Raw genomic sequence first — 141,963 nt, forward strand, 5'->3', positions numbered from 1 at the left:
AAGAGACTACAGGGCCCAGGCACAGTGTGAGCCCTACCCTTATCCCGGCGGTTTTGCTAGCAGGAGTTCAACACCAAGGAACACAGACCGGAGACCCCCTGGGGCCAAAACGGCTACGGACTAACAATATGCTCTTTCTGTGGAAATCCTATCTCAAGTGGGGGTAACCAGGTCAACAAAATGTCACACACCCAGGTGGAAGAGACAACATGGCCCAGGCATGGTCTAAGCCCCTCACCTCGTCCCTGTGTTCTGGAGAGCCGGAGGGACCCAGAGGCCCACGGCCCTGAGGCCCGTTGGGCAGAAAGCCGGCTTCCCACAGAAACAGCTTTCCTGAGGTGCAGACCCTATCCCAAGGGCTGGTGGCAAGGGAAAGCAAATGCCATCCCCTTATCTGGAAGAAACCCCAGTGCCCAGCCATGTTCTAAGCCCTCCCCTCCTCCCTGGGCTTCTGGCAGCAGGAGTGAAAAGAGAGATGCACAGCACTGGGCCCCGTTTGCCAGAAACCGGCTTCCCACGAGGAAGTCATTCTCCACGTGCAGACATGCTCCCCAGTGCCTGTGGCAATGTGAAGGAAATGCCATACACTGACCTGGAAGAGACCACAGGGCCCAGGCACAGTCTGAGCCCTTCCCTCATCCCGGCGGTTTTGCTAGCAGGAGTTCAACCCCAAGAACACAGCCCGGAGACCCCCTGGGGCCAAAACAGCTTCCGACTAACAATATGCTATTGCTGTGGAAATCCTATCCCAAGTGGGGGTAACCAGGTCAACAAAATGCCACACACCCAGGTGGAAGAAACAACATGGCCCAGGCATGGTCTAAGCCCCTCACCTTGTCCCTGTGCTCTGGGGAGCCAGAGGGACCCCCGACGCCCACGGCCCTGAGGCCCGTTGGGCAGAAAGCCGGCTTCCCACGGAAACAGTTTCCTGAGGTGCAGACCGTATCCCAAGGGGTGGTGGCAAGGGAAAGCAAATGCCATCCCCTTCTCTGGAAGAAACCCCAGTGCCCAGCCATGTTGAAAGTCCTCCCCTCCTCCCTGGGCTTCTGGCAGCAGGAGTGAAAAGAGAGGAGCACAGCACTGGGACCCGTTTGACAGAAACCGGCTTCCCACGAGGAAGTCCTTCTCCACGTGCAGACATGCTCCCCAGTGCCTGTGGCAAGGTGAAGGAAATGCCATACCCTGACCTGGAAGAGACCACAGGGCCCAGGCACAGTCTGAGCCCTTCCCTCATCCCGGCGGATTTGCTAGCAGGAGTTCAACCCCAAGGAACACAACCCGGAGACCCCCTGGGGCCCAAACGGCTTTCGATGAACAATATGCTCTTGCTGTGGAAAACCTACCCCAAGTGGGGTAGCCAGGTCAACAAACTGCTAAACACCCAGGTGGAAGAAACAATAAGGCCCTGGCATGGTCTAAGCCCCTCACCTCGTCCCTGTGCTTTGGGGAGCCGGAGGGACCCCCGAGGCCCACGGCCCTGAGGCCCGTTAGGCAGAAAGCCGGTGTCCCACGGAAACAGCTTTCCTGAGGTGCAGACCCTATCCCAAGGGCTGGTGGCAAGGGAAAGCAAATGCCATCCCCTTCTCTGGAAGAAACCACAGTGCCCAGCCATGTTCTAAGCCCTCCCCTCCTCCCTGGGCTTCTGGCAGCAGGAATGAAAAGAGAGGAGCACAGCACTGGGACCCGTTTGACAGAAACCGGCCTCCCACGAGGAAGTCCTTCTCCACGTGCAGAAATGCTCCCCAGTGCCTGTGGCAAGGTGAAGGAAATGCCATACAGTGACCTGGAAGAGACCACAGGGCCCAGACACAGTCTAAGCCCTTCCCTCATCCTGGCGGTTTTGCTAGCAGAAGTTCAACCCCAAGAATACAGCCCGGAGACCCCCTGGGGCCCAAACTGCTTCCGACTAACAATATGCTCTTGTTGTGGAAATCCTATCCCAAGTGGGGGTAGCCAGGTCAACAAAATGCCACACAACCAAGTGGAAGAAACAACATGGCCCAGGCATGGTTTAAGCCCCTCCCTCGTCCCTGTGCTCTGGGGAGCCTGAGGGACCTCGAGACCAACGGCCCTGAGGCCCGTTGGCAGAAAGCCGGTTTTCCAAGGAAACAGCTTTCCTGAGGTGCAGACCCTATCCCAAGGGCTGGTGGCAAGGGAAAGCAAATGCCATCCCCTTCTCTGGAAGAAACCCCAGTGCCCAGCCATGCTTTAACCCCTCCCCTCCTCCTTGGGCTTATGGCAGCAGGAGTGAAAAGAGAGGAGCACAGCACTAGGAGCGTTTGACAGAAACCGGCTTCCCAAGAGAAAGTCCTTCTCCACGTGCAGACATGCTCCCCAGTGCCTGTGGCAAGGTGAAGGAAATGCCATACACTGACCTGGAAGAGACCACAGGGCCCAGGCACAGTCTGAGCCCTTCCCTCATCCCGGTGGTTTTGCTAGCAGGAATTCAAACCCAAGAACACAGCCCGGAGACCCCCTGGGGCCAAAACAGCTTCCGACTAACAATATACTCTTGCTGTGGAAATCCTATCCCAAGTGGGGGTAACCAGGTCAACAAAATGCCACACACCCTGGTGGAAGAGACAACATGGCCCAGGCATGGCCTAAGCCCCTCACCTCGTCCCTGTGCTCTGGGGAGCCGGAGGGACCCCCTAGGCCCACGGCCCTGAGGCCCGTTGGGCAGAAAGCCGGCTTCCCACGGAAACAGCTTTCCTGAGGTGCAAACCCTATCCCAAGGGCTGGTGGCAAGGGAAAGCAAATGCCATCCCCTTCTCTGGAAGAAACCCCAGTGCCCAGCCATGTTGAAAGTCCTCCCCTCCTCCCTGGGCTTCTGGCAGCAGGAGTGAAAAGATAGGAGCACAGCACTGGAACCCGTTTGACAGAAACCAGCTTCCCACGAGGAAGTCCTTCTCCACGTGCAGACATGCTCCCCAGTGCCTGTGGCAAGGTGAAGGAAATGCCATACACTGACCTGGAAGAGACCACAGGGCCCAGGCACAGTCTGAGCCCTTCCCTCATCCCGGTGGTTTTGCTAGCAGGAGTTCAACACCAAGGAACACAGACCGGAGACCCCCTGGGGCCAAAACGGCTTCCGACTAACAATATGCTCTTGCTGTGGAAATCCTATCCCAAGTGGAGGTAGCCAGGTCAACAAAATGCCACACACCCAGGTGGAAGAGACAATATGGCCCAGGCATGGCCTAAGCCCCTCACCTCGTCCCTGTGCTCTGGGGAGCCGGAGTGACCCCGAGGCCAACGGCCCTGAGGCCCGTTGGCAGGAAGCCGGCTTCCCACGGAAACAGCTTTCCTGAGTTGCAGACCCTATCCCAAGGGCTGGAGGCAAGGGAAAACAAATGCCATCCACTTCTCTGGAAGAAACCCCAGTGGCCAGCCATGTTCTAAGCCCTCCCCTCCTCCCTGGGCTTCTGGCAGCTGGAGTGAAAAGAGAGGAGCACAGCACTGGGACCCGGTTGACAGAAACAGGCTTCCCACGAGGAAGTCATTCTCCACGTGCAGACATGCTCCCCAGTGCCTGTGGCAAGGTGAAGGAAATGCCATACACTGACCTGGAAGAGACGACAGGGCCCAGGCACAGTCTGAGCCCTTCCCTCATCCCGGCGGTTTTGCTAGCAAGAGTTCAACCGCAAGGAACACAGTCCGGAGACCCCCTGGGGCCCAAACGGCTTCCGACTAACAATATGTTCTTGCTGTGGAAATCTAAACCCAAGTGGGGGTAGCCAGGTCAACAAAATGCCACACACCGAGGTGGAAGAAACAACATGGCCCAGGCATGGCCTAAGCCCCTCACCTCGTCCCTGTGCTCTGGGGAGCCGGAGGGACCCCCGAGGCATACGGCCCGGAGGCCCGTTGGGCAGAAAGCCGGCTTCCCACGGAAACAGCTTTCCTGAGGTGCAGACCCTATCCCAAGGGGTGGTGGCAAGGGAAAGCAAATGCCATCCCCTTCTCTGGAAGAAACCCCATTGCCCAGCCATGTTGTAAGCTCTCCCCTCCTCCCTGGGCTTCTGGCAGCAGGAGTGAAAAGAGAGGGGCACAGCACAGGGACCCGTTTGACAGAAACCGGCTTCCCACGAGGAAGTCCTTCTCCACGTGCAGACATGCTCCCCAGTGCCTGTGGCAAGGTGAAGGAAATGCCATACACTGACCTGGAAGAGACCACAGGGCCCAGGCACAGTCTGAGCCCTTCTCTCATCCCGGCGGTTTTGCTAGCAGGAGTTCAACCCCCAAAACACAGCCCTGAGACCCCCTGGGGCCAAAACGGCTTCCGACTAACAATATGCTCTTGCTGTGGAAATCCTATCCCAAGTGGGGGTAGCCAGGTCAACAAAATGCCACACACCCAGGTGAAAGAGACAACATGGCCCAGGCATGGTCTAAGCCCCTCACCTCGTCCCTGTTCTCTGGGGAGCCGGAGGGACCCCCGAGGCACACGGCCCTGAGGCCCGTTGTGCAGAAACCCGGCTTCCCACGGAAACAGCTCTCCTGAGGTGCAGAACCTATCCCAAGGGCTGGTGGCAAGGGAAAGCAAATGCCATCCCCTTCTCTGGAAGAAACCCAGGTACCCAGCCATGTTGTAAGCCCTCCCCTCCTCCCTGGGCTTCTGGCTGTAGGAGTGAAAAGAGAGGAGCACAGCACTGGGACCCGTTTGACAGAAACCGGCTTCCCACGAGGAAGTCATTCTCCACGTGCAGACATGCTCCCCAGTGCCTGTGGCAAGGTGAAGGAAATGCCATACACTGACCTGGAAGAGACTACAGGGCCCAGGCACAGTCTGAGCCCTAGCCTCATCCCGGCGGTTTTGCTAGCAGGAGTTCAACACCAAGGAACACAGACGGGAGACCCCCTGGGGCCAAAACGGCTACGGACTAACAATATGCTCTTTCTGTGGAAATCCTATCCCAAGTGGAGGTAGCCAGGTCAACAAAATGCCACACACCCTGGTGGAAGAGACAACATGGCCCAGGCATGGCCTAAGCCCCTCACCTCGTCCCTGTGCTCTGGGGAGCCGGACGGACCCCGAAGCACCATGGCCCTGAGGCCCGTTGGGCAGAAAGCCGGTTTCCCACGGAAACAGCTTTCCTGAGGTGCAGACCGTATCCCAAGGGCTGGTGGCAAGGGAAAGCAAATGCCATCCCCTTATCTGGAAGAAACCCCAGTGCCCAGCCATGTTCTAAGCCCTCCCCTCCTCCCTGGGCTTCTGGCAGCAGGAGTGAAAAGAGAGATGCACAGCACTGGGACCCGTTTGACAGAAACCGGCCTCCCACGAGGAAGTCCTTCTCCACGTGCAGACATGCTCCCCATTGCCTGTGGCAAGGTGAAGGAAATGCCATACACTGACCTGGAATAGACCACAGGGCCTAGGCACAGTCTGAGCCCTTCCCTCATCCCGGCGGTTTTGGAGCAGGAGTTCAACCCCAAGGAACACAGACCGGAGACCCCCTGGGGCCCAAACGGCTTCGGACTAACAATATGCTCTTGCTGTGGAAATCCTATCCCAAGTGGGGGTAGCCAGGTCAACAAAATGCCACACACCGAGGTGGAAGAAACAACATGGCCCAGGCATGGTCTAAGCCCCTCACCTCGTCCCTGTGCTTTGGGGAGCCGGAGGGACCCCCGAGGCATACGGCCCGGAGGCCCGTTGGGCAGAAAGCCGGCTTCCCACGGAAACAGCTTTCCTGAGGTGCAGACCCTATCCCAAGGGGTGGTGGCAAGGGAAAGCAAATGCCATCCCCTTCTCTGGAAGAAACCCCATTGCCCAGCCATGTTGTAAGCTCTCCCCTCCTCCCTGGGCTTCTGGCAGCAGGAGTGAAAAGAGAGGGGCACAGCACGGGGACCCGTTTGACAGAAACCGGCTTCCCACGAGGAAGTCCTTCTCCACGTGCAGACATGCTCCCCAGTGCCTGTGGCAAGGTGAAGGAAATGCCATACACTGACCTGGAAGAGACCACAGGGCCCAGGCACAGTCTGAGCCCTTCTCTCATCCCGGCGGTTTTGCTAGCAGGAGTTCAACCCCCAAAACACAGCCCTGAGACCCCCTGGGGCCAAAACGGCTTCCGACTAACAATATGCTCTTGCTGTGGAAATCCTATCCCAAGTGGGGGTAGCCAGGTCAACAAAATGCCACACACCCAGGTGAAAGAGACAACATGGCCCAGGCATGGTCTAAGCCCCTCACCTCGTCCCTGTTCTCTGGGGAGCCGGAGGGACCCCCGAGGAACACGGCCCTGAGGCCCGTTGGGCAGAAACCCGGCTTCCCACGAAAACAGCTCTCCTGAGGTGCAGAACCTATCCCAAGGGCTGGTGGCAAGGGAAAGCAAATGCCATCCCCTTCTCTGGAAGAAACCCAGGTACCCAGCCATGTTGTAAGCCCTCCCCTCCTCCCTGGGCTTCTGGCTGTAGGAGTGAAAAGAGAGGAGCACAGCACTGGGACCCGTTTGACAGAAACCGGCTTGCCACGAGGAAGTCATTCTCCACGTGCAGACATGCTCCCCAGTGCCTGTGGCAAGGTGAAGGAAATGCCATACACTGACCTGGAAGAGACTACAGGGCCCAGGCACAGTGTGAGCCCTACCCTCATCCCGGCGGTTTTGCTAGCAGGAGTTCAACACCAAGGAACACAGACCGGAGACCCCCTGGGGCCAAAACGGCTACGGACTAACAATATGCTCTTTCTGTGGAAATCCTATCTCAAGTGGGGGTAACCAGGTCAACAAAATGTCACACACCCAGGTGGAAGAGACAACATGGCCCAGGCATGGTCTAAGCCCCTCACCTCGTCCCTGTGGTCTGGAGAGCCGGAGGGACCCAGAGGCCCACGGCCCTGAGGCCCGTTGGGCAGAAAGCCGGCTTCCCACAGAAACAGCTTTCCTGAGGTGCAGACCCTATCCCAAGGGCTGGTGGCAAGGGAAAGCAAATGCCATCCCCTTATCTGGAAGAAACCCCAGTGCCCAGCCATGTTCTAAGCCCTCCCCTCCTCCCTGGGCTTCTGGCAGCAGGAGTGAAAAGAGAGATGCACAGCACTGGGCCCCGTTTGACAGAAACCGGCTTCCCACGAGGAAGTCATTCTCCACGTGCAGACATGCTCCCCAGTGCCTGTGGCAATGTGAAGGAAATGCCATACACTGACCTGGAAGAGACCACAGGGCCCAGGCACAGTCTGAGCCCTTCCCTCATCCCGGCGGTTTTGCTAGCAGGAGTTCAACCCCAAGAACACAGCCCAGAGACCCCCTGGGGCCAAAACAGCTTCCGACTAACAATATGCTATTGCTGTGGAAATCCTATCCCAAGTGGGGGTAACCAGGTCAACAAAATGCCACACACCCAGGTGGAAGAAACAACATGGCCCAGGCATGGTCTAAGCCCCTCACCTTGTCCCTGTGCTCTGGGGAGCCAGAGGGACCCCCGACGCCCACGGCCCTGAGGCCCGTTGGGCAGAAAGCCGGCTTCCCACGGAAACAGCTATCCTGAGGTGCAGACCGTATCCCAAGGGGTGGTGGCAAGGGAAAGCAAATGCCATCCCCTTCTCTGGAAGAAACCCCAGTGCCCAGCCATGTTGAAAGTCCTCCCCTCCTCCCTGGGCTTCTGGCAGCAGGAGTGAAAAGAGAGGAGCACAGCACTGGGACCCGTTTGACAGAAACCGGCTTCCCACGAGGAAGTCCTTCTCCACGTGCAGACATGCTCTCCAGTGCCTGTGGCAAGGTGAAGGAAATGCCATACCCTGACCTGGAAGAGACCACAGGGCCCAGGCACAGTCTGAGCCCTTCCCTCATCCCGGCGGTTTTGCTAGCAGGAGTTCAACCCCAAGGAACACAACCCGGAGACCCCCTGGGGCCCAAACGGCTTTCGATGACCAATATGCTCTTGCTGTGGAAAACCTACCCCAAGTGGGGTAGCCAGGTCAACAAACTGCTAAACACCCAGGTGGAAGAAACAATAAGGCCCTGGCATGGTCTAAGCCCCTCACCTAGTCCCTGTGCTTTGGGGAGCCGGAGGGACCCCCGAAGCCCACGGCCCTGAGGCCCGTTAGGCAGAAAGCCGGTGTCCCACGGAAACAGCTTTCCTGAGGTGCAGACCCTATCCCAAGGGCTGGTGGCAAGGGAAAGCAAATGCCATCCCCTTCTCTGGAAGAAACCACAGTGCCCAGCCATGTTCTAAGCCCTCCCCTCCTCCCTGGGCTTCTGGCAGCTGGAATGAAAAGAGAGGAGCACAGCACTGGGACCCGTTTGACAGAAACCGGCCTCCCACGAGGAAGTCCTTCTCCACGTGCAGAAATGCTCCCCAGTGCCTGTGGCAAGGTGAAGGAAATGCCATACAGTGACCTGGAAGAGACCACAGGGCCCAGACACAGTCTGAGCCCTTCCCTCATCCTGGCGGTTTTGCTAGCAGAAGTTCAACCCCAAGAATACAGCCCGGAGACCCCCTGGGGCCCAAACTGCTTCCGACTAACAATATGCTCTTGTTGTGGAAATCCTATCCCAAGTGGGGGTAGCCAGGTCAACAAAATGCCACACAACCAAGTGGAAGAAACAACATGGCCCAGGCATGGTTTAAGCCCCTCACCTCGTCCCTGTGCTCTGGGGAGCCTGAGGGACCTCGAGACCAACGGCCCTGAGGCCCGTTGGCAGAAAGCCGGTTTCCCAAGGAAACAGCTTTCCTGAGGTGCAGACCCTATCCCAAGGGCTGGTGGCAAGGGAAAGCAAATGCCATCCCCTTCTCTGGAAGAAACCCCAGTGCCCAGCCATGCTTTAACCCCTCCCCTCCTCCATGGGCTTATGGCAGCAGGAGTGAAAAGAGAGGAGCACAGCACTAGGAGCGTTTGACAGAAACCGGCTTCCCAAGAGGAAGTCCTTCTCCACGTGCAGACATGCTCCCCAGTGCCTGTGGCAAGGTGAAGGAAATGCCATACACTGACCTGGAAGAGACCACAGGGCCCAGGCACAGTCTGAGCCCTTCCCTCATCCCGGTGGTTTTGCTAGCAGGAATTCAAACCCAAGAACACAGCCCGGAGACCCCCTGGGGCCAAAACAGCTTCCGACTAACAATATACTCTTGCTGTGGAAATCCTATCCCAAGTGGGGGTAACCAGGTCAACAAAATGCCACACACCCAGGTGGAAGAAACAATAAGGCCCTGGCATGGTCTAAGCCCCTCACCTCGTCCCTGTGCTCTGGGGAGCCGGAGGGACCCCCGAGGCCCACGGGCTTGAGGCCCGTTGGGCAGAAAGCCGGCTTCCCACGGAAACAGCTTTCCTGAGGTGAAGACCCTATCCCAAGGGCTGGTGGCAAGTGAAAGCAAATGCCATCCCCTTCTCTGGAAGAAACCAAAGTGCCCAGGCATGTTCTAAGCCCTCCCCTCCTCCCTGGGCTTATGGTAGCAGGAGTGAAAAGAGAGGAGAACAGAACTGGGACCGTTTGACAGAAACAGGCTTCCCACGAGGAAGTCCTTCTCCACGTACAGACATGCTCCCCAGTGCCTTTGGCAAGGTGTAGGAAATGCCATACACTGACCTGGAAGAGACAACATGGCCCAGGCATCGCCTAAGCCCCTCACCTCGTCCCTGTGCTCTGGGGAGCCGGACGGACCCCGAAGCACCATGGCCCTGAGGCCCGTTGGGCAGAAAGCCGGTTTCCCACGGAAACAGCTTTCCTGAGGTGCAGACCGTATCCCAAGGGCTGGTGTCAAGGGAAAGCAAATGCCATCCCCTTATCTGGAAGAAACCCCAGTGCCCAGCCATGTTCTAAGCCCTCCCTTCCTCCCTGAGCTTCTGGCAGCAGGAGTGAAAATAGAGATGCACAGCACTGGGACCCGTTTGACAGAAACCGGCCTCCCACGAGGAAGTCCTTCTCCACGTGCAGTCATGCTCCCCATTGCCTGTGGCAAGGTGAAGGAAATGCCATACACTGACCTGGAATAGACCACAGGGCCCAGGCACAGTCTGAGCCCTTCCCTCATCCCGGCGGTTTTGCTAGCAGGAGTTCAACCCCAACGAACACAGCCCGGAGACCCCCTGGGGCCAAAACGTCTTCCAACTAACAATATACTCTTGCTGTGGAAATCCTATCCCAAGTGGGGGTAGCCAGGTCAATAAAATGCCACACACCCAGGTGGAAGAAACAACATGGCCCAGGCATGGTCTAAGCCCCTCACATCGTCCCTGTACTCTGGGGAGCCGGAGGGAACCCCGAGGCCCACAGCCCTGAGGCTCGTTGGGCAGAAAGCCGGCTTCCCACGGAAACAGCTTTCCTGAGGTGCAGACCCTATCCCAAGGAGTGGTGGCAAGGGAAAGGAAATGCCATCCCCTTCTCTGGAAGAAACGCCAGTGCCCAGTCATGCTTTAACCCCTCCCCTCCTCCATGGGCTTATGGCAGCAGGAGTGAAAAGAGAGGAGCACAGCACTAGGAGCGTTTGACAGAAACCGGCTTCCCACGAGGAAGTCCTTCTCCACGTGCAGACATGCTCCCCAGTGCCTGTGGAAAGCTGAAGGAAATGCCATACACTGACCTGGAAGAGACCACATCGCCAAGGCACAGTCTGAGCCCTTCCCTCATCCCGGTGGTTTTGCTAGCAGGAGTTCAACCCCAAGAACACAGCCCGGAGACCCCCTGGGGCCAAAACAGGTTCTGACTAACAATGTGCTATTGCTGTGGAAATCCTATCCCAAGTGGAGGTAGCCAGGTCAACAAAATGCCACACACCCTGGTGGAAGAGACAACATGGCCCAGGCATGGCCTAAGCCCCTCACCTCGTCCCTGTGCTCTGGGGAGCCGGAGGGACCCCCGAGGCCCACGGCCCTGAGGCCCGTTGGGCAGAAAGCCGGTTTCCCACGGAAACAGCTTTCCTGAGGTGCAGACCCTATCCCAAGGGCTGGTTGCAAGGGAAAGCAAATGCCATCCCCTTCTCTGGAAGAAACCCCAGTGCCCAGCCATGTTGAAAGTCCTCCCCTCCTCCCTGGGCTTCTGGTAGCAGGAGTGAAAAGAGAGGAGCACAGCACTGGGACCCGTTTGACAGAAACCGGCTTCCCATGCGGAAGTCCTTCTCCACGTGCAGACATGCTCCCCAGTGCCTGTGGCAAGGTGAAGGAAATGCCATACACTGACCTGGAAGAGACCACAGGGCCCAGGCACAGTCTGAGACCTACCCTCATCCCGGAGGTTTTGGTAGCAGGAGTTCATCCCCAAGGAACACAGCACGGAGACCCCCTGGGGCCCAAACGGCTTCCGACTAACAATATGCTCTTGCTGTGGAAATCCTATCCCAAGTGGGGGTAACCAGGTCAACAAAATGCCACACACCCAGGTGGAAGAAACAACATGGCCCAGGCATGGTCTAAGCCCCTCACCTCGTCCCTGTGCTCTGGGGAGCCGGAGGGACCCCCGAGGCCCACGGTCCTGAGGCCCGTTGGGCAGAAAGCCGGCTTCCCCCGGAAACAGCTTTCCTGAGGTGCAGACCGTATCCCAAGGGCTGGTGGCAAGGGAAAGCAAATGCCATCCCCTTCTCTGGAAGAAACCCCAGTGCCCAGCCATGTTGTAAGCCTTCCCCTCCTTCCTGGGCTTCTGGCAGCAGGAGTGAAAGAGAGGAACACAGCACTGGGACCCTTTTGACAGAAACCGGCTTCCCACGAGGAAGTCCTTCTCCACGTGCAGACATGCTCACCAGCGCCTGTGGCCAGGTGAAGGAAATGCCATACACTGACCTGGACGAGACTACAGGGCCCAGGCACAGTCTGAGCCCTTCCCTCATCCCAGGGGTTTTGCTAGCAGGAGTTCAACCCCAAGAACACAGCCCGGAGACGCCCTGGGGCCAAAACAGCTTCCGACTAACAATATGCTATTGCTGTGGAAATCCTATCCCAAGTGGAGGTAGCCAGGTCAACAAAATGCCACACACCCAGGTGGAAGAGACAACATGGCCCAGGCATGGCCTAAGCCCCTCACCTCGTCCCTGTGCTCTGGGGAGCCGGAGGGACCCCCGAGGCCCACGGCCCTGAGGCCCGTTGGGCAGAAAGCCGGCTTCCCACGGAAACATCTTTCCTGAGGTGCAGACCCTATCCCAAGGGCTGGTGGCAAGGGAAAGCAAATGCCATCCCCTTCTCTGGAAGAAACCCCAGTGCCCAGCCATGTTGAAAGTCCTCCCCTCCTCCCTGGGCTTCTGGCAGCAGGAGTGAAAAGAGAGGAGCACAGCACTGGGACCCGTTTGACAGAAACCGGCTTCCCACGAGGAAGTCCTTCTCCACGTGCAGACATGCTCCCCAGTGCCTGTGGCAAGGTGAAGGAAATGCCATACACTGACCTGGAAGAGACCACAGGGCCCAGGCACAGTCTGAGCCCTTCCCTCATCCCGGTGGTTTTGCTAGCAGGAGTTCAACACCAAGGAACACAGACCGGAGACCCCCTGGGGCCAAAGGGCTTATGACTAACAATATGCTCTTGCTGTGGAAATCCTATCCCAAGTGGAGGTAGCCAGGTCAACAAAATGCCACACACCCTGGTGGAAGAGACAACATGGCCCAGGCATGGCCTAAGCCCCTCACCTCGTCCCTGTGCTCTGGGGAGCCGGACGGACCCCGAAGCACCATGGCCCTGAGGCCCGTTGGGCAGAAAGCCGGTTTCCCACGGAAACAGCTTTCCTGAGGTGCAGACCGTATCCCAAGGGCTGGTGTCAAGGGAAAGCAAATGCCTTCCCCTTATCTGGAAGAAACCCCAGTGCCCAGCCATGTTCTAAGCCCTCCCCTCCTCCTTGGGCTTCTGGCAGCAGGAGTGAAAAGAGAGATGCACAGCACTGGGACCCGTTTGACAGAAACCGGCCTCCCACGAGGAAGTCCTTCTCCACGTGCAGACATGCTCCCCATTGCCTGTGGCAAGGTGAAGGAAATGCCATACACTGACCTGGAATAGACCACAGGGCCCAGGCACAGTCTGAGCCCTTCCCTCATCCCGGCGGTTTTGCTAGCAGGAGTTCAACCCCAACGAACACAGCCCGGAGACCCCCTGGGGCCAAAACGTCTTCCAACTAACAATATACTCTTGCTGTGGAAATCCTATCCCAAGTGGGGGTAGCCAGGTCAATAAAATGCCACACACCCAGGTGGAAGAAACAACATGGCCCAGGCATGGTCTAAGCCGTCACCTCGTTCCTGTGCTCTGGGGAGCCGGAGGGAACCCCGAGGGCCACGGCCCTGAGGCCCGTTGGGCAGGAAGCCGGTCCTCCCACGGAAACAGCTTTCCTGAGGTACAGACCCTCTCCCAAGGGCTGGTGGCAAGGGAAAGCAAATGCCATCCCCTTCTCTGGAAGAAACCCCAGTGCCCAGCCATGTTCTAAGCCCTCCCCTCCTCCCTGGGCTAATGGCAGCAGGAGTGAAAAGAGAGGAGTACAGCAGTGGGACCGTTTGACAGAACCCGGCTTCCCACGAGGAAGTCCTTCTCCACGTGCAGACATGCTCCCCTGTGCCTGTGGCAAGGTGAAGGAAATGCCATACACTGACCTGGAAGAGACCACAGGGCCCAGGCACAGTCTGAGCCCTTCTGTCATCCCCGTGGTTTTGCTAGCAGGAGTTCAACCTCAAGGAACACAGCCCGGAGACCCCCTGGGGCCCAAATGGCTTTCGATGAACAATATGCTCTTGCTGTGGAAAACCTACCCCAAGTGGGGTAGCCAGGTCAACAAACTGCTAAACACCCAGGTGGAAGAAACAATATGGCCCAGGCATGGTCTAAGCCCCTCACCTCCTCCCTGTGCTTTGGGGAGCCGGAGGGACCCCCGAGGCCCACGGCCCTGAAGCCATTTAGGCAGAAAGCCGGTTTCCCACGGAAACAGCTTTCCTGAGGTGCAGACCCTATCCCAAGGGCTGGTGGAAAGGGAAAGCAAATGCCATCCCCTTCTGTGGAAGAAAACCCAGTGCCCAGCCATGTTGTAAGCCCTCCCCTCCTCCCCGGGCTTCTGGCAGCAGGAATGAAAAGAGAGGAGCACAGCACTGGGACCCGTTGGACAGAAACCGGCCTCCCACGAGGAAGTCCTTCTCCACGTGCAGACATGCTCCCCAGTGCCTGTGGCAAGGTGAAGGAAATGCCATACACTGACCTGGAAGAGACCACAGGGCCCAGGCACAGTCTGAGCCCTTCCCTCATCCCGGCGGTTTTGCTAGCAGGAGTTCAACCCCAAGGAACACAGACCGGAGACCCCCTGGGGCCCAAACGGCTTCGGACTAACAATATGCTCTTGCTGTTGAAATCCTATCCCAAGTGGAGGTAGCCAGGTCAACAAAATGCCACACACCCAGGTGGAAGAGACAACATGGCCCAGGCATGGTCGAAGCCCCTCACCTTGTCCCTGTGCTCTGGGGAGCCGGAGGGACCCCGAAGCACCATGGCCCTGAGGCCCGTTGGGTAGAAAGCCGGCTTCCCACGGAAACAGCTTTCCTGAGGTGTAGACCCTATCCCAAGGGCTGGTGACAAGGGAAAGCAAATGCCATCCCCTTCTCTGGAAGAAACCACAGTGCCCAGCCATGTTCTAAGCCCTCCCCTCTTCCCTGGGCTTATGGTAGCAGGAGTGAAAAGAGAGGAGCACAGCACAGGGACCCGTTTGACAGAAACCGGCTTCCCACGAGGAAGTCATTCTCCACGTGCAGACATGCTCCCCAGTGCCTGTGGCAAGGTGAAGGAAATGCCATACACTGACCTGGAAGAGACCACAGGGCCCAGGCACAGTCTGAGCCCTTCCGTCATCCCGGCGGTTTTGCTAGCAGGAGTTCAACCCCAAGGAACACAGACCGGAGACCCCCTGGGGCCCAAACGGCTTCGGAATAACAATATGCTCTTGCTGTGGAAATCCTATCCCAAGTGGGGGTAGCCAGGTCAACAAAATGCCACACAACCAAGTGGAAGAAACAACATGGCCCAGGCATGGTCTAAGCCCCTCACCTCGTCCCTGTGCTTTGGGGAGCCGGAGGGACCCCCGAGACACACGGCCCGGAGGCCCGTTGGGCAGTAAGCCGGCTTCACACGGAAACAGCTTTCCTGAGGTGCAGACCCTCTCCCAAGGGCTGGTGGCAAGGGAAAGCAAATGCCATCCCCTTCTCTGGAAGAAACCCCAGTGCCCAGCCATGTTGTAAGCCTTCCCCTCCTTCCTGGGCTTCTGGCAGCAGGAGTGAAAAGAGAGGAGCACAGCACTGGGACCCTTTTGACAGAAACCGGCTTCCCACGAGGAAGTCCTTCTCCACGTGCAGACATGCTCCCCAGTGCCTGTGGCAAGGTGAAGGAAATGCCATACACTGACCTGGACGAGACTACAGGGCCCAGGCACAGTCTGAGCCCTTCCCTCATCCCGGTGGTTTTGCTAGCAGGAGTTCAACCCCAAGAACACAGCCCGGAGACCCCCTGGGGCCCAAACAGCTTCCGACTAACAATATGCTATTGCTGTGGAAATCCTATCCCAAGTGGTTGTAACCAGGTCAACAAAATGCCACACACCCAGGTGGAAGAGACAACATGGCCCAGGCATGGTCTCAGCCCCTCACCTCATCCCTGTGGTCTGGAGAGCCGGAGGGACCCAGAGGCTCACGGCCCTGAGGCCCGTTGGGCAGAAAGCCGGCTTCCCACGGAAACAGCTTTCCTGAGGTGCAGACCGTATCCCAAGGGCTGGTGGCAAGGGAAAGCAAATGCCATCCCCTTCTCTGGAAGAAACCCCAGTGCCCAGCCATGTTGAAAGTCCTCACCTCCTCCCTGGGCTTCTGGCAGCAGGAGTGAAAAGATAGGAGCACAGCACTGATACCCGTTTGACAGAAACCGGCTTCCCACGAGGAAGTCCTTCTCCACGTGCAGACATGCTCCCCATTGCCTGTGGCAAGGTGAAGGAAATGCCATACACTGACCTGGAATAGACCACAGGGCCCAGGCACAGTCTGAGCCCTTCCCTCATCCCGGCGGTTTTGCTAGCAGGAGTTCAACCCCAAGAACACAGCCCGGAGACCCCCTGGGGCCAAAACGGCTTCCGAGTAACAATATGCTCTTGCTGTGAAATTCCGATCCCAAGTGGGGGTAGCCAGGTCAACAAAATGCCACCCAACCAAGTGGAAGAAACAACAGGGCCCAGGCATGGTCTAAGCCCCTCACCTTGTCCCTGTGCTTTGGGGAGCCGGAGGGACCCCCGAGGCACACGGCCCTGAGGCCCATTGGGCAGAAAGCCGGCTTCACACGGAAACAGCTTTCCTGAGGTGCAGACGGTATCCCAAGGGCTGGTGGCAAGGGAAAGCAAATGCCATCCCCTTCTCTGGAAGAAACCCAGTGCCCAGCCATGTTGAAAGTCCTCCCCTCCTCCCTGGGCTTCTGGCAGTAGGAGTGAAAAGAGAGGAGCACAGCACTGGGACCCTTTTGACAGAAACCGGCTTCCCACGAGGAAGTCCTTCTCCACGTGCAGACATGCTCACCAGCGCCTGTGGCAAGGTGAAGGAAATGCCATACACTGACCTGGACGAGACTATAGGGCCCAGGCACAGTCTGAGCCCTTCCCTCATCCCAGGGGTTTTGCTAGCAAGAGTTCAACCCGAAGAACACAGCCCGGAGACGCCCTGGGGCCAAAACAGCTTCCGACTAACAATATGCTATTGCTGTGGAAATCCTATCCCAAGTGGAGGTAGCCAGGTCAAAAAAATGCCACACACCCAGGTGGAAGAGACAACATGGCCCAGGCATGGCCTAAGCCCCTCACCTCGTCCCTGTGCTCTGGGGAGCCGGAGGGACCCCCGAGGCCCACGGCCCTGAGGCCCGTTGGGCAGAAAGCCGGCTTCCCACGGAAACATCTTTCCTGAGGTGCAGACCCTCTCCCAAGGGCTGGTGGCAAGGGAAAGCAAATGCCATCCCCTTCTCTGGAAGAAACCCCAGTGCCCAGCCATGTTCTAAGCCCTCCCCTCCTCCCTGGGCTTATGGTATCAGGAGTGAAAAGAGAGGAGCACAGCACAGGGACCCGTTTGACAGAAACCGGCTTCCCACGAGTTAGTCATTCTCCACGTGCAGACATGCTCCCCAGTGCCTGTGGCAAGGTGAAGGAAATGCCATACACTAACCTGGAAGAGACCACAGGGCCCAGGCACAGTCTGAGCCCTTCCCTCATCCCGGCGGTTTTGCTAGCAGGAGTTCAACCCCAAGGAACACAGACCGGAGACCCCCTGGGGCCCAAACGGCTTCGGAATAACAATATGCTCTTGCTGTGGAAATCCTATCCCAAGTGGGGGTAGCCAGGTCAACAAAATGCCACACAACCAAGTGGAAGAAACAACATGGCCCAGGCATGGTCTAAGCCCCTCACCTCGTCCCTGTGCTTTGGGGAGCCGGAGGGACCCCCGAGACACACGGCCCGGAGGCACGTTGGGCAGAAAGCCGGCTTCCCACGGAAACAGCTTTCCTGAGGTGCAGACCCTATCCCAAGGGGTGGTGGCAAGGGAAAGCAAATGCCATCCCCTTCTCTGGAAGAAACCCCAGTGGCCAGCTATGTTGAAAGTCCTCCCCTCCTCCCTGGGCTTCTGGCAGCAGGAGTGAAAAGAGAGGAGCACAGCACTGGGACCCGTTTGACAGGAACCGGCTTCCCATGGGGAAGTCCTTCTCCACGTGCAGACATGCTCCCCAGTGCCTGTGGCAAGGTGAAGGAAATGCCATACACTGACCTGGAAGAGACCACAGGGCCCAGGCACAGTCTGAGCCCTTCCCTCATCCCCAAGGTTTTGCTAGCAGGAGTTCAACCCCAAGAACACAGCCCGGAGACCCCCTGGGGCCAAAACAGCTTCCGACTAACAATATGCTATTGCTGTGGAAATCCTATCCCAAGTGGAGGTAGCCAGGTCAACAAAATGCCACACACCCTGGTGGAAGAGACAACATGGCCCAGGCATGGCCTAAGCCCCTCACCTCGTCCCTGTGCTCTGGGGAGCCGGAGGGACCCCCTAGGCCCACGGCCCTGAGGCCCGTTGGGCAGAAAGCCGGCTTCCCACGGAAACAGCTTTCCTGAGGTGCAGACCCTATCCCAAGGGCTGGTGGCAAGGGAAAGCAAATGCCATCCCCTTCTCTGGAAGAAACCCCAGTGCCCAGCCATGTTGAAAGTCCTCCCCTCCTCCCTGGGCTTCTGGCAGCAGGAGTGAAAAGAGAGGAGCACAGCACTGGGACCCGTTTGACAGAAACCGGCTTCCCACGAGGAAGTCCTTCTCCACGTGCAGACATGCTCCCCAGTGCCTGTGGCAAGGTGAAGGAAATGCCATACACTGACCTGGAAGAGACCACAGGGCCCAGGTACAGTCTGAGCCCTTCCCTCATCCCGGTGGTTTTGCTAGCAGGAGTTCAACACCAAGGAACACAGACCGGAGACCCCCTGGGGCCAAAGGGCTTATGACTAACAATATGCTCTTGCTGTGGAAATCCTATCCCAAGTGGAGGTAGCCAGGTCAACAAAATGCCACACACCCTGGTGGAAGAGACAACATGGCCCAGGCATGGCCTAAGCCCCTCACCTCGTCCCTGTGCTCTGGGAAGCCGGACAGACCCCGAAGCACCATGGCCCTGAGGCCCGTTGGGCAGAAAGCCGGTTTCCCACGGAAACAGCTTTCCTGAGGTGCAGACCGTATCCCAAGGGCTGGTGTCAAGGGAAAGCAAATGCCTTCCCCTTATCTGGAAGAAACCCCAGTGCCCAGCCATGTTCTAAGCCCTCCCCTCCTCCCTGGGCTTCTGGCAGCAGGAGTGAAAAGAGAGATGCACAGCACTGGGACCCGTTTGACAGAAACCGGCCTCCCACGAGGAAGTCCTTCTCCACGTGCAGACATGCTCCCCATTGCCTGTGGCAAGGTGAAGGAAATGGCATACACTGACCTGGAATAGACCACAGGGCCCAGGCACAGTCTGAGCCCTTCCCTCATCCCGGCGGTTTTGCTAGCAGGAGTTCAACCCCAACGAACACAGCCCGGAGACCCCCTGGGGCCAAAACGTCTTCCAACTAACAATATACTCTTGCTGTGGAAATCCTATCCCAAGTGGGGGTAGCCAGGTCAATAAAATGCCACACACCCAGGTGGAAGAAACAACATGGCCCAGGCATGGTCTAAGCCGTCACCTCGTCCCTGTGCTCTGGGGAGCCGGAGGGAACCCCGAGGGCCACGGCCCTGAGGCCCGTTGGGCAGGAAGCCGGTCCTCCCACGGAAACAGCTTTCCTGAGGTGCAGACCCTATCCCAAGGGCTGGTGGCAAGGGAAAGCAAATGCCATCCCCTTCTCTGGAAGAAACCCCAGTGCCCAGCCATGTTCTAAGCCCTCCCCTCCTCCCTGGGCTTATGGTATCAGGAGTGAAAAGAGAGGAGCACAGCACAGGGACCCGTTTGACAGAAACCGGCTTCCCACGAGTTAGTCATTCTCCACGTGCAGACATGCTCCCCAGTGCCTGTGGCAAGGTGAAGGAAATGCCATACACTAACCTGGAAGAGACCACAGGGCCCAGGCACAGTCTGAGCCCTTCCCTCATCCCGGCGGTTTTGCTAGCAGGAGTTCAACCCCAAGGAACACAGACCGGAGACCCCCTGGGGCCCAAACGGCTTCGGAATAACAATATGCTCTTGCTGTGGAAATCCTATCCCAAGTGGGGGTAGCCAGGTCAACAAAATGCCACACAACCAAGTGGAAGAAACAACATGGCCCAGGCATGGTCTAAGCCCCTCACCTCGTCCCTGTGCTTTGGGGAGCCGGAGGGACCCCCGAGACACACGGCCCGGAGGCACGTTGGGCAGAAAGCCGGCTTCCCACGGAAACAGCTTTCCTGAGGTGCAGACCCTATCCCAAGGGGTGGTGGCAAGGGAAAGCAAATGCCATCCCCTTCTCTGGAAGAAACCCCAGTGGCCAGCTATGTTGAAAGTCCTCCCCTCCTCCCTGGGCTTCTGGCAGCAGGAGTGAAAAGAGAGGAGCACAGCACTGGGACCCGTTTGACAGGAACCGGCTTCCCATGGGGAAGTCCTTCTCCACGTGCAGACATGCTCCCCAGTGCCTGTGGCAAGGTGAAGGAAATGCCATACACTGACCTGGAAGAGACCACAGGGCCCAGGCACAGTCTGAGCCCTTCCCTCATCCCCAAGGTTTTGCTAGCAGGAGTTCAACCCCAAGAACACAGCCCGGAGACCCCCTGGGGCCAAAACAGCTTCCGACTAACAATATGCTATTGCTGTGGAAATCCTATCCCAAGTGGAGGTAGCCAGGTCAACAAAATGCCACACACCCTGGTGGAAGAGACAACATGGCCCAGGCATGGCCTAAGCCCCTCACCTCGTCCCTGTGCTCTGGGGAGCCGGAGGGACCCCCGAGGCACACGGCCCTGAGGCCCGTTGAGCAGAAACCCGGCTTCCCACGGAAACAGCTCTCCTGAGGTGCAGACCCTATCCCAAGGGCTGGTGGCAAGGGAAAGCAAATGCCATCCCCTTCTCTGGAAGAAACCCCAGTGCCCAGCCATGTTGAAAGTCCTCACCTCCTCCCTGGGCTTCTGGCAGCAGGAGTGAAAAGAGAGTTGCACAGCACTGGGATCCGTTTGACAGAAACCGGCCTCCCACGAGGAAGTCCTTCTCCACGTGCAGACATGCTCCCCATTGCCTGTGGCAAGGTGAAGGAAATGCCATACACTGACCTGGAATAGACCACAGGGCCCAGGCACAGTCTGAGCCCTTCCCTCATCCCGGCGGTTTTGCTAGCAGGAGTTCAACCCCAAGAACACAGCCCGGAGACCCCCTGGGGCCAAAACGGCTTCCGAGTAACAATATGCTCTTGCTGTGAAAATCCGATCCCAAGTGGGGGTAGCCAGGTCAACAAAATGCCACCCAACCAAGTGGAAGAAACAACAGGGCCCAGGCATGGTCTAAGCCCCTCACCTCGTCCCTGTGCTTTGGGAGCCGGAGGGACCCCCGAGGCACACGGCCCTGAGGCCCGTTGGGCAGAAAGCCGGCTTCGCACGGAAACAGCTTTCCTGAGGTGCAGACCGTATCCCAAGGGCTGGTGGCAAGGGAAAGCAAATGCCATCCCCTTCTCTGGAAGAAACCCAGTGCCCAGCCATGTTGAAAGTCCTCCCCTCCTCCCTGGGCTTCTGGCAGTAGGAGTGAAAAGAGAGGAGCACAGCACTGGGACCCTTTTGACAGAAACCGGCTTCCCACGAGGAAGTCCTTCTCCACGTGCAGACATGCTCACCAGTGCCTGTGGCAAGGTGAAGGAAATGCCATACACTGACTTGGACGAGACTACAGGGCCCAGGCACAGTCTGAGCCCTTCCCTCATCCCAGGGGTTTTGCTAGCAAGAGTTCAACCCCAAGAACACAGCCCGGAGACGCCCTGGGGCCAAAACAGCTTCCGACTAACAATATGCTATTGCTGTGGAAATCCTATCCCAAGTGGAGGTAGCTAGGTCAAAAAAATGCCACACACCCAGGTGGAAGAGACAACATGGCCCAGGCATGGCCTAAGCCCCTCACCTCGTCCCTGTGCTCTGGGGAGCCGGAGGGACCCCCGAGGCCCACGGCCCTGAGGCCCGTTGGGCAGAAAGCCGGCTTCCCACGGAAACATCTTTCCTGAGGTGCAGACCCTCTCCCAAGGGCTGGTGGCAAGGGAAAGCAAATGCCATCCCCTTCTCTGGAAGAAACCCCAGTGCCCAGCCATGTTCTAAGCCCTCCCCTCCTCCCTGGGCTTATGGTATCAGGAGTGAAAAGAGAGGAGCACAGCACAGGGACCCGTTTGACAGAAACCGGCTTCCCACGAGTTATTCATTCTCCACGTGCAGACATGCTCCCCAGTGCCTGTGGCAAGGTGAAGGAAATGCCATACACTAACCTCAAGAGACCACAGGGCCCAGGCACAGTCTGAGCCCTTCCCTCATCCCGGTGGTTTTGCTAGCAGGAGTTCAACCCCAAGGAACACAGACCGGAGACCCCCTGGGGCCCAAACGGCTTCGGAATAACAATATGCTCTTGCTGTGGAAATCCTATCCCAAGTGGGGGTAGCCAGGTCAACAAAATGCCACACAACCAAGTGGAAGAAACAACATGGCCCAGGCATGGTCTAAGCCCCTCACCTCGTCCCTGTGCTTTGGGGAGCCGGAGGGACCCCCGAGGCCCACGGCCCGGAGGCCCGTTGGGCAGAAAGCCGGCCTCCCACGGAAACAGCTTTCCTGAGGTGCAGACCCTATCCCAAGGGCTGGTGGCAAGGGAAAGCAAATGCCATCCCCTTCTCTGGAAGAAACCCCAGTGCCCAGCCATGTTGAAAGTCCTCCCCTCCTCCCTGGGCTTCTGGCAGCAGGAGTGAAAAGAGAGGAGCACAGCACTGGGACCCGTTTGACAGAAACCGGCTTCCCACGAGGAAGTCCTTCTCCACGTGCAGACATGCTCCCCAGTGCCTGTGGCAAGGTGAAGGAAATGCCATACACTGACCTGGAAGAGACCACAGGGCCCAGGCACAGTCTGAGCCCTTCCCTCATCCCGGTGGTTTTGCTAGCAGGAGTTCAACACCAAGGAACACAGACCGGAGACCCCCTGGGGCCAAAGGGCTTATGACTAACAATATGCTCTTGCTGTGGAAATCCTATCCCAAGTGGAGGTAGCCAGGTCAACAAAATGCCACACACCCTGGTGGAAGAGACAACATGGCCCAGGCATGGCCTAAGCCCCTCACCTCGTCCCTGTGCTCTGGGGAGCCGGACGGACCCCGAAGCACCATGGCCCTGAGGCCCGTTGGGCAGAAAGCCGGTTTCCCACGGAAACAGCTTTCCTGAGGTGCAGACCGTATCCCAAGGGCTGGTGTCAAGGGAAAGCAAATGCCTTCCCCTTATCTGGAAGAAACCCCAGTGCCCAGCCATGTTCTAAGCCCTCCCCTCCTCCCTGGGCTTCTGGCAGCAGGAGTGAAAAGAGAGATGCACAGCACTGGGACCCGTTTGACAGAAACCGGCCTCCCACGAGGAAGTCCTTCTCCACGTGCAGACATGCTCCCCATTGCCTGTGGCAAGGTGAAGGAAATGGAATACACTGACCTGGAATAGACCACAGGGCCCAGGCACAGTCTGAGCCCTTCCCTCATCCCGGCGGTTTTGCTAGCAGGAGTTCAACCCCAACGAACACAGCCCGGAGACCCCCTGGGGCCAAAACGTCTTCCAACTAACAATATACTCTTGCTGTGGAAATCCTATCCCAAGTGGGGGTAGCCAGGTCAATAAAATGCCACACACCCAGGTGGAAGAAACAACATGGCCCAGGCATGGTCTAAGCCGTCACCTCGTCCCTGTGCTCTGGGGAGCCGGAGGGAACCCCGAGGGCCACGGCCCTGAGGCCCGTTGGGCAGGAAGCCGGTCCTCCCACGGAAACAGCTTTCCTGAGGTGCAGACTCTCTCCCAAGGGCTGGTGGCAAGGGAAAGCAAATGCCATCCCCTTCTCTGGAAGAAACCCCAGTGCCCAGCCATGTTCTAAGCCCTCCCCTCCTCCCTGGGCTTATGGTATCAGGAGTGAAAAGAGAGGAGCACAGCACAGGGACCCGTTTGACAGAAACCGGCTTCCCACGAGTTAGTCATTCTCCACGTGCAGACATGCTCCCCAGTGCCTGTGGCAAGGTGAAGGAAATGCCATACACTAACCTGGAAGAGACCACAGGTCCCAGGCACAGTCTGAGCCCTTCCCTCATCCCGGCGGTTTTGCTAGCAGGAGTTCAACCCCAAGGAACACAGACCGGAGACCCCCTGGGGCCCAAACGGCTTCGGAATAACAATATGCTCTTGCTGTGGAAATCCTATCCCAAGTGGGGGTAGCCAGGTCAACAAAATGCCACACAACCAAGTGGAAGAAACAACATGGCCCAGGCATGGTCTAAGCCCCTCACCTCGTCCCTGTGCTTTGGGGAGCCGGAGGGACCCCCGAGACACACGGCCCGGAGGCCCGTTGGGCAGAAAGCCGGCTTCCCACGGAAACAGCTTTCCTGAGGTGCAGACCCTATCCCAAGGGCTGGTGGCAAGGGAAAGCAAATGCCATCCCCTTCTCTGGAAGAAACCCCAGTGCCCAGCTATGTTGAAAGTCCTCCCCTCCTCCCTGGGCTTCTGGCAGCAGGAGTGAAAAGAGAGGAGCACAGCACTGGGACCCGTTTGACAGGAACCGGCTTCCCATGGGGAAGTCCTTCTCCACGTGCAGACATGCTCCCCAGTGCCTGTGGCAAGGTGAAGGAAATGCCATACACTGACCTGGAAGAGACCACAGGGCCCAGGCACAGTCTGAGCCCTTCCCTCATCCCGGCGGTTTTGCTAGCAGGAGTTCAACACCAAGGAACACAGACCGGAGACCCCCTGGGGCCAAAGGGCTTATGACTAACAATATGCTCTTGCTGTGGAAATCCTATCCCAAGTGGAGGTAGCCAGGTCAACAAAATGCCACACACCCTGGTGGAAGGGACAACATGGCCCAGGCATGGCCTAAGCCCCTCACCTCGTCCCTGTGCTCTGGGGAGCCGGACGGACCCCGAAGCACCATGGCCCTGAGGCCCGTTGGGCAGAAAGCCGGTTTCCCACGGAAACAGCTTTCCTGAGGTGCAGACCGTATCCCAAGGGCTGGTGTCAAGGGAAAGCAAATGCCTTCCCCTTATCTGGAAGAAACCCCAGTGCCCAGCCATGTTCTAAGCCCTCCCCTCCTCCCTGGGCTTCTGGCAGCAGGAGTGAAAAGAGAGATGCACAGCACTGGGACCCGTTTGACAGAAACCGGCCTCCCACGAGGAAGTCCTTCTCCACGTGCAGACATGCTCCCCATTGCCTGTGGCAAGGTGAAGGAAATGCCATACACTGACCTGGAATAGACCACAGGGCCCAGGCACAGTCTGAGCCCTACCCTCATCCCGGCGGTTTTGCTAGCAGGAGTTCAACCCCAAGGAACACAGACCGGAGACCCCCTGGGGCCCAAACGGCTTCGGAATAACAATATGCTCTTGCTTTGGAAATCCTATCCCAAGTGGAGGTAGCCAGGTCAATAAAATGCCACACACCCAGGTGGAAGAAACAACATGGCCCAGGCATGGTCTAAGCCGTCACCTCGTCCCTGTGCTCTGGGGAGCCGGAGGGAACCCCGAGGGCCACGGCCCTGAGGCCCGTTGGGCAGGAAGCCGGTCCTCCCACGGAAACAGCTTTCCTGAGGTGCAGACCCTCTCCCAAGGGCTGGTGGCAAGGGAAAGCAAATGCCATCCCCTTCTCTGGAAGAAACCCCAGTGCCCTGCCATGTTCTAAGCCCTCCCCTCCTCCCTGGGCTTATGGTATCAGGAGTGAAAAGAGAGGAGCACAGCACTGGGACCCGTTTGACAGAAACCGGCTTCCCACGAGTTAGTCATTCTCCACGTGCAGACATGCTCCCCAGTGCCTGTGGCAAGGTGAAGGAAATGCCATACACTAACCTGGAAGAGACCACAGGGCCCAGGCACAGTCTGAGCCCTTCCCTCATCCCGGCGGTTTTGCTAGCAGGAGTTCAACCCCAAGGAACACAGACCGGAGACCCCCTGGGGCCCAAACGGCTTCGGAATAACAATATGCTCTTGCTGTGGAAATCCTATCCCAAGTGGGGGTAGCCAGGTCAACAAAATGCCACACACCCTGGTGGAAGAGACAACATGGCCCAGGCATGGCCTAAGCCCCTCACCTCGTCCCTGTGCTCTGGGGAGCCGGAGGGACCCCCTAGGCCCACGGCCCTGAGGCCCGTTGGGCAGAAAGCCGGCTTCCCACGGAAACAGCTTTCCTGAGGTGCAGACCCTATCCCAAGGGCTGGTGGCAAGGGAAAGCAAATGCCATCCCCTTCTCTGGAAGAAACCCCAGTGCCCAGCCATGTTGAAAGTCCTCCCCTCCTCCCTGGGCTTCTGGCAGCAGGAGTGAAAAGAGAGGAGCACAGCACTGGGACCCGTTTGACAGAAACCGGCTTCCCACGAGGAAGTCCTTCTCCACGTGCAGACATGCTCCCCAGTGCCTGTGGCAAGGTGAAGGAAATGCCATACACTGACCTGGAAGAGACCACAGGGCCCAGGCACAGGCTGAGACCTACCCTCATCCGGGAGGTTTTGGTAGCAGGAGTTCATCCCCAAGAACACAGCCCAGAGACCCCCTGGGGCCAAAACAGCTTCTGACTAACAATGTGCTCTTGCTGTGGAAATCCTATCCCAAGTGGGGGTAGCCAGGTCAATAAAATGCCACACACCCAGGTGGAAGAAACAACATGGCCCAGGCATGGTCTAAGCCGTCACCTCGTCCCTGTGCTCTGGGGAGCCGGAGGGAACCGCGAGGGCCACGGCCCTGAGGCCCGTTGGGCAGGAAGCCGGTCCTCCCACGGAAACAGCTTTCCTGAGGTGCAGACCCTCTCCCAAGGGCTGGTGGCAAGGGAAAGCAAATGCCTTCCCCTTCTCTGGAAGAAACCCCAGTGCCCTGCCATGTTCTAAGCCCTCCCCTCCTCCCTGGGCTTATGGTATCAGGAGTGAAAAGAGAGGAGCACAGCACAGGGACCCGTTTGACAGAAACCGGCTTCCCACGAGTTAGTCATTCTCCACGTGCAGACATGCTCCCCAGTGCCTGTGGCAAGGTGAAGGAAATGCCATACACTAACCTGGAAGAGACCACAGGGCCCAGGCACAGTCTGAGCCCTTCCCTCATCCCGGCGGTTTTGCTAGCAGGAGTTCAACCCCAAGGAACACAGACCGGAGACCCCCTGGGGCCCAAACGGCTTCGGAATAACAATATGCTCTTGCTGTGGAAATCCTATCCCAAGTGGGGTAGCCAGGTCAACAAAATGCCACACACCCTGGTGGAAGAGACAACATGGCCCAGGCATGGCCTAAGCCCCTCACCTCGTCCCTGTGCTCTGGGGAGCCGGAGGGACCCCCTAGGCCCACGGCCCTGAGGCCCGTTGGGCAGAAAGCCGGCTTCCCACGGAAACAGCTTTCCTGAGGTGCAGACCCTATCCCAAGGGCTGGTGGCAAGGAAAAGCAAATGCCATCCCCTTCTCTGGAAGAAACCCCAGTGCCCAGCCATGTTGAAAGTCCTCCCCTCCTCCCTGGGCTTCTGGCAGCAGGAGTGAAAAGAGAGGAGCACAGCACTGGGACCCGTTTGACAGAAACCGGCTTCCCACGAGGAAGTCCTTCTCCGCGTGCAGACATGCTCCCCAGTGCCTGTGGCAAGGTGAAGGAAATGCCATACACTGACCTGGAAGAGACCACAGGGCCCAGGCACAGTCTGAGCCCTTCCCTCATCCCGGTGGTTTTGCTAGCAGGAGTTCAACACCAAGGAACACAGACCGGAGACCCCCTGGGGCCAAAACGGCTTCCGACTAACAATATGCTCTTGCTGTGGAAATCCTATCCCAAGTGGGGGTAGCCAGGTCAACAAAATGCCACACACCCAGGTGAAAGAGACAACATGGCCCAGGCATGGTCTAAGCCCCTCACCTCGTCCCTGTTCTCTGGGGAGCCGGAGGGACCCCCGAGGCACACGGCCCTGAGGCCCGTTGGGCAGAAACCCGGCTTCCCAAGGAAACAGCTCTCCTGAGGTGCAGAACCTATCCCAAGGGCTGGTGGCAAGGGAAAGCAAATGCCATCCCCTTCTCTGGAAGAAACCCCAGTGCCCAGCCATGTTCTAAGCCCTCCCCTCCTCCCTGGGCTTATGGTAGCAGGAGTGAAAAGAGAGGAGCACAGCACAGGGACCCGTTTGACAGAAACCGGCTTCCCACGAGTTAGTCATTCTCCACGTGCAGACATTCTCCCCAGTGCCTGTGGCAAGGTGAAGGAAATGCCATACACTGACCTGGAAGAGACCACAGGGCCCAGGCACAGTCTGAGCCCTTCCCTCATCCCGGCGGTTTTGCTAGCAGGAGTTCAACCCCAAGGAACACAGACCGGAGACCCCCTGGGGCCCAAACGGCTTCGGAATAACAATATGCTCTTGCTGTGGAAATCCTATCCCAAGTGGGGTAGCCAGGTCAACAAAATGCCACACACCCTGGTGGAAGAGACAACATGGCCCAGGCATGGCCTAAGCCCCTCACCTCGTCCCTGTGCTCTGGGGAGCCGGAGGGACCCCCTAGGCCCACGGCCCTGAGGCCCGTTGGGCAGAAAGCCGGCTTCCCACGGAAACAGCTTTCCTGAGGTGCAGACCCTATCCCAAGGGCTGGTGGCAAGGAAAAGCAAATGCCATCCCCTTCTCTGGAAGAAACCCCAGTGCCCAGCCATGTTGAAAGTCCTCCCCTCCTCCCTGGGCTTCTGGCAGCAGGAGTGAAAAGAGAGGAGCACAGCACTGGGACCCGTTTGACAGAAACCGGCTTCCCACGAGGAAGTCCTTCTCCACGTGCAGACATGCTCCCCAGTGCCTGTGGCAAGGTGAAGGAAATGCCATACACTGACCTGGAAGAGACCACAGGGCCCAGGCACAGTTTGAGCCCTTCTCTCATCCCGGCGGTTTTGCTAGCAGGAGTTCAACCCCCAAAACACAGCCCTGAGACCCCCTGGGGCCAAAACGGCTTCCGACTAACAATATGCTCTTGCTGTGGAAATCCTATCCCAAGTGGGGGTAGCCAGGTCAACAAAATGCCACACACCCAGGTGAAAGAGACAACATGGCCCAGGCATGGTCTAAGCCCCTCACCTCGTCCCTGTTCTCTGGGGAGCCGGAGGGACCCCCGAGGCACACGGCCCTGAGGCCCGTTGGGCAGAAACCCGGCTTCCCAAGGAAACAGCTCTCCTGAGGTGCAGAACCTATCCCAAGGGCTGGTGGCAAGGGAAAGCAAATGCCATCCCCTTCTCTGGAAGAAACCCCAGTGCCCAGCCATGTTCTAAGCCCTCCCCTCCTCCCTGGGCTTATGGTAGCAGGAGTGAAAAGAGAGGAGCACAGCACAGGGACCCGTTTGACAGAAACCGGCTTCCCACGAGTTAGTCATTCTCCACGTGCAGACATTCTCCCCAGTGCCTGTGGCAAGGTGAAGGAAATGCCATACACTGACCTGGAAGAGACCACAGGGCCCAGGCACAGTCTGAGCCCTTCCCTCATCCCGGTGGTTTTGCTAGCAGGAGTTCAACCCCAAGGAACACAGACCGGAGACCCCCTAGGGCCCAAACGGCTTCGGAATAACAATATGCTCTTGCTGTGGAAATCTTATCCCAAGTGGGGGTAGCCAGGTCAACAAAATGCCACACAACCAAGTGGAAGAAACAACATGGCCCAGGCATGGTCTAAGCCCCTCACCTCGTCCCTGTGCTTTGGGGAGCCGGAGGGACCCCCGAGGCACACGGCCCGGAGGCCCGTTGGGCAGAAAGCCGGCTTCCCACGGAAACAGCTTTCCTGAGGTGCAGACCCTATCCCAAGGGCTGGTGGCAAGGGAAAGCAAATGCCATCCCCTTCTCTGGAAGAAACCCCAGTGTCCAGCCATGTTGAAAGTCCTCCCCTCCTCCCTGGGCTTCTGGCAGCAGGAGTGAAAAGAGAGGAGCACAGCACTGGGACCCGTTTGACAGAAACCGGCTTCCCACGAGGAAGTCCTTCTCCACGTGCAGACATGCTCCCCAGTGCCTGTGGCAAGGTGAAGGAAATGCCATACACTGACCTGGAAGAGACCACAGGGCCCAGGCACAGTCTGAGCCCTTCCCTCATCCCGGTGGTTTTGCTAGCAGGAGTTCAACACCAAGGAACACAGACCGGAGACCCCCTGGGGCCAAAGGGCTTATGACTAACAATATGCTCTTGCTGTGGAAATCCTATCCCAAGTGGAGGTAGCCAGGTCAACAAAATGCCACACACCCTGGTGAAAGAGACAACATGGCCCAGGCATGGCCTAAGCCCCTCACCTCGTCCCTGTGCTCTGGGGAGCCGGACGGACCCCGAAGCACCATGGCCCTGAGGCCCGTTGGGCAGAAAGCCGGTTTCCCACGGAAACAGCTTTCCTGAGGTGCAGACCGTATCCCAAGGGCTGGTGTCAAGGGAAAGCAAATGCCTTCCCCTTATCTGTTAGAAACCCCAGTGCCCAGCCATGTTCTAAGCCCTCCCCTCCTCCCTGGGCTTCTGGCAGCAGGAGTGAAAAGAGAGATGCACAGCACTGGGACCCGTTTGACAGAAACCGGCCTCCCACGAGGAAGTCCTTCTCCACGTGCAGACATGCTCCCCATTGCCTGTGGCAAGGTGAAGGAAATGCCATACACTGACCTGGAATAGACCACAGGGCCCAGGCACAGTCTGAGCCCTTCCCTCATCCCGGCGGTTTTGCTAGCAGGAGTTCAACCCCAACGAACACAGCCCGGAGACCCCCTGGGGCCAAAACGTCTTCCAACTAACAATATACTCTTGCTGTGGAAATCCTATCCCAAGTGGGGGTAGCCAGGTCAATAAAATGCCACACACCCAGGTGGAAGAAACAACATGGCCCAGGCATGGTCTAAGCCGTCACCTCGTCCCTGTGCTCTGGGGAGCCGGAGGGAACCCCGAGGGCCACGGCCCTGAGGCCCGTTGGGCAGGAAGCCGGTCCTCCCACGGAAACAGCTTTCCTGAGGTGCAGACCCTCTCCCAAGGGCTGGTGGCAAGGGAAAGCAAATGCCATCCCCTTCTCTGGAAGAAAGCCCAGTGCCCAGCCATGTTCTAAGCCCTCCCTCCTCCCTGGGCTTATGGTATCAGGAGTGAAAAGAGAGGAGCACAGCACAGGGACCCGTTTGACAGAAACCGGCTTCCCACGAGTTAGTCATTCTCCACGTGCAGACATGCTCCCCAGTGCCTGTGGCAAGGTGAAGGAAATGCCATACACTAACCTGGAAGAGACCACAGGGCCCAGGCACAGTCTGAGCCCTTCCCTCATCCCGGCGGTTTTGGAGCAGGAGTTAAACCCCAAGGAACACAGACCGGAGACCCCCTGGGGCCCAAACGGCTTAGGACTAACAATATGCTCTTGCTGTGGAAATCCTATCCCAAGTGGGGGTAGGCAGGTCAACAAAATGCCACACACCGAGGTGGAAGAAACAACATGCCCCAGGCATGGTCTAAGCCCCTCACCTCGTCCCTGTGCTTTGGGGAGCCGGAGGGACCCCCGAGGCATACGGCCCGGAGGTCCGTTGGGCAGAAAGCCGGCTTCCCACGGAAACAGCTTTCCTGAGGTGCAGACCCTATCCCAAGGGGTGGTGGCAAGGGAAAGCAAATGCCATCCCCTTCTCTGGAAGAAACCCCATTGCCCAGCCATGTTGTAAGCTCTCCCCTCCTCCCTGGGCTTCTGGCAGCAGGAGAGAAAATAGAGGGGCACAGCACGGGGACCCGTTTGACAGAAACCGGCTTCCCACGAGGAAGTCTTTCTCCACGTGCAGACATGCTCCCCAGTGCCTGTGGCAAGGTGAAGGAAATGCCATACACTGACCTGGAAGAGACCACAGGGCCCAGGCACAGTCTGAGACCTACCCTCATCCGGGAGGTTTTGGTAGCAGGAGTTCATCCCCAAGAACACAGCCCAGAGACCCCCTGGGGCCAAAACAGCTTCTGACTAAACAATGTGCTATTGCTGTGGAAATCCTATCCCAAGTGGAGGTAGCCAGGTCAACAAAATGCCACACACCCTGGTGGAAGAGACAACATGGCCCAGGCATGGCCTAAGCCCCTCACCTCGTCCCTGTGCTCTGGGGAGCCGGAGGGACCCCCGAGGCCCACGGCCCTGAGGCCCGTTGGGCAGAAACCCGGCTTCCCACGGAAACAGCTTTCCTGAGGTGCAGACCCTATCCCAAGGGCTGGTGGCAAGGGAAAGCAAATGCCATCCCCTTCTCTGGAAGAAACCCCAGTGCCCAGCCATGTTGAAAGTCCTCCCCTCCTCCCTGGGCTTCTGGCAGCAGGAGTGAAAAGAGAGGAGCACAGCACTGGGACCCGTTTGACAGAAACCGGCTTCCCACGCGGAAGTCCTTCTCCACGTGCAGACATGCTCCGCAGTGCCTGTGGCAAGGTGAAGGAAATGCCATACACTGACCTGGAAGAGACCACAGGGCCCAGGCACAGTCTGAACCCTTCCCTCATCCCGGCGGTTTTGCTAGCAGGAGTTCAACCCCAAGGAACACAGACCGGAGACGCCCTGGGGCCCAAACGGCTTCCGACTAAGAATATGCTCTTGCTGTGGAAATCCTATCCCAAGTGGAGGTAGCCAGGTCAACAAAATGCCACACAACCAAGTGGAAGAAACAACATGCCCCAGGCATGGTCTAAGCCCCTCACCTCGTCCCTGTGCTTTGGGGAGCCGGAGGGACCCCCGAGGTACACGGCCCGGAGGCCCGTTGGGCAGAAAGCCGGCTTCCCACGGAAACAGCTTTCCTGAGGTGCAGACCCTATTCCAAGGGCTGGTGGCAAGGGAAAGCAAATGCCATCCCCTTCTCTGGAAGAAACCCCAGTGCCCAGCCATGTTGAAAGTCCTCCCCTCCTCCCTGGGCTTCTGGCAGCAGGAGTGAAAAGAGAGGAGCACAGCCCTGGGACCCGTTTGACAGAAACCGGCTTCCCACGAGGAAGTCCTTCTCCACGTGCAGACATGCTCCCCAGTGCCTGTGGCAAGGTGAAGGAAATGCCATACACTGACCTGGAAGAGACCACAGGGCCCAGGCACAGTCTGAGCCCTTCCCTCATCCCGGCGGTTTTGCTAGCAGGAGTTCAACCCCAACGAACAGAGCCCGGAGACCCCCTGGGGCCAAAACGTCTTCCAACTAACAATATACTCTTGCTGTGGAAATCCTATCCCAAGTGGGGGTAGCCAGGTCAATAAAATGCCACACACCCAGGTGGAAGAAACAACATGGCCCAGGCATGGTCTAAGCCCGTCACCTCGTCCCTGTGCTCTGGGGAGCCGGAGGGAACCCCGAGGGCCACGGCCCTGAGGCCCGTTGGGCAGGAAGCCGGCCTCCCACGGAAACAGCTTTCCTGAGGTGCAGACCCTCTCCCAAGGGCTGGTGGCAAGGGAAAGCAAATGCCATCCCCTTCTCTGGAAGAAACCCCAGTGCCCAGCCATGTTCTAAGCCCTCCCCTCCTCCCTGGGCTTATGGTAGCAGGAGTGAAAAGAGAGGAGCACAGCACTGGGACCCGTTTGATGGAAACTGGCTTCCCACGAGGAAGTCCTTCTCCACGTGCAGACATGCTCCCCAGTGCCTGTGGCAAGGTGAAGGAAATGCCATACACTGACCTGGAAGAGACCACAGGGCCCAGGCACAGTCTGAGACCTACCCACACCCCGGAGGTTTTGGTAGCAGGAGTTCATCCCCAAGGAACACAGCACGGAGACCCCCTGGGGCCCAAACGGCTTCCGACTAACAATATGCTCTTGCTGTGGAAATCCTATCCCAAGTGGGGGTAACCAGGTCAACAAAATGCCACACACCCAGGTGGAAGAAACAACATGGCCCAGGCATGGTCTAAGCCCCTCACCTCGTCCCTGTGCTCTGGGGAGCCGGAGGGACCCCCGAGGCCCACGGTCCTGAGGCCCGTTGGGCAGAAAGCCGGCTTCCCACGGAAACTGCTTTCCTGAGGTGCAGACCGTATCCCAAGGGCTGGTGGCAAGGGAAAGCAAATGCCATCCCCTTCTCTGGAAGAAACCCCAGTGCCCAGCCATGTTGTAAGCCTTCCCCTCCTTCCTGGGCTTCTGGCAGCAGGAGTGAAAAGAGAGGAACACAGCACTGGGACCCTTTTGACAGAAACCGGCTTCCCACGAGGAAGTCCTTCTCCACGTGCAGACATGCTCACCAGAGCCTGTGGCAAGGTGAAGGAAATGCCATACACTGACCTGGACGAGACTACAGGGCCCAGGCACAGTCTGAGCCCTTCCCTCATCCCAGGGGTTTTGCTAGCAGGAGTTCAACCCCAAGAACACAGCCCGGAGACCCCCTGGGGCCAAAACAGCTTCCGACTAACAATATGCTATTGCTGTGGAAATCCTATCCCAAGTGGAGGTAGCCAGGTCAACAAAATGCCACACACCCAGGTGGAAGAGACAACATGGCCCAGGCATGGCCTAAGCCCCTCACCTCGTCCCTGTGCTCTGGGGAGCCGGAGGGACCCCCGAGGCCCACGGCCCTGAGGCCCGTTGGGCAGAAAGCCGGCTTCCCACGGAAACATCTTTCCTGAGGTGCAGACCCTATCCCAAGGGCTGGTGGCAAGGGAAAGCAAATGCCATCCCCTTCTCTGGAAGAAACCCCAGTGCCCAGCCATGTTGAAAGTCCTCCCCTCCTCCCTGGGCTTCTGGCAGCAGGAGTGAAAAGAGAGGAGCACAGCACTGGGACACGTTTGACAGAAACCAGCTTCCCACGAGGAAGTCCTTCTCCACGTGCAGACATGCTCCCCATTGCCTGTGGCAAGGTGAAGGAAATGCCATACACTGACCTGGAAGAGACCACAGGGCCCAGGCACAGTCTGAGCCCTTCCCTCATCCCGGCGGTTTTGCTAGCAGGAGTTCAACACCAAGGAACACAGACCGGAGACCCCCTGGGGCCAAAGGGCTTATGACTAAAAATATGCTCTTGCTGTGGAAATCCTATCCCAAGTGGAGGTAGCCAGGTCAACAAAATGCCACACAACCAAGTGGAAGAAACAACATGGCCCAGGCATGGTCTAAGCCCCTCACCTCGTCCCTGTGCTTTGGGGAGCCGGAGGGACCCCCGAGGCACACGGCCCGGAGGCCCGTTGGGCAGAAAGCCGGCTTCCCACGGAAACAGCTTTCCTGAGGTGCAGACCCTATCCCAAGGGCTGGTGGCAAGGGAAAGCAAATGCCATCCCCTTCTCTGGAAGAAACCCCAGTGCCCAGCCATGTTGAAAGTCCTCCCCTCCTCCCTGGGCTTCTGGCAGCAGGAGTGAAAAGAGAGGAGCACAGCACTGGGACCCGTTTGACAGAAACCGGCTTCCCACGAGGAAGTCCTTCTCCACGTGCAGACATGCTCCCCAGTGCCTGTGGCAAGGTGAAGGAAATGCCATACACTGACCTGGAAGAGACCACAGGGCCCAGGCACAGTCTGAGCCCTTCCCTCATCCCGGTGGTTTTGCTAGCAGGAGTTCAACACCAAGGAACACAGACCGGAGACCCCCTTGGGCCAAAGGGCTTATGACTAACAATATGCTCTTGCTGTGGAAATCCTATCCCAAGTGGAGGTAGCCAGGTCAACAAAATGCCACACACCCTGGTGGAAGAGACAACATGGCCCAGGCATGGCCTAAGCCCCTCACCTCGTCCCTGTGCTCTGGGGAGACGGACGGACCCCGAAGCACCATGGCTCTGAGGCCCGTTGGGCAGAAAGCCGGTTTCCCACGGAAACAGCTTTCCTGAGGTGCAGACCGTATCCCAAGGGCTGGTGTCAAGGGAAAGCAAATGCCTTCCCCTTCTCTGGAAGAAACCCCAGTGCCCAGCCATGTTCTAAGCCCTCCCCTCCTCCCTGGGCTTCTGGCAGCAGGAGTGAAAAGAGAGATGCACAGCACTGGGACCCGTTTGACAGAAACCGGCCTCCCACGAGGAAGTCCTTCTCCACGTGCAGACATGCTCCCCAGTGCCTGTGGCAAGGTGAAGGAAATGCCATACACTGACCTGGAAGAGACTACAGGGCCCAGGCACAGTGTGAGCCCTACCCTTATCCCGGCGGTTTTGCTAGCAGGAGTTCAACACCAAGGAACACAGACCGGAGACCCCCTGGGGCCAAAACGGCTACGGACTAACAATATGCTCTTTCTGTGGAAATCCTATCTCAAGTGGGGGTAACCAGGTCAACAAAATGTCACACACCCAGGTGGAAGAGACAACATGGCCCAGGCATGGTCTAATCCCTCACCTCGTCCCTGTGTTCTGGAGAGCCGGAGGGACCCAGAGGCCCACGGCCCTGAGGCCCGTTGGGCAGAAAGCCGGCTTCCCACAGAAACAGCTTTCCTGAGGTGCAGACCCTATCCCAAGGGCTGGTGGCAAGGGAAAGCAAATGCCATCCCCTTATCTGGAAGAAACCCCAGTGCCCAGCCATGTTCTAAGCCCTCCCCTCCTCCCTGGGCTTCTGGCAGCAGGAGTGAAAAGAGAGATGCACAGCACTGGGCCCCGTTTGCCAGAAACCGGCTTCCCACGAGGAAGTCATTCTCCACGTGCAGACATGCTCCCCAGTGCCTGTGGCAATGTGAAGGAAATGCCATACACTGACCTGGAAGAGACCACAGGGCCCAGGCACAGTCTGAGCCCTTCCCTCATCCCGGCGGTTTTGCTAGCAGGAGTTCAACCCCAAGAACACAGCCCGGAGACCCCCTGGGGCCAAAACAGCTTCCGACTAACAATATGCTATTGCTGTGGAAATCCTATCCCAAGTGGGGGTAACCAGGTCAACAAAATGCCACACACCCAGGTGGAAGAAACAACATGGCCCAGGCATGGTCTAAGCCCCTCACCTTGTCCCTGTGCTCTGGGGAGCCAGAGGGACCCCCGACGCCCACGGCCCTGAGGCCCGTTGGGCAGAAAGCCGGCTTCCCACGGAAACAGTTTCCTGAGGTGCAGACCGTATCCCAAGGGGTGGTGGCAAGGGAAAGCAAATGCCATCCCCTTCTCTGGAAGAAACCCCAGTGCCCAGCCATGTTGAAAGTCCTCCCCTCCTCCCTGGGCTTCTGGCAGCAGGAGTGAAAAGAGAGGAGCACAGCACTGGGACCCGTTTGACAGAAACCGGCTTCCCACGAGGAAGTCCTTCTCCACGTGCAGACATGCTCCCCAGTGCCTGTGGCAAGGTGAAGGAAATGCCATACCCTGACCTGGAAGAGACCACAGGGCCCAGGCACAGTCTGAGCCTTTCCCTCATCCCGGCGGATTTGCTAGCAGGAGTTCAACCCCAAGGAACACAACCCGGAGACCCCCTGGGGCCCAAACGGCTTTCGATGAACAATATGCTCTTGCTGTGGAAAACCTACCCCAAGTGGGGTAGCCAGGTCAACAAACTGCTAAACACCCAGGTGGAAGAAACAATAAGGCCCTGGCATGGTCTAAGCCCCTCACCTCGTCCCTGTGCTTTGGGGAGCCGGAGGGACCCCCGAGGCCCACGGCCCTGAGGCCCGTTAGGCAGAAAGCCGGTGTCCCACGGAAACAGCTTTCCTGAGGTGCAGACCCTATCCCAAGGGCTGGTGGCAAGGGAAAGCAAATGCCATCCCCTTCTCTGGAAGAAACCACAGTGCCCAGCCATGTTCTAAGCCCTCCCCTCCTCCCTGGGCTTCTGGCAGCAGGAATGAAAAGAGAGGAGCACAGCACTGGGACCCGTTTGACAGAAACCGGCCTCCCACGAGGAAGTCCTTCTCCACGTGCAGAAATGCTCCCCAGTGCCTGTGGCAAGGTGAAGGAAATGCCATACAGTGACCTGGAAGAGACCACAGGGCCCAGACACAGTCTAAGCCCTTCCCTCATCCTGGCGGTTTTGCTAGCAGAAGTTCAACCCCAAGAATACAGCCCGGAGACCCCCTGGGGCCCAAACTGCTTCCGACTAACAATATGCTCTTGTTGTGGAAATCCTATCCCAAGTGGGGGTAGCCAGGTCAACAAAATGCCACACAACCAAGTGGAAGAAACAACATGGCCCAGGCATGGTTTAAGCCCCTCCCTCGTCCCTGTGCTCTGGGGAGCCAGAGGGACCTCGAGACCAACGGCCCTGAGGCCCGTTGGCAGAAAGCCGGTTTTCCAAGGAAACAGCTTTCCTGAGGTGCAGACCCTATCCCAAGGGCTGGTGGCAAGGGAAAGCAAATGCCATCCCCTTCTCTGGAAGAAACCCCAGTGCCCAGCCATGCTTTAACCCCTCCCCTCCTCCTTGGGCTTATGGCAGCAGGAGTGAAAAGAGAGGAGCACAGCACTAGGAGCGTTTGACAGAAACCGGCTTCCCAAGAGAAAGTCCTTCTCCACGTGCAGACATGCTCCCCAGTGCCTGTGGCAAGGTGAAGGAAATGCCATACACTGACCTGGAAGAGACCACAGGGCCCAGGCACAGTCTGAGCCCTTCCCTCATCCCGGTGGTTTTGCTAGCAGGAATTCAAACCCAAGAACACAGCCCGGAGACCCCCTGGGGCCAAAACAGCTTCCGACTAACAATATACTCTTGCTGTGGAAATCCTATCCCAAGTGGGGGTAACCAGGTCAACAAAATGCCACACACCCTGGTGGAAGAGACAACATGGCCCAGGCATGGCCTAAGCCCCTCACCTCGTCCCTGTGCTCTGGGGAGCCGGAGGGACCCCCTAGGCCCACGGCCCTGAGGCCCGTTGGGCAGAAAGCCGGCTTCCCACGGAAACAGCTTTCCTGAGGTGCAAACCCTATCCCAAGGGCTGGTGGCAAGGGAAAGCAAATGCCATCCCCTTCTCTGGAAGAAACCCCAGTGCCCAGCCATGTTGAAAGTCCTCCCCTCCTCCCTGGGCTTCTGGCAGCAGGAGTGAAAAGATAGGAGCACAGCACTGGAACCCGTTTGACAGAAACCGGCTTCCCACGAGGAAGTCCTTCTCCACGTGCAGACATGCTCCCCAGTGCCTGTGGCAAGGTGAAGGAAATGCCATACACTGACCTGGAAGAGACCACAGGGCCCAGGCACAGTCTGAGCCCTTCCCTCATCCCGGTGGTTTTGCTAGCAGGAGTTCAACACCAAGGAACACAGACCGGAGACCCCCTGGGGCCAAAACGGCTTCCGACTAACAATATGCTCTTGCTGTGGAAATCCTATCCCAAGTGGAGGTAGCCAGGTCAACAAAATGCCACACACCCAGGTGGAAGAGACAATATGGCCCAGGCATGGCCTAAGCCCCTCACCTCGTCCCTGTGCTCTGGGGAGCCGGAGTGACCCCGAGGCCAACGGCCCTGAGGCCCGTTGGCAGGAAGCCGGCTTCCCACGGAAACAGCTTTCCTGAGTTGCAGACCCTATCCCAAGGGCTGGAGGCAAGGGAAAACAAATGCCATCCACTTCTCTGGAAGAAACCCCAGTGGCCAGCCATGTTCTAAGCCCTCCCCTCCTCCCTGGGCTTCTGGCAGCTGGAGTGAAAAGAGAGGAGCACAGCACTGGGACCCGGTTGACAGAAACAGGCTTCCCACGAGGAAGTCATTCTCCACGTGCAGACATGCTCCCCAGTGCCTGTGGCAAGGTGAAGGAAATGCCATACACTGACCTGGAAGAGACGACAGGGCCCAGGCACAGTCTGAGCCCTTCCCTCATCCCGGCGGTTTTGCTAGCAAGAGTTCAACCGCAAGGAACACAGTCCGGAGACCCCCTGGGGCCCAAACGGCTTCCGACTAACAATATGTTCTTGCTGTGGAAATCTAAACCCAAGTGGGGGTAGCCAGGTCAACAAAATGCCACACACCGAGGTGGAAGAAACAACATGGCCCAGGCATGGCCTAAGCCCCTCACCTCGTCCCTGTGCTCTGGGGAGCCGGAGGGACCCCCGAGGCATACGGCCCGGAGGCCCGTTGGGCAGAAAGCCGGCTTCCCACGGAAACAGCTTTCCTGAGGTGCAGACCCTATCCCAAGGGGTGGTGGCAAGGGAAAGCAAATGCCATCCCCTTCTCTGGAAGAAACCCCATTGCCCAGCCATGTTGTAAGCTCTCCCCTCCTCCCTGGGCTTCTGGCAGCAGGAGTGAAAAGAGAGGGGCACAGCACAGGGACCCGTTTGACAGAAACCGGCTTCCCACGAGGAAGTCCTTCTCCACGTGCAGACATGCTCCCCAGTGCCTGTGGCAAGGTGAAGGAAATGCCATACACTGACCTGGAAGAGACCACAGGGCCCAGGCACAGTCTGAGCCCTTCTCTCATCCCGGCGGTTTTGCTAGCAGGAGTTCAACCCCCAAAACACAGCCCTGAGACCCCCTGGGGCCAAAACGGCTTCCGACTAACAATATGCTCTTGCTGTGGAAATCCTATCCCAAGTGGGGGTAGCCAGGTCAACAAAATGCCACACACCCAGGTGAAAGAGACAACATGGCCCAGGCATGGTCTAAGCCCCTCACCTCGTCCCTGTTCTCTGGGGAGCCGGAGGGACCCCCGAGGCACACGGCCCTGAGGCCCGTTGTGCAGAAACCCGGCTTCCCACGGAAACAGCTCTCCTGAGGTGCAGAACCTATCCCAAGGGCTGGTGGCAAGGGAAAGCAAATGCCATCCCCTTCTCTGGAAGAAACCCAGGTACCCAGCCATGTTGTAAGCCCTCCCCTCCTCCCTGGGCTTCTGGCTGTAGGAGTGAAAAGAGAGGAGCACAGCACTGGGACCCGTTTGACAGAAACCGGCTTCCCACGAGGAAGTCATTCTCCACGTGCAGACATGCTCCCCAGTGCCTGTGGCAAGGTGAAGGAAATGCCATACACTGACCTGGAAGAGACTACAGGGCCCAGGCACAGTCTGAGCCCTAGCCTCATCCCGGCGGTTTTGCTAGCAGGAGTTCAACACCAAGGAACACAGACGGGAGACCCCCTGGGGCCAAAACGGCTACGGACTAACAATATGCTCTTTCTGTGGAAATCCTATCCCAAGTGGAGGTAGCCAAGTCAACAAAATGCCACACACCCTGGTGGAAGAGACAACATGGCCCAGGCATGGCCTAAGCCCCTCACCTCGTCCCTGTGCTCTGGGGAGCCGGACGGACCCCGAAGCACCATGGCCCTGAGGCCCGTTGGGCAGAAAGCCGGTTTCCCACGGAAACAGCTTTCCTGAGGTGCAGACCGTATCCCAAGGGCTGGTGGCAAGGGAAAGCAAATGCCATCCCCTTATCTGGAAGAAACCCCAGTGCCCAGCCATGTTCTAAGCCCTCCCCTCCTCCCTGGGCTTCTGGCAGCAGGAGTGAAAAGAGAGATGCACAGCACTGGGACCCGTTTGACAGAAACCGGCCTCCCACGAGGAAGTCCTTCTCCACGTGCAGACATGCTCCCCATTGCCTGTGGCAAGGTGAAGGAAATGCCATACACTGACCTGGAATAGACCACAGGGCCCAGGCACAGTCTGAGCCCTTCCCTCATCCCGGCGGTTTTGGAGCAGGAGTTCAACCCCAAGGAACACAGACCGGAGACCCCCTGGGGCCCAAACGGCTTCGGACTAACAATATGCTCTTGCTGTGGAAATCCTATCCCAAGTGGGGGTAGCCAGGTCAACAAAATGCCACACACCGAGGTGGAAGAAACAACATGGCCCAGGCATGGTCTAAGCCCCTCACCTCGTCCCTGTGCTTTGGGGAGCCGGAGGGACCCCCGAGGCATACGGCCCGGAGGCCCGTTGGGCAGAAAGCCGGCTTCCCACGGAAACAGCTTTCCTGAGGTGCAGACCCTATCCCAAGGGGTGGTGGCAAGGGAAAGCAAATGCCATCCCCTTCTCTGGAAGAAACCCCATTGCCCAGCCATGTTGTAAGCTCTCCCCTCCTCCCTGGGCTTCTGGCAGCAGGAGTGAAAAGAGAGGGGCACAGCACGGGGACCCGTTTGACAGAAACCGGCTTCCCACGAGGAAGTCCTTCTCCACGTGCAGACATGCTCCCCAGTGCCTGTGGCAAGGTGAAGGAAATGCCATACACTGACCTGGAAGAGACCACAGGGCCCAGGCACAGTCTGAGCCCTTCTCTCATCCCTGCGGTTTTGCTAGCAGGAGTTCAACCCCCAAAACACAGCCCTGAGACCCCCTGGGGCCAAAACGGCTTCCGACTAACAATATGCTCTTGCTGTGGAAATCCTATCCCAAGTGGGGGTAGCCAGGTCAACAAAATGCCACACACCCAGGTGAAAGAGACAACATGGCCCAGGCATGGTCTAAGCCCCTCACCTCGTCCCTGTTCTCTGGGGAGCCGGAGGGACCCCCGAGGAACACGGCCCTGAGGCCCGTTGGGCAGAAACCCGGCTTCCCACGAAAACAGCTCTCCTGAGGTGCAGAACCTATCCCAAGGGCTGGTGGCAAGGGAAAGCAAATGCCATCCCCTTCTCTGGAAGAAACCCAGGTACCCAGCCATGTTGTAAGCCCTCCCCTCCTCCCTGGGCTTCTGGCTGTAGGAGTGAAAAGAGAGGAGCACAGCACTGGGACCCGTTTGACAGAAACCGGCTTGCCACGAGGAAGTCATTCTCCACGTGCAGACATGCTCCCCAGTGCCTGTGGCAAGGTGAAGGAAATGCCATACACTGACCTGGAAGAGACTACAGGGCCCAGGCACAGTGTGAGCCCTACCCTCATCCCGGCGGTTTTGCTAGCAGGAGTTCAACACCAAGGAACACAGACCGGAGACCCCCTGGGGCCAAAACGGCTACGGACTAACAATATGCTCTTTCTGTGGAAATCCTATCTCAAGTGGGGGTAACCAGGTCAACAAAATGTCACACACCCAGGTGGAAGAGACAACATGGCCCAGGCATGGTCTAAGCCCCTCACCTCGTCCCTGTGGTCTGGAGAGCCGGAGGGACCCAGAGGCCCACGGCCCTGAGGCCCGTTGGGCAGAAAGCCGGCTTCCCACAGAAACAGCTTTCCTGAGGTGCAGACCCTATCCCAAGGGCTGGTGGCAAGGGAAAGCAAATGCCATCCCCTTATCTGGAAGAAACCCCAGTGCCCAGCCATGTTCTAAGCCCTCCCCTCCTCCCTGGGCTTCTGGCAGCAGGAGTGAAAAGAGAGATGCACAGCACTGGGCCCCGTTTGACAGAAACCGGCTTCCCACGAGGAAGTCATTCTCCACGTGCAGACATGCTCCCCAGTGCCTGTGGCAATGTGAAGGAAATGCCATACACTGACCTGGAAGAGACCACAGGGCCCAGGCACAGTCTGAGCCCTTCCCTCATCCCGGCGGTTTTGCTAGCAGGAGTTCAACCCCAAGAACACAGCCCAGAGACCCCCTGGGGCCAAAACAGCTTCCGACTAACAATATGCTATTGCTGTGGAAATCCTATCCCAAGTGGGGGTAACCAGGTCAACAAAATGCCACACACCCAGGTGGAAGAAACAACATGGCCCAGGCATGGTCTAAGCCCCTCACCTTGTCCCTGTGCTCTGGGGAGCCAGAGGGACCCCCGACGCCCACGGCCCTGAGGCCCGTTGGGCAGAAAGCCGGCTTCCCACGGAAACAGCTATCCTGAGGTGCAGACCGTATCCCAAGGGGTGGTGGCAAGGGAAAGCAAATGCCATCCCCTTCTCTGGAAGAAACCCCAGTGCCCAGCCATGTTGAAAGTCCTCCCCTCCTCCCTGGGCTTCTGGCAGCAGGAGTGAAAAGAGAGGAGCACAGCACTGGGACCCGTTTGACAGAAACCGGCTTCCCACGAGGAAGTCCTTCTCCACGTGCAGACATGCTCTCCAGTGCCTGTGGCAAGGTGAAGGAAATGCCATACCCTGACCTGGAAGAGACCACAGGGCCCAGGCACAGTCTGAGCCCTTCCCTCATCCCGGCGGTTTTGCTAGCAGGAGTTCAACCCCAAGGAACACAACCCGGAGACCCCCTGGGGCCCAAACGGCTTTCGATGACCAATATGCTCTTGCTGTGGAAAACCTACCCCAAGTGGGGTAGCCAGGTCAACAAACTGCTAAACACCCAGGTGGAAGAAACAATAAGGCCCTGGCATGGTCTAAGCCCCTCACCTAGTCCCTGTGCTTTGGGGAGCCGGAGGGACCCCCGAGGCCCACGGCCCTGAGGCCCGTTAGGCAGAAAGCCGGTGTCCCACGGAAACAGCTTTCCTGAGGTGCAGACCCTATCCCAAGGGCTGGTGGCAAGGGAAAGCAAATGCCATCCCCTTCTCTGGAAGAAACCACAGTGCCCAGCCATGTTCTAAGCCCTCCCCTCCTCCCTGGGCTTCTGGCAGCTGGAATGAAAAGAGAGGAGCACAGCACTGGGACCCGTTTGACAGAAACCGGCCTCCCACGAGGAAGTCCTTCTCCACGTGCAGAAATGCTCCCCAGTGCCTGTGGCAAGGTGAAGGAAATGCCATACAGTGACCTGGAAGAGACCACAGGGCCCAGACACAGTCTGAGCCCTTCCCTCATCCTGGCGGTTTTGCTAGCAGAAGTTCAACCCCAAGAATACAGCCCGGAGACCCCCTGGGGCCCAAACTGCTTCCGACTAACAATATGCTCTTGTTGTGGAAATCCTATCCCAAGTGGGGGTAGCCAGGTCAACAAAATGCCACACAACCAAGTGGAAGAAACAACATGGCCCAGGCATGGTTTAAGCCCCTCACCTCGTCCCTGTGCTCTGGGGAGCCTGAGGGACCTCGAGACCAACGGCCCTGAGGCCCGTTGGCAGAAAGCCGGTTTCCCAAGGAAACAGCTTTCCTGAGGTGCAGACCCTATCCCAAGGGCTGGTGGCAAGGGAAAGCAAATGCCATCCCCTTCTCAGGAAGAAACCCCAGTGCCCAGCCATGCTTTAACCCCTCCCCTCCTCCATGGGCTTATGGCAGCAGGAGTGAAAAGAGAGGAGCACAGCACTAGGAGCGTTTGACAGAAACCGGCTTCCCAAGAGGAAGTCCTTCTCCACGTGCAGACATGCTCCCCAGTGCCTGTGGCAAGGTGAAGGAAATGCCATACACTGACCTGGAAGAGACCACAGGGCCCAGGCACAGTCTGAGCCCTTCCCTCATCCCGGTGGTTTTGCTAGCAGGAATTCAAACCCAAGAACACAGCCCGGAGACCCCCTGGGGCCAAAACAGCTTCCGACTAACAATATACTCTTGCTGTGGAAATCCTATCCCAAGTGGGGGTAACCAGGTCAACAAAATGCCACACACCCAGGTGGAAGAAACAATAAGGCCCTGGCATGGTCTAAGCCCCTCACCTCGTCCCTGTGCTCTGGGGAGCTGGAGGGACCCCCGAGGCCCACGGGCTTGAGGCCCGTTGGGCAGAAAGCCGGCTTCCCACGGAAACAGCTTTCCTGAGGTGAAGACCCTATCCCAAGGGCTGGTGGCAAGTGAAAGCAAATGCCATCCCCTTCTCTGGAAGAAACCAAAGTGCCCAGGCATGTTCTAAGCCCTCCCCTCCTCCCTGGGCTTATGGTAGCAGGAGTGAAAAGAGAGGAGAACAGAACTGGGACCGTTTGACAGAAACAGGCTTCCCACGAGGAAGTCCTTCTCCACGTACAGACATGCTCCCCAGTGCCTTTGGCAAGGTGTAGGAAATGCCATACACTGACCTGGAAGAGACAACATGGCCCAGGCATCGCCTAAGCCCCTCACCTCGTCCCTGTGCTCTGGGGAGCCGGACGGACCCCGAAGCACCATGGCCCTGAGGCCCGTTGGGCAGAAAGCCGGTTTCCCACGGAAACAGCTTTCCTGAGGTGCAGACCGTATCCCAAGGGCTGGTGTCAAGGGAAAGCAAATGCCATCCCCTTATCTGGAAGAAACCCCAGTGCCCAGCCATGTTCTAAGCCCTCCCTTCCTCCCTGAGCTTCTGGCAGCAGGAGTGAAAATAGAGATGCACAGCACTGGGACCCGTTTGACAGAAACCGGCCTCCCACGAGGAAGTCCTTCTCCACGTGCAGTCATGCTCCCCATTGCCTGTGGCAAGGTGAAGGAAATGCCATACACTGACCTGGAATAGACCACAGGGCCCAGGCACAGTCTGAGCCCTTCCCTCATCCCGGCGGTTTTGCTAGCAGGAGTTCAACCCCAACGAACACAGCCCGGAGACCCCCTGGGGCCAAAACGTCTTCCAACTAACAATATACTCTTGCTGTGGAAATCCTATCCCAAGTGGGGGTAGCCAGGTCAATAAAATGCCACACACCCAGGTGGAAGAAACAACATGGCCCAGGCATGGTCTAAGCCCCTCACATCGTCCCTGTACTCTGGGGAGCCGGAGGGAACCCCGAGGCCCACAGCCCTGAGGCTCGTTGGGCAGAAAGCCGGCTTCCCACGGAAACAGCTTTCCTGAGGTGCAGACCCTATCCCAAGGAGTGGTGGCAAGGGAAAGGAAATGCCATCCCCTTCTCTGGAAGAAACGCCAGTGCCCAGTCATGCTTTAACCCCTCCCCTCCTCCATGGGCTTATGGCAGCAGGAGTGAAAAGAGAGGAGCACAGCACTAGGAGCGTTTGACAGAAACCGGCTTCCCACGAGGAAGTACTTCTCCACGTGCAGACATGCTCCCCAGTGCCTGTGCCAAGGTGAAGGAAATGCCATACACTGACCTGGAAGAGACAACAGGGCCCAGGTACAGTCTGAGACCTACCCTCATCCTGGAGGTTTTGGTAGCAGGAGTTCATCCCCAAGGAACACAGCACAGAGACCCCCTGGGGCCCAAACGGCTTCCGACTAACAATATGCTCTTGATGTGGAAATCCTATCCCAAGTGGGGGTAACCAGGTCAACAAAATGCCACACACCCAGGTGGAAGAAACAACATGGCCCAGGCATGGTCTAAGCCCCTCACCTCGTCCCTGTGCTCTGGGGAGCCGGAGGGACCCCCTAGGCCCACGGTCCTGAGGCCCGTTGGGCAGAAAGCCGGCTTCCCACGGAAACAGCTTTCCTGAGGTGCAGACCGTATCCCAAGGGCTGGTGGCAAGGGAAAGCAAATGCCATCCCCTTCTCTGGAAGAAACCCCAGTGCCCAGCCATGTTGTAAGCCTTCCCCTCCTTCCTGGGCTTCTGGCAGCAGGAGTGAAAAGAGAGAGGCACAGCACTGGGACCCTTTTGACAGAAACCGGCTTCCCACGAGGAAGTCCTTCTCCACGTGCAGACATGCTCCCCAGTGCCTGTGGCAAGCTGAAGGAAATGCCATACACTGACCTGGAAGAGACCACATCGCCCAGGCACAGTCTGAGCCCTTCCCTCATCCCGGTGGTTTTGCTAGCAGGAGTTCAACCCCAAGAACACAGCCCGGAGACCCCCTGGGGCCAAAACAGCTTCCCACTAACAATATGCTATTGCTGTGGAAATCCTATCCCAAGTGGGGGTAACCAGGTCAACAAAATGCCACACACCCAGGTGGAAGAAACAACATGGCCCAGGCATGGTCTAAGCCCCTCACCTTGTCCCTGTGCTCTGGGGAGCCAGAGGGACCCCCGACGCCCACGGCCCTGAGGCCCGTTGGGCAGAAAGCCGGCTTACCACGGAAACAGTTTCCTGAGGTGCAGACCGTATCCCAAGGGGTGGTGGCAAGGGAAAGCAAATGCCATCCCCTTCTCTGGAAGAAACCCCAGTGCCCAGCCATGTTGAAAGTCCTCCCCTCCTCCCTGGGCTTCTGGCAGCAGGAGTGAAAAGAGAGGAGCACAGCACTGGGACCCGTTTGACAGAAACCGGCTTCCCACGAGGAAGTCCTTCTCCACGTGCAGACATGCTCCCCAGTGCCTGTGGCAAGGTGAAGGAAATGCCATACCCTGACCTGGAAGAGACCACAGGGCCCAGGCACAGTCTGAGCCCTTCCCTCATCCCGGCGGTTTTGCTAGCAGGAGTTCAACCCCAAGGAACACAACCCGGAGACCCCCTGGGGCCCAAACGGCTTTCGATGACCAATATGCTCTTGCTGTGGAAAACCTACCCCAAGTGGGGTAGCCAGGTCAACAAACTGCTAAACACCCAGGTGGAAGAAACAATAAGGCCCTGGCATGGTCTAAGCCCCTCACCTCGTCCCTGTGCTTTGGGGAGCCGGAGGGACCCCCGAGGCCCACGGCCCTGAGGCCCGTTAGGCAGAAAGCCGGTGTCCCACGGAAACAGCTTTCCTGAGGTGCAGACCCTATCCCAAGGGCTGGTGGCAAGGGAAAGCAAATGCCATCCCCTTCTCTGGAAGAAACCACAGTGCCCAGCCATGTTCTAAGCCCTCCCCTCCTCCCTGGGCTTCTGGCAGCTGGAATGAAAAGAGAGGAGCACAGCACTAGGACCCGTTTGACAGAAACCGGCCTCCCACGAGGAAGTCCTTCTCCACGTGCAGAAATGCTCCCCAGTGCCTGTGGCAAGGTGAAGGAAATGCCATACAGTGACCTGGAAGAGACCACAGGGCCCAGACACAGTCTGAGCCCTTCCCTCATCCTGGCGGTTTTGCTAGCAGAAGTTCAACCCCAAGAATACAGCCCGGAGACCCCCTGGGGCCCAAACTGCTTCCGACTAACAATATGCTCTTGTTGTGGAAATCCTATCCCAAGTGGGGGTAGCCAGGTCAACAAAATGCCACACAACCAAGTGGAAGAAACAACATGGCCCAGGCATGGTTTAAGCCCCTCACCTCGTCCCTGTGCTCTGGGGAGCCTGAGGGACCTCGAGACCAACGGCCCTGAGGCCCGTTGGCAGAAAGCCGGTTTCCCAAGGAAACAGCTTTCCTGAGGTGCAGACCCTATCCCAAGGGCTGGTGGCAAGGGAAAGCAAATGCCATCCCCTTCTCTGGAAGAAACCCCAGTGCCCAGCCATGCTTTAACCCCTCCCCTCCTCCATGGGCTTATGGCAGCAGGAGTGAAAAGAGAGGAGCACAGCACTAGGAGCGTTTGACAGAAACCGGCTTCCCAAGAGGAAGTCCTTCTCCACGTGCAGACATGCTCCCCAGTGCCTGTGGCAAGGTGAAGGAAATGCCATACACTGACCTGGAAGAGACCACAGGGCCCAGGCACAGTCTGAGCCCTTCCCTCATCCCGGTGGTTTTGCTAGCAGGAATTCAAACCCAAGAACACAGCCCGGAGACCCCCTGGGGCCAAAACAGCTTCCGACTAACAATATACTCTTGCTGTGGAAATCCTATCCCAAGTGGGGGTAACCAGGTCAACAAAATGCCACACACCCAGGTGGAAGAAACAACATGGCCCAGGAATGGTCTAAGCCCCTCACCTCGTCCCTGTGCTCTGGGGAGCCGGAGGGACCCCCGAGGCCCACGGGCTTGAGGCCCGTTGGGCAGAAAGCCGGCTTCCCACGGAAACAGCTTTCCTGAGGTGAAGACCCTATCGCAAGGGCTGGTGGCAAGTGAAAGCAAATGCCATCCCCTTCTCTGGAAGAAACCAAAGTGCCCAGGCATGTTCTAAGCCCTCCCCTCCTCCCTGGGCTTATGGTAGCAGGAGTGAAAAGAGAGGAGAACAGAACTGGGACCGTTTGACAGAAACAGGCTTCCCACGAGGAAGTCCTTCTCCACGTACAGACATGCTCCCCAGTGCCTTTGGCAAGGTGTAGGAAATGCCATACACTGACCTGGAAGAGACAACATGGCCCAGGCATCGCCTAAAGCCCTCACCTCGTCCCTGTGCTCTGGGGAGCCGGACGGACCCCGAAGCACCATGGCCCTGAGGCCCGTTGGGCAGAAAGCCGGTTTCCCACGGAAACAGCTTTCCTGAGGTGCAGACCGTATCCCAAGGGCTGGTGTCAAGGGAAAGCAAATGCCATCCCCTTATCTGGAAGAAACCCCAGTGCCCAGCCATGTTCTAAGCCCTCCCCTCCTCCCTGAGCTTCTGGCAGCAGGAGTGAAAAGAGAGATGCACAGCACTGGGACCCGTTTGACAGAAACCGGCCTCCCACGAGGAAGTCCTTCTCCACGTGCAGTCATGCTCCCCATTGCCTGTGGCAAGGTGAAGGAAATGCCATACACTGACCTGGAATAGACCACAGGGCCCAGGCACAGTCTGAGCCCTTCCCTCATCCCGGCGGTTTTGCTAGCAGGAGTTCAACCCCAACGAACACAGCCCGGAGACCCCCTGGGGCCAAAACGTCTTCCAACTAACAATATACTCTTGCTGTGGAAATCCTATCCCAAGTGGGGGTAGCCAGGTCAATAAAATGCCACACACCCAGGTGGAAGAAACAACATGGCCCAGGCATGGTCTAAGCCCCTCACATCGTCCCTGTACTCTGGGGAGCCGGAGGGAACCCCGAGGCCCACAGCCCTGAGGCTCATTGGGCAGAAAGCCGGCTTCCCACGGAAACAGCTTTCCTGAGGTGCAGACCCTATCCCAAGGAGTGGTGGCAAGGGAAAGGAAATGCCATCCCCTTCTCTGGAAGAAACGCCAGTGCCCAGTCATGCTTTAACCCCTCCCCTCCTCCATGGGCTTATGGCAGCAGGAGTGAAAAGAGAGGAGCACAGCACTAGGAGCGTTTGACAGAAACCGGCTTCCCACGAGGAAGTACTTCTCCACGTGCAGACATGCTCCCCAGTGCCTGTGCCAAGGTGAAGGAAATTCCATACACTGACCTGGAAGAGACAACAGGGCCCAGGTACAGTCTGAGACCTACCCTCATCCCGGAGGTTTTGGTAGCAGGAGTTCATCCCCAAGGAACACAGCACAGAGACCCCCTGGGGCCCAAACGGCTTCCGACTAACAATATGCTCTTGATGTGGAAATCCTATCCCAAGTGGGGGTAACCAGGTCAACAAAATGCCACACACCCAGGTGGAAGAAACAACATGGCCCAGGCATGGTCTAAGCCCCTCACCTCGTCCCTGTGCTCTGGGGAGCCGGAGGGACCCCCGAGGCCCACGGTCCTGAGGCCCGTTGGGCAGAAAGCCGGCTTCCCACGGAAACAGCTTTCCTGAGGTGCAGACCGTATCCCAAGGGCTGGTGGCAAGGGAAAGAAAATGCCATCCCCTTCTCTGGAAGAAACCCCAGTGCCCAGCCATGTTGTAAGCCTTCCCCTCCTTCCTGGGCTTCTGGCAGCAGGAGTGAAAAGAGAGAGGCACAGCACTGGGACCCTTTTGACAGAAACCGGCTTCCCACGAGGAAGTCCTTCTCCACGTGCAGACATGCTCCCCAGGGCCTGTAGCAAGCTGAAGGAAATGCCATACACTGACCTGGAAGAGACCACATCGCCCAGGCACAGTCTGAGCCCTTCCCTCATCCCGGTGGTTTTGCTAGCAGGAGTTCAACCCCAAGAACACAGCCCGGAGACCCCCTGGGGCCAAAACAGCTTCCCACTAACAATATGCTATTGCTGTGGAAATCCTATCCCAAGTGGGGGTAACCAGGTCACCAAAATGCCACACACCCAGGTGGAAGAGACAACATGGCCCAGGCATGGTCAAAGCCCCTCACCTCGTCCCTGTGCTCTGGGGAGCCGGAGGGACCCCCGAGGCACACGGCCCGGAGGCCCGTTGGGCAGAAAGCCGGCTTCCCACGGAAACAGCTTTCCTGAGGTACAGACCCTATTCCAAGGGCCGGTGGCAAGGGAAAGCAAATGCCATCCCCTTCTCTGGAAGAAACCCCAGTGCCCAGCCATGTTGAAAGTCCTCCCCTCCTCCCTGGGCTTCTGGCAGCAGGAGTGAAAAGAGAGGAGCACAGCCCTGGGACCCGTTTGACAGAAACCGGCTTCCCACGAGGAAGTCCTTCTCCACGTGCAGACATGCTCCCCAGTGCCTGTGGCAAGGTGAAGGAAATGCCATACACTGACCTGGAAGAGACCACAGGGCCCAGGCACAGTCTGAGCCCTTCCCTCATCCCGGCGGTTTTGCTAGCACGAGTTCAACCCCAACGAACACAGCCCGGAGACCCCCTGGGGCCAAAACGTCTTCCAACTAACAATATACTCTTGCTGTGGAAATCCTATCCCAAGTGGAGGTAGCCAGGTCAACAAAATGCCACACACCCAGGTGGAAGAGACAACATGGCCCAGGCATGGCCTACGCCCCTCACCTCGTCCCTGTGCTCTGGGGAGCCGGAGGGACCCCCGAGGCCCACGGCCCTGAGGCCCGTTGGGCAGAAAGCCGGCTTCCCACGGAAACAGCTTTCCTGAGGTGCAGACCCTATCCCAAGGGCTGGAGGCAAGGGAAAGCAAATGCCATCCCCTTCTCTGGAAGAAACCCCAGTGCCCAGCCATGTTGAAAGTCCTCCCCTCCTCCCTGGGCTTCTGGCAGCAGGAGTGAAAAGAGAGGAGCACAGCACTGGGACCCGTTTGACAGAAACCGGCTTCGCACGAGGAAGTCCTTCTCCACGTGCAGACATGCTCCCCAGTGCCTGTGGCAAGGTGAAGGAAATGCCATACACTGACCTGGAAGAGACCACAGGGCCCAGGCACAGTCTGAGCCCTTCCCTCATCCCGGTGGTTTTGCTAGCAGGAGTTCAACACCAAGGAACACAGACCGGAGACCCCCTGGGGCCAAAGGGCTTATGACCAACAATATGCTCTTGCTGTGGAAATCCTATCCCAAGTGGAGGTAGCCAGTTCAACAAAATGCCACACACCCTGGTGGAAGAGACAACATGACCCAGGCATGGCCTAAGCCCCTCACCTCGTCCCTGTGCTCTGGGGAGCCGGACGGACCCCGAAGCACCATGGCCCTGAGGCCCGTTGGGCAGAAAGCCGGTTTCCCACGGAAACAGCTTTCCTGAGGTGCAGACCGTATCCCAAGGGCTGGTGTCAAGGGAAAGCAAATGCCATCCCCTTATCTGGAAGAAACCCCAGTGCCCAGCCATGTTCTAAGCCCTCCCCTCCTCCCTGAGCTTCTGGCAGCAGGAGTGAAAAGAGAGATGCACAGCACTGGGACCCGTTTGACAGAAACCGGCCTCCCACGAGGAAGTCCTTCTCCACGTGCAGACATGCTCCCCATTGCCTGTGGCAAGGTGAAGGAAATGCCATACACTGACCTGGAATAGACCACAGGGCCCAGGCACAGTCTGAGCCCTTCCCTCATCCCGGCGGTTTTGCTAGCAGGAGTTCAACCCCAACGAACACAGACCGGAGACCCCCTGGGGCCAAAACGTCTTCCAACTAACAATATACTCTTGCTGTGGAAATCCTATCCCAAGTGGGGGTAGCCAGGTCAATAAAATGCCACACACCCAGGTGGAAGAAACAACATGGCCCAGGCATGGTCTAAGCCCCTCACATCGTCCCTGTACTCTGGGGAGCCGGAGGGAACCCCGAGGCCCACAGCCCTGAGGCCCGTTGGGCAGAAAGCCGGCTTCCCACGGAAACAGATTTCCTGAGGTGCAGAACCTATCCCAAGGAGTGGTGGCAAGGGAAAGGAAATGCCATCCCCTTCTCTGGAAGAAACGCCAGTGCCCAGTCATGCTTTAACCCCTCCCCTCCTCCATGGGCTTATGGCAGCAGGAGTGAAAAGAGAGGAGCACAGCACTAGGAGCGTTTGACAGAAACCGGCTTCCCACGAGGAAGTACTTCTCCACGTGCAGACATGCTCCCCAGTGCCTGTGCCAAGGTGAAGGAAATGCCATACACTGACCTGGAAGAGACAACAGGGCCCAGGTACAGTCTGAGACCTACCCTCATCCCGGAGGTTTTGGTAGCAGGAGTTCATCCCCAAGGAACACAGCATGGAGACCCCCTGGGGCCCAAACGGCTTCCGACTAACAATATGCTCTTGATGTGGAAATCCTATCCCAAGTGGGGGTAACCAGGTCAACAAAATGCCACACACCCAGGTGGAAGAAACAACATGGCCCAGGCATGGTCTAAGCCCCTCACCTCGTCCCTGTGCTCTGGGGAGCCAGAGGGACCCCCGAGGCCCACGGTCCTGAGGCCCGTTGGGCAGAAAGCCGGCTTCCCACGGAAACAGCTTTCCTGAGGTGCAGACCGTATCCCAAGGGCTGGTGGCAAGGGAAAGCAAATGCCATCCCCTTCTCTGGAAGAAACCCCAGTGCCCAGCCATGTTGTAAGCCTTCCCCTCCTTCCTGGGCTTCAGGCAGCAGGAGTGAAAAGAGAGGAGCACAGCACTGGGACCCTTTTGACAGAAACCGGCTTCCCACGAGGAAGTCCTTCTCCACGTGCAGACATGCTCCCCAGTGCCTGTGGCAAGCTGAAGGAAATGCCATACACTGACCTGGAAGAGACCACATCGCCCAGGCACAGTCTGAGCCCTTCCCTCATCCCGGTGGTTTTGCTAGCAGGAGTTCAACCCCAAGAACACAGCCCGGAGACCCCCTGGGGCCAAAACAGCTTCCCACTAACAATATGCTATTGCTGTGGAAATCCTATCCCAAGTGGGGGTAACCAGGTCAACAAAATGCCACACACCCATGTGGAAGAAACAACATGGCCCAGGCATGGTCTAAGCCCCTCACCTCGTCCCTGTGCTCTGGGGAGCCGGAGGGAACCCCGAGGCCCACGGCCCTGAGGCCCGTTGGGCAGGAAGCCGGCCTCCCACGGAAACAGCTTTCCTGAGATTCAGACCCTCTCCCAAGGGCTGGTAGCAAGAGAAAGCAAATGCCATGCCCTTCTCTGGAAGAAACTCCAGTTCCCAGCCATGTTGTAAGCCCTCCCCTCCTCCCTGGGCTTCAGGCAGGAGGAGTGAAAAGAGAGGAGCACAGCACTGGGACCCTTTTGACAGAAACCGGCTTCCCACGAGGAAGTCCTTCTCCACGTGCAGACATGCTCCCCAGTGCCTGTGGCAAGGTGAAGGAAATGCCATACACTGACCTGGAAGAGACCACAGGGCCCAGGCACAGTCTGAGACCTACCCTCATCCCGGAGGTTTTGGTAGCAGGAGTTCATCCCCAAGAACACAGCCCAGAGACCCCCTGGGGCCAAAACAGCTTCTGACTAACAATGTGCTATTGCTGTGGAAATCCTATCCCAAGTGGAGGTAGCCAGGTCAACAAAATGCCACACACCCTGGTGGAAGAGACAACATGGCCCAGGCATGGCCTAAGCCCCTCACCTCGTCCCTGTGCTCTGGGGAGCCGGAAGGACCCCCGAGGCCCACGGCCCTGAGGCCCGTTGGGCAGAAACCCGGCTTCCCACGGAAACAGCTTTCCTGAGGTGCAGACCCTATCCCAAGGGCTGGTGGCAAGGGAAAGCAAATGCCATCCCCTTCTCTGGAAGAAACCCCAGTGCCCAGCCATGTTGAAAGTCCTCCCCTCCTCCCTGGGCTTCTGGCAGCAGGAGTGAAAAGAGAGGAGCACAGCACTGGGACCCGTTTGACAGGAACCGGCTTCCCATGGGGAAGTCCTTCTCCACGTGCAGACATGCTCCCCAGTGCCTGTGGCAAGGTGAAGGAAATGCCATACACTGACCTGGAAGAGACCACAGGGCCCAGGCACAGTCTGAGCCCTTCCCTCATCCCCACGGTTTTGCTAGCAGGAGTTCAACCCCAAGAACACAGCCCGGAGACCCCCTGGGGCCAAAACAGATTCCGACTAACAATATGCTATTGCTGTGGAAATCCTATCCCAAGTGGAGGTAGCCAGGTCAACAAAATGCCACACACCTTGGTGGAAGAGACAACATGGCCCAGGAATGGCCTAAGCCCCTCACCTCGTCCCTGTGCTCTGGGGAGCCGGAGGGACCCCCTAGGCCCACGGCCCTGAGGCCCGTTGGGCAGAAAGCCGGCTTCCCACGGAAACAGCTTTCCTGAGGTGCAGACCCTATCCCAAGGGGTGGTGGCAAGGGAAAGCAAAAGCCATCCCCTTCTCTGGAAGAAACCCCATTGCCCAGCCATGTTGTAAGCTCTCCCCTCCTCCCTGGGCTTCTGGTAGCAGGAGTGAAAAGAGAGGGGCACAGCACGGGGACCCGTTTGACAGAAACCGGCTTCCCACGAGGAAGTCCTTCTCCACGTGCAGACATGCTCCCCAGTGCCTGTGGCAAGGTGAAGGAAATACCATACACTGACCTGGAAGAGACCACAGGGCCCAGGCACAGTCTGAGACCTTCTCTCATCCCGGCGGTTTTGCTAGCAGGAGTTCAACCCCCAAAACACAGCCCTGAGACCCCCTGGGGCCAAAACGGCTTCCGACTAACAATATGCTCTTGATGTGGAAATCCTATCCCAAGTGGGGGTAACCAGGTCAACAAAATGCCACACACCCAGGTGGAAGAAACAACATGGCCCAGGCATGGTCTAAGCCCCTCACCTCGTCCCTGTGCTCTGGGGAGCCGGAGGGACCCCCGAGGCCCACGGTCCTGAGGCCCGTTGGGCAGAAAGCCGGCTTCCCACGGAAACAGCTTTCCTGAGGTGCAGACCGTATCCCAAGGGCTGGTGTCAAGGGAAAGCAAATGCCATCCCCTTCTCTGGAAGAAACCCCAGTGCCCAGCCATGTTGTAAGCCTTCCCCTCCTTCCTGGGCTTCTGGCAGGAGGAGTGAAAAGAGAGGAGCACAGCACTGGGACCCTTTTGACAGAAACCGGCTTCCCACGAGGAAGTCCTTCTCCACGTGCAGACATGCTCCCCAGTGCCTGTGGCAAGCTGAAGGAAATGCCATACACTGACCTGGAAGAGACCACATCGCCCAGGCACAGTCTGAGCCCTTCCCTCATCCCGGTGGTTTTGCTAGCAGGAGTTCAACCCCAAGAACACAGCCCGGAGACCCCCTGGGGCCAAAACAGCTTCCCACTAACAATATGCTATTGCTGTGGAAATCCTATCCCAAGTGGGGTAACCAGGTCAACAAAATGCCACACAACCAGGTGGAAGAAACAACATGACCCAGGCATGGTCTAAGCCCCTCACCTCGTCCCTGTGCTCTGGGGAGCCGGAGGGACCCCCGAGGCCCACGGCCCTGAGGCCCGTTGGGCAGGAAGCCGGCTTCCCACGGAAACAGCTTTCCTGAGATTCAGACCCTCTCCCAAGGGCTGGTAGCAAGAGAAAGCAAATGCCATGCCCTTCTCTGGAAGAAACTCCAGTTCCCAGCCATGTTGTAAGCCCTCCCCTCCTCCCTGGGCTTCTGGCAGCAGGAGTGAAAAGAGAGGAGCACAGCACTGGGACCCGTTTGACAGAAACCGGCTTCCCACGCGGAAGTCCTTCTCCACGTGCAGACATGCTCCCCAGTGCCTGTGGCAAGGTGAAGGAAATGCCATACACTGACCTGGAAGAGACCACAGGGCCCAGGCACAGTCTGAACCCTTCCCTCATCCCGGCGGTTTTGCTAGCAGGAGTTCAACCACAAGGAACACAGACCGGAGACGCCCTGGGGCCCAAACGGCTTCCGACTAACAATATGCTCTTGCTGTGGAAATCCTATCCCAAGTGGAGGTAGCCAGGTCAACAAAATGCCACACAACCAAGTGGAACAAACAATATGGCCCAGGCATGGTCTAAGCCCCTCACCTCGTCCCTGTGCTTTGTGGAGCCGGAGGGACCCCCGAGGCACACGGCCCGGAGGCCCGTTGGGCAGAAAGCCGGCTTCCCACGGAAACAGCTTTCCTGAGGTACAGACCCTATTCCAAGGGCTGGTGGCAAGGGAAAGCAAATGCCATCCCCTTCTCTGGAAGAAACCCCAGTGCCCAGCCATGTTGAAAGTCCTCCCCTCCTCCCTGGGCTTCTGGCAGCAGGAGTGAAAAGAGAGGAGCACAGCCCTGGGACCCGTTTGACAGAAACCGGCTTCCCACGAGGAAGTCCTTCTCCACGTGCAGACATGCTCCCCAGTGCCTGTGGCAAGGTGAAGGAAATGCCATACACTGACCTGGAAGAGACCACAGGGCCCAGGCACAGTCTGAGCCCTTCCCTCATCCCGGCGGTTTTGCTAGCACGAGTTCAACCCCAACGAACACAGCCCGGAGACCCCCTGGGGCCAAAACGTCTTCCAACTAACAATATACTCTTGCTGTGGAAATCCTATCCCAAGTGGAGGTAGCCAGGTCAACAAAATGCCACACACCCAGGTGGAAGAGACAACATGGCCCAGGCATGGCCTAAGCCCCTCACCTCGTCCCTGTGCTCTGGGGAGCCGGAGGGACCCCCTAGGCCCACGGCCCTGAGGCCCGTTGGGCAGAAAGCCGGCTTCCCACGGAAACAGCTTTCCTGAGGTGCAGACCCTATCCCAAGGGGTGGTGGCAAGGGAAAGCAAAAGCCATCCCCTTCTCTGGAAGAAACCCCATTGCCCAGCCATGTTGTAAGCTCTCCCCTCCTCCCTGGGCTTCTGGTAGCAGGAGTGAAAAGAGAGGGGCACAGCACGGGGACCCGTTTGACAGAAACCGGCTTCCCACGAGGAAGTCCTTCTCCACGTGCAGACATGCTCCCCAGTGCCTGTGGCAAGGTGAAGGAAATACCATACACTGACCTGGAAGAGACCACAGGGCCCAGGCACAGTCTGAGACCTTCTCTCATCCCGGCGGTTTTGCTAGCAGGAGTTGAACCCCCAAAACACAGCCCTGAGACCCCCTGGGGCCAAAATGGCTTCCGACTAACAATATGCTCTTGATGTGGAAATCCTATCCCAAGTGGGGGTAACCAGGTCAACAAAATGCCACACACCCAGGTGGAAGAAACAACATGGCCCAGGCATGGTCTAAGCCCCTCACCTCGTCCCTGTGCTCTGGGGAGCCGGAGGGACCCCCGAGGCCCACGGTCCTGAGGCCCGTTGGGCAGAAAGCCGGCTTCCCACGGAAACAGCTTTCCTGAGGTGCAGACCGTATCCCAAGGGCTGGTGTCAAGGGAAAGCAAATGCCATCCCCTTCTCTGGAAGAAACCCCAGTGCCCAGCCATGTTGTAAGCCTTCCCCTCCTTCCTGGGCTTCTGGCAGGAGGAGTGAAAAGAGAGGAGCACAGCACTGGGACCCTTTTGACAGAAACCGGCTTCCCACGAGGAAGTCCTTCTCCACGTGCAGACATGCTCCCCAGTGCCTGTGGCAAGCTGAAGGAAATGCCATACACTGACCTGGAAGAGACCACATCGCCCAGGCACAGTCTGAGCCCTTCCCTCATCCCGGTGGTTTTGCTAGCAGGAGTTCAACCCCAAGAACACAGCCCGGAGACCCCCTGGGGCCAAAACAGCTTCCCACTAACAATATGCTATTGCTGTGGAAATCCTATCCCAAGTGGGGTAACCAGGTCAACAAAATGCCACACAACCAGGTGGAAGAAACAACATGACCCAGGCATGGTCTAAGCCCCTCACCTCGTCCCTGTGCTCTGGGGAGCCGGAGGGACCCCCGAGGCCCACGGCCCTGAGGCCCGTTGGGCAGGAAGCCGGCTTCCCACGGAAACAGCTTTCCTGAGATTCAGACCCTCTCCCAAGGGCTGGTAGCAAGAGAAAGCAAATGCCATGCCCTTCTCTGGAAGAAACTCCAGTTCCCAGCCATGTTGTAAGCCCTCCCCTCCTCCCTGGGCTTCTGGCAGCAGGAGTGAAAAGAGAGGAGCACAGCACTGGGACCCGTTTGACAGAAACCGGCTTCCCACGCGGAAGTCCTTCTCCACGTGCAGACATGCTCCCCAGTGCCTGTGGCAAGGTGAAGGAAATGCCATACACTGACCTGGAAGAGACCACAGGGCCCAGGCACAGTCTGAACCCTTCCCTCATCCCGGCGGTTTTGCTAGCAGGAGTTCAACCACAAGGAACACAGACCGGAGACGCCCTGGGGCCCAAACGGCTTCGGACTAACAATATGCTCTTGCTGTGGAAATCCTATCCCAAGTGGAGGTAGCCAGGTCAACAAAATGCCACACAACCAAGTGGAACAAACAATATGGCCCAGGCATGGTCTAAGCCCCTCACCTCGTCCCTGTGCTTTGTGGAGCCGGAGGGACCCCCGAGGCACACGGCCCGGAGGCCCGTTGGGCAGAAAGCCGGCTTCCCACGGAAACAGCTTTCCTGAGGTACAGACCCTATTCCAAGGGCTGGTGGCAAGGGAAAGCAAATGCCATCCCCTTCTCTGGAAGAAACCCCAGTGCCCAGCCATGTTGAAAGTCCTCCCCTCCTCCCTGGGCTTCTGGCAGCAGGAGTGAAAAGAGAGGAGCACAGCCCTGGGACCCGTTTGACAGAAACCGGCTTCCCACGAGGAAGTCCTTCTCCACGTGCAGACATGCTCCCCAGTGCCTGTGGCAAGGTGAAGGAAATGCCATACACTGACCTGGAAGAGACCACAGGGCCCAGGCACAGTCTGAGCCCTTCCCTCATCCCGGCGGTTTTGCTAGCACGAGTTCAACCCCAACGAACACAGCCCGGAGACCCCCTGGGGCCAAAACGTCTTCCAACTAACAATATACTCTTGCTGTGGAAATCCTATCCCAAGTGGAGGTAGCCAGGTCAACAAAATGCCACACACCCAGGTGGAAGAGACAACATGGCCCAGGCATGGCCTAAGCCCCTCACCTCGTCCCTGTGCTCTGGGGAGCCGGAGGGACCCCCGAGGCCCACGGCCCTGAGGCCCGTTGGGCAGAAAGCCGGCTTCCCACGGAAACATCTTTCCTGAGGTGCAGACCCTATCCCAAGGGCTGGTGGCAAGGGAAAGCAAATGCCATCCCCTTCTCTGGAAGAAACCCCAGTGCCCAGCCATGTTGAAAGTCCTCCCCTCCTCCCTGGGCTTCTGGCAGCAGGAGTGAAAAGAGAGGAGCACAGCACTGGGACCCGTTTGACAGAAACCGGCTTCCCACGAGGAAGTCCTTCTCCACGTGCAGACATGCTCCCCAGTGCCTGTGGCAAGGTGAAGGAAATGCCATACACTGACCTGGAAGAGACCACAGGGCCCAGGCACAGTCTGAGCCCTTCCCTCATCCCGGTGGTTTTGCTAGCAGGAGTTCAACACCAAGGAACACAGACCGGAGACCCCCTGGGGCCAAAGGGCTTATGACCAACAATATGCTCTTGCTGTGGAAATCCTATCCCAAGTGGAGGTAGCCAGGTCAATAAAATGCCACACACCCTGGTGGAAGAGACAACATGACCCAGGCATGGCCTAAGCCCCTCACCTCGTCCCTGTGCTCTGGGGAGCCGGACGGACCCCCGAGGCCCACGGCCCTGAGGCCCGTTGGACAGAAAGCCGGCTTCCCACGGAAACAGCTTTCCTGAGGTACAGACCCTATCCCAAGGGCTGGTGGCAACGGAAAGCAAATGCCATCCCCTTCTCTGGAAGAAACCCCAGTGCCCAGCCATGTTGAAAGTCCTCCCCTCCTCCCTGGGCTTCTGGCAGCAGGAGTGAAAAGAGAGGAGCACAGCACTGGGACCCGTTTGACAGAAACCGGCTTCCCACGCGGAAGTCCTTCTCCACGTGCAGACATGCTCCCAAGTGCCTGTGGCAAGGTGAAGGAAATGCCATACACTGACCTGGAAGAGACCACAGGGCCCAGGCACAGTCTGAACCCTTCCCTCATCCCGGCGGTTTTGCTAGCAGGTGTTCAACCCCAAGGAACACAGACCGAAGACCCCCTGGGGCCCAAACGGCTTCGGACTAACAATATGCTCTTGCTGTGGAAATCCTATCCCAAGTGGGGGTAGCCAGGTCAATAAAATGCCACACAACCAAGTGGAAGAAACAACATGGCCCAGGCATGGTCTAAGCCCCTCACCTCGTCCCTGTGCTTTGGGGAGCCGGAGGGACCCCCGAGGCACACGGCCCGGAGGCCCGTTGGGCAGAAAGCCGGCTTCCCACGGAAACAGCTTTCCTGAGGTGCAGACCCTATCCCAAGGGCTGGTGGCAAGGGAAAGCAAATGCCATCCCCTTCTCTGGAAGAAACCCCAGTGCCCAGCCATGTTCTAAGCCCTCCCCTCCTCCCTGGGCTTATGGTAGCAGGAGTGAAAAGAGAGGAGCACAGCACTGGGACCCGTTTGATGGAAACTGGCTTCCCACGAGGAAGTCCTTCTCCACGTGCAGACATGCTCCCCAGTGCCTGTGGCAAGGTGAAGGAAATGCCATACACTGACCTGGAAGAGACCACAGGGCCCAAGCACAGTCTGAGACCTACCCTCATCCCGGAGGTTTTGGTAGCAGGAGTTCATCCCCAAGGAACACAGACCGGAGACCCCCTGGGGCCAAAGGGCTTATGACCAACAATATGCTCTTGCTGTGGAAATCCTATCCCAAGTGGAGGTAGCCAGGTCAATAAAATGCCACACACCCTGGTGGAAGAGACAACATGACCCAGGCATGGCCTAAGCCCCTCACCTCGTCCCTGTGCTCTGGGGAGCCGGACGGACCCCGAAGCACCATGGCCCTGAGGCCCTTTGGGCAGAAAGCCGGTTTCCCACGGAAACAGCTTTCCTGAGGTGCAGACCGTATCCCAAGGGCTGGTGTCAAGGGAAAGCAAATGCCATCCCCTTCTCTGGAAGAAACCCCAGTGCCCAGCCATGCTTTAACCCCTCCCCTCCTCCATGGGCTTATGGCAGCAGGAGTGAAAAGAGAGGAGCACAGCACTAGGAGCGTTTGACAGAAACCGGCTTCCCACGAGGAAGTACTTCTCCACGTGCAGACATGCTCCCCAGTGCCTGTGCCAAGGTGAAGGAAATGCCATACACTGACCTGGAAGAGACCACAGGGCCCAGGTACAGTCTGAGACCTACCCTCATCCCGGAGGTTTTGGTAGCAGGAGTTCATTCCCAAGGAACACAGCACGGAGACCCCCTGGGGCCCAAACGGCTTCCGACTAACAATATGCTCTTGATGTGAAAATCTTACCCAAGTGGGGGTAACCAGGTCAACAAAATGCCACACACCCAGGTGGAAGAAACAACATGGCCCAGGCATGGTCTAAGCCCCTCACCTAGTCCCTGTGCTCTGGGCAGCCGGAGGGACCCCCGAGGCCCACGGTCCTGAGGCCCGTTGGGCAGAAAGCCGGCTTCCCACGGAAACAGCTTTCCTGAGGTGTAGACCGTATCCCAAGGGCTGGTGGCAAGGGAAAGCAAATGCCATCCCCTTCTCTGGAAGAAACCCCAGTGCCCAGCCATGTTGTAAGCCTTCCCCTCCTTCCTGGGCTTCTGGCAGCAGGAGTGAAAAGAGAGGAGCACAGCACTGGGACCCTTTTGACAGAAACCGGCTTCCCACGAGGAAGTCCTTCTCCACGTGCAGACATGCTCCCCAGTGCCTGTGGCAAGCTGAAGGAAATGCCATACACTGACCTGGAAGAGACCACATCGCCCAGGCACAGTCTGAGCCCTTCCCTCATCCCGGTGGTTTCGCTAGCAGGAGTTCAACCCCAAGAACACAGCCCGGAGACCCCCTGGGGCCAAAACAGCTTCTGACTAACAATGTGCTATTGCTGTGGAAATCCTATCCCAAGTGGAGGTAGCCAGGTCAACAAAATGCCACACACCCTGGTGGAAGAGACAACATGGCCCAGGCATGGCCTAAGCCCCTCACCTCGTCCCTGTGCTCTGGGGAGCCGGAGGGACCCCCGAGGCCCACGGCCCTGAGGCCCGTTGGGCAGAAAGCCGGCTTCCCACGGAAACAGCTTTCCTGAGGTACAGACCCTATCCCAAGGGCTGGTGGCAAGGGAAAGCAAATGCCATCCCCTTCTCTGGAATAAACCCCAGTGCCCAGCCATGTTGAAAGTCCTCCCCTCCTCCCTGGGCTTCTGGCAGCAGGAGTGAAAAGAGAGGAGCACAGCACTGGGACCCGTTTGACAGAAACCGGCTTCCCACGCGGAAGTCCTTCTCCACGTGCAGACATGCTCCCAAGTGCCTGTGGCAAGGTGAAGGAAATGCCATACACTGACCTGGAAGAGACCACAGGGCCCAGGCACAGTCTCAACCCTTCCCTCATCCCGGAGGTTTTGCTAGCAGGAGTTCAACCCCAAGGAACACAGACCGGAGACCCCCTGGGGCCCAAACGGCTTCGGACTAACAATATGCTCTTGCTGTGGAAATCCTATCCCAAGTGGGGGTAGCCAGGTCAATAAAATGCCACACAACCAAGTGGAAGAAACAACATGGCCCAGGCATGGTCTAAGCCCCTCACCTCGTCCCTGTGCTTTGGGGAGCCGGAGGGACCCCCGAGGCACACGGCCCGGAGGCCCGTTGGGCAGAAAGCCGGCTTCCCACGGAAACAGCTTTCCTGAGGTGCAGACCCTATCCCAAGTGCTGGTGGCAAGGGAAAGCAAATGCCATCCCCTTCTCTGGAAGAAACCCCAGTGCCCAGCCATGCTTTAACCCCTCCCCTCCTCCTTGGGCTTATGGCAGCAGGAGTGAAAAGAGAGGAGCACAGCACTAGGAGCGTTTGACAGAAACCGGCTTCCCAAGAGAAAGTCCTTCTCCACGTGCAGACATGCTCCCCAGTGCCTGTGGCAAGGTGAAGGAAATGCCATACACTGACCTGGAAGAGACCACAGGGCCCAGGCACAGTCTGAGCCCTTCCCTCATCCCGGTGGTTTTGCTAGCAGGAATTCAAACCCAAGAACACAGCCCGGAGACCCCCTGGGGCCAAAACAGCTTCCGACTAACAATATACTCTTGCTGTGGAAATCCTATCCCAAGTGGGGGTAACCAGGTCAACAAAATGCCACACACCCTGGTGGAAGAGACAACATGGCCCAGGCATGGCCTAAGCCCCTCACCTCGTCCCTGTGCTCTGGGGAGCCGGAGGGACCCCCTAGGCCCACGGCCCTGAGGCCCGTTGGGCAGAAAGCCGGCTTCCCACGGAAACAGCTTTCCTGAGGTGCAGACCCTATCCCAAGGGCTGGTGGCAAGGGAAAGCAAATGCCATCCCCTTCTCTGGAAGAAACCCCAGTGCCCAGCCATGTTGAAAGTCCTCCCCTCCTCCCTGGGCTTCTGGCAGCAGGAGTGAAAAGATAGGAGCAGAGCACTGGAACCCGTTTGACAGAAACCAGCTTCCCACGAGGAAGTCCTTCTCCACGTGCAGACATGCTCCCCAGTGCCTGTGGCAAGGTGAAGGAAATGCCATACACTGACCTGGAAGAGACCACAGGGCCCAGGCACAGTCTGAGCCCTTCCCTCATCCCGGTGGTTTTGCTAGCAGGAGTTCAACACCAAGGAACACAGACCGGAGACCCCCTGGGGCCAAAACGGCTTCCGACTAACAATATGCTCTTGCTGTGGAAATCCTATCCCAAGTGGAGGTAGCCAGGTCAACAAAATGCCACACACCCAGGTGGAAGAGACAATATGGCCCAGGCATGGCCTAAGCCCCTCACCTCGTCCCTGTGCTCTGGGGAGCCGGAGTGACCCCGAGGCCAACGGCCCTGAGGCCCGTTGGCAGGAAGCCGGCTTCCCACGGAAACAGCTTTCCTGAGTTGCAGACCCTATCCCAAGGGCTGGAGGCAAGGGAAAACAAATGCCATCCACTTCTCTGGAAGAAACCCCAGTGGCCAGCCATGTTCTAAGCCCTCCCCTCCTCCCTGGGCTTCTGGCAGCTGGAGTGAAAAGAGAGGAGCACAGCACTGGGACCCGGTTGACAGAAACCGGCCTCCCACGAGGAAGTCCTTCTCCACGTGCAGTCATGCTCCCCATTGCCCGTGGCAAGGTGAAGGAAATGCCATACACTGACCTGGAATAGACCACAGGGCCCAGGCACAGTCTGAGCCCTTCCCTCATCCCGGCGGTTTTGCTAGCAGGAGTTCAACCCCAACGAACACAGCCCGGAGACCCCCTGGGGCCAAAACGTCTTCCAACTAACAATATACTCTTGCTGTGGAAATCCTATCCCAAGTGGGGGTAGCCAGGTCAATAAAATGCCACACACCCAGGTGGAAGAAACAACATGGCCCAGGCATGGTCTAAGCCCCTCACATCGTCCCTGTACTCTGGGGAGCCGGAGGGAACCCCGAGGCCCACAGCCCTGAGGCTCGTTGGGCAGAAAGCCGGCTTCCCACGGAAACAGCTTTCCTGAGGTGCAGACCCTATCCCAAGGAGTGGTGGCAAGGGAAAGGAAATGCCATCCCCTTCTCTGGAAGAAACGCCAGTGCCCAGTCATGCTTTAACCCCTCCCCTCCTCCATGGGCTTATGGCAGCAGGAGTGAAAAGAGAGGAGCACAGCACTAGGAGCGTTTGACAGAAACCGGCTTCCCACGAGGAAGTACTTCTCCACGTGCAGACATGCTCCCCAGTGCCTGTGCCAAGGTGAAGGAAATGCCATACACTGACCTGGAAGAGACAACAGGGCCCAGGTACAGTCTGAGACCTACCCTCATCCCGGAGGTTTTGGTAGCAGGAGTTCATCCCCAAGGAACACAGCACAGAGACCCCCTGGGGCCCAAACGGCTTCCGACTAACAATATGCTCTTGATGTGGAAATCCTATCCCAAGTGGGGGTAACCAGGTCAACAAAATGCCACACACCCAGGTGGAAGAAACAACATGGCCCAGGCATGGTCTAAGCCCCTCACCTCGTCCCTGTGCTCTGGGGAGCCGGAGGGACACCCGAGGCCCACGGTCCTGAGGCCCGTTGGGCAGAAAGCCGGCTTCCCACGGAAACAGCTTTCCTGAGGTGCAGACCGTATCCCAAGGGCTGGTGGCAAGGGAAAGCAAATGCCATCCCCTTCTCTGGAAGAAACCCCAGTGCCCAGCCATGTTGTAAGCCTTCCCCTCCTTCCTGGGCTTCTGGCAGCAGGAGTGAAAAGAGAGAGGCACAGCACTGGGACCCTTTTGACAGAAACCGGCTTCCCACGAGGAAGTCCTTCTCCACGTGCAGACATGCTCCCCAGTGCCTGTGGCAAGCTGAAGGAAATGCCATACACTGACCTGGAAGAGACCACATCGCCCAGGCACAGTCTGAGCCCTTCCCTCATCCCGGTGGTTTTGCTAGCAGGAGTTCAACCCCAAGAACACAGCCCGGAGACCCCCTGGGGCCAAAACAGCTTCCCACTAACAATATGCTATTGCTGTGGAAATCCTATCCCAAGTGGGGGTAACCAGGTCAACAAAATGCCACACACCCAGGTGGAAGAAACAACATGACCCAGGCATGGTCTAAGCCCCTCACCTTGTCCCTGTGCTCTGGGGAGCCAGAGGGACCCCCGACGCCCACGGCCCTGAGGCCCGTTGGGCAGAAAGCCGGCTTCCCACGGAAACAGTTTCCTGAGGTGCAGACCGTATCCCAAGGGGTGGTGGCAAGGGAAAGCAAATGCCATCCCCTTCTCTGGAAGAAACCCCAGTGCCCAGCCATGTTGAAAGTCCTCCCCTCCTCCCTGGGCTTCTGGCAGCAGGAGTGAAAAGAGAGGAGCACAGCACTGGGACCCGTTTGACAGAAACCGGCTTCCCACGAGGAAGTCCTTCTCCACGTGCAGACATGCTCCCCAGTGCCTGTGGCAAGGTGAAGGAAATGCCATACCCTGACCTGGAAGAGACCACAGGGCCCAGGCACAGTCTGAGCCCTTCCCTCATCCCGGCGGTTTTGCTAGCAGGAGTTCAACCCCAATGAACACAACCCGGAGACCCCCTGGGGCCCAAACGGCTTTCGATGACCAATATGCTCTTGCTGTGGAAAACCTACCCCAAGTGGGGTAGCCAGGTCAACAAACTGCTAAACACCCAGGTGGAAGAAACAATAAGGCCCTGGCATGGTCTAAGCCCCTCACCTCGTCCCTGTGCTTTGGGGAGCCGGAGGGACCCCCGAGGCCCACGGCCCTGAGGCCCGTTAGGCAGAAAGCCGGTGTCCCACGGAAACAGCTTTCCTGAGGTGCAGACCCTATCCCAAGGGCTGGTGGCAAGGGAAAGCAAATGCCATCCCCTTCTCTGGAAGAAACCCCAGTGCCCAGCCATGTTCTAAGCCCTCCCCTCCTCCCTGGGCTTCTGGCAGGTGGAATGAAAAGAGAGGAGCACAGCACTGGGACCCGTTTGACAGAAACCGGCCTCCCACGAGGAAGTCCTTCTCCACGTGCAGAAATGCTCCCCAGTGCCTGTGGCAAGGTGAAGGAAATGCCATACAGTGACCTGGAAGAGACCACAGGGCCCAGACACAGTCTGAGCCCTTCCCTCATCCTGGCGGTTTTGCTAGCAGAAGTTCAACCCCAAGAATACAGCCCGGAGACCCCCTGGGGCCCAAACTGCTTCCGACTAACAATATGCTCTTGTTGTGGAAATCCTATCCCAAGTGGGGGTAGCCAGGTCAACAAAATGCCACACCACCAAGTGGAAGAAACAACATGGCCCAGGCATGGTTTAAGCCCCTCACCTCGTCCCTGTGCTCTGGGGAGCCTGAGGGACCTCGAGACCAACGGCCCTGAGGCCCGTTGGCAGAAAGCCGGTTTCCCAAGGAAACAGCTTTCCTGAGGTGCAGACCCTATCCCAAGGGCTGGTGGCAAGGGAAAGCAAATGCCATCCCCTTCTCTGGAAGAAACCCCAGTGCCCAGCCATGCTTTAACCCCTCCCCTCCTCCATGGGCTTATGGCAGCAGGAGTGAAAAGAGAGGAGCACAGCACTAGGAGCGTTTGACAGAAACCGGCTTCCCAAGAGGAAGTCCTTCTCCACGTGCAGACATGCTCCCCAGTGCCTGTGGCAAGGTGAAGGAAATGCCATACACTGACCTGGAAGAGACCACAGGGCCCAGGCACAGTCTGAGCCCTTCCCTCATCCCGGTGGTTTTGCTAGCAGGAATTCAAACCCAAGAACACAGCCCGGAGACCCCCTGGGGCCAAAACAGCTTCCGACTAACAATATACTCTTGCTGTGGAAATCCTATCCCAAGTGGGGCTAACCAGGTCAACAAAATGCCACACACCCAGGTGGAAGAAACAACATGGCCCAGGAATGGTCTAAGCCCCTCACCTCGTCCCTGTGCTCTGGGGAGCCGGAGGGACCCCCGAGGCCCACGGGCTTGAGGCCCGTTGGGCAGAAAGCCGGCTTCCCACGGAAACAGCTTTCCTGAGGTGAAGACCCTATCCCAAGGGCTGGTGGCAAGTGAAAGCAAATGCCATCCCCTTCTCTGGAAGAAACCAAAGTGCCCAGGCATGTTCTAAGCCCTCCCCTCCTCCCTGGGCTTATGGTAGCAGGAGTGAAAAGAGAGGAGAACAGAACTGGGACCGTTTGACAGAAACAGGCTTCCCACGAGGAAGTCCTTCTCCACGTACAGACATGCTCCCCAGTGCCTTTGGCAAGGTGTAGGAAATGCCATACACTGACCTGGAAGAGACAACATGGCCCAGGCATCGCCTAAGCCCCTCACCTCGTCCCTGTGCTCTGGGGAGCCGGACGGACCCCGAAGCACCATGGCCCTGAGGCCCGTTGGGCAGAAAGCCGGTTTCCCACGGAAACAGCTTTCCTGAGGTGCAGACCGTATCCCAAGGGCTGGTGTCAAGGGAAAGCAAATGCCATCCCCTTATCTGGAAGAAACCCCAGTGCCCAGCCATGTTCTAAGCCCTCCCCTCCTCCCTGAGCTTCTGGCAGCAGGAGTGAAAAGAGAGATGCACAGCACTGGGACCCGTTTGACAGAAACCGGCCTCCCACGAGGAAGTCCTTCTCCACGTGCAGTCATGCTCCCCATTGCCTGTGGCAAGGTGAAGGAAATGCCATACACTGACCTGGAATAGACCACAGGGCCCAGGCACAGTCTGAGCCCTTCCCTCATCCCGGCGGTTTTGCTAGCAGGAGTTCAACCCCAACGAACACAGCCCGGAGACCCCCTGGGGCCAAAACGTCTTCCAACTAACAATATACTCTTGCTGTGGAAATCCTATCCCAAGTGGGGGTAGCCAGGTCAATAAAATGCCACACACCCAGGTGGAAGAAACAACATGGCCCAGGCATGGTCTAAGCCCCTCACATCGTCCCTGTACTCTGGGGAGCCGGAGGGAACCCCGAGGCCCACAGCCCTGAGGCTCGTTGGGCAGAAAGCCGGCTTCCCACGGAAACAGCTTTCCTGAGGTGCAGACCCTATCCCAAGGAGTGGTGGCAAGGGAAAGGAAATGCCATCCCCTTCTCTGGAAGAAACGCCAGTGCCCAGTCATGCTTTAACCCCTCCCCTCCTCCATGGGCTTATGGCAGCAGGAGTGAAAAGAGAGGAGCACAGCACTAGGAGCGTTTGACAGAAACCGGCTTCCCACGAGGAAGTACTTCTCCACGTGCAGACATGCTCCCCAGTGCCTGTGCCAAGGTGAAGGAAATGCCATACACTGACCTGGAAGAGACAACAGGGCCCAGGTACAGTCTGAGACCTACCCTCATCCCGGAGGTTTTGGTAGCAGGAGTTCATCCCCAAGGAACACAGCACAGAGACCCCCTGGGGCCCAAACGGCTTCCGACTAACAATATGCTCTTGATGTGGAAATCCTATCCCAAGTGGGGGTAACCAGGTCAACAAAATGCCACACACCCAGGTGGAAGAAACAACATGGCCCAGGCATGGTCTAAGCCCCTCACCTCGTCCCTGTGCTCTGGGGAGCCGGAGGGACCCCCGAGGCCCACGGTCCTGAGGCCCGTTGGGCAGAAAGCCGACTTCCCACGGAAACAGCTTTCCTGAGGTGCAGACCGTATCCCAAGGGCTGGTGGCAAGGGAAAGCAAATGCCATCCCCTTCTCTGGAAGAAACCCCAGTGCCCAGCCATGTTGTAAGCCTTCCCCTCCTTCCTGGGCTTCTGGCAGCAGGAGTGAAAAGAGAGAGGCACAGCACTGGGACCCTTTTGACAGAAACCGGCTTCCCACGAGGAAGTCCTTCTCCACGTGCAGACATGCTCCCCAGTGCCTGTGGCAAGCTGAAGGAAATGCCATACACTGACCTGGAAGAGACCACATCGCCCAGGCACAGTCTGAGCCCTTCCCTCATCCCGGTGGTTTTGCTAGCAGGAGTTCAACCCCAAGAACACAGCCCGGAGACCCCCTGGGGCCAAAACAGCTTCCCACTAACAATATGCTATTGCTGTGGAAATCCTATCCCAAGTGGGGGTAACCAGGTCAACAAAATGCCACACACCCAGGTGGAAGAAACAACATGGCCCAGGCATGGTCTAAGCCCCTCACCTCGTCCCTGTGCTCTGGGGAGCCGGAGGGACCCCCGAGGCCCACGGCCCTGAGGCCCGTTGGGCAGGAAGCCGGCCTCCCACGGAAACAGCTTTCCTGAGATTCAGACCCTCTCCCAAGGGCTGGTAGCAAGAGAAAGCAAATGCCATGCCCTTCTCTGGAAGAAACTCCAGTTCCCAGCCATGTTGTAAGCCCTCCCCTCCTCCCTGGGCTTCAGGCAGGAGGAGTGAAAAGAGAGGAGCACAGCACTGGGACCCTTTTGACAGAAACCGGCTTCCCACGAGGAAGTCCTTCTCCACGTGCAGACATGCTCCCCAGTGCCTGTGGCAAGGTGAAGGAAATGCCATACACTGACCTGGAAGAGACCACAGGGCCCAGGCACAGTCTGAGACCTACCCTCATCCCGGAGGTTTTGGTAGCAGGAGTTCATCCCCAAGAACACAGCCCAGAGACCCCCTGGGGCCAAAACAGCTTCTGACTAACAATGTGCTATTGCTGTGGAAATCCTATCCCAAGTGGAGGTAGCCAGGTCAACAAAATGCCACACACCCTGGTGGTAGAGACAAAATGGCCCAGGCATGGCCTAAGCCCCTCACCTCGTCCCTGTGCTCTGGGGAGCCGGAGGGACCCCCGAGGCCCACGGCCCTGAGGCCCGTTGGGCAGAAACCCGGCTTCCCACGGAAACAGCTTTCCTGAGGTGCAGACCCTATCCCAAGGGCTGGTGGCAAGGGAAAGCAAATGCCATCCCCATCTCTGGAAGAAACCCCAGTGCCCAGCCATGTTGAAAGTCCTCCCCTCCTCCCTGGGCTTCTGGCAGCAGGAGTGAAAAGAGAGGAGCACAGCACTGGGACCCGTTTGACAGAAACCGGCTTCCCACGCGGAAGTCCTTCTCCACGTGCAGACATGCTCCCCAGTGCCTGTGGCAAGGTGAAGGAAATGCCATACACTGACCTGGAAGAGACCACAGGGCCCAGGCACAGTCTGAACCCTTCCCTCATCCCGGCGGTTTTGCTAGCAGGAGTTCAACCCCAAGGAACACAGACCGGAGACGCCCTGGGGCCCAAACGGCTTCCGACTAACAATATGCTCTTGCTTTGGAAATCCTATCCCAAGTGGAGGTAGCCAGGTCAACAAAATGCCACACAACCAAGTGGAACAAACAATATGGCCCAGGCATGGTCTAAGCCCCTCACCTCGTCCCTGTGCTTTGTGGAGCCGGAGGGACCCCCGAGGCACACGGCCCGGAGGCCCGTTGGGCAGAAAGCCGGCTTCCCACGGAAACAGCTTTCCTGAGGTACAGACCCTATTCCAAGGGCTGGTGGCAAGGGAAAGCAAATGCCATCCCCTTCTCTGGAAGAAACCCCAGTGCCCAGCCATGTTGAAAGTCCTCCCCTCCTCCCTGGGCTTCTGGCAGCAGGAGTGAAAAGAGAGGAGCACAGCCCTGGGACCCGTTTGACAGAAACCGGCTTCCCACGCGGAAGTCCGTCTCCACGTGCAGACATGCTCCCCAGTGCCTGTGGCAAGGTGAAGGAAATGCCATACACTGACCTGGAAGAGACCACAGGGCCCAGGCACAGTCTGAGCTCTTCCCTCATCCCGGCGGTTTTGCTAGCACGAGTTCAACCCCAACGAACACAGCCCGGAGACCCCCTGGGGCCAAAACGTCTTCCAACTAACAATATACTCTTGCTGTGGAAATCCTATCCCAAGTGGAGGTAGCCAGGTCAACAAAATGCCACACACCCAGGTGGAAGAGACAACATGGCCCAGGCATGGCCTACGCCCCTCACCTCGTCCCTGTGCTCTGGGGAGCCGGAGGGACCCCCGAGGCCCACGGCCCTGAGGCCCGTTGGGCAGAAAGCCGGCTTCCCACGGAAACAGCTTTCCTGAGGTGCAGACCCTATCCCAAGGGCTGGAGGCAAGGGAAAGCAAATGCCATCCCCTTCTCTGGAAGAAACCCCATTGCCCAGCCATGTTGAAAGTCCTCCCCTCCTCCCTGGGCTTCTGGCAGCAGGAGTGAAAAGAGAGGAGCACAGCACTGGGACCCGTTTGACAGAAACCGGCTTCGCACGAGGAAGTCCTTCTCCACGTGCAGACATGCTCCCCAGTGCCTGTGGCAAGGTGAAGGAAATGCCATACACTGACCTGGAAGAGACCACAGGGCCCAGGCACAGTCTGAGCCCTTCCCTCATCCCGGTGGTTTTGCTAGCAGGAGTTCAACACCAAGGAACACAGACCGGAGACCCCCTGGGGCCAAAGGGCTTATGACCAACAGTATGCTCTTGCTGTGGAAATCCTATCCCAAGTGGAGGTAGCCAGGTCAACAAAATGCCACACACCCTGGTGGAAGAGACAACATGACCCAGGCATGGCCTAAGCCCCTCACCTCGTCCCTGTGCTCTGGGGAGCCGGACGGACCCCGAAGCACCATGGCCCTGAGGCCCGTTGGGCAGAAAGCCGGTTTCCCACGGAAACAGCTTTCCTGAGGTGCAGACCGTATCCCAAGGGCTGGTGTCAAGGGAAAGCAAATGCCATCCCCTTATCTGGAAGAAACCCCAGTGCCCAGCCATGTTCTAAGCCCTCCCCTCCTCCCTGAGCTTCTGGCAGCAGGAGTGAAAAGAGAGATGCACAGCACTGGGACCCGTTTGACAGAAACCGGCCTCCCACGAGGAAGTCCTTCTCCACGTGCAGACATGCTCCCCATTGCCTGTGGCAAGGTGAAGGAAATGCCATACACTGACCTGGAATAGACCACAGGGCCCAGGCACAGTCTGAGCCCTTCCCTCATCCCGGCGGTTTTGCTAGCAGGAGTTCAACCCCAACGAACACAGACCGGAGACCCCCTGGGGCCAAAACGTCTTCCAACTAACAATATACTCTTGCTGTGGAAATCCTATCCCAAGTGGGGGTAGCCAGGTCAATAAAATGCCACACACCCAGGTGAAAGAAACAACATGGCCCAGGCATGGTCTAAGCCCCTCACATCGTCCCTGTACTCTGGGGAGCCGGAGGGAACCCCGAGGCCCACAGCCCTGAGGCCCGTTGGGCAGAAAGCCGGCTTCCCACGGAAACAGATTTCCTGAGGTGCAGAACCTATCCCAAGGAGTGGTGGCAAGGGAAAGGAAATGCCATCCCCTTCTCTGGAAGAAACGCCAGTGCCCAGTCATGCTTTAACCCCTCCCCTCCTCCATGGGCTTATGGCAGCAGGAGTGAAAAGAGAGGAGCACAGCACTAGGAGCGTTTGACAGAAACCGGCTTCCCACGAGGAAGTACTTCTCCACGTGCAGACATGCTCCCCAGTGCCTGTGCCAAGGTGAAGGAAATGCCATACACTGACCTGGAAGAGACCACAGGGCCCAGGTACAGTCTGAGACCTACCCTCATCCCGGAGGTTTTGGTAGCAGGAGTTCATTCCCAAGGAACACAGCACGGAGACCCCCTGGGGCCCAAACGGCTTCCGACTAACAATATGCTCTTGATGTGAAAATCCTATCCTAAGTGGGGGTAACCAGGTCAACAAAATGCCACACACCCTGGTGGAAGAGACAACATGGCCCAGGCATGGCCTAAGCCCCTCACCTCGTCCCTGTGCTCTGGGGAGCCGGAGGGACCCCCGAGGCCCACGGCCCTGAGGCCCTTTGGGCAGAAAGCCGGCTTCCCACGGAAACAGCTTTCCTGAGGTACAGACCCTATCCCAAGGGCTGGTGGCAAGGGAAAGCAAATGCCATCCCCTTCTCTGGAAGAAACCCCAGTGCCCAGCCATGTTGAAAGTCCTCCCCTCCTCCCTGGGCTTCTGGCAGCAGGAGTGAAAAGAGAGGAGCACAGCACTGGGACCCGTTTGACAGAAACCGGCTTCCCACGCGGAAGTCCTTCTCCACGTGCAGACATGCTCCCAAGTGCCTGTGGCAAGGTGAAGGAAATGCCATACACTGACCTGGAAGAGACCACAGGGCCCAGGCACAGTCTGAACCCTTCCCTCATCCCGGCGGTTTTGCTAGCAGGAGTTCAACCGCAAGGAACACAGACCGAAGACCCCCTGGGGCCCAAACGGCTTCGGACTAACAATATGCTCTTGCTGTGGAAATCCTATCCCAAGTGGGGGTAGCCAGGTCAATAAAATGCCACACAACCAAGTGGAAGAAACAACATGGCCCAGGCATGGTCTAAGCCCCTCACCTCGTCCCTGTGCTTTGGGGAGCCGGAGGGACCCCCGAGGCACACGGCCCGGAGGCCCGTTGGGCAGAAAGCCGGCTTCCCACGGAAACAGCTTTCCTGAGGTGCAGACCCTATCCCAAGGGCTGGTGGCAAGGGAAAGCAAATGCCATCCCCTTCTCTGGAAGAAACCCCAGTGCCCAGCCATGTTCTAAGCCCTCCCCTCCTCCCTGGGCTTATGGTAGCAGGAGTGAAAAGAGAGGAGCACAGCACTGGGAACCGTTTGATGGAAACTGGCTTCCCACGAGGAAGTCCTTCTCCACGTGCAGACATGCTCCCCAGTGCCTGTGGCAAGGTGAAGGAAATGCCATACACTGACCTGGAAGAGACCACAGGGCCCAAGCACAGTCTGAGACCTACCCTCATCCCGGAGGTTTTGGTAGCAGGAGTTCATCCCCAAGGAACACAGCCCGGAGACCCCCTGGGTCCAAAGGGCTTATGACCAACAATATGCTCTTGCTGTGGAAATCCTATCCCAAGTGGAGGTAGCCAGGTCAATAAAATGCCACACACCCTGGTGGAAGAGACAACATGACCCAGGCATGGCCTAAGCCCCTCACCTCGTCCCTGTGCTCTGGGGAGCCGGACGGACCCCGAAGCACCATGGCCCTGAGGCCCGTTGGGCAGAAAGCCGGTTTCCCACGGAAACAGCTTTCCTGAGGTGCAGACCGTATCCCAAGGGCTGGTGTCAAGGGAAAGCAAATGCCATCCCCTTCTCTGGAAGAAACCCCAGTGCCCAGCCATGCTTTAACCCCTCCCCTCCTCCATGGGCTTATGGCAGCAGGAGTGAAAAGAGAGGAGCACAGCACTAGGAGCGTTTGACAGAAACCGGCTTCCCACGAGGAAGTACTTCTCCACGTGCAGACATGCTCCCCAGTGCCTGTGCCAAGGTGAAGGAAATGCCATACACTGACCTGGAAGAGACCACAGGGCCCAGGTACAGTCTGAGACCTACCCTCATCCCGGAGGTTTTGGTAGCAGGAGTTCATTCCCAAGGAACACAGCACGGAGACCCCCTGGGGCCCAAACGGCTTCCGACTAACAATATGCTCTTGATGTGAAAATCCTATCCCAAGTGGGGGTAACCAGGTCAACAAAATGCCACACACCCAGGTGGAAGAAACAACATGGCCCAGGCATGCTCTAAGCCCCTCACCTAGTCCCTGTGCTCTGGGCAGCCGGAGGGACCCCCGAGGCCCACGGTCCTGAGGCCCGTTGGGCAGAAAGCCGGCTTCCCACGGAAACAGCTTTCCTGAGGTGTAGACCGTATCCCAAGGGCTGGTGGCAAGGGAAAGCAAATGCCATCCCCTTCTCTGGAAGAAACCCCAGTGCCCAGCCATGTTGTAAGCCTTCCCCTCCTTCCTGGGCTTCTGGCAGCAGGAGTGAAAAGAGAGGAGCACAGCACTGGGACCCTTTTGACAGAAACCGGCTTCCCACGAGGAAGTCCTTCTCCACGTGCAGACATGCTCCCCAGTGCCTGTGGCAAGCTGAAGGAAATGCCATACACTGACCTGGAAGAGACCACATCGCCCAGGCACAGTCTGAGCCCTTCCCTCATCCCGGTGGTTTCGCTAGCAGGAGTTCAACCCCAAGAACACAGCCCGGAGACCCCCTGGGGCCAAAACAGCTTCTGACTAACAATGTGCTATTGCTGTGGAAATCCTATCCCAAGTGGAGGTAGCCAGGTCAACAAAATGCCACACACCCTGGTGGAAGAGACAACATGGCCCAGGCATGGCCTAAGCCCCTCACCTCGTCCCTGTGCTCTGGGGAGCCGGAGGGACCCCCGAGGCCCACGGCCCTGAGGCCCGTTGGGCAGAAAGCCGGCTTCCCACGGAAACAGCTTTCCTGAGGTACAGACCCTATCCCAAGGGCTGGTGGCAAGGGAAAGCAAATGCCATCCCCTTCTCTGGAAGAAACCCCAGTGCCCAGCCATGTTGAAAGTCCTCCCCTCCTCCCTGGGCTTCTGGCAGCAGGAGTGAAAAGAGAGGAGCACAGCACTGGGACCCGTTTGACAGAAACCGGCTTCCCACGCGGAAGTCCTTCTCCACGTGCAGACATGCTCCCAAGTGCCTGTGGCAAGGTGAAGGAAATGCCATACACTGACCTGGAAGAGACCACAGGGCCCAGGCACAGTCTGAACCCTTCCCTCATCCCGGCGGTTTTGCTAGCAGGAGTTCAACCCCAAGGAACACAGACCGGAGACCCCCTGGGGCCAAAGGGCTTATGACTAACAATATGCTCTTGCTGTGGAAATCCTATCCCAAGTGGGGGTAGCCAGGTCAATAAAATGCCACACAACCAAGTGGAAGAAACAACATGGCCCAGGCATGGTCTAAGCCCCTCACCTCGTCCCTGTGCTTTGGGGAGCCGGAGGGACCCCCGAGGCACACGGCCCGGAGGCCCGTTGGGCAGAAAGCCGGCTTCCCACGGAAACAGCTTTCCTGAGGTGCAGACCCTATCCCAAGGGCTGGTGGCAAGGGAAAGCAAATGCCATCCCCTTCTCTGGAAGAAACCCCAGTGCCCAGCCATGTTCTAAGCCCTCCCCTCCTCCCTGGGCTTATGGTAGCAGGAGTGAAAAGAGAGGAGCACAGCACTGGGACCCGTTTGATGGAAACTGGCTTTCCACGAGGAAGTCCTTCTCCACGTGCAGACATGCTCCCCACTGCCTGTGGCAAGGTGAAGGAAATGCCATACACTGACCTGGACGAGACTACAGGGCCCAGGCACAGTCTGAGCCCTTCCCTCATCCCAGGGGTTTTGCTAGCAGAAGTTCAACCCCAAGAACACAGCCCGGAGACCCCCTGGGGCCAAAACAGCTTCCGACTAACAATATGCTATTGCTGTGGAAATCCTATCCCAAGTGGAGGTAGCCAGGTCAACAAAATGCCACACACCCAGGTGGAAGAGACAACATGGCCCAGGCATGGCCTAAGCCCCTCACCTCGTCCCTGTGCTCTGGGGAGCCGGAGGGACCCCCGAGGCCCACGGCCCTGAGGCCCGTTGGGCAGAAAGCCGGCTTCCCACGGAAACATCTTTCCTGAGGTGCAGACCCTATCCCAAGGGCTGGTCGCAAGGGAAAGCAAATGCCATCCCCTTCTCTGGAAGAAACCCCAGTGCCCAGCCATGTTGAAAGTCCTCCCCTCCTCCCTGGGCTTCTGGCAGCAGGAGTGAAAAGAGAGGAGCACAGCACTGGGACCCGTTTGACAGAAACCGGCTTCCCACGAGGAAGTCCTTCTCCACGTGCAGACATGCTCCCCAGTGCCTGTGGCAAGGTGAAGGAAATGCCATACACTGACCTGGAAGAGACCACAGGGCCCAGGCACAGTCTGAGCCCTTCCCTCATCCCGGTGGTTTTGCTAGCAGGAGTTCAACACCAAGGAACACAGACCGGAGACCCCCTGGGGCCAAAGGGCTTATGACTAACAATATGCTCTTGCTGTGGAAATCCTATCCCAAGTGGAGGTAGCCAGGTCAACAAAATGCAACACACCCAGGTGGAAGAGACAACATGGCCCAGGCATGGCCTAAGCCCCTCACCTCGTCCCTGTGCTCTGGGGAGCCGGAGGGACCCCCGAGGCCCACAGCCCTGAGGCCCGTTGGGCAGAAAGCCGGTTTCCCACGGAAACAGCTTTCCTGAGGTGCAGACCGTATCCCAATGGCTGGTGTCAAGGGAAAGCAAATGCCTTCCCCTTATCTGGAAGAAACCCCAGTGCCCAGCCATGTTCTAAGCCCTCCCCTCCTCCCTGGGCTTCTGGCAGCAGGAGTGAAAAGAGAGATGCACAGCACTGGGCCCCGTTTGACAGAAACCGGCCTCCCACGAGGAAGTCCTTCTCCACGTGCAGACATGCTCCCCATTGCCTGTGGCAAGGTGAAGGAAATGCCATACACTGACCTGGAATAGACCACAGGGCCCAGGCACAGTCTGAGCCCTTCCCTCATCCCGGCGGTTTTGCTAGCAGGAGTTCAACCCCAACGAACACAGCCCGGAGACCCCCTGGGGCCAAAACGTCTTCCAACTAACAATATACTCTTGCTGTGGAAATCCTATCCCAAGTGGAGGTAGCCAGGTCAACAAAATGCCACACACCCAGGTGGAAGAGACAACATGGCCCAGGCATGGCCTAAGCCCCTCACCTCGTCCCTGTGCTCTGGGGAGCCGGAGGGACCCCCGAGGCCCACGGCCCTGAGGCCCGTTGGGCAGAAAGCCGGCTTCCCACGGAAACATCTTTCCTGAGGTGCAGACCCTATCCCAAGGGCTGGTGGCAAGGGAAATCAAATGCCATCCCCTTCTCTGGAAGAAACCCCAGTGCCCAGCCATGTTGAAAGTCCTCCCCTCCTCCCTGGGCTTCTGGCAGCAGGAGTGAAAAGAGAGGAGCACAGCACTGGGACCCGTTTGACAGAAACCGGCTTCCCACGAGGAAGTCCTTCTCCACGTGCAGACATGCTCCCCAGTGCCTGTGGCAAGGTGAAGGAAATGCCATACACTGACCTGGAAGAGACCACAGGGCCCAGGCACAGTCTGAGCCCTTCCCTCATCCCGGTGGTTTTGCTAGCAGGAGTTCAACACCAAGGAACACAGACCGGAGACCCCCTGGGGCCAAAGGGCTTATGACCAACAATATGCTCTTGCTGTGGAAATCCTATCCCAAGTGGAGGTAGCCAGGTCAATAAAATGCCACACACCCTGGTGGAAGAGACAACATGACCCAGGCATGGCCTAAGCCCCTCACCTCGTCCCTGTGCTCTGGGGAGCCGGACGGACCCCGAAGCACCATGGCCCTGAGGCCCGTTGGGCAGAAAGCCGGTTTCCCACGGAAACAGCTTTCCTGAGGTGCAGACCGTATCCCAAGGGCTGGTGTCAAGGGAAAGCAAATGCCATCCCCTTCTCTGGAAGAAACCCCAGTGCCCAGCCATGCTTTAACCCCTCCCCTCCTCCATGGGCTTATGGCAGCAGGAGTGAAAAGAGAGGAGCACAGCACTAGGAGCGTTTGACAGAAACCGGCTTCCCACGAGGAAGTACTTCTCCACGTGCAGACATGCTCCCCAGTGCCTGTGGCAAGGTGAAGGAAATGCCATACACTGACCTGGAAGAGACCACAGGGCCCAGGTACAGTCTGAGACCTACCCTCATCCCGGAGGTTTTGGTAGCAGGAGTTCATTCCCAAGGAACACAGCACGGAGACCCCCTGGGGCCCAAACGGCTTCGGAATAACAATATGCTCTTGCTGTGGAAATCCTATCCCAAGTGGGGGTAGCCAGGTCAACAAAATGCCACACAACCAAGTGGAAGAAACAACATGGCCCAGGCATGGTCTAAGCCCCTCACCTCGTCCCTGTGCTTTGGGGAGCCGGAGGGACCCCCGAGGCACACGGCCCGTAGGCCCGTTGGGCAGAAACCCGGCTTCCCACGGAAACAGCTTTCCTGAGGTGCAGACCCTATCCCAAGGGCTGGTGGCAAGGGAAAGCAAATGCCATCCCCTTCTCTGGAAGAAACCCCAGTGCCCAGCCATGTTGAAAGTCCTCCCCTCCTCCCTGGGCTTCTGGCAGCAGGAGTGAAAAGAGAGGAGCACAGCACTGGGACCCGTTTGACAGAAACCGGCTTCCCACGAGGAAGTCCTTCTCCACGTGCAGACATGCTCCCCAGTGCCTGTGGCAAGGTGAAGGAAATGCCATACACTGACCTGGAAGAGACCACAGGGCCCAGGCACAGTCTGAGCCCTTCCCTCATCCCGGTGGTTTTGCTAGCAGGAGTTCAACACCAAGGAACACAGACCGGAGACCCCCTGGGGCCAAAGGGCTTATGACTAACAATATGCTCTTGCTGTGGAAATCCTATCCCAAGTGGAGGTAGCCAGGTCAACAAAATGCCACACACCCTGGTGGAAGAGACAACATGGCCCAGGCATGGCCTAAGCCCCTCACCTCGTCCCTGTGCTCTGGGGAGCATGACGGACCCCGAAGTACCATGGCCCTGAGGCCCGTTGGGCAGAAAGCCGGTTTCCCACGGAAACAGCTTTCCTGAGGTGCAGACCGTATCCCAAGGGCTGGTGTCAAGGGAAAGCAAATGCCTTCCCCTTATCTGGAAGAAACCCCAGTGCCCAGCCATGTTCTAAGCCCACCCCTCCTCCCTGGGCTTCTGGCAGCAGGAGTGAAAAGAGAGATGCACAGCACTGGGACCCGTTTGACAGAAACCGGCCTCCCACGAGGAAGTCCTTCTCCACGTGCAGACATGCTCCCCATTGCCTGTGGCAAGGTGAAGGAAATGCCATAAACTGACCTGGAATAGACCACAGGGCCCAGGCACAGTCTGAGCCCTTCCCTCATCCCGGCGGTTTTGCTAGCAGGAGTTCAACCCCAACGAACAGAGCCCGGAGACCCCCTGGGGCCAAAACGTCTTCCAACTAACAATATACTCTTGCTGTGGAAATCCTATCCCAAGTGGGGGTAGCCAGGTCAATAAAATGCCACACACCCAGGTGGAAGAAACAACATGGCCCAGGCATGGTCTAAGCCGTCAAATCGTCCCTGTGCTCTGGGGAGCCGGAGGGAACCCCGAGGGCCACGGCCCTGAGGCCCGTTGGGAAGGAAGCCGGTCCTCCCACGGAAACAGCTTTCCTGAGGTGCAGACCCTCTCCCAAGGGCTGGTGGCAAGGGAAAGCAAATGCCATCCCCTTCTCTGGAAGAAACCCCAGTGCCCAGCCATGTTCTAAGCCCTCCCCTCCTCCCTGGGCTTATGGTATCAGGAGTGAAAAGAGAGGAGCACAGCACAGGGACCCGTTTGACAGAAACCGGCTTCCCACGAGTCATTCTCCACGTGCAGACATGCTCCCCAGTGCCTGTGGCAAGGTGAAGGAAATGCCGTACACTAACCTGGAAGAGACCACAGGGCCCAGGCACAGTCTGAGCCCTTCCCTCATCCCGGCGGTTTTGCTAGCAGGAGTACAACCCCAAGGAACACAGACCGGAGACCCCCTGGGGCCCAAACGGCTTCCGACTAACAATATGCTCTTGCTGTGGAAATCCTATCCCAAGTGGGGGTAGCCAGGTCAACAAAATGCCACACAACCAAGTGGAAGAAACAACATGGCCCAGGCATGGTCTAAGCCCCTCACCTCGTCCCTGTGCTTTGGGGAGCCGGAGGGACCCCCGAGGCACAGGGCCCGGAGGCCCGTTGGGCAGAAAGCCGGCTTCCCACGGAAACAGCTTTCCTGAGGTGCAGACCCTATCCCAAGGGCTGGTGGCAAGGGAAAGCAAATGCCATCCCCTTCTCTGGAAGAAACCCCAGTGCCCAGCTATGTTGAAAGTCCTCCCCTCCTCCCTGGGCTTCTGGCAGGAGGAGTGAAAAGAGAGGAGCACAGCACTGGGACCCGTTTGACAGGAACCGGCTTCCCAAGGGGAAGTCCTTCTCCACGTGCAGACATGCTCCCCAGTGCCTGTGGCAAGGTGAAGGAAATGCCATACACTGACCTGGAAGAGACCACAGGGCCCAGGCACAGTCTGAGCCCTTCCCTCATCCCCACGGTTTTGCTAGCAGGAGTTCAACCCCAAGAACACAGCCCGGAGACCCCCTGGGGCCAAAACAGCTTCCGACTAACAATATGCTATTGCTGTGGAAATCCTATCCCAAGTGGAGGTAGCCAGGTCAACAAAATGCCACACACCCTGGTGGAAGAGACAACATGGCCCAGGCATGGCCTAAGCCCCTCACCTCGTCCCTGTGCTCTGGGGAGCCGGAGGGACCCCCTAGGCCCACGGCCCTGAGGCCCGTTGGGCAGAAAGCCGGCTTCCCACGGAAACAGCTTTCCTGAGGTGCAGACCCTATCCCAAGGGCTGGTGGCAAGGGAAAGCAAATGCCATCCCCTTCTCTGGAAGAAACCCCAGTGCCCAGCCATGTTGAAAGTCCTCCCCTCCTCCCTGGGCTTCTGGCAGCAGGAGTGAAAAGAGGGAACACAGCACTGGGACCCGTTTGACCGAAACCGGCTTCCCACGAGGAAGTCCTTCTCCACGTGCAGACATGCTCCCCAGTGCCTGTGGCAAGGTGCAGGAAATGCCATACACTGACCTGGAAGAGACCACAGGGCCCAGGCACAGTCTGAGCCCTTCCCTCATCACGGTGGTTTTGCTAGCAGGAGTTCAACACCAAGGAACACAGACCGGAGACCCCCTGGGGCCAAAACGGCTTCCGACTAACAATATGCTCTTGCTGTGGAAATCCTATCCCAAGTGGAGGTAGCCAGGTCAACAAAATGCCACACACCCAGGTGGAAGAGACAATATGGCCCAGGCATGGCCTAAGCCCCTCACCTCGTCCCTGTGCTCTGGGGAGCCGGAGTGACCCCGAGGCCAACGGCCCTGAGGCCCGTTGGCAGGAAGCCGGCTTCCCACGGAAACAGCTTTCCTGAGTTGCAGACCCTATCCCAAGGGCTGGAGGCAAGGGAAAACAAATGCCATCCACTTCTCTGGAAGAAACCCCAGTGCCCAGCCATGTTCTAAGCCCTCACCTCCTCCCTGGGCTTCTGGCAGCTGGAGTGAAAAGAGAGGAGCACAGCACTGGGACCCGGTTGACAGAAACAGGCTTCCCACGAGGAAGTCATTCTCCACATGCAGACATGCTCCCCAGTGCCTGTGGCAAGGTGAAGGAAATGCCATACACTGACCTGGAAGAGACGACAGGGCCCAGGCACAGTCTGAGCCCTTCCCTCATCCCGGCGGTTTTGCTAGCAAGAGTTCAACCGCAAGGAACACAGACCGGAGACCCCCTGGGGCCCAAACGGCTTCCGACTAACAATATGTTCTTGCTGTGGAAATCTAAACCCAAGTGGGGGTAGCCAGGTCAACAAAATGCCACACACCGAGGTGGAAGAAACAACATGGCCCAGGCATGGTCTAAGCCCCTCACCTCGTCCCTGTGCTTTGGGGAGCCGGAGGGACCCTCGAGGCATACGGCCCGGAGGCCCGTTGGGCAAAAAGCCGGCTTCCCACGGAAACAGCTTTCCTGAGGTGCAGACCCTATCCCAAGGGGTGGTGGCAAGGGAAAGCAAATGCCATCCCCTTCTCTGGAAGAAACCCCATTGCCCAGCCATGTTGTAAGCTCTCCCCTCCTCCCTGGGCTTCTGGCAGCAGGAGTGAAAAGAGAGGGGCACAGCACGGGGACCCGTTTGACAGAAACCGGCTTCCCACGAGGAAGTCCTTCTCCACGTGCAGACATGCTCCCCAGTGCCTGTGGCAAGGTGAAGGAAATGCCATACACTGACCTGGAAGAGACCACAGGGCCCAGGCACAGTCTGAGCCCTTCTCTCATCCCGGCGGTTTTGCTAGCAGGAGTTCAACCCCCAAAACACAGCCCTGAGACCCCCTGGGGCCAAAACAGCTTCTGACTAACAATATGCTCTTGCTGTGGAAATCCTATCCCAAGTGGGGGTAGCCAGGTCAACAAAATGCCACACACCCAGGTGAAAGAGACAACATGGCCCAGGCATGGTCTAAGCCCCTCACCTCGTCCCTGTTCTCTGGGGAGCCGGAGGGACCCCCGAGGCACACGGCCCTGAGGCCCGTTGGGCAGAAACCCGGCTTCCCACGGAAACAGCTCTCCTGAGGTGCAGAACCTATCCCAAGGGCTGGTGGCAAGGGAAAGCAAATGCCATCCCCTTCTCTGGAAGAAACCCAGGTACCCAGCCATGTTGTAAGCCCTCCCCTCCTCCCTGGGCTTCTGGCTGTAGGAGTGAAAAGAGAGGAGCACAGCACTGGGACCCGTTTGACAGAAACCGGCTTCCCACGAGGAAGTCATTCTCCACGTGCAGACCTGCTCCCCAGTGCCTGTGGCAAGGTGAAGGAAATGCCATACACTGACCTGGAAGAGACTACAGGGCCCAGGCACAGTCTGAGCCCTACCCTCATCCCGGCGGTTTTGCTAGCAGGAGTTCAACACCAAGGAATACAGACGGGAGACCCCCTGGGGCCAAAACGGCTACGGACTAACAATATGCTCTTTCTGTGGAAATCCTATCCCAAGTGGAGGTAGCCAGGTCAACAAAATGCCACACACCCTGGTGGAAGAGACAACATGGCCCAGGCATGGCCTAAGCCCCTCACCTCGTCCCTGTGCTCTGGGGAGCCGGACGGACCCCGAAGCACCATGGCCCTGAGGCCCGTTGGGCAGAAAGCCGGTTTCCCACGGAAACAGCTTTCCTGAGGTGCAGACCGTATCCCAAGGGCTGGTGTCAAGGGAAAGCAAATGCCATCCCCTTATCTGGAAGAAACCCCAGTGCCCAGCCATGTTCTAAGCCCTCCCCTCCTCCCTGGGCTTCTGGCAGCAGGAGTGAAAAGAGAGATGCACAGCACTGGGACCGGTTTGACAGAAACCGGCCTCCCACGAGGAAGTCCTTCTCCACGTGCAGACATGCTCCCCATTGCCTGTGGCAAGGTGAAGGAAATGCCATACACTGACCTGGAATAGACCACAGGGCCCAGGCACAGTCTGAGCCCTTCCCTCATCCCTGCGGTTTTGCTAGCAGGAGTTCAACCCCAACGAACAAAGCCCGGAGACCTCCTGGGGCCAAAACGTCTTCCGACTAACATTATACTCTTGCTGTGGAAATCCTATCCCAAGTGGGGGTAGCCAGGTCAATAAAATGCCACACACCCAGGTGGAAGAAACAACATGGCCCAGGCATGGTCTAAGCCCGTCACCTCGTCCCTGTGCTCTGGGGAGCCGGAGGGAACCCCGAGGGCCACGGCCCTGAGGCCCGTTGGGCAGGAAGCCGGCCTCCCACGGAAACAGCTTTCCTGAGGTGCAGACCCTCTCCCAAGGGCTGGTGGCAAGGGAAAGCAAATGCCATCCCCTTCTCTGGAAGAAACCCCAGTGCCCAGTCATGTTCTAAGCCCTCCCCTCCTCCCTGGACTTATGGTAGCAGGAGTGAAAAGAGAGGAGCACAGCATAGGGACCCGTTTGACAGAAACCGGCTTCCCACGAGTTAGTCATTCTCCACGTGCAGACATGCTCCCCAGTGCCTGTGGCAAGGTGAAGGAAATGCCATACACTAACCTGGAAGAGACCACAGGGCCCAGGCACAGTCTGAGCCCTTCCCTCATCCCGGCGGTTTTGGAGCAGGAGTTCGACCCCAAGGAACACAGACCGGAGACCCCCTGGGGCCCAAATGGCTTCGGACTAACAGTATGCTCTTGCTGTGGAAATCCTATCCCAAGTGGGGGTAGCCAGGTCAACAAAATGTCACACACCGAGGTGGAAGAAACAACATGGCCCAGGCATGGTCTAAGCCCCTCACCTCGTCCCTGTGCTTTGGGGAGCCGGAGGGACCCCCGAGGCATACGGCCCGGAGGCCCGTTGGGCAGAAAGCCGGCTTCCCACGGAAACAGCTTTCCTGAGGTGCAGACCATATCCCAAGGGGTGGTGGCAAGGGAAAGCAAATGCCATCCCCTTCTCTGGAAGAAACCCCATTGCCCAGCCATGTTGTAAGCTCTCCCCTCCTCCCTGGGCTTCTGGCAGCAGGAGTGAAAAGAGAGGGGCACAGCACGGGGACCCGTTTGACAGAAACCGGCTTCCCACGAGGAAGTCCTTCTCCACGTGCAGACATGCTCCCCAGTGCCTGTGGCAAGGTGAAGGAAATGCCATACACTGACCTGGAAGAGACCACAGGGCCCAGGCACAGTCTGAGCCCTTCTCTCATCCCGGCGGTTTTGCTAGCAGGAGTTCAACCCCCAAAACACAGCCCTGAGACCCCCTGGGGCCAAAACGGCTTCCGACTAACAATATGCTCTTGCTGTGGAAATCCTATCCCAAGTGGGGGTAGCCAGGTCAACAAAATGCCACACACCCTGGTGGAAGAGACAACATGGGCCAGGCATGGTCTAAGCCCCTCACCTCGTCCCTGTTCTCTGGGGAGCCGGAGGGACCCCCGAGGAACACGGCCCTGAGGCCCGTTGGGCAGAAATCCGGCTTCCCACGGAAACAGCTCTCCTGAGGTGCAGACCCTATCCCAAGGGCTGGTTGCAAGGGAAAGCAAATGCCATCCCCTTCTCTGGAAGAAACCCAGGAACCCAGCCATGTTGTAAGCCCTCCCCTCCTCCCTGGGCTTCTGGCTGTAGGAGTGAAAAGAGAGGAGCACAGCACTGGGACCCGTTTGACAGAAACCGGCTTCCCACGAGGAAGTCATTCTCCACGTGCAGACATGCTCCCCAGTGCCTGTGGCAAGGTGAAGGAAATGCCATACACTGACCTGGAAGACACTACAGGGCCCAGGCACAGTGTGAGCCCTACCCTCATCCCGGCGGTTTTGCTAGCAGGAGTTCAACACCAAGGAACACAGACCGGAGACCCCCTGGGGCCAAAACGGCTACGGACTAACAATATGCTCTTTCTGTGGAAATCCTATCCCAAGTGGGGGTAACCAGGTCAACAAAATGTCACACACCCAGGTGGAAGAGACAACATGGCCCAGGCATGGTCTAAGCCCCTCACCTCGTCCCTGTGGTCTGGAGAGCCGGAGGGACCCAGAGGCCCACGGCCCTGAGGCCCGTTGGGCAGAAAGCCGGCTTCCCACAGAAACAGCTTTCCTGAGGTGCAGACCCTATCCCAAGGGCTGGTGGCAAGGGAAAGCAAATGCCACCCCTTCTCTGGAAGAAACCCCAGTGCCCAGCCATGTTGAAAGTCCTCCCCTCCTCCCTGGGCTTCTGGCAGCAGGAGTGAAAAGAGAGGAGCACAGCAATGGGACCCGTTTGACAGAAACCGGCTTCCCACGAGGAAGTCCTTCTCCACGTGCAGACATGCTCCCCAGTGCCTGTGGCAAGGTGAAGGAAATGCCATACTCTGACCTGGAAGAGACCACAGGGCCCAGGCACAGTCTGAGCCCTTCCCTCATCCCGGTGGTTTTGCTAGCAGGAGTTCAACACCAAGGAACACAGACCGGAGACCCCCTGGGGCCAAAGGGCTTATGACTAACAATATGCTCTTGCTGTGGAAATCCTATCCCAAGTGGAGGTAGCCAGGTCAACAAAATGCCACACACCCTGGTGGAAGAGACAACATGGCCCAGGCATGGCCTAAGCCCCTCACCTCGTCCCTGTGCTCTGGGGAGCCGGACGGACCCCGAAGCACCATGGCCCTGAGGCCCGTTGGGCAGAAAGCCGGTTTCCCACGGAAACAGCTTTCCTGAGGTGCAGACCGTATCCCAAGGGCCGGTGTCAAGGGAAAGCAAATGCCATCCCCTTATCTGGAAGAAACCGCAGTGCCCAGCCATGTTCTAAGCCCTCCCCTCCTCCCTGGGCTTCTGGCAGCAGGAGTGAAAAGAGAGATGCACAGCACTGGGCCCCGTTTGACAGAAAACGGCCTCCCACGAGGAAGTCCTTCTCCACGTGCAGACATGCTCCCCATTGCCTGTCGCAAGGTGAAGGAAATGCCATACACTGACCTGGAATAGACCACAGGGCCCAGGCACAGTCTGAGCCCTTCCCTCATCCCGGCGGTTTTGCTAGCAGGAGTTCAACCCCAATGAACACAGCCCGGAGACCCCCTGGGGCCAAAACGTCTTCCAACTAACAATATGCTCTTGCTGTGGAAATCCTATCCCAAGTGGGGGTAGCCAGGTCAACAAAATGCCACACAACCAAGTGGAAGAAACAACATGGCCCAGGCATGGTCTAAGCCCCTCACCTCGTCCCTGTGCTTTGGGGAGCCGGAGGGACCCCCGAGGCACACGGCCCGGAGGCCCGTTGGGCAGAAAGCCGGCTTCCCACGGAAACAGCTTTCCTGAGGTGCAGACCCTATCCCAAGGGCTGGTGGCAAGGGAAAGCAAATGCCATCCCCTTCTCTGGAAGAAACCTTAGTGCCCAGCTATGTTGAAAGTCCTCCCCTCCTCCCTGGGCTTCTGGCTGCAGGAGTGAAAAGAGAGGAGCACAGCACTGGGACCCGTTTGACAGGAACCGGCTTCCCATGAGGAAGTCCTTCTCCACGTGCAGACATGCTCCCCAGTGCCTGTGGCAAGGTGAAGGAAATGCCATACACTGACCTGGAAGAGACCACAGGGCCCAGGCACAGTCTGAGCCCTTCCCTCATCCCGGCAGTTATGCTAGCAGGAATTCATCCCCAAAGGACACAGCACGGAGACCCCCTGGGGCCCAAACGGCTTCCGACAAACAATATGCTCTTGCTGTGGAAATCCTATCGCAAGTGGGGGTAGCCAGGTCAACAAAATGCCACACACCTAGGTGGAAGAAACAACATGGCCCAGGCATGGTCTAAGCCCCTCACCTCGTCCCTGTGCCCTGGGGAGCCGGAGGGACCCCGAAGCACCATGGCCCTGAGGCCCGTTGGGCAGAAAGCCGGCTTCCCACGGAAACAGGTTTCCTGAGGTGCAGACCCTATCCCAAGGGCTGGTGGCAAGGGAAAGCAAATGCCATCCCCTTCTCTGGAAGAAACCCCAGTGCCCAGCCATGTTCTAAGCCCTCACCTCCTCCCTGGGCTTATGGTAGCAGGAGTGAAAAGAGAGGAGCACAGCACAGGGACCCGTTTGACAGAAACCGGCTTCCCACGAGGAAGTCATTCTCCACGTGCAGACATGCTCACCAGTGCCTGTGGCAAGGTGAAGGAAATGCCATACACTGACCTGGAAGAGACCACAGGGCCCAGGCACAGTCTGAGCCCTTCCCTCATCCCGGCGGTTTTGCTAGCAGGAGTTCAACCCCAAGAATACAGCCCGGAGACCCCCTGGGGCCAAAACAGCTTCTGACTAACAATATGCTATTGCTGTGGAAATCCTATCCCAAGTGGGGGTAACCAGGTCAACAAAATGCCACACACCCAGGTGGAAGAAACAACATGGCCCAGGCATCGTCTAAGCCCCTCACCTTGTCCCTGTGCTCTGGGGAGCCAGAGGGACCCCCGACGCCCACGGCCCTGAGGCCCGTTGGGCAGAAATCCGGCTTCCGACGGAAACAGTTTCCTGAGGTGCAGACCCTATACCAAGGGCTGGTGGCAAGGGAAAGCAAATGCCATCCCCTTCTCTGGAAGAAACCCCAGTGCCCAGCCATGTTGAAAGTCCTCCCCTCCTCCCTGGGCTTCTGGCAGCAGGAGTGAAAAGAGAGGAGCACAGCACTGGGACCCGTTTGACAGAAACCGGCTTCCCACGAGGAAGTCCTTCTCCACGTGCAGACATGCTCCCCAGTGCCTGTGGCAAGGTGAAGGAAATGCCATAACCTGACATGGAAGAGACCACAGGGCCCAGGCACAGTCTGAGCCCTTCCCTCATCCCCACGGTTTTGCTAGCAGGAGTTCAACCCCAACGAACACAACCCGGAGACCCCCTGGGGCCCAAACTGCTTTCGATGAACAATATGCTCTTGCTGTGGAAAACCTACCCCAAGTGGGGTAGCCAGGTCAACAAACTGCTAAACACCCAGGTGGAAGAAACAATATGGCCCTGGCATGGTCTAAGCCCCTCACCTCGTCCCTGTGCTTTGGGTAGCCGGAGGGACCCCCGAGGCCCACGGCCCTGAGGCCCGTTGGGCAGAAAGCCGGCTTCCCACGGAAACAGTTTCCTGAGGTGCAGACCCTATACCAAGGGCTGGTGGCAAGGGAAAGCAAATGCCATCCCCTTCTCTGGAAGAAACCCCAGTGCCCAGCCATGTTCTAAGCCCTCCCCTCCTCCCTGGGCTTCTGGCAGCAGGAATGAAAAGAGAGGAGCACAGCACTGGGACCCGTTTGACAGAAACCGGCCTCCCATGAGGAAGTCCTTCTCCACGTGCAGAAATGCTCCCCAGTGCCTGTGGCAAGGTGAAGGAAATGCCATACAGTGACCTGGAAGAGACCACAGGGCCCAGACACAGTCTGAGCCCTTCCCTCATCCTGGCGGTTTTGCTAGCAGAAGTTCAACCCCAAGAATACAGCCCAGAGACCCCCTGGGGCCCAAACTGCTTCCGACTAACAATATGCTCTTGTTGTGGAAATCCTATCCCAATTGGGGGTAGCCAGGTCAACAAAATGCCACACAACCAAGTGGAAGAAACAACATGGCCCAGGCATGGTTTAAGCCCCTCACCTCGTCCTTGTGCTCTGGGGAGACTGAAGGACCTCGAGACCAACGGCCCTGAGGCCCGTTGGCAGAAAGCCGGTTTCCCAAGGAAACAGCTTTCCTGAGGTGCAGACCCTATCCCAAGGGCTGGTGGCAAGGGAAAGCAAATGCCATCCCCTTCTCTGGAAGAAACCCCAGTGCCCAGCCATGCTTTAACCCCTCCCCTCCTCCATGGGCTTATGGCAGCAGGAGTGAAAAGAGAGGAGCACAGCACTAGGAGCGTTTGACAGAAACCGGCTTCCCAAGAGGAAGTCCTTCTCCACGTGCAGACATGCTCCCCAGTGCCTGTGGCAAGGTGAAGGAAATGCCATACACTGACCTGGAAGAGACCACAGGGCCCAGGCACAGTCTGAGCCCTTCCGTCATCCCGGTGGTTTTGCTAGCAGGAATTCAAACCCAAGAACACAGCCCGGAGACCCCCTGGGGCCAAAACGGCTTCCGACTAACAATATACTCTTGCTGTGGAAATCCTATCCCAAGTGGGGGTAACCAGGTCAACAAAATGCCACACACCCAGGTGGAAGAAACAACATGGCCCAGGCATGGTCTAAACCCCTCACCTCGTCCCTGTGCTCTGGGGAGCCGGAGGGACCCCCGAGGCCCACGGGCTTGAGGCCCCTTGGGCAGAAAGCCGGCTTCCCACGGAAACAGCTTTCCTGAGGTGAAGACCCTATCCCAAGGGCTGGTGGCAAGTGAAAGCAAATGCCATCCCCTTCTCTGGAAGAAACCAAAGTGCCCAGGCATGTTCTAAGCCCTCCCCTCCTAGCTGGGCTTATGGTAGCAGGAGTGAAAAGAGAGGAGAACAGAACTGGGACCGTTTGACAGACACAGGCTTCCCACGAGGAAGTCCTTCTCCACGTACAGACATGCTCCCCAGTGCCTTTGGCAAGGTGTAGGAAATGCCATACACTGACCTGGAAGAGACTACAGGGCCCAGGCACAGTCTGAGCCCTTCCCTCATCCCGGCGGTTTTGCTAGCAGGAGTTCAACCCCAAGAACACAGCCCGGAGACCCGCTGGGGCCAAAACTTCTTCCAACTAACAATATACTCTTGCTGTGGAAATCCTATCCCAAGTGGGGGTAGCCAGGTCAATAAAAGGGCACACACCCAGGTGGAAGAAACAACATGGCCCAGGCATGGTCTAAGCCCGTCACCTCGTCCCTGTGCTCTGGGGAGCCGGAGGGAACCCCGAGGCCCACGGTCCTGAGGCCCGTTGGGCAGAAAGCCGGCTTCCCACGGAAACAGCTTTCCTGAGGTGCAGACCCTATCCCAAGGGCTGGTGGCAAGGGAAAGCAAATGCCATGGCCTTCTCTGGAAGAAACCCCAGTGCCCAGCCATGTTCTAAGCCCGCCCCTCCTCCCTGGGCTTCTGGCAGCAGGAGTGAAAAGAGAGATGCACAGCACTGGGACCCGTTTGACAGAAACCGGCCTCCCACGAGGAAGTCCTTCTCCACGTGCAGACATGCTCCCCATTGCCTGTGGCAAGGTGAAGGAAATGCCATACACTGACCTGGAAGAGTCCACAGGGCCCAGGCACAGTCTGAGCCCTTCCCTCATCCCGGCGGTTTTGCTAGCAGGAGTTCAACCCCAACTAACACAGCCCGGAGACCCCCTGGGGCCAAAACGTCTTCCAACTAACAATATACTCTTGCTTTGGAAATCCTATCCCAAGTGGGGGTAGCCAGGTCAATAAAATGCCACACACCCAGGTGGAAGAAACAACATGGCCCAGGCATGGTCTAAGCCCCTCACATCGTCCATGTACTCTGGGGAGCCGGAGGGAACCCCGAGGCCCACAGCCCTAAGGCCCGTTGGGCAGAAAGCCGGCTTCCCACGGAAACAGATTTCCTGAGGTGCAGAACCTCTCCCAAGGAGTGGTGGCAAGGGAAAGGAAATGCCATCCCCTTCTCTGGAAGAAACGCCAGTGCCCAGTCATGCTTTAACCCCTCCCCTCCTCCATGGGCTTATGGCAGCAGGAGTGAAAAGAGAGGAGCACAGCACTAGGAGCGTTTGACAGAAACCGGCTTCCCACGAGGAAGTACTTCTCCATGTGCAGACATGCTCCCCAGTGCCTCTGCCAAGGTGAAGGAAATGCCATACACTGACCTGGAAGAGACAACAGGGCCCAGGTACAGTCTGAGAACTACCCTCATCCCGGAGGTTTTGGTAGCAGGAGTTCATCCCCAAGGAACACAGCACGGAGACCCGCTGGGGCCAAAACAGCTTCCCACTAACAATATGCTATTGCTGTGGAAATCCTATCCCAAGTGGGGGTAACCAGGTCAACAAAATGCCACACACCCAGGTGGAAGAAACAACATGGCCCAGGCATGGTCTAAGCCCCTCACCTCGTCCCTGTGCTGTGGGGAGCCGGAGGGACCCCCGAGGCCCACGGCCCTGAGGCCCGTTGGGCAGGAAGCCGGCCTCCCACGGAAACAGCTTTCCTGAGATTCAGACCCTCTCCCAAGGGCTGGTAGCAAGAGAAAGCAAATGCCATGCCCTTCTCTGGAAGAAACTCCAGTTCCCAGCCATGTTGTAAGCCCTCCCCTCCTCCCTGGGCTTCAGGCAGGAGGAGTGAAAAGAGAGGAGCACAGCACTGGGACCCTTTTGACAGAAACCGGCTTCCCACGAGGAAGTCCTCCACGTGCAGACATGCTCCCCAGTGCCTGTGGCAAGGTGAAGGAAATGCCATAGACTGACCTGGAAGAGACCACAGTGCCCAGGCACAGTCTGAGACCTACCCTCATCCCGGAGGTTTTGGTAGCAGGAGTTCATCCCCAAGAACACAGCCCAGAGACCCCCTGGGGCCAAAACAGCTTCTGACTAACAATGTGCTATTGCTGTGGAAATCCTATCCCAAGTGGAGGTAGCCAGGTCAACAAAATGCCACACACCCTGGTGGAAGAGACAACATGGCCCAGGCATGGCCTAAGCCCCTCACCTCGTCCCTGTGCTCTGGGGAGCCGGAGGGAACCCCGAGGCCCACGGCCCTGAGGCCCGTTGGGCAGAAAGCCGGCATCCCACGGAAACAGCTTTCCTGAGGTGCAGACCCTATCCCAAGGGCTGGTGGCAAGGGAAAGCAAATGCCATCCCCTTCTCTTGAAGAAACCCCAGTGCCCAGCCATGTTGAAAGTCCTCCCCTCCTCCCTGGGCTTCTGGCAGCAGGAGTGAAAAGAGAGGAGCACAGCACTGGGACCCGTTTGACAGAAACCGGCTTCCCACGCGGAAGTCCTTCTCCACGTGCAGACATGCTCCCCAGTGCCTGTGGCAAGGTGAAGGAAATGCCATACACTGACCTGGAAGAGACCACAGGGCCCAGGCACAGTCTGAACCCTTCCCTCATCCCGGCGGTTTTGCTAGCAGGAGTTCAACCCCAAGGAACACAGACCGGAGACGCCCTGGGGCCCAAACGGCTTCCGACTAACAATATGCTCTTGCTGTGGAAATCCTATCCCAAGTGGAGGTAGCCAGGTCAACAAAATGCCACACAACCAAGTGGAACAAACAACATGGCCCAGGCATGGTCTAAGCCCCTCACCTCGTCCCTGTGCTTTGGGGAGCCGGAGGGACCCCCGAGGCACACGGCCCGGAGGCCCGTTGGGCAGAAAGCCGGCTTCCCACGAAAACAGCTTTCCTGAGGTGCAGACCCTATTCCAAGGGCTGGTGGCAAGGGAAAGCAAATGCCATCCCCTTCTCTGGAAGAAACCCCAGTGCCCAGCCATGTTGAAAGTCCTCCCCTCCTCCCTGGGCTTCTGGCAGCAGGAGTGAAAAGAGAGGAGCACAGCCCTGGGACCCATTTGACAGAAACCGGCTTCCCACGAGGAAGTCCTTCTCCACGTGCAGACATGCTCCCCAGTGCCTGTGGCAAGGTGAAGGAAATGCCATACACTGACCTGGAATAGACCACAGGGCCCAGGCACAGTCTGAGCCCTTCCCTCATCCCGGCGGTTTTGCTAGCAGGAGTACAACCCCAACGAACACAGCCCGGAGACCCCCTGGGGCCAAAACGTCTTCCAACTAACAATATACTCTTGCTGTGGAAATCCTATCCCAAGTGGGGGTAGCCAGGTCAAAAATGCCACACACCCAGGTGGAAGAAACAACATGGCCCAGGCAAGGTCTAAGCCCGTCACCTCGTCCCTGTGCTCTGGGGAGCCGGAGGGAACCCCGAGGGCCACGGCCCTGAGGCCCGTTGGGCAGGAAGCCGGCCTCCCACGGAAACAGCTTTCCTGAGGTGCAGACCCTCTCCCAAGGGCTGGTGGCAAGGGAAAGCAAATGCCATCCCCTTCTCTGGAAGAAACCCCAGTGCCCAGCCATGTTCTAAGCCCTCCCCTCCTCCCTGGGCTTATGGTAGCAGGAGTGAAAAGAGAGGAGCACAGCACAGGGACCCGTTTGACAGAAACCGGCTTCCCACGAGTTAGTCATTCTCCACGTGCAGACATTCTCCCCAGTGCCTGTGGCAAGGTGAAGGAAATGCCATACACTGACATGGAAGAGACCACAGGGCCCAGGCACAGTCTGAGCCCTTCCCTCATCCCGGCGGTTTTGCTAGCAGGAGTTCAACCCTAAGGAACACAGACCGGAGACCCCCTGGGGCCCAAACGGCTTCGGACTAACAATATGCTCTTGCTGTGGAAATCCTATCCCAAGTGGGGGTAGCCAGGTCAACAAAATGCCACACAACCAAGTGGAAGAAACAACATGGCCCAGGCATGGTCTAAGCCCCTCACCTCGTCCCTGGCTTTGGAGAGCCGGAGGGACCCCAGAGGCACAGGGCCCGGAGGCCCGTTGGGCAGAAAGTCGGCTTCCCACGGAAACAGCTTTCCTGAGGTGCAGACCCTATCCCAAGGGCTGGTGGCAAGGGAAAGCAAATGCCATCCCCTTCTCTGGAAGAAACCCCAGTGCCCAGCCATGTTCTAAGCCCTCCCCTCCTCCCTGGGCTTATGGTAGCAGGAGTGAAAAGAGAGGAGCACAGCACTGGGACCCGTTTGATGGAAACTGGCTTCCCACGAGGAAGTCCTTCTCCACGTGCAGACATGCTCCCCAGTGCCTGTGGCAAGGTGAAGGAAATGCCATACACTGACCTGGAAGAGACCACAGGGCCCAGGCACAGTCTGAGACCTACCCTCATCCTGGAGGTTTTGGTAGCAGGAGTTCATCCCCAAGGAACACAGCACGGAGACCCCCTGGGGCCCAAACGGCTTCCGACTAACAATATGCTCTTGCTGTGGAAATCCTATCCCAAGTGGGGGTAACCAGGTCAACAAAATGCCACACATCCAGGTGGAAGAAACAACATGGCCCAGGCATGGTCTAAGCCCCTCACCTCGTCCCTGTGCTCTGGGGAGCCGGAGGGACCCCCGAGGCACACGGTCCTGAGGCCCGTTGGGCAGAAAGCCGGCTTCCCACGGAAACAGCTTTCCTGAGGTGCAGACCGTATCCCAAGGGCTGGTGGCAAGGGAAAGCAAATGCCATCCCGTTCTCTGGAAGAAACCCCAGTGCCCAGCCATGTTGAAAGTCCTCCCCTCCTCCCTGGGCTTCTGGCAGCAGGAGTGAAAAGAGAGGAGCACAGCACTGGGACCCGTTTGACAGAAACCGGCTTCCCACGAGGAAGTCCTTCTCCACGTGCAGACATGCTCCCCAGTGCCTGTGGCAAGGTGAAGGAAATATCATACACTGACCTGGAAGAGACCACAGGGCCCAGGCACAGTCTGAGCCCTTCCCTCATCCCGGTGGTTTTGCTAGCAGGAGTTCAACACCAAGGAACACAGACCAGAGACCCCCTGGGGCCAAAGGGCTTATGACTAACAATATGCTCTTGCTGTGGAAATCTAAACCCAAGTGGGGGTAGCCAGGTCAACAAAATGCCACACACCGAGGTGGAAGAAACAACATGGCCCAGGCAGGGTCTAAGCCCCTCACCTCGTCCCTGTGCTCTGGGGAGCCGGAGGGACCCCCGAGGCATACGGCCCGGAGGCCCGTTGGGCAGAAAGCCGGCTTCCCTCGGAAACAGCTTTCCTGAGGTGCAGACCCTATCCCAAGGGGTGGTGGCAAGGGAAAGCAAATGCCATCCCCTTCTCTGGAAGAAACCCCATTGCCCAGCCATGTTGTAAGCTCTCCCCTCCTCCATGGGCTTCTGGCAGCAGGAGTGAAAAGAGAGGGGCACAGCACGGGGACCCGTTTGACAGAAACCGGCTTCCCACGAGGAAGTCCTTCTCCACGTGCAGACATGCTCCCCAGTGCCTGTGGCAAGGTGAAGGAAATGCCATACACTGACCTGGAAGAGGCCACAGGGCCCAGGCACAGTCTGAGCCCTTCCCTCATCCCGGCGGTTTTGCTAGCAGGAGTTCAACCCCAACGAACACAGCCCGGAGACCCGCTGGGGCCAAAACGTCTTCCAACTAACAATATACTCTTGCTGTGGAAATCCTATCCCAAGTGGGGGTAGCCAGGTCAATAAAATGCCACACACCCAGGTGGAAGAAACAACATGGCCCAGGCATGGTCTAAGCCCCTCACCTCGTCCCTGTGCTCTGGGGAGCCGGAGGGAACCCCGAGGGCCACGGCCCTGAGGCCCGTTGGGCAGGAATCCGGCCTCCCACGGAAACAGCTTTCCTGAGGTGCAGACCCTCTCCCAAGGGCTGGTGGCAAGGGAAAGCAAATGCCATCCCCTTCTCTGGAAGAAACCCCAGTGCCCAGCCATGTTCTAAGCCCTCCCCTCCTCCCTGGGCTTATGGTATCAGGAGTGAAAAGAGAGGAGCACAGCACAGGGACCCGTTTGACAGAAACCGGCTTCCCACGAGTTAGTCATTCTCCACGTGCAGACATGCTCCCCAGTGCCTGTGGCAAGGTGAAGGAAATGCCATACACTAACCTGGAAGAGACCACAGGGCCCAGGCACAGTCTGAGCCCTTCCCTCATCCCGGCGGTTTTGCTAGCAGGAGTTCAACCCCAAGGAACACAGACCAGAGACCCCCTGGGGCCCAAACGGCTTCGGACTAACAATATGCTCTTGCTGTGGAAATCCTATCCCAAGTGGGGGTAGCCGGGTCAACAAAATGCCACACAACCAAGTGGAAGAAACAACATGGCCCAGGCATGGTCTAAGCCCCTCACCTCGTCCCTGTGCTTTGGGGAGCCGGAGGGACCCCCGAGGCATAAGGCCCGGAGGCCCGTTGGGCAGAAAGCCGGCTTCCCTCGGAAACAGCTTTCCTGAGGTGCAGACCCTCTCCCAAGGGCTGGTGGCAAGGGAAAGCAAATGCCATCCCCTTCTCTGGAAGAAACCCCATTGCCCAGCCATGTTGTAAGCTCTCCCCTCCTCCCTGGGCTTCTGGCAGCAGGAGTGAAAAGAGAGGGGCACAGCACTGGGACCCGGTTGACAGAAACAGGCTTCCCACGAGGAAGTCATTCTCCACGTGCAGACATGCTCCCCAGTGCCTGTGGCAAGGTGAAGGAAATGCCATACACTGACCTGGAAGAGACGACAGGGCCCAGGCACAGTCTGAGCCCTTCCCTCATCCCGGCGGTTTTGCTAGCAAGAGTTCAACCGCAAGGAACACAGTCCGGAGACCCCCTGGGGCCCAAACGGCTTCCGACTAACAATATGTTCTTGCTGTGGAAATCTAAACCCAAGTGGGGGTAGCCAGGTCAACAAAATGCCACACACCGAGGTGGAAGAAACAACATGGCCCAGGCATCGTCTAAGCCCCTCACCTCGTCCCTGTGCTCTGGGGAGCCGGAGGGACCCCCGAGGCATACGGCCCGGAGGCCCGTTGGGCAGAAAGCCGGCTTCCCACGGAAACAGCTTTCCTGAGGTGCAGACCCTATCCCAAGGGGTGGTGCCAAGGGAAAGCAAATGCCATCCCCTTCTCTGGAAGAAACCCCAGTGCCCAGCCATGTTGTAAGCTCTCCCCTCCTCCCTGGGCTTCTGGCAGCAGGAGTGAAAGGAGAGGGGCACAGCACGGGGACCCGTTTGACAGAAACCGGCTTCCCACGAGGAAGTCCTTCTCCACGTGCGGACATGCTCCCCAGTGCCTGTGGCAAGGTGAAGGAAATGCCATACACTGACCTGGAAGAGACCACAGGGCCCAGGCACAGTCTGAGCCCTTCTCTCATCCCGGCGGTTTTGCTAGCAGGAGTTCAACCCCCAAAACACAGCCCTGAGACCCCCTGGGGCCAAAACGGCTTCCGACTAACAATATGCTCTTGCTGTGGAAATCCTATCCCAAGTGGGGGTAGCCAGGTCAACAAAATGCCACACACCCAGGTGAAAGAGACAACATGGCCCAGGCATGGTCTAAGCCCCTCACCTCGTCCCTGTTCTCTGGGGAGCCGGAGGGACCCCCAAGGCACACGGCCCTGAGGCCCGTTGGGCAGAAACCCGGCTTCCCACGGAAACAGCTCTCCTGAGGTGCAGAACCTATCCCAAGGGCTGGTGGCAAGGGAAAGCAAATGCCATCCCCTTCTCTGGAAGAAACCCAGGTACCCAGCCATGTTGTAAGCCCTCCCCTCCTCCCTGGGCTTCTGGCTGTAGGACTGAAAAGAGAGGAGCACAGCACTGGGACCCGTTTGACAGAAACCGGCTTCCCACGAGGAAGTCATTCTCCACGTGCAGACATGCTCCCCAGTGCCTGTGGCAAGGTGCAGGAAATGCCATACACTGACCTGGAAGAGACTACAGGGCCCAGGCACAGTCTGAGCCCTACCCTCATCCCGGCGGTTTTGCTAGCAGGAGTTCAACACCAAGGAACACAGACCGGAGACCCCCTGGGGCCAAAACGGCTATGGACTAACAATATGCTCTTTCTGTGGAAATCCTATCTCAAGTGGGGGTAACCAGGTCAACAAAATGTCACACACCCAGGTGGAAGAGACAACATGGCCCATTCATGGCCTAAGCCCCTCACCTCGTCCCTGTGGTCTGGAGAGCCGGAGGGACCCAGAGGCCCACGGCCCGGAGGCCCGTTGGGCAGAAAGCCGGCTTCCCACAGAAACAGCTTTCCTGAGGTGCAGACCCTATCCCAAGGGCTGGTGGCAAGGGAAAGCAAATGCCATCCCCTTCTCTGGAAGAAACCCCAGTGCCCAGCCATGTTGAAAGTCCTCCCCTCCTCCCTGGGCTTCTGACAGCAGGAGTGAAAAGAGAGTAGCACAGCAATGGGACCCGTTTGACAGAAACCGGCTTCCCACAAGGAAGTCCTTCTCCACGTGCAGACATGCTCCCCAGTGCCTGTGGCAAGGTGAAGGAAATGCCATACACTGACCTGGAAGAGACCACAGGGCCCAGGCACAGTCTGAGCCCTTCCCTCATCCCGGTGGTTTTGCTAGCAGGAGTTCAACACCAAGGAACACAGACCGGAGACCCCCTGGGGCCAAAGGGCTTATGACTAACAATATGCTCTTGCTGTGGAAATCCTATCCCAAGTGGAGGTAGCCAGGTCAACAAAATGCCACACACCCTGGTGGAAGAGACAACATGGCCCAGGCATGGCCTAAGCCCCTCACCTCGTCCCTGTGCTCTGGGGAGCCAGACGGACCCCGAAGCACCATGGCCCTGAGGCCCGTTGGGCAGAAAGCCGGTTTCCCACGGAAACAGCTTTCCTGAGGTGCAGACCGTATCCCAAGGGCTGGTGTCAAGGGAAAGCAAATGCCATCCCCTTATCTGGAAGAAACCCCAGTGCCCAGCCATGTTCTAAGCCCTCCCCTCCTCCCTGGGCTTCTGGCAGCAGGAGTGAAAAGAGAGATGCACAGCACTGGGACCCGTTTGACAGAAACCGGCCTCCCACGAGGAAGTCATTCTCCACGTGCAGACATGCTCCCCAGTGCCTGTGGCAAGGTGAAGGAAATGCCATACACTGACCTGGAAGAGACGACAGGGCCCAGGCACAGTCTGAGCCCTTCCCTCATCCCGGCGGTTTTGCTAGCAAGAGTTCAACCGCAAGGAACACAGTCCGGAGACCCCCTGGGGCCCAAACGGCTTCCGACTAACAATATGTTCTTGCTGTGGAAATCTAAACCCAAGTGGGGGTAGCCAGGTCAACAAAATGCCACACACCGAGGTGGAAGAAACAACATGGCCCAGGCATGGTCTAAGCCCCTCACCTCGTCCCTGTGCTCTGGGGAGCCGGAGGGACCCCCGAGGCCCACGGCCCTGAGGCCCGTTGGGCAGAAAGCCGGCTTCCCACGGAAACAGCTTTCCTGAGGTGCAGACCCTATCCCAAGGGGTGGTGGCAAGGGAAAGCAAATGCCATCCCCTTCTCTGGAAGAAACCCCAGTGCCCAGCCATGTTGTAAGCTCTCCCCTCCTCCCTGGGCTTCTGGCAGCAGGAGTGAAAAGAGAGGGGCACAGCACGGGGACCCGTTTGACAGAAACCGGCTTCCCACGAGGAAGTCCTTCTCCACGTGCAGACATGCTCCCCAGTGCCTGTGGCAAGGTGCAGGAAATGTCATACACTGACCTGGAAGAGACCACAGGGCCCAGGCACAGTCTGAGCCCTACCCTCATCCCGGCGGTTTTGCTAGCAGGAGTTCAACACCAAGGAACACAGACCAGAGACCCCCTGGGGCCAAAACGGCTTCCGACTAACAATATGCTCTTGCTGTGGAAATCCTATCCCAAGTGGAGGTAGCCAGGTCAACAAAATGCCACACACCCAGGTGGAAGAGACAATATGGCCCAGGCATGGCCTAAGCCCCTCACCTCGTCCCTGTGCTCTGGGGAGCCGGAGTGACCCCGAGGCCAACGGCCCTGAGGCCCGTTGGCAGGAAGCCGGCTTCAAACGGAAACAGCTTTCCTGAGTTGCAGACCCTATCCCAAGGGCTGGTGGCAAGGGAAAGCAAATGCCATGCCCTTCTCTGGAAGAAACTCCAGTGCCCAGCCATGTTGTAAGCCCTCCCCTCCTCCCTGGGCTTCTGGCAGCAGGAGTGAAAAGAGAGGAGCACAGCACTGGGACCCGTTTGATGGAAACCGGCTTCCCACGAGGAAGTCCTTCTCCACGTGCAGACATGCTCCCCAGTGCCTGTGGCAAGGTGAAGGAAATGCCATACACTGACCTGGAAGAGACCACAGGGCCCAGGCACAGTCTGAGCCCTTCCCTCATCCCGGCAGTTATGCTAGCAGGAGTTCATCCCCAAAGAACACAGCACGGAGACCCCCTGGGGCCCAAACGGCTTCCGACTAACAATATGCTCTTGCTGTGGAAATCCTATCGCAAGTGGGGGTAGCCAGGTCAACAAAATGCCACACACCTAGGTGGAAGAAACAACATGGCCCAGGCATGGTCTAAGCCCCTCACCTCGTCCCTGTGCCCTGGGGAGCCGGAGGGACCCCGAAGCACCATGGCCCTGAGGCCCGTTGGGCAGAAAGCCGGCTTCCCACGGAAACAGGTTTCCTGAGGTGCAGACCCTATCCCAAGGGCTGGTGGCAAGGGAAAGCAAATGCCATCCCCTTCTCTGGGAGAAACCCCAGTGCCCAGCCATGTTCTAAGCCCTCACCTCCTCCCTGGGCTTATGGTAGCAGGAGTGAAAAGAGAGGAGCACAGCACAGGGACCCGTTTGACAGAAACCGGCTTCCCACGAGGAAGTCATTCTCCACGTGCAGACATGCTCCCCAGTGCCTGTGGCAATGTGAAGGAAATGCCATACACTGATCTGGAAGAGACCACAGGGCCCAGGCACAGTCTGAGCCCTTCCCTCATCCCGGCGGTTTTGCTAGCAGGAGTTCAACCCCAAGAACACAGCCCGGAGACCCCCTGGGGCCAAAACAGCTTGCGACTAACAATATGCTATTGCTGTGGAAATCCTATCCCAAGTGGGGGTAACCAGGTCAACAAAATGCCACACACCCAGGTGGAAGAAACAACATGGCCCAGGAATGGTCTAAGCCCCTCACCTCGTCCCTGTGCTCTGGGGAGCCGGAGGGACCCCCGAGGCCCACGGGCTTGAGGCCCGTTGGGCAGAAAGCCGGCTTCCCACGGAAACAGCTTTCCTGAGGTGAAGACCCTATCCCAAGGGCTGGTGGCAAGTGAAAGCAAATGCCATCCCCTTCTCTGGAAGAAACCAAAGTGCCCAGGCATGTTCTAAGCCCTCCCCTCCTCCCTGGGCTTATGGTAGCAGGAGTGAAAAGAGAGGAGAACAGAACTGGGACCGTTTGACAGAAACAGGCTTCCCACGAGGAAGTCCTTCTCCACGTACAGACATGCTCCCCAGTGCCTTTGGCAAGGTGTAGGAAATGCCATACACTGACCTGGAAGAGACAACATGGCCCAGGCATCGCCTAAGCCCCTCACCTCGTCCCTGTGCTCTGGGGAGCCGGACGGACCCCGAAGCACCATGGCCCTGAGGCCCGTTGGGCAGAAAGCCGGTTTCCCACGGAAACAGCTTTCCTGAGGTGCAGACCGTATCCCAAGGGCTGGTGTCAAGGGAAAGCAAATGCCATCCCCTTATCTGGAAGAAACCCCAGTGCCCAGCCATGTTCTAAGCCCTCCCCTCCTCCCTGAGCTTCTGGCAGCAGGAGTGAAAAGAGAGATGCACAGCACTGGGACCCGTTTGACAGAAACCGGCCTCCCACGAGGAAGTCCTTCTCCACGTGCAGTCATGCTCCCCATTGCCTGTGGCAAGGTGAAGGAAATGCCATACACTGACCTGGAATAGACCACAGGGCCCAGGCACAGTCTGAGCCCTTCCCTCATCCCGGCGGTTTTGCTAGCAGGAGTTCAACCCCAACGAACACAGCCCGGAGACCCCCTGGGGCCAAAACGTCTTCCAACTAACAATATACTCTTGCTGTGGAAATCCTATCCCAAGTGGGGGTAGCCAGGTCAATAAAATGCCACACACCCAGGTGGAAGAAACAACATGGCCCAGGCATGGTCTAAGCCCCTCACATCGTCCCTGTACTCTGGGGAGCCGGAGGGAACCCCGAGGCCCACAGCCCTGAGGCTCGTTGGGCAGAAAGCCGGCTTCCCACGGAAACAGCTTTCCTGAGGTGCAGACCCTATCCCAAGGAGTGGTGGCAAGGGAAAGGAAATGCCATCCCCTTCTCTGGAAGAAACGCCAGTGCCCAGTCATGCTTTAACCCCTCCCCTCCTCCATGGGCTTATGGCAGCAGGAGTGAAAAGAGAGGAGCACAGCACTAGGAGCGTTTGACAGAAACCGGCTTCCCACGAGGAAGTACTTCTCCACGTGCAGACATGCTCCCCAGTGCCTGTGCCAAGGTGAAGGAAATGCCATACACTGACCTGGAAGAGACAACAGGGCCCAGGTACAGTCTGAGACCTACCCTCATCCCGGAGGTTTTGGTAGCAGGAGTTCATCCCCAAGGAACACAGCACAGAGACCCCCTGGGGCCCAAACGGCTTCCGACTAACAATATGCTCTTGATGTGGAAATCCTATCCCAAGTGGGGGTAACCAGGTCAACAAAATGCCACACACCCAGGTGGAAGAAACAACATGGCCCAGGCATGGTCTAAGCCCCTCACCTCGTCCCTGTGCTCTGGGGAGCCGGAGGGACCCCCGAGGCCCACGGTCCTGAGGCCCGTTGGGCAGAAAGCCGACTTCCCACGGAAACAGCTTTCCTGAGGTGCAGACCGTATCCCAAGGGCTGGTGGCAAGGGAAAGCAAATGCCATCCCCTTCTCTGGAAGAAACCCCAGTGCCCAGCCATGTTGTAAGCCTTCCCCTCCTTCCTGGGCTTCTGGCAGCAGGAGTGAAAAGAGAGAGGCACAGCACTGGGACCCTTTTGACAGAAACCGGCTTCCCACGAGGAAGTCCTTCTCCACGTGCAGACATGCTCCCCAGTGCCTGTGGCAAGCTGAAGGAAATGCCATACACTGACCTGGAAGAGACCACATCGCCCAGGCACAGTCTGAGCCCTTCCCTCATCCCGGTGGTTTTGCTAGCAGGAGTTCAAACCCAAGAACACAGCCCGGAGACCCCCTGGGGCCAAAACAGCTTCCCACTAACAATATGCTATTGCTGTGGAAATCCTATCCCAAGTGGGGGTAACCAGGTCAACAAAATGCCACACACCCAGGTGGAAGAAACAACATGGCCCAGGCATGGTCTAAGCCCCTCACCTCGTCCCTGTGCTCTGGGGAGCCGGAGGGACCCCCGAGGCCCACGGCCCTGAGGCCCGTTGGGCAGGAAGCCGGCCTCCCACGGAAACAGCTTTCCTGAGATTCAGACCCTCTCCCAAGGGCTGGTAGCAAGAGAAAGCAAATGCCATGCCCTTCTCTGGAAGAAACTCCAGTTCCCAGCCATGTTGTAAGCCCTCCCCTCCTCCCTGGGCTTCAGGCAGGAGGAGTGAAAAGAGAGGAGCACAGCACTGGGACCCTTTTGACAGAAACCGGCTTTCCACGAGGAAGTCCTTCTCCACGTGCAGACATGCTCCCCAGTGCCTGTGGCAAGGTGAAGGAAATGCCATACACTGACCTGGAAGAGACCACAGGGCCCAGGCACAGTCTGAGACCTACCCTCATCCCGGAGGTTTTGGTAGCAGGAGTTCATCTCCAAGAACACAGCCCAGAGACCCCCTGGGGCCAAAACAGCTTCTGAATAACAATGTGCTATTGCTGTGGAAATCCTATCCCAAGTGGAGGTAGCCAGGTCAACAAAATGCCACACACCCTGGTGGTAGAGACAACATGGCCCAGGCATGGCCTAAGCCCCTCACCTCGTCCCTGTGCTCTGGGGAGCCGGAGGGACCCCCGAGGCCCACGGCCCTGAGGCCCGTTGGGCAGAAAGCCGGCTTCCCACGGAAACAGCTTTCCTGAGGTGCAGACCCTATCCCAAGGGCTGGTGGCAAGGGAAAGGAAATGCCATCCCCTTCTCTGGAAGAAACGCCAGTGCCCAGTCATGCTTTAACCCCTCCCCTCCTCCATGGGCTTATGGCAGCAGGAGTGAAAAGAGAGGAGCACAGCACTAGGAGCGTTTGACAGAAACCGGCTTCCCACGAGGAAGTACTTCTCCACGTGCAGACATGCTCCCCATTGCCTGTGGCAAGGTGAAGGAAATGCCATACACTGACCTGGAATAGACCACAGGGCCCAGGCACAGTCTGAGCCCTTCCCTCATCCCGGCGGTTTTGCTAGCAGGAGTTCAACCCCAACGAACACAGACCGGAGACCCCCTGGGGCCAAAACGTCTTCCAACTAACAATATACTCTTGCTGTGGAAATCCTATCCCAAGTGGGGGTAGCCAGGTCAATAAAATGCCACACACCCAGGTGGAAGAAACAACATGGCCCAGGCATGGTCTAAGCCCCTCACATCGTCCCTGTACTCTGGGGAGCCGGAGGGAACCCCGAGGCCCACAGCCCTGAGGCCCGTTGGGCAGAAAGCCGGCTTCCCACGGAAACAGATTTCCTGAGGTGCAGACCATATCCCAAGGGCTGGTGGCAAGGGAAAGCAAATGCCATCCCCTTCTCTGGAAGAAACCCCAGTGCCCAGCCATGTTGTAAGCCTTCCCCTCCTTCCTGGGCTTCTGGCAGCAGGAGTGAAAAGAGAGGAGCACAGCACTGGGACCCTTTTGACAGAAACCGGCTTCCCACGAGGAAGTCCTTCTCCACGTGCAGACATGCTCCCCAGTGCCTGTGGCAAGGTGAAGGAAATGCCATACACTGACCTGGAAGAGACCACAGGGCCCAGGCACAGTCTGAGACCTACCCTCATCCCGGAGGTTTTGGTAGCAGGAGTTCATCCCCAAGAACACAGCCCAGAGACCCCCTGGGGCCAAAACAGCTTCTGACTAACAATGTGCTATTGCTGTGGAAATCCTATCCCAAGTGGAGGTAGCCAGGTCAACAAAATGCCACACACCCTGGTGGAAGAGACAACATGGCCCAGGCATGGCCTAAGCCCCTCACCTCGTCCCTGTGCTCTGGGGAGCCGGAAGGACCCCCGAGGCCCACGGCCCTGAGGCCCGTTGGGCAGAAAGCCGGCTTCCCACGGAAACAGCTTTCCTGAGGTGCAGACCCTATCCCAAGGGCTGGTGGCAAGGGAAAGCAAATGCCATCCCCTTCTCTGGAAGAAACCCCAGTGCCCAGCCATGTTGAAAGTCCTCCCCTCCTCCCTGGGCTTCTGGCAGCAGGAGTGAAAAGAGAGGAGCACAGCACTGGGACCCGTTTGACAGAAACCGGCTTCCCACGCGGAAGTCCTTCTCCACGTGCAGACATTCTCCCCAGTGCCTGTGGCAAGGTGAAGGAAATGCCATACACTGACCTGGAAGAGACCACAGGGCCCAGGCACAGTCTGAACCCTTCCCTCATCCCGGCGGTTTTGCTAGCAGGAGTTCAACACCAAGGAACACAGACCGGAGACCCCCTGGGGCCAAAGGGCTTATGACTAACAATATACTCTTGCTGTGGAAATCCTATCCCAAGTGGGGGTAGCCAGGTCAATAAAATGCCACACACCCAGGTGGAAGAAACAACATGGCCCAGGCATGGTCTAAGCCCGCCACCTCGTCCCTGTGCTCTGGGGAGCCGGAGGGAACCCCGAGGGCCACGGCCCTGAGGCCCGTTGGGCAGGAAGCCGGCCTCCCACGGAAACAGCTTTCCTGAGGTGCAGACCCTCTCCCAAGGGCTGGTGGCAAGGGAAAGCAAATGCCATCCCCTTCTCTGGAAGAAACCCCAGTGCCCAGCCATGTTCTAAGCCCTCCCCTCCTCCCTGGGCTTATGGTATCAGGAGTGAAAAGAGAGGAGCACAGCACAGGGACCCGTTTGACAGAAACCGGCTTCCCACGAGTTAGTCATTCTCCACGTGCAGACATGCTCCCCAGTGCCTGTGGCAAGGTGAAGGAAATGCCATACACTAACCTGGAAGAGACCACAGGGCCCAGGCACAGTCTGAGCCCTTCCCTCATCCCGGCGGTTTTGCTAGCAGGAGTTCAACCCCAAGGAACACAGACCGGAGACCCCCTGTGGCCCAAACGGCTTAGGACTAACAATATGCTCTTGCTGTGGAAATCCTATCCCAAGTGGGGGTAGCCAGGTCAACAAAATGCCACACAACCAAGTGGGAGAAACAACATGGCCCAGGCATTGTCTAAGCCCCTCACCTCGTCCCTGTGCTTTGGGGAGCCGGAGGGACCCCCGAGGCACACGGCCCGGAGGCCCGTTGGGCAGAAAGCCGGCTTCCCACGGAAACAGCTTTCCTGAGGTGCAGACCCTATCCCAAGGGGTGGTGGCAAGGGAAAGCAAAAGCCATCCCCTTCTCTGGAAGAAACCCCAGTGCCCAGCCATGTTGTAAGCTCTCCCCTCCTCCCTGGGCTTCTGGTAGCAGGAGTGAAAAGAGAGGGGCACAGCACGGGGACCCGTTTGACAGAAACCGGCTTCCCACGAGGAAGTCCTTCTCCACGTGCAGACATGCTCCCCAGTGCCTGTGGCAAGGTGAAGGAAATGCCATACACTGACCTGGAAGAGACCACAGGGCCCAGGCACAGTCTGAGCCCTTCCCTCATCCCGGCGGTTTTGCTAGCACGAGTTCAACCCCAACGAACACAGCCCGGAGACCCCCTGGGGCCAAAACGTCTTCCAACTAACAATATACTCTTGCTGTGGAAATCCTATCCCAAGTGGATGTAGCCAGGTCAACAAAATGCCACACACCCAGGTGGAAGAGACAACATGGCCCAGGCATGGCCTAAGCCCCTCACCTCGTCCCTGTGCTCTGGGGAGCCGGAGGGACCCCCGAGGCCCACGGCCCTGAGGCCCGTTGGGCAGAAAGCCGGCTTCCCACGGAAACATCTTTCCTGAGGTGCAGACCCTATCCCAAGGGCTGGTGGCAAGGGAAAGCAAATGCCATCCCCTTCTCTGGAAGAAACCCCAGTGCCCAGCCATGTTGAAAGTCCTCCCCTCCTCCCTGGGCTTCTGGCAGCAGGAGTGAAAAGAGAGGAGCACAGCACTGGGACCCGTTTGACAGAAACCGGCTTCCCACGAGGAAGTCCTTCTCCACGTGCAGACATGCTCCCCAGTGCCTGTGGCAAGGTGAAGGAAATGCCATACACTGACCTGGAAGAGACCACAGGGCCCAGGCACAGTCTGAGCCCTTCCCTCATCCCGGCGGTTTTGCTAGCAGGAGTTCAACACCAAGGAACACAGACCGGAGACCCCCTGGGGCCAAAGGGCTTATGACCAACAATATGCTCTTGCTGTGGAAATCCTATCCCAAGTGGAGGTAGCCAGGTCAATAAAATGCCACACACCCTGGTGGAAGAGACAACATGACCCAGGCATGGCCTAAGCCCCTCACCTCGTCCCTGTGCTCTGGGGAGCCGGACGGACCCCGAAGCACCATGGCCCTGAGGCCCGTTGGGCAGAAAGCCGGTTTCCCACGGAAACAGCTTTCCTGAGGTGCAGACCGTATCCCAAGGGCTGGTGTCAAGGGAAAGCAAATGCCATCCCCTTCTCTGGAAGAAACCCCAGTGCCCAGCCATGCTTTAACCCCTCCCCTCCTCCATGGGCTTATGGCAGCAGGAGTGAAAAGAGAGGAGCACAGCACTAGGAGCGTTTGACAGAAACCGGCTTCCCACGAGGAAGTACTTCTCCACGTGCAGACATGCTCCCCAGTGCCTGTGCCAAGGTGAAGGAAATGCCATACACTGACCTGGAAGAGACCACAGGGCCCAGGTACAGTCTGAGACCTACCCTCATCCCGGAGGTTTTGGTAGCAGGAGTTCATTCCCAAGGAACACAGCACGGAGACCCCCTGGGGCCCAAACGGCTTCCGACTAACAATATGCTCTTGATGTGAAAATCCTATCCCAAGTGGGGGTAACCAGGTCAACAAAATGCCACACACCCTGGTGGAAGAGACAACATGGCCCAGGCATGGCCTAAGCCCCTCACCTCGTCCCTGTGCTCTGGGGAGCCGGAGGGACCCCCGAGGCCCACGGCCCTGAGGCCCTTTGGGCAGAAAGCCGGCTTGCCACGGAAACAGCTTTCCTGAGGTACAGACCCTATCCCAAGGGCTGGTGGCAAGGGAAAGCAAATGCCATCCCCTTCTCTGGAAGAAACCCCAGTGCCCAGCCATGTTGAAAGTCCTCCCCTCCTCCCTGGGCTTCTGGCAGCAGGAGTGAAAAGAGAGGAGCACAGCACTGGGACCCGTTTGACAGAAACCGGCTTCCCACGCGGAAGTCCTTCTCCACGTGCAGACATGCTCCCAAGTGCCTGTGGCAAGGTGAAGGAAATGCCATACACTGACCTGGAAGAGACCACAGGGCCCAGGCACAGTCTGAACCCTTCCCTCATCCCGGCGGTTTTGCTAGCAGGAGTTCAACCCCAAGGAACACAGACCGAAGACCCCCTGGGGCCCAAACGGCTTCGGACTAACAATATGCTCTTGCTGTGGAAATCCTATCCCAAGTGGGGGTAGCCAGGTCAATAAAATGCCACACAACCAAGTGGAAGAAACAACATGGCCCAGGCATGGTCTAAGCCCCTCACCTCGTCCCTGTGCTTTGGGGAGCCGGAGGGACCCCCGAGGCACACGGCCCGGAGGCCCGTTGGGCAGAAAGCCGGCTTCCCACGGAAACAGCTTTCCTGAGGTGCAGACCCTATCCCAAGGGCTGGTGGCAAGGGAAAGCAAATGCCATCCCCTTCTCTGGAAGAAACCCCAGTGCCCAGCCATTTTCTAAGCCCTCCCCTCCTCCCTGGGCTTATGGTAGCAGGAGTGAAAAGAGAGGAGCACAGCACTGGGAACCGTTTGATGGAAACTGGCTTCCCACGAGGAAGTCCTTCTCCACGTGCAGACATGCTCCCCAGTGCCTGTGGCAAGGTGAAGGAAATGCCATACACTGACCTGGAAGAGACCACAGGGCCCAAGCACAGTCTGAGACCTACCCTCATCCCGGAGGTTTTGGTAGCAGGAGTTCATCCCCAAGGAACACAGACCGGAGACCCCGTGGGGCCAAAGGGCTTATGACCCACAATATGCTCTTGCTGTGGAAATCCTATCCCAAGTGGAGGTAGCCAGGTCAATAAAATGCCACACACCCTGGTGGAAGAGACAACATGACCCAGGCATGGCCTAAGCCCCTCACCTCGTCCCTGTGCTCTGGGGAGCCGGACGGACCCCGAAGCACCATGGCCCTGAGGCCCGTTGGGCAGAAAGCCGGTTTCCCACGGAAACAGCTTTCCTGAGGTGCAGACCGTATCCCAAGGGCTGGTGTCAAGGGAAAGCAAATGCCATCCCCTTCTCTGGAAGAAACCCCAGTGCCCAGCCATGCTTTAACCCCTCCCCTCCTCCATGGGCTTATGGCAGCAGGAGTGAAAAGAGAGGAGCACAGCACTAGGAGCGTTTGACAGAAACCGGCTTCCCACGAGGAAGTACTTCTCCACGTGCAGACATGCTCCCCAGTGCCTGTGCCAAGGTGAAGGAAATGCCATACACTGACCTGGAAGAGACCACAGGGCCCAGGTACAGTCTGAGACCTACCCTCATCCCGGAGGTTTTGGTAGCAGGAGTTCATTCCCAAGGAACACAGCACGGAGACCCCCTGGGGCCCAAACGGCTTCCGACTAACAATATGCTCTTGATGTGAAAATCCTATCCCAAGTGGGGGTAACCAGGTCAACAAAATGCCACACACCCAGGTGGAAGAAACAACATGGCCCAGGCATGCTCTAAGCCCCTCACCTAGTCCCTGTGCTCTGGGCAGCCGGAGGGACCCCCGAGGCCCACGGTCCTGAGGCCCGTTGGGCAGAAAGCCGGCTTCCCACGGAAACAGCTTTCCTGAGGTGTAGACCGTATCCCAAGGGCTGGTGGCAAGGGAAAGCAAATGCCATCCCCTTCTCTGGAAGAAACCCCAGTGCCCAGCCATGTTGTAAGCCTTCCCCTCCTTCCTGGGCTTCTGGCAGCAGGAGTGAAAAGAGAGGAGCACAGCACTGGGACCCTTTTGACAGAAACCGGCTTCCCACGAGGAAGTCCTTCTCCACGTGCAGACATGCCCCCAGTGCCTGTGGCAAGCTGAAGGAAATGCCATACACTGACCTGGAAGAGACCACATCGCCCAGGCACAGTCTGAGCCCTTCCCTCATCCCGGTGGTTTCGCTAGCAGGAGTTCAACCCCAAGAACACAGCCCGGAGACCCCCTGGGGCCAAAACAGCTTCTGACTAACAATGTGCTATTGCTGTGGAAATCCTATCCCAAGTGGAGGTAGCCAGGTCAACAAAATGCCACACACCCTGGTGGAAGAGACAACATGGCCCAGGCATGGCCTAAGCCCCTCACCTCGTCCCTGTGCTCTGGGGAGCCGGAGGGACCCCCGAGGCCCACGGCCCTGAGGCCCGTTGGGCAGAAAGCCGGCTTCCCACGGAAACAGCTTTCCTGAGGTACAGACCCATCCAAAGGGCTGGTGGCAAGGGAAAGCAAATGCCATCCCCTTCTCTGGAAGAAACCCAGTGCCCAGCCATGTTGAAAGTCCTCCCCTCCTCCCTGGGCTTCTGGCAGCAGGAGTGAAAAGAGAGGAGCACAGCACTGGGACCCGTTTGACAGAAACCGGCTTCCCACGCGGAAGTCCTTCTCCACGTGCAGACATGCTCCCAAGTGCCTGTGGCAAGGTGAAGGAAATGCCATACACTGACCTGGAAGAGACCACAGGGCCCAGGCACAGTCTGAACCCTTCCCTCATCCCGGCGGTTTTGCTAGCAGGAGTTCAACCCCAAGGAACACAGACCGGAGACCCCCTGGGGCCCAAACGGCTTCGGACTAACAATATGCTCTTGCTGTGGAAATCCTATCCCAAGTGGGGGTAGCCAGGTCAATAAAATGCCACACAACCAAGTGGAAGAAACAACATGGCCCAGGCATGGTCTAAGCCCCTCACCTCGTCCCTGTGCTTTGGGGAGCCGGAGGGACCCCCGAGGCACACGGCCCGGAGGCCCGTTGGGCAGAAAGCCGGCTTCCCACGGAAACAGCTTTCCTGAGGTGCAGACCCTATCCCAAGGGCTGGTGGCAAGGGAAAGCAAATGCCATCCCCTTCTCTGGAAGAAACCCCAGTGCCCAGCCATGTTCTAAGCCCTCCCCTCCTCCCTGGGCTTATGGTAGCAGGAGTGAAAAGAGAGGAGCACAGCACTGGGACCCGTTTGATGGAAACTGGCTTTCCACGAGGAAGTCCTTCTCCACGTGCAGACATGCTCCCCACTGCCTGTGGCAAGGTGAAGGAAATGCCATACACTGACCTGGAAGAGACCACAGGGCCCAGGCACAGTCTGAGCCCTTCCCTCATCCCGGTGGTTTTGCTAGCAGGAGTTCAACACCAAGGAACACAGACCGGAGACCCCCTGGGGCCAAAGGGCTTATGACTAACAATATGCTCTTGCTGTGGAAATCCTATCCCAAGTGGAGGTAGCCAGGTCAACAAAATGCCACACACCCAGGTGGAAGAGACAACATGGCCCAGGCATGGCCTAAGCCCCTCACCTCGTCCCTGTGCTCTGGGGAGCCGGAGGGACCCCCGAGGCCCACGGCCCTGAGGCCCGTTGGGCAGAAAGCCGGTTTCCCACGGAAACAGCTTTCCTGAGGTGCAGACCGTATCCCAATGGCTGGTGTCAAGGGAAAGCAAATGCCTTCCCCTTATCTGGAAGAAACCCCAGTGCCCAGCCATGTTCTAAGCCCTCCCCTCCTCCCTGGGCTTCTGGCAGCAGGAGTGAAAAGAGAGATGCACAGCACTGGGCCCCGTTTGACAGAAACCGGCCTCCCACGAGGAAGTCCTTCTCCACGTGCAGACATGCTCCCCATTGCCTGTGGCAAGGTGAAGGAAATGCCATACACTGACCTGGAATAGACCACAGGGCCCAGGCACAGTCTGAGCCCTTCCCTCATCCCGGCGGTTTTGCTAGCAGGAGTTCAACCCCAACGAACACAGCCCGGAGACCCCCTGGGGCCAAAACGTCTTCCAACTAACAATATACTCTTGCTGTGGAAATCCTATCCCAAGTGGGGGTAGCCAGGTCAATAAAATGCCACACACCCAGGTGGAAGAAACAAATGGCCCAGGCATGGTCTAAGCCCCTCACCTCGTCCCTGTGCTCTGGGGAGCCGGAGGGAACCCCGAGGGCCACGGCCCTGAGGCCCGTTGGGCAGGAAGCCGGTCCTCCCACGGAAACAGCTTTCCTGAGGTGCAGACCCTCTCCCAAGGGCTGGTGGCAAGGGAAAGCAAATGCCATCCCCTTCTCTGGAAGAAACCCCGGTGCCCAGCCATGTTCTAAGCCCTCCCCTCCTCCCTGGGCTTATGGTATCAGGAGTGAAAAGAGAGGAGCACAGCACAGGGACCCGTTTGACAGAAACCGGCTTCCCACGAGTTAGTCATTCTCCACGTGCAGACATGCTCCCCAGTGCCTGTGGCAAGGTGAAGGAAATGCCATACACTAATCTGGAAGAGACCACAGGGCCCAGGCACAGTCTGAGCCCTTCCCTCATCCCGGCGGTTTTGCTAGCAGGAGTTCAACCCCAAGGAACACAGACCAGAGACCCCCTGGGGCCCAAACGGCTTCGGAATAACAATATGCTCTTGCTGTGGAAATCCTATCCCAAGTGGGGGTAGCCAGGTCAACAAAATGCCACACAACCAAGTGGAAGAAACAACATGGCCCAGGCATGGTCTAAGCCCCTCACCTCGTCCCTGTGCTTTGGGGAGCCGGAGGGACCCCCGAGGCACACGGCCCGTAGGCCCGTTGGGCAGAAACCCGGCTTCCCACGGAAACAGCTTTCCTGAGGTGCAGACCCTATCCCAAGGGCTGGTGGCAAGGGAAAGCAAATGCCATCCCCTTCTCTGGAAGAAACCCCAGTGCCCAGCCATGTTGAAAGTCCTCCCCTCCTCCCTGGGCTTCTGGCAGCAGGAGTGAAAAGAGAGGAGCACAGCACTGGGACCCGTTTGACAGAAACCGGCTTCCCACGAGGAAGTCCTTCTCCACGTGCAGACATGCTCCCCAGTGCCTGTGGCAAGGTGAAGGAAATGCCATACACTGACCTGGAAGAGACCACAGGGCCCAGGCACAGTCTGAGCCCTTCCCTCATCCCGGTGGTTTTGCTAGCAGGAGTTCAACACCAAGGAACACAGACCGGAGACCCCCTGGGGCCAAAGGGCTTATGACTAACAATATGCTCTTGCTGTGGAAATCCTATCCCAAGTGGAGGTAGCCAGGTCAACAAAATGCCACACACCCTGGTGGAAGAGACAACATGGCCCAGGCATGGCCTAAGCCCCTCACCTCGTCCCTGTGCTCTGGGGAGCATGACGGACCCCGAAGTACCATGGCCCTGAGGCCCGTTGGGCAGAAAGCCGGTTTCCCACGGAAACAGCTTTCCTGAGGTGCAGACCGTATCCCAAGGGCTGGTGTCAAGGGAAAGCAAATGCCTTCCCCTTATCTGGAAGAAACCCCAGTGCCCAGCCATGTTCTAAGCCCACCCCTCCTCCCTGGGCTTCTGGCAGCAGGAGTGAAAAGAGAGATGCACAGCACTGGGACCGGTTTGACAGAAACCGGCCTCCCACGAGGAAGTCCTTCTCCACGTGCAGACATGCTCCCCAGTGCCTGTGGCAAGGTGCAGGAAATGCCATACACTGACCTGGAAGAGACCACATCGCCCAGGCACAGTCTGAGCCCTTCCCTCATCCCGGTGGTTTTGCTAGCAGGAGTTCAACCCCAAGAACACAGCCCGGAGACCCCCTGGGGCCAAAACAGCTTCCCACTAACAATAAGCTATTGCTGTGGAAATCCTATCCCAACTGGGGGTAACCAGGTCAACAAAATGCCACACACCCAGGTGGAAGAAACAACATGGCCCAGGCATGGCCTAAGCCCCTCACCTCGTCCCTGTGCTCTGGGGAGCCGGAGGGACCCCCTAGGCCCACGGCCCTGAGGCCCGTTGGGCAGAAAGCCGGCTTCCCACGGAAACAGCTTTCCTGAGGTGCAGACCCTATCCCAAGGGCTGGTGGCAAGGGAAAGCAAATGCCATCCCCTTCTCTGGAAGAAACCCCAGTGCCCAGCCATGTTGAAAGTCCTCCCCTCCTCCCTGGGCTTCTGGCAGCAGGAGTGAAAAGAGGGAACACAGCACTGGGACCCGTTTGACCGAAACCGGCTTCCCACGAGGAAGTCCTTCTCCACGTGCAGACATGCTCCCCAGTGCCTGTGGCAAGGTGCAGGAAATGCCATACACTGACCTGGAAGAGACCACAGGGCCCAGGCACAGTCTGAGCCCTTCCCTCATCCCGGTGGTTTTGCTAGCAGGAGTTCAACACCAAGGAACACAGACCGGAGACCCCCTGGGGCCAAAACGGCTTCCGACTAACAATATGCTCTTGCTGTGGAAATCCTATCCCAAGTGGAGGTAGCCAGGTCAACAAAATGCCACACACCCAGGTGGAAGAGACATTATGGCCCAGGCATGGCCTAAGCCCCTCACCTCGTCCCTGTGCTCTGGGGAGCCGGAGTGACCCCGAGGCCAACGGCCCTGAGGCCCGTTGGCAGGAAGCCGGCTTCCCACGGAAACAGCTTTCCTGAGTTGCAGACCCTATCCCAAGGGCTGGAGGCAAGGGAAAACAAATGCCATCCACTTCTCTGGAAGAAACCCCAGTGCCCAGCCATGTTCTAAGCCCTCACCTCCTCCCTGGGCTTCTGGCAGCTGGAGTGAAAAGAGAGGAGCACAGCACTGGGACCCGGTTGACAGAAACAGGCTTCCCACGAGGAAGTCATTCTCCACATGCAGACATGCTCCCCAGTGCCTGTGGCAAGGTGAAGGAAATGCCATACACTGACCTGGAAGAGACGACAGGGCCCAGGCACAGTCTGAGCCCTTCCCTCATCCCGGCGGTTTTGCTAGCAAGAGTTCAACCGCAAGGAACACAGACCGGAGACCCCCTGGGGCCCAAACGGCTTCCGACTAACAATATGTTCTTGCTGTGGAAATCTAAACCCAAGTGGGGGTAGCCAGGTCAACAAAATGCCACACACCGAGGTGGAAGAAACAACATGGCCCAGGCATGGTCTAAGCCCCTCACCTCGTCCCTGTGCTTTGGGGAGCCGGAGGGACCCCCGAGGCATACGGCCCGGAGGCCCGTTGGGCAAAAAGCCGGCTTCCCACGGAAACAGCTTTCCTGAGGTGCAGACCCTATCCCAAGGGGTGGTGGCAAGGGAAAGCAAATGCCATCCCCTTCTCTGGAAGAAACCCCATTGCCCAGCCATGTTGTAAGCTCTCCCCTCCTCCCTGGGCTTCTGGCAGCAGGAGTGAAAAGAGAGGGGCACAGCACGGGGACCCGTTTGACAGAAACCGGCTTCCCACGAGGAAGTCCTTCTCCACGTGCAGACATGCTCCCCAGTGCCTGTGGCAAGGTGAAGGAAATGCCATACACTGACCTGGAAGAGACCACAGGGCCCAGGCACAGTCTGAGCCCTTCTCTCATCCCGGCGGTTTTGCTAGCAGGAGTTCAACCCCCAAAACACAGCCCTGAGACCCCCTGGGGCCAAAACAGCTTCCGACTAACAATATGCTCTTGCTGTGGAAATCCTATCCCAAGTGGGGGTAGCCAGGTCAACAAAATGCCACACACCCAGGTGAAAGAGACAACATGGCCCAGGCATGGTCTAAGCCCCTCACCTCGTCCCTGTTCTCTGGGGAGCCGGAGGGACCCCCGAGGCACACGGCCCTGAGGCCCGTTGGGCAGAAACCCGGCTTCCCACGGAAACAGCTCTCCTGAGGTGCAGAACCTATCCCAAGGGCTGGTGGCAAGGGAAAGCAAATGCCATCCCCTTCTCTGGAAGAAACCCAGGTACCCAGCCATGTTGTAAGCCCTCCCCTCCTCCCTGGGCTTCTGGCTGTAGGAGTGAAAAGAGAGGAGCACAGCACTGGGACCCGTTTGACAGAAACCGGCTTCCCACGAGGAAGTCATTCTCCACGTGCAGACCTGCTCCCCAGTGCCTGTGGCAAGGTGAAGGAAATGCCATACACTGACCTGGAAGAGACTACAGGGCCCAGGCACAGTCTGAGCCCTACCCTCATCCCGGCGGTTTTGCTAGCAGGAGTTCAACACCAAGGAATACAGACGGGAGACCCCCTGGGGCCAAAACGGCTACGGACTAACAATATGCTCTTTCTGTGGAAATCCTATCCCAAGTGGAGGTAGCCAGGTCAACAAAATGCCACACACCCTGGTGGAAGAGACAACATGGCCCAGGCATGGCCTAAGCCCCTCACCTCGTCCCTGTGCTCTGGGGAGCCGGACGGACCCCGAAGCACCATGGCCCTGAGGCCCGTTGGGCAGAAAGCCGGTTTCCCACGGAAACAGCTTTCCTGAGGTGCAGACCGTATCCCAAGGGCTGGTGTCAAGGGAAAGCAAATGCCATCCCCTTATCTGGAAGAAACCCCAGTGCCCAGCCATGTTCTAAGCCCTCCCCTCCTCCCTGGGCTTCTGGCAGCAGGAGTGAAAAGAGAGATGCACAGCACTGGGACCCGTTTGACAGAAACCGGCCTCCCACGAGGAAGTCCTTCTCCACGTGCAGACATGCTCCCCAGTGCCTGTGGCAAGGTGAAGGAAATGCCATACACTGACCTGGAATAGACCACAGGGCCCAGGCACAGTCTGAGCCCTTCCCTCATCCCTGCGGTTTTGCTAGCAGGAGTTCAACCCCAACGAACAAAGCCCGGAGACCTCCTGGGGCCAAAACGTCTTCCGACTAACATTATACTCTTGCTGTGGAAATCCTATCCCAAGTGGGGGTAGCCAGGTCAATAAAATGCCACACACCCAGGTGGAAGAAACAACATGGCCCAGGCATGGTCTAAGCCCGTCACCTCGTCCCTGTGCTCTGGGGAGCCGGAGGGAACCCCGAGGGCCACGGCCCTGAGGCCCGTTGGGCAGGAAGCCGGCCTCCCACGGAAACAGCTTTCCTGAGGTGCAGACCCTCTCCCAAGGGCTGGTGGCAAGGGAAAGCAAATGCCATCCCCTTCTCTGGAAGAAACCCCAGTGCCCAGTCATGTTCTAAGCCCTCCCCTCCTCCCTGGACTTATGGTAGCAGGAGTGAAAAGAGAGGAGCACAGCATAGGGACCCGTTTGACAGAAACCGGCTTCCCACGAGTTAGTCATTCTCCACGTGCAGACATGCTCCCCAGTGCCTGTGGCAAGGTGAAGGAAATGCCATACACTAACCTGGAAGAGACCACAGGGCCCAGGCACAGTCTGAGCCCTTCCCTCATCCCGGCGGTTTTGGAGCAGGAGTTCGACCCCAAGGAACACAGACCGGAGACCCCCTGGGGCCCAAATGGCTTCGGACTAACAGTATGCTCTTGCTGTGGAAATCCTATCCCAAGTGGGGGTAGCCAGGTCAACAAAATGTCACACACCGAGGTGGAAGAAACAACATGGCCCAGGCATGGTCTAAGCCCCTCACCTCGTCCCTGTGCTTTGGGGAGCCGGAGGGACCCCCGAGGCATACGGCCCGGAGGCCCGTTGGGCAGAAAGCCGGCTTCCCACGGAAACAGCTTTCCTGAGGTGCAGACCATATCCCAAGGGGTGGTGGCAAGGGAAAGCAAATGCCATCCCCTTCTCTGGAAGAAACCCCATTGCCCAGCCATGTTGTAAGCTCTCCCCTCCTCCCTGGGCTTCTGGCAGCAGGAGTGAAAAGAGAGGGGCACAGCACGGGGACCCGTTTGACAGAAACCGGCTTCCCACGAGGAAGTCCTTCTCCACGTGCAGACATGCTCCCCAGTGCCTGTGGCAAGGTGAAGGAAATGCCATACACTGACCTGGAAGAGACCACAGGGCCCAGGCACAGTCTGAGCCCTTCTCTCATCCCGGCGGTTTTGCTAGCAGGAGTTCAACCCCCAAAACACAGCCCTGAGACCCCCTGGGGCCAAAACGGCTTCGGACTAACAATATGCTCTTGCTGTGGAAATCCTATCCCAAGTGGGGGTAGCCAGGTCAACAAAATGCCACACACCCAGGTGAAAGAGACAACATGGCCCAGGCATGGTCTAAGCCCCTCACCTCGTCCCTGTTCTCTGGGGAGCCGGAGGGACCCCCGAGGAACACGGCCCTGAGGCCCGTTGGGCAGAAACCCGGCTTCCCACGGAAACAGCTCTCCTGAGGTGCAGACCCTATCCCAAGGGCTGGTGGCAAGGGAAAGCAAATGCCATCCCCTTCTCTGGAAGAAACCCAGGTACCCAGCCATGTTGTAAGCCCTCCCCTCCTCCCTGGGCTTCTGGCTGTAGGAGTGAAAAGAGAGGAGCACAGCACTGGGACCCGTTTGACAGAAACCGGCTTCCCACGAGGAAGTCATTCTCCACGTGCAGACATGCTCCCCAGTGCCTGTGGCAAGGTGAAGGAAATGCCATACACTGACCTGGAAGAGACTACAGGGCCCAGGCACAGTGTGAGCCCTACCCTCATCCTGGCGGTTTTGCTAGCAGGAGTTCAACACCAAGGAACACAGACCGGAGACCCCCTGGGGCCAAAACGGCTACGGACTAACAATATGCTCTTTCTGTGGAAATCCTATCTCAAGTGGGGGTAACCAGGTCAACAAAATGTCACACACCCAGGTGGAAGAGACAACATGGCCCAGGCATGGTCTAAGCCCCTCACCTCGTCCCTGTGGTCTGGAGAGCCGGAGGGACCCAGAGGCCCACGGCCCTGAGGCCCGTTGGGCAGAAAGCCGGCTTCCCACAGAAACAGCTTTCCTGAGGTGCAGACCCTATCCCAAGGGCTGGTGGCAAGGGAAAGCAAATGCCACCCCTTCTCTGGAAGAAACCCCAGTGCCCAGCCATGTTGAAAGTCCTCCCCTCCTCCCTGGGCTTCTGGCAGCAGGAGTGAAAAGAGAGGAGCACAGCAATGGGACCCGTTTGACAGAAACCGGCTTCCCACGAGGAAGTCCTTCTCCACGTGCAGACATGCTCCCCAGTGCCTGTGGCAAGGTGAAGGAAATGCCATACTCTGACCTGGAAGAGACCACAGGGCCCAGGCACAGTCTGAGCCCTTCCCTCATCCCGGTGGTTTTGCTAGCAGGAGTTCAACACCAAGGAACACAGACCGGAGACCCCCTGGGGCCAAAGGGCTTATGACTAACAATATGCTCTTGCTGTGGAAATCCTATCCCAAGTGGAGGTAGCCAGGTCAACAAAATGCCACACACCCTGGTGGAAGAGACAACATGGCCCAGGCATGGCCTAAGCCCCTCACCTCGTCCCTGTGCTCTGGGGAGCCGGACGGACCCCGAAGCACCATGGCCCTGAGGCCCGTTCGGCAGAAAGCCGGTTTCCCACGGAAACAGCTTTCCTGAGGTGCAGACCGTATCCCAAGGGCCGGTGTCAAGGGAAAGCAAATGCCATCCCCTTATCTGGAAGAAACCGCAGTGCCCAGCCATGTTCTAAGCCCTCCCCTCCTCCCTGGGCTTCTGGCAGCAGGAGTGAAAAGAGAGATGCACAGCACTGGGCCCCGTTTGACAGAAAACGGCCTCCCACGAGGAAGTCCTTCTCCACGTGCAGACATGCTCCCCATTGCCTGTCGCAAGGTGAAGGAAATGCCATACACTGACCTGGAAGAGACCACAGGGCCCAGGCACAGTCTGAGCCCTTCCCTCATCCCCAGGGTTTTGCTAGCAGGAGTTCAACCCCAACGAACACAACCCGGAGACCCCCTGGGGCCCAAACGGCTTTCGATGAACAATATGCTCTTGCTGTGGAAAACCTACCCCAAGTGGGGTAGCCAGGTCAACAAACTGCTAAACACCCAGGTGGAAGAAACAATATGGCCCTGGCATGGTCTAAGCCCCTCACCTCGTCCCTGTGCTTTGGGGAGCCGGAGGGACCCCCGAGGCCCACGGCCCTGAGGCCCGTTGGGCAGAAAGCCGGCTTCCCACGGAAACAGTTTCCTGAGGTGCAGACCCTATACCAAGGGCTGGTGGCAAGGGAAAGCAAATGCCATCCCCTTCTCTGGAAGAAACCCCAGTGCCCAGCCATGTTCTAAGCCCTCCCCTCCTCCCTGGGCTTCTGGCAGCAGGAATGAAAAGAGAGGAGCACAGCACTGGGACCCGTTTGACAGAAACCGGCCTCCCACGAGGAAGTCCTTCTCCACGTGCAGAAATGCTCCCCAGTGCCTGTGGCAAGGTGAAGGAAATGCCATACAGTGACCTGGAAGAGACCACAGGGCCCAGACACAGTCTGAGCCCTTCCCTCATCCTGGCGGTTTTGCTAGCAGAAGTTCAACCCCAAGAATACAGCCCAGAGACCCCCTGGGGCCCAAACTGCTTCCGACTAACAATATGCTCTTGTTGTGGAAATCCTATCCCAATTGGGGGTAGCCAGGTCAACAAAATGCCACACAACCAAGTGGAAGAAACAACATGGCCCAGGCATGGTTTAAGCCCCTCACCTCGTCCTTGTGCTCTGGGGAGCCTGAAGGACCTCGAGACCAACGGCCCTGAGGCCCGTTGGCAGAAAGCCGGTTTCCCAAGGAAACAGCTTTCCTGAGGTGCAGACCCTATCCCAAGGGCTGGTGGCAAGGGAAAGCAAATGCCATCCCCTTCTCTGGAAGAAACCCCAGTGCCCAGCCATGCTTTAACCCCTCCCCTCCTCCATGGGCTTATGGCAGCAGGAGTGAAAAGAGAGGAGCACAGCACTAGGAGCGTTTGACAGAAACCGGCTTCCCAAGAGGAAGTCCTTCTCCACGTGCAGACATGCTCCCCAGTGCCTGTGGCAAGGTGAAGGAAATGCCATACACTGACCTGGAAGAGACCACAGGGCCCAGGCACAGTCTGAGCCCTTCCGTCATCCCGGCGGTTTTGCTAGCAGGAATTCAAACCCAAGAACACAGCCCGGAGACCCCCTGGGGCCAAAACGGCTTCCGACTAACAATATACTCTTGCTGTGGAAATCCTATCCCAAGTGGGGGTAACCAGGTCAACAAAATGCCACACACCCAGGTGGAAGAAACAACATGGCCCAGGCATGGTCTAAGCCCGTCACCTCGTCCCTGTGCTCTGGGGAGCCGGAGGGAACCCCGAGGCCCACGGTCCTGAGGCCCGTTGGGCAGAAAGCCGGCTTCCCACGGAAACAGCTTTCCTGAGGTGCAGACCCTATCCCAAGGGCTGGTGGCAAGGGAAAGCAAATGCCATCCCCTTCTCTGGAAGAAACCCCAGTGCCCAGCCATGTTCTAAGCCCGCCCCTCCTCCCTGGGCTTCTGGCAGCAGGAGTGAAAAGAGAGATGCACAGCACTGGGACCCGTTTGACAGAAACCGGCCTCCCACGAGGAAGTCCTTCTCCACGTGCAGACATGCTCCCCATTGCCTGTGGCAAGGTGAAGGAAATGCCATACACTGACCTGGAAGAGTCCACAGGGCCCAGGCACAGTCTGAGCCCTTCCCTCATCCCGGCGGTTTTGCTAGCAGGAGTTCAACCCCAACGAACACAGCCCGGAGACCCCCTGGGGCCAAAACGTCTTCCAACTAACAATATACTCTTGCTTTGGAAATCCTATCCCAAGTGGGGGTAGCCAGGTCAATAAAATGCCACACACCCAGGTGGAAGAAACAACATGGCCCAGGCATGGTCTAAGCCCCTCACATCGTCCATGTACTCTGGGGAGCCAGAGGGAACCCCGAGGCCCACAGCCCTGAGGCCCGTTGGGCAGAAAGCCGGCTTCCCACGGAAACAGATTTCCTGAGGTGCAGAACCTCTCCCAAGGAGTGGTGGCAAGGGAAAGGAAATGCCATCCCCTTCTCTGGAAGAAACGCCAGTGCCCAGTCATGCTTTAACCCCTCCCCTCCTCCATGGGCTTATGGCAGCAGGAGTGAAAAGAGAGGAGCACAGCACTAGGAGCGTTTGACAGAAACCGGCTTCCCACGAGGAAGTACTTCTCCATGTGCAGACATGCTCCCCAGTGCCTCTGCCAAGGTGAAGGAAATGCCATACACTGACCTGGAAGAGACAACAGGGCCCAGGTACAGTCTGAGAACTACCCTCATCCCGGAGGTTTTGGTAGCAGGAGTTCATCCCCAAGGAACACAGCACGGAGACCCGCTGGGGCCAAAACAGCTTCCCACTAACAATATGCTATTGCTGTGGAAATCCTATCCCAAGTGGGGGTAACCAGGTCAACAAAATGCCACACACCCAGGTGGAAGAAACAACATGGCCCAGGCATGGTCTAAGCCCCTCACCTCGTCCCTGTGCTGTGGGGAGCCGGAGGGACCCCCGAGCCCCACGGCCCTGAGGCCCATTGGGCAGGAAGCCGGCCTCCCACGGAAACAGCTTTCCTGAGATTCAGACCCTCTCCCAAGGGCTGGTAGCAAGAGAAAGCAAATGCCATGCCCTTCTCTGGAAGAAACTCCAGTTCCCAGCCATGTTGTAAGCCCTCCCCTCCTCCCTGGGCTTCAGGCAGGAGGAGTGAAAAGAGAGGAGCACAGCACTGGGACCCTTTTGACAGAAACCGGCTTCCCACGAGGAAGTCCTCCACGTGCAGACATGCTCCCCAGTGCCTGTGGCAAGGTGAAGGAAATGCCATAGACTGACCTGGAAGAGACCACAGGGCCCAGGCACAGTCTGAGACCTACCCTCATCCCGGAGGTTTTGGTAGCAGGAGTTCATCCCCAAGAACACAGCCCAGAGACCCCCTGGGGCCAAAACAGCTTCTGACTAACAATGTGCTATTGCTGTGGAAATCCTATCCCAAGTGGAGGTAGCCAGGTCAACAAAATGCCACACACCCTGGTGGAAGAGACAACATGGCCCAGGCATGGCCTAAGCCCCTCACCTCGTCCCTGTGCTCTGGGGAGCCTGAGGGACCTCGAGACCAACGGCCCTGAGGCCCGTTGGCAGAAAGCCGGTTTCCCAAGGAAACAGCTTTCCTGAGGTGCAGACCCTATCCCAAGGGCTGGTGGCAAGGGAAAGCAAATGCCATCCCCTTCTCTTGAAGAAACCCCAGTGCCCAGCCATGTTGAAAGTCCTCCCCTCCTCCCTGGGCTTCTGGCAGCAGGAGTGAAAAGAGAGGAGCACAGCACTGGGACCCGTTTGACAGAAACCGGCTTCCCACGAGGAAGTCCTTCTCCACGTGCAGACATGCTCCCCAGTGCCTGTGGCAAGGTGAAGGAAATGCCATACACTGACCTGGAATAGACCACAGGGCCCAGGCACAGTCTGAGCCCTTCCCTCATCCCGGCGGTTTTGCTAGCAGGAGTACAACCCCAACGAACACAGCCCGGAGACCCCCTGGGGCCAAAACGTCTTCCAACTAACAATATACTCTTGCTGTGGAAATCCTATCCCAAGTGGGGGTAGCCAGGTCAAAAATGCCACACACCCAGGTGGAAGAAACAACATGGCCCAGGCAAGGTCTAAGCCCGTCACCTCGTCCCTGTGCTCTGGGGAGCCGGAGGGAACCCCGAGGGCCACGGCCCTGAGGCCCGTTGGGCAGGAAGCCGGCCTCCCACGGAAACAGCTTTCCTGAGGTGCAGACCCTCTCCCAAGGGCTGGTGGCAAGGGAAAGCAAATGCCATCCCCTTTTCTGGAAGAAACCCCAGTGCCCAGCCATGTTCTAAGCCCTCCCCTCCTCCCTGGGCTTATGGTAGCAGGAGTGAAAAGAGAGGAGCACAGCACAGGGACCCGTTTGACAGAAACCGGCTTCCCACGAGTTAGTCATTCTCCACGTGCAGACATTCTCCCCAGTGCCTGTGGCAAGGTGAAGGAAATGCCATACACTGACATGGAAGAGACCACAGGGCCCAGGCACAGTCTGAGCCCTTCCCTCATCCCGGCGGTTTTGCTAGCAGGAGTTCAACCCTAAGGAACACAGACCGGAGACCCCCTGGGGCCCAAACGGCTTCGGACTAACAATATGCTCTTGCTGTGGAAATCCTATCCCAAGTGGGGGTAGCCAGGTCAACAAAATGCCACACAACCAAGTGGAAGAAACAACATGGCCCAGGCATGGTCTAAGCCCCTCACCTCGTCCCTGTGCTTTGGAGAGCCGGAGGGACCCCAGAGGCACAGGGCCCGGAGGCCCGTTGGGCAGAAAGCCGGCTTCCCACGGAAACAGCTTTCCTGAGGTGCAGACCCTATCCCAAGGGCTGGTGGCAAGGGAAAGCAAATGCCATCCCCTTCTCTGGAAGAAACCCCAGTGCCCAGCCATGTTCTAAGCCCTCCCCTCCTCCCTGGGCTTATGGTAGCAGGAGTGAAAAGAGAGGAGCACAGCACTGGGACCCGTTTGATGGAAACTGGCTTCCCACGAGGAAGTCCTTCTCCACGTGCAGACATGCTCCCCAGTGCCTGTGGCAAGGTGAAGGAAATGCCATACACTGACCTGGAAGAGACCACAGGGCCCAGGCACAGTCTGAGACCTACCCTCATCCTGGAGGTTTTGGTAGCAGGAGTTCATCCCCAAGGAACACAGCACGGAGACCCCCTGGGGCCCAAACGGCTTCCGACTAACAATATGCTCTTGCTGTGGAAATCCTATCCCAAGTGGGGGTAACCAGGTCAACAAAATGCCACACACCCAGGTGGAAGAAACAACATGGCCCAGGCATGGTCTAAGCCCCTCACCTCGTCCCTGTGCTCTGGGGAGCCGGAGGGACCCCCGAGGCACACGGTCCTGAGGCCCGTTCGGCAGAAAGCCGGCTTCCCACGGAAACAGCTTTCCTGAGGTGCAGACCGTATCCCAAGGGCTGGTGGCAAGGGAAAGCAAATGCCATCCCGTTCTCTGGAAGAAACCCCAGTGCCCAGCCATGTTGAAAGTCCTCCCCTCCTCCCTGGGCTTCTGGCAGCAGGAGTGAAAAGAGAGGAGCACAGCACTGGGACCCGTTTGACAGAAACCGGCTTCCCACGAGGAAGTCCTTCTCCACGTGCAGACATGCTCCCCAGTGCCTGTGGCAAGGTGAAGGAAATATCATACACTGACCTGGAAGAGACCACAGGGCCCAGGCACAGTCTGAGCCCTTCCCTCATCCCGGTGGTTTTGCTAGCAGGAGTTCAACACCAAGGAACACAGACCAGAGACCCCCTGGGGCCAAAGGGCTTATGACTAACAATATGCTCTTGCTGTGGAAATCTAAACCCAAGTGGGGGTAGCCAGGTCAACAAAATGCCACACACCGAGGTGGAAGAAACAACATGGCCCAGGCATGGTCTAAGCCCCTCACCTCGTCCCTGTGCTCTGGGGAGCCGGAGGGACCCCCGAGGCATACGGCCCGGAGGCCCGTTGGGCAGAAAGCCGGCTTCCCTCGGAAACAGCTTTCCTGAGGTGCAGACCCTATCCCAAGGGGTGGTGGCAAGGGAAAGCAAATGCCATCCCCTTCTCTGGAAGAAACCCCATTGCCCAGCCATGTTGTAAGCTCTCCCCTCCTCCATGGGCTTCTGGCAGCAGGAGTGAAAAGAGAGGGGCACAGCACGGGGACCCGTTTGACAGAAACCGGCTTCCCACGAGGAAGTCCTTCTCCACGTGCAGACATGCTCCCCAGTGCCTGTGGCAAGGTGAAGGAAATGCCATACACTGACCTGGAAGAGGCCACAGGGCCCAGGCACAGTCTGAGCCCTTCCCTCATCCCGGCGGTTTTGCTAGCAGGAGTTCAACCCCAACGAACACAGCCCGGAGACCCGCTGGGGCCAAAACGTCTTCCAACTAACAATATACTCTTGCTGTGGAAATCCTATCCCAAGTGGGGGTAGCCAGGTCAATAAAATGCCACACACCCAGGTGGAAGAAACAACATGGCCCAGGCATGGTCTAAGCCCCTCACCTCGTCCCTGTGCTCTGGGGAGCCGGAGGGAACCCCGAGGGCCACGGCCCTGAGGCCCGTTGGGCAGGAAGCCGGCCTCCCACGGAAACAGCTTTCCTGAGGTGCAGACCCTCTCCCAAGGGCTGGTGGCAAGGGAAAGCAAATGCCATCCCCTTCTTTGGAAGAAACCCCAGTGCCCAGCCATGTTCTAAGCCCTCCCCTCCTCCCTGGGCTTATGGTATCAGGAGTGAAAAGAGAGGAGCACAGCACAGGGACCCGTTTGACAGAAACCGGCTTCCCACGAGTTAGTCATTCTCCACGTGCAGACATGCTCCCCAGTGCCTGTGGCAAGGTGAAGGAAATGCCATACACTAACCTGGAAGAGACCACAGGGCCCAGGCACAGTCTGAGCCCTTCCCTCATCCCGGCGGTTTTGCTAGCAGGAGTTCAACCCCAAGGAACACAGACCAGAGACCCCCTGGGGCCCAAACGGCTTCGGACTAACAATATGCTCTTGCTGTGGAAATCCTATCCCAAGTGGGGGTAGCCGGGTCAACAAAATGCCACACAACCAAGTGGAAGAAACAACATGGCCCAGGCATGGTCTAAGCCCCTCACCTCGTCCCTGTGCTTTGGGGAGCCGGAGGGACCCCCGAGGCATAAGGCCCGGAGGCCCGTTGGGCAGAAAGCCGGCTTCCCTCGGAAACAGCTTTCCTGAGGTGCAGACCCTATCCCAAGGGGTGGTGGCAAGGGAAAGCAAATGCCATCCCCTTCTCTGGAAGAAACCCCATTGCCCAGCCATGTTGTAAGCTCTCCCCTCCTCCCTGGGCTTCTGGCAGCAGGAGTGAAAAGAGAGGGGCACAGCACGGGGACCCGTTTGACAGAAACCGGCTTCCCACGAGGAAGTCCTTCTCCACGTGCAGACATGCTCCCCATTGCCTGTGGCAAGGTGAAGGAAATGCCATACACTGACCTGGAATAGACCACAGGGCCCAGGCACAGTCTGAGCCCTCACCCTCATCCCGGCGGTTTTGCTAGCAGGAGTTCAACCCCAACGAACAAAGCCCGGAGACCCCCTGGGGCCAAAACGTCTTCCAACTAACAATATACTCTTGCTGTGGAAATCCTATCCCAAGTGGGGGTAGCCAGGTCAACAAAATGCCACACACCCTGGTGGAAGAGACAACATGGCCCAGGCATGGCCTAAGCCCCTCACCTCGTCCCTGTGCTCTGGGGAGCCGGAGGGACCCCCTAGGCCCACGGCCCTGAGGCCCGTTGGGCAGAAAGCCGGCTTCCCACGGAAACAGCTTTCCTGAGGTGCAGACCCTATCCCAAGGGCTGGTGGCAAGGGAAAGCAAATGCCATCCCCTTCTCTGGAAGAAACCCCAGTGCCCAGCCATGTTGAAAGCCCTCCCCTCCACCCTGGGCTTCTGGCAGCAGGAGTGAAAAGAGAGGAGCACAGCACTGGGACCCGTTTGACAGAAACCGGCTTCCCACGAGGAAGTCCTTCTCCACGTGCAGACATGCTCCCCAGTGCCTGTGGCAAGGTGAAGGAAATGCCATACACTGACCTGGAAGAGACCACAGGGCCCAGGCACAGTCTGAGCCCTTCCCTCATCCCGGTGGTTTTGCTAGCAGGAGTTCAACACCAAGGAACACAGACCGGAGACCCCCTGGGGCCAAAACGGCTTCCGACTAACAATATGCTCTTGCTGTGGAAATCCTATCCCAAGTGGAGGTAGCCAGGTCAACAAAATGCCACACACCCAGGTGGAAAAGACAATATGGCCCAGGCATGGCCTAAGCCCCTCACTTCGTCCCTGTGCTCTGGGGAGCCGGAGTGACCCCGAGGCCAACGGCCCTGAGGCCCGTTGGCAGGAAGCCGGCTTCCCACGGAAACAGCTTTCCTGAGTTGCAGACCCTATCCCAAGGGCTGGAGGCAAGGGAAAACAAATGCCATCCACTTCTCTGGAAGAAACCCCAGTGCCCAGCCGTGTTCTAAGCCCTCCCCTCCTCCCTGGGCTTCTGGCAGCTGGAGTGAAAAGAGAGGAGCACAGCACTGGGACCCGGTTGACAGAAACAGGCTTCCCACGAGGAAGTCATTCTCCACGTGCAGACATGCTCCCCAGTGCCTGTGGCAAGGTGAAGGAAATGCCATACACTGACCTGGAAGAGACGACAGGGCCCAGGCACAGTCTGAGCCCTTCCCTCATCCCGGCGGTTTTGCTAGCAAGAGTTCAACCGCAAGGAACACAGTCCGGAGACCCCCTGGGGCCCAAACGGCTTCCGACTAACAATATGTTCTTGCTGTGGAAATCTAAACCCAAGTGGGGGTAGCCAGGTCAACAAAATGCCACACACCGAGGTGGAAGAAACAACATGGCCCAGGCATCGTCTAAGCCCCTCACCTCGTCCCTGTGCTCTGGGGAGCCGGAGGGACCCCCGAGGCATACGGCCCGGAGGCCCGTTGGGCAGAAAGCCGGCTTCCCACGGAAACAGCTTTCCTGAGGTGCAGACCCTATCCCAAGGGGTGGTGCCAAGGGAAAGCAAATGCCATCCCCTTCTCTGGAAGAAACCCCAGTGCCCAGCCATGTTGTAAGCTCTCCCCTCCTCCCTGGGCTTCTGGCAGCAGGAGTGAAAGGAGAGGGGCACAGCACGGGGACCCGTTTGACAGAAACCGGCTTCCCACGAGGAAGTCCTTCTCCACGTGCGGACATGCTCCCCAGTGCCTGTGGCAAGGTGAAGGAAATGCCATACACTGACCTGGAAGAGACCACAGGGCCCAGGCACAGTCTGAGCCCTTCTCTCATCCCGGCGGTTTTGCTAGCAGGAGTTCAACCCCCAAAACACAGCCCTGAGACCCCCTGGGGCCAAAACGGCTTCCGACTAACAATATGCTCTTGCTGTGGAAATCCTATCCCAAGTGGGGGTAGCCAGGTCAACAAAATGCCACACACCCAGGTGAAAGAGACAACATGGCCCAGGCATGGTCTAAGCCCCTCACCTCGTCCCTGTTCTCTGGGGAGCCGGAGGGACCCCCAAGGCACACGGCCCTGAGGCCCGTTGGGCAGAAACCCGGCTTCCCACGGAAACAGCTCTCCTGAGGTGCAGAACCTATCCCAAGGGCTGGTGGCAAGGGAAAGCAAATGCCATCCCCTTCTCTGGAAGAAACCCAGGTACCCAGCCATGTTGTAAGCCCTCCCCTCCTCCCTGGGCTTCTGGCTGTAGGACTGAAAAGAGAGGAGCACAGCACTGGGACCCGTTTGACAGAAACCGGCTTCCCACGAGGAAGTCATTCTCCACGTGCAGACATGCTCCCCAGTGCCTGTGGCAAGGTGCAGGAAATGCCATACACTGACCTGGAAGAGACTACAGGGCCCAGGCACAGTCTGAGCCCTACCCTCATCCCGGCGGTTTTGCTAGCAGGAGTTCAACACCAAGGAACACAGACCGGAGACCCCCTGGGGCCAAAACGGCTATGGACTAACAATATGCTCTTTCTGTGGAAATCCTATCTCAAGTGGGGGTAACCAGGTCAACAAAATGTCACACACCCAGGTGGAAGAGACAACATGGCCCATTCATGGCCTAAGCCCCTCACCTCGTCCCTGTGGTCTGGAGAGCCGGAGGGACCCAGAGGCCCACGGCCCGGAGGCCCGTTGGGCAGAAAGCCGGCTTCCCACAGAAACAGCTTTCCTGAGGTGCAGACCCTATCCCAAGGGCTGGTGGCAAGGGAAAGCAAATGCCATCCCCTTCTCTGGAAGAAACCCCAGTGCCCAGCCATGTTGAAAGTCCTCCCCTCCTCCCTGGGCTTCTGACAGCAGGAGTGAAAAGAGAGTAGCACAGCAATGGGACCCGTTTGACAGAAACCGGCTTCCCACAAGGAAGTCCTTCTCCACGTGCAGACATGCTCCCCAGTGCCTGTGGCAAGGTGAAGGAAATGCCATACACTGACCTGGAAGAGACCACAGGGCCCAGGCACAGTCTGAGCCCTTCCCTCATCCCGGTGGTTTTGCTAGCAGGAGTTCAACACCAAGGAACACAGACCGGAGACCCCCTGGGGCCAAAGGGCTTATGACTAACAATATGCTCTTGCTGTGGAAATCCTATCCCAAGTGGAGGTAGCCAGGTCAACAAAATGCCACACACCCTGGTAGAAGAGACAACATGGCCCAGGCATGGCCTAAGCCCCTCACCTCGTCCCTGTGCTCTGGGGAGCCGGACGGACCCCGAAGCACCATGGCCCTGAGGCCCGTTGGGCAGAAAGCCGGTTTCCCACGGAAACAGCTTTCCTGAGGTGCAGACCGTATCCCAACGGCTGGTGTCAAGGGAAAGCAAATGCCATCCCCTTATCTGGAAGAAACCCCAGTGCCCAGCCATGTTCTAAGCCCTCCCCTCCTCCCTGGGCTTCTGGCAGCAGGAGTGAAAAGAGAGATGCACAGCACTGGGACCCGTTTGACAGAAACCGGCCTCCCACGAGGAAGTCATTCTCCACGTGCAGACATGCTCCCCAGTGCCTGTGGCAAGGTGAAGGAAATGCCATACACTGACCTGGAAGAGACGACAGGGCCCAGGCACAGTCTGAGCCCTTCCCTCATCCCGGCGGTTTTGCTAGCAAGAGTTCAACCGCAAGGAACACAGTCCGGAGACCCCCTGGGGCCCAAACGGCTTCCGACTAACAATATGTTCTTGCTGTGGAAATCTAAACCCAAGTGGGGGTAGCCAGGTCAACAAAATGCCACACACCGAGGTGGAAGAAACAACATGGCCCAGGCATGGTCTAAGCCCCTCACCTCGTCCCTGTGCTCTGGGGAGCCGGAGGGACCCCCGAGGCATACGGCCCGGAGGCCCGTTGGGCAGAAAGCCGGCTTCCCACGGAAACAGCTTTCCTGAGGTGCAGACCCTATCCCAAGGGCTGGTGGCAAGGGAAAGCAAATGCCATGCCCTTCTCTGGAAGAAACTCCAGTGCCCAGCCATGTTGTAAGCCCTCTCCTCCTCCCTGGGCTTCTGGCAGCAGGAGTGAAAAGAGAGGAGCACAGCACTGGGACCCGTTTGATGGAAACCGGCTTCCCACGAGGAAGTCCTTCTCCACGTGCAGACATGCTCCCCAGTGCCTGTGGCAATGTGAAGGAAATGCCATACACTGATCTGGAAGAGACCACAGGGCCCAGGCACAGTCTGAGCCCTTCCCTCATCCCGGCGGTTTTGCTAGCAGGAGTTCAACCCCAAGAACACAGCCCAGAGACCCCCTGGGGCCAAAACAGCTTGCGACTAACAATATGCTATTGCTGTGGAAATCCTATCCCAAGTGGGGGTAACCAGGTCAACAAAATGCCACACACCCAGGTGGAAGAAACAACATGGCCCAGGCATGGTCTAAGCCCGTCACCTTGTCCCTGTGCTCTGGGGAGCCAGAGGGACCCCCGAGGCCCACGGCCCTGAGGCCCGTTGGGCAGAAAGCCGGCTTCCCACGGAAACAGCTTTCCTGAGGTGCAGACCCTATCCCAAGGGGTGGTGGCAAGGGAAAGCAAATGCCATCCCCTTCTCTGGAAGAAACCCCAGTGCCCAGCCATGTTGTAAGCTCTCCCCTCCTCCCTGGTCTTCTGGCAGCAGGAGTGAAAAGAGAGGGGCACAGCACGGGGACCCGTTTGACAGAAACCGGGTTCCCACGAGGAAGTCCTTCTCCACGTGCAGACATGCTCCCCAGTGCCTGTGGCAAGGTGAAGGAAATGCCATACACTGACCTGGAAGAGACCACAGGGCCCAGGCACAGTCTGAGCCCTTCTCTCATCCAGGCGGTTTTGCTAGCAGGAGTTCAACCCCCAAAACACAGCCCTGAGACCCCCTGGGGCCAAAACGGCTTCCGACTAACAATATGCTCTTGCTGTGGAAATCCTATCCCAAGTGGGGGTAGCCAGGTCAACAAAATGCCACACACCCAGGTGAAAGAGAAAACATGGCCCAGGCATGGTCTAAGCCCCTCACCTCGTCCCTGTTCTCTGGGGAGCCGGAGGGACCCCCGAGGCACACGGCCCTGAGGCCCGTTGGGCAGAAAGCCGGCTTCCCTCGGAAACAGCTCTCCTGAGGTGCAGAACCTATCCCAAGGGCTGGTGGCAAGGGAAAGCAAATGCCATCCCCTTCTCTGGAAGAAACCCAGGTACCCAGCCATGTTGTAAGCCCTCCCCTCCTCCCTGGGCTTCTGGCTGTAGGAGTGAAAAGAGAGGAGCACAGCACTGGGACCCGTTTGACAGAAACCGGCTTCCCACGAGGAAGTCATTCTCCACGTGCAGACATGCTCCCCAGTGCCTGTGGCAAGGTGAAGGAAATGCCATACACTGACCTGGAAGAGACTACAGGGCCCAGGCACAGTCTGAGCCCTACCCTAATCCCGGCGGTTTTGCTTGCAGGAGTTCAACACCAAGGAACACAGACCGGAGACCCCCTGGGGCCAAAACGGCTACGTACTAACAATATGCTCTTTCTGTGGAAATCCTATCTCAAGTGGGGGTAACCAGGTCAACAAAATGTCACACACCCAGGTGGAAGAGACAACATGGCCCAGGCATGGTCTAAGCCCCTCACGTCGTCCCTGTGGTCTGGAGAGCCGGAGGGACCCAGAGGCCTACGGGCCTGAGGCCCGTTGGGCAGAAAGCCGGCTTCCCACAGAAACAGCTTCCCTGAGGTGCAGACCCTATCCCAAGGGCTGGTGGCAAGGGAAAGCAAATGCCATCCCCTTCTCTGGAAGAAACCCCAGTGCCCAGCCATGTTGAAAGTCCTCCCCTCCTCCCTGGGCTTCTGGCAGCAGGAGTGAAATGAGAGGAGCACAGCAATGGGACCCGTTTGACAGAAACCGGCTTCCCACGAGGAAGTCCTTCTCCACGTGCAGACATGCTCCCCAGTGCCTGTGGCAAGCTGAAGGAAATGCCATACACTGACCTGGAAGAGACCACAGGGCCCAGGCACAGTCTGAGCCCTTCCCTCATCCCGGTGGTTTTGCTAGCAGGAGTTCAACACCAAGGAACACAGACCGGAGACCCCCTGGGGCCAAAGGGCTTATGACTAACAATATGCTATTGCTGTGGAAATCCTATCCCAAGTGGAGGTAGCCAGGTCAACAAAATGCCACACACCCTGGTGGAAGAGACAATATGGCCCAGGCATGGCCTAAGCCCCTCACCTCGTCCCTGTGCTCTGTTGAGCCGGAGGGACCCTCTAGGCCCACGGCCCTGAGGCCCGTTGGGCAGAAAGCCGGCTTCCCACGGAAACAGCTTTCCTGAGGTGCAGACCCTATCCCAAGGGCTGGTGGCAAGGGAAAGCAAATGCCATCCCCTTCTCTGGAAGAAACCCCAGTGCCCAGCCATGTTGAAAGTCCTCCCCTCCTCCCTGGGCTTCTGGCAGCAGGAGTGAAAAGATAGGAGCACAGCACTGGGACCCGTTTGACAGAAACCGGCTTCCCACGAGGAAGTCCTTCTCCACGTGCAGACATGCTCCCCAGTGCCTGTGGCAAGGTGAAGGAAATGCCATACACTGACCTGGAAGAGACCACAGGGCCCAGGCACAGTCTGAGCCCTTCCCTCATCCCGGCGGTTTTGCTAGCAGGAGTTCAACCCCAACGAACACAGCCCGGAGACCCCCTGTGGCCAAAACGTCTTCCAACTAACAATATACTCTTGCTGTGGAAATCCTATCCCAAGTGGGGGTAGCCAGGTCAATAAAATGCCACACACCCAGGTGGAAGAAACAACATGGCCCAGGCATGGTCTAAGCCCGTCACCTCGTCCCTGTGCTCTGGGGAGCCGGAGGGAACCCTGAGGCCCCCGGCCCTGAGGCCCGTTGGGCAGGAAGCCGGCCTCCCACGGAAACAGCTTTCCTGAGGTGCAGACCCTCTCCCAAGGGCTGGTGGCAAGGGAAAGCAAATGCCATGCCCTTCTCTGGAAGAAACTCCAGTGCCCAGCCATGTTGTAAGCCCTCCCCTCCTCACTGGGCTTCTGGCAGCAGGAGTGAAAAGAGAGGAGCACAGCACTGGGACCCGTTTGATGGAAACCGGCTTCCCACGAGGAAGTCCGTCTCCACGTGCAGACATGCTCCCCAGTGCCTGTGGCAAGGTGAAGGAAATGCCATACACTGACCTGGAAGAGACCACAGGGCCCAGGCACAGTCTGAACCCATCCCTCATCCCGGCGGTTTTGCTAGCAGGAGTTCAACCCCAAGGAACACAGACCGGAGACGCCCTGGGGCCCAAACGGCTTCCGACTAACAATATGCTCTTGCTGTGGAAATCCTATCCCAAGTGGAGGTAGCCAGGTCAACAAAATGCCACACAACCAAGTGGAAGAAACAACATGGCCCAGGCATGGTCTAAGCCCCTCACCTCGTCCCTGTGCTCTGGGGAGCCGGAGGGACCCCCGAGGCCCACGGTCCTGAGGCCCGTTGGGCAGAAAGCCGGCTTCCCACGGAAACAGCTTTCCTGAGGTGCAGACCGTATCCCAAGGGCTGGTGGCAAGGGAAAGCAAATGCCATCCCCTTCTCTGGAAGAAACCCCAGTGCCCAGCCATGTTGTAAGCCTTCCCCTCCTTCCTGGGCTTCTGGCAGCAGGAGTGAAAAGAGAGGAACACAGCACTGGGACCCTTTTGACAGAAACCGGCTTCCCACGAGGAAGTCCTTCTCCACGTGCAGACATGCTCCCCAGTGCCTGTGGCAAGGTGAAGGAAATGCCATACACTGACCTGGACGAGACTACAGGGCCCAGGCACAGTCTGAGCCCTTCCCTCATCCCAGGGGTTTTGCTAGCAAGAGTTCAACCCCAAGAACACAGCCCGGAGACCCCCTGGGGCCAAAACAGCTTCCGACTAACAATATGCTATTGCTGTGGAAATCCTATCCCAAGTGGAGGTAGCCAGGTCAACAAAATGCCACACAACCAAGTGGAAGAAACAACATGGCCCAGGCATGGTCTAAGCCCCTCACCTCGTCCCTTGCTTTGGGGAGCCGGAGGGACCCCCGAGGCCCACGGCCCTGAGGCCCGTTGGGCAGAAAGCCGGCTTCCCACGGAAACATCTTTCCTGAGGTGCAGACCCTATCCCAAGGGCTGGTGGCAAGGGAAAGCAAATGCCATCCCCTTCTCTGGAAGAAACCCCAGTGCCCAGCCATGTTGAAAGTCCTCCCCTCCTCCCTGGGCTTCTGGCAGCAGGAGTGAAAAGAGAGGAACACAGCACTGGGACCCGTTTGACAGAAACCGGCTTCGCACCAGGAAGTCCTTCTCCACGTGCAGACATGCTCCCCAGTGCCTGTGGCAAGGTGAAGGAAATGCCATACACTGACCTGGAAGAGACCACAGGGCCCAGGCACAGTCTGAGCCCTTCCCTCATCCCGGTGGTTTTGCTAGCAGGAGTTCAACACCAAGGAACACAGACCGGAGACCCCCTGGGGCCAAAGGGCTTATGAATAACAATATGCTCTTGCTGTGGAAATCCTATCCCAAGTGGAGGTAGCCAGGTCAACAAAATGCCACACACCCTGGTGGAAGAGACAACATGGCCCAGGCATGGCCTAAGCCGCTCACCTCGTCCCTGTGCTCTGGGGAGCCGGACGGACCCCGAAGCACCATTGCCCTGAGGCCCGTTGGGCAGAAAGCCGGTTTCCCACGGAAACAGCTTTCCTGAGGTGCAGACCGTATCCCAAGGGCTGGTGTCAAGGGAAAGCAAATGCCATCCCCTTATCTGGAAGAAACCCCAGTGTCCAGCCATGTTCTAAGCCCTCCCCTCCTCCCTGGGCTTCTGGCAGCAGGAGTGAAAAGAGAGATGCACAGCACTGGGACCCGTTTGACAGAAACCGGCCTCCCACGAGGAAGTCCTTCTCCACGTGCAGACATGCTCCCCATTGCCTGTGGCAAGGTGAAGGAAATGCCATACACTGACCTGGAATAGACCACAGGGCCCAGGCACAGTCTGAGCCCTTCCCTCATCCCGGCGGTTTTGCTAGCAGGAGTTCAACCCCAACGAACACAACCCGGAGACCACCTGGGGCCAAAACGTCTTCCAACTAACAATATACTCTTGCTGTGGAAATCCTATCCCAAGTGGGGGTAGCCAGGTCAATAAAATGCCACACACCCAGGTGGAAGAAACAACATGGCCCAGGCATGGTCTAAGCCCCTCACATCGTCCCTGTACTCTGGGGAGCCGGAGGGAACCCCGAGGCCCACAGCCCTGAGGCCCGTTGGGCAGAAAGCCGGCTTCCCACGGAAACAGATTTCCTGAGGTGCAGAACCTATCCCAAGGAGTGGTGGCAAGGGAAAGGAAATGCCATCCCCTTCTCTGGAAGAAACGCCAGTGCCCAGTCATGCTTTAACCCCTCCCCTCCTCCATGGGCTTATGGCAGCAGGAGTGAAAAGAGAGGAGCACAGCACTAGGAGCGTTTGACAGAAACCGGCTTCCCACGAGGAAGTACTTCTCCACGTGCAGACATGCTCCCCAGTGCCTGTGCCAAGGTGAAGGAAATGCCATACACTGACCTGGAAGAGACCACAGGGCCCAGGTACAGTCTGAGACCTACCCTCATCCCGGAGGTTTTGGTAGCAGGAGTTCATCCCCAAGGAACACAGCACGGAGACCCCCTGGGGCCCAAACGGCTTCCGACTAACAATATGCTCTTGATGTGGAAATCCTATCCCAAGTGGGGGTAACCAGGTCAACAAAATGCCACACACCCAGGTGGAAGAAACAACATGGCCCAGGCATGGTCTAAGCTCCTCACCTCGTCCCTGTGCTCTGGGGAGCCGGAGGGACCCCCGAGGCCCACGGTCCTGAGGCCCGTTGGGCAGAAAGCCGGCTTCCCACGGAAACAGCTTTCCTGAGGTGCAGACCGTATCCCAAGGGCTGGTGGCAAGGGAAAGCAAATGCCATCCCCTTCTCTGGAAGAAACCCCAGTGCCCAGCCATGTTGTAAGCCTTCCCCTCCTTCCTGGGCTTCTGACAGCAGGAGTGAAAAGAGAGGAGCACAGCACTGGGACCCTTTTGACAGAAACCGGCTTCCCACGAGGAAGTCCTTCTCCACGTGCAGACATGCTCCCCAGTGCCTGTGGCAAGCTGAAGGAAATGCCATACACTGACCTGGAAGAGACCACAGGGCCCAGGCACAGTCTGAGCCCTTCCCTCATCCAGGTGGTTTTGCTAGCAGGAGTTCAACCCCAAGAACACAGCCCGGAGACCCCCTGGGGCCAAAACAGCTTCCCACTAACAATATGCTATTGCTGTGGAAATCCTATCCCAAGTGGGGGTAACCAGGTCAACAAAATGCCACACACCCAGGTGGAAGAAACAACTTGGCCCAGGCATGGTCTAAGCCCCTCACCTCGTCCCTGTGCTCTGGGGAGCCGGAGGGACCCCCGAGGCCCACGGCCCTGAGGCCCGTTGGGCAGGAAGCCGGCCTCCCACGGAAACAGTTTTCCTGAGATTCAGACCCTCTCCCAAGGGCTGGTAGCAAGAGAAAGCAAATGCCATGCCCTTCTCTGGAAGAAACTCCAGTTCCTAGCCATGTTGTAAGCCCTCCCCTCCTCCCTGGGCTTCAGGCAGGAGGAGTGAAAAGAGAGGAGCACAGCACTGGGACCCTTTTGACAGAAACCGGCTTCCCACGAGGAAGTCCTTCTCCACGTGCAGACATGCTCCCCAGTGCCTGTGGCAAGGTGAAGGAAATGCCATACACTGACCTCGGAGAGACCACAGGGCCCAGGCACAGTCTGAGACCTACCCTCATCCCGGAGGTTTTGGTAGCAGGAGTTCATCCCCAAGAACACAGCCCAGAGACCCCCTGGGGCCAAAACAGCTTCTGACTAACAATGTGCTATTGCTGTAGAAATCCTATCCCAAGTGGAGGTAGCCAGGTCAACAAAATGCCACACACCCTGGTGGAAGAGACAACATGGCCCAGGCATGGCCTAAGCCCCTCACCTCGTCCCTGTGCTTTGGGGAGCCGGAGGGACCCCCGAGGCACACGGCCCGGAGGCCCGTTGGGCAGAAAGCCGGCTTCCCACGGAAACAGCTTTCCTGAGGTGCAGACCCTATCCCAAGGGCTGGTGGCAAGGGAAAGCAAATGCCATCCCCTTCTCTGGAAGAAACCCCAGTGCCCAGCCATGTTCTAAGCCCTCCCCTCCTCCCTGGGCTTATGGTAGCAGAAGTGAAAAGAGAGGAGCACAGCACTGGGACCCGTTTGATGGAAACTGGCTTCCCACGAGTAAGTCCTTCTCCACGTGCAGACATGCTCCCCAGTGCCTGTGGCAAGGTGAAGGAAATGCCATACACTGACCTGGAAGAGACCACAGGGCCCAGGCACAGTCTGAGACCTACCCTCATCCCGGAGGTTTTGGTAGCAGGAGTTCATCCCCAAGGAACACAGCACGGAGACCCCCTGGGGCCCAAACGGCTTCCGACTAACAATATGCTCTTGCTGTGGAAATCTAAACCCAAGTGGGGGTAACCAGGTCAACAAAATGCCACACACCCAGGTGGAAGAAACAACATGGCCTAGGCATGGTCTAAGCCCCTCACCTCGTCCCTGTGCTCTGGGGAGACGGAGGGACCCCCGAGGGCCACAGCCCTGAGGCCCGTTGGGCAGAAAGCCGGCTTCCCACGGAAACAGCTTTCCTGAGGTGCAGACCCTATCCCAAGGGCTGGTGGCAAGGGAAAGCAAATGCCATCCCCTTCTCTGGAAGAAACCCCAGTGCCCATCCATGTTCTAAGCCCTCCCCTCCTCCCTGGGCTTCTGGCAGCAGGAGTGAAAAGAGAGTTGCACAGCACTGGGACCCGTTTGACAGAAACCGGCCTCCCACGAGGAAGTCCTTCTCCACGTGCAGACATGCTCCCCAGTGCCTGTGGCAAGGTGAAGGAAATGCCATACACTGACCTGGAATAGACCACAGGGCCCAGGCACAGTCTGTGCCCTTCCCTCATCCCGGCGGTTTTGCTAGCAGGAGTTCAACCCCAAGGAACACAGCCCGGAGACCCCCTCGGGCCCAAACAGCTTCCGACTAACAATATGTTCTTGCTGTGGAAATCTAAACGCAAGTGGGGGTAGCCAGGTCAACAAAATGCCACACACCCAGGTGGAAGAAACAACATGGCCCAGGCATGGTCTAAGCCCCTCACCTCGTCCCTGTGCTCTGGGGAGCCGGAGGGACCTCCGAGGCATACGGCCCAGAGGCCCGTTGGGCAGAAAGCCGGCTTCCCACGGAAACAACTTTCCTGAGGTGCAGACCCTATCCCAAGGGGTGGTGCCAAGGGAAAGCAAACGCCATCCCCTTCTCTGGAAGAAACCCCATTGCCCAGCCATGTTGTAATCTCTCCCCTCCTCCCTGGGCTTCTGGCAGCAGGAGTGAAAAGAGAGGGGCACAGCACGGGGACCCGTTTGACAGAAACCGGCTTCGCACGAGGAAGTCCTTCTCCACGTGCAGACATGCTCCCCAGTGCCTGTGGCAAGGTGAAGGAAATGCCATACACTGACCTGGAGGAGACCACAGGGCCCAGGCACAGTCTGAGCCCTTCTCTCATCCCGGCGGTTTTGCTAGCAGGAATTCAAACCCAAGAACACAGCCCTGAGACCCACTGGGGCCAAAACAGCTTCCGACGAACAATATGCTCTTGCTGTGGAAATCCTATCCCAAGTGGGGGTAACCAGGTCAACAAAATGCCACAGACCCAGGTGGAAGAAACAACATGGCCCAGGCATGTTCTAAGCCCCTCACCTCGTCCCTGTGCTCTGGGGAGCCGGAGGGACCCCCAAGGCCCACGGCCCTGAGGCCCGTTGGGCAGAAAGCCGGCTTCCCACGGAAACAGCTTTCCTGAGGTGCAGACCCTATCCCAAGGGCTGGTGGCAAGGGAAAGCAAATGCCATCCCCTTCTCTGGAAGAAACCCCAGTGCCCAGCCATGTTCTAAGCCCTCCCCTCCTCCCTGGGCTTCTGGCAGCAGGAGTGAAAAGAGAGTTGCACAGCACTGGGACCCGTTTGACAGAAACCGGCCTCCCACGAGGAAGTCCTTCTCCACGTGCAGACATGCTCCCCAGTGCCTGTGGGAAGGTGAAGGAAATGCCATACACTGACCTGGAAGAGACCACAGGGCCCAGGCACAGTCTGAGCCCTTCCCTCATCCCGGCGGTTTTGCTAGCAGGAGTTCAACCCCAAAGAACACAGCCCGGAGACCCCCTGGGGCCAAAACGTCTTCCAACTAACAATATACTCTTGCTGTGGAAATCCTATCCAAAGTGGGGGTAGCCAGGTCAACAAAATGCCACACACCCAGGTGGAAGAGACAACATATCCCAGGCATGGTCTAAGCCCCTCACCTCGTCCCTGGGCTCTGGGGAGCCGGAGTGACAACGAGGCCAACGGCCCTGAGGCCCGTTGGCAGGAAGCCGGCTTCCCACGGAAACAGCTTTCCTGAGTTGCAGACCCTATCCCAAGGGCTGGAGGCAAGGGAAAACAAATGCCATCCACTTCTCTGGAAGAAACCCAGTGCCCAGCCATGTTCTAAGCCCTCCCCTCCTCCCGGGGCTTCTGGCAGCTGGAGTGAAAAGAGAGGAGCACAGCACTGGGACCCGGTTGACAGAAACAGGCTT

This window comes from Ursus americanus, chromosome 10 (assembly GCF_024610735.1).
Source record: "Ursus americanus isolate L20-20 chromosome 10, mUrsAme1.1.p, whole genome shotgun sequence".
Taxonomy (NCBI): Eukaryota; Metazoa; Chordata; class Mammalia; order Carnivora; family Ursidae; genus Ursus; species Ursus americanus.